We start from the raw sequence: 144,179 nt of genomic DNA, 5'->3' as shown, positions 1-144,179 counted from the left end.
AGGTGTCATACCTACAGACATGCTGGTGAGGGAGTTTTGGGCATATTTGGCCCAGGGTAGAAACCAGCTCTAGTCCCCATGCTGCATTATTAGTGCAGGATCCTCCTGATTTCCTGAATGAGCTGCTCTGCCTGCCCATTAGACTGTGGATGGTATCCAGAGTAGAGGCTAACTGACACCTGTAGTAGTTCAAAGAAAGCTGCCCAGACACAAGAGGTAAACTGTCTCCCCCTGTCAGACACAATGTCTTCTGGGAGACAAACACCTGAAACACTTCTATGAACAACACTTCATCCATTTCTAACACAGCGGGTAATTTGGGCCATAGTGACCAAATGATATGCAAACCTATCAATAATTACCAGTATAAAAATATGGCCTTAAAAGGGATCTAGATTGGTAACAAAGTCCATTTTCTTCACATCCCTGAACAGAGTTTCAAAAATAAGCAAACATTTGTTTTAGGACCCTTGACTTCCCAAATGGCTGTAACCCAATCCAGGGATTTCCCAATAAGAAGGGAAATGATAAAGGCTATTTTATAGGTTTCTGTGGGAAGGTTCCAGGAATATATAAGGATCATTGTAACAAAAATCCCTTATACAGACCAGGAGTGACATCAAACTTTTCACAGATGTCAAGACAAATGGGGGCTGCCTACATCTCCAATAATCCTACTGGATCCATGAGTGGCAAAGTATTCTATGACAACATGGACTCAGGCACAGGATCCATATTCAGGATTTTACTAAGCAAAAATTCAGTGGAATCCACAGGCAAAATCAAACTCGTAGACAGACAGAAAAAATTCCCATTTTACATGACCAGCTGGTATCAATAGTAATGCAACTGTTTATATATCAAAATTAGATCAGTAACTCTTTCCTCCCATCTGTGATGCAGCCTCTTCAATCCCATAATTAGTTCTCCCTTTGGCTGTTTCTCAACATTAAGTCATCCTGTTATCCTGTTTTAGTCATGCTCTCTTACCACAGATCTCATTTGGTTAATGAGTTTCCTTTGTTGGTCATTCTCACAGGTTATTTAAATTTTCTTTCCTTTCTATTCTTTTCATTTTCTTATTAGTTAGGTACTTTGGTCCAACACAAATCTTATTTGGGCTAATTTTTGTTTGGTTACATTTTTTGTTAGATTAATCATTTTTGTGAACTCATACCTCCGTTCAATATTCTTAATCAATGGTCTTCATATATGTTCTCCTATCTCTACTTATTTAATAAACATATTAGTTACAATGTTTGTGATCCAAGAGTGATATTCTAATTTTTGGCAGACGAGAAATAATCAAGTTATTGAACTGGCAACTTTTATGAGTTGAGACTGGGTCAAGACTTATGAGTTGAGACTGAATTAATAATCATTAATAAATTAATAAAGCTTTTCTGTGTTAGTCAGGTTGGTGCCCCAATTAATCTTATCAATTCTGGTTGACAATGTGTTAATGTGTAAAAATCAGTATAAGGATTTATGAATAGGAATGATGTGTTCCAATCTCTAGTAAGAACTCTGGCAGCTGCATTTTTAATCAGCTGAGTCTGATTGTCTAAGTAAACAGAGGACAAATGGAGACACGCTGGCAGGAGGAAAACAAACACAAAGCCACATGCTGAGTCTCACCACATGGACAAGGGTGTCGAGGAGGCTGTGACACCTATTGCAGATATAACTATCAATGTCAAGTTCTTATTTTGAGAGAGAAAATTCTCTAAACCTTGTTAATATTCTGAGTTAATAAAATGCTGCTTTGACATGACTACTAAAACTGAAATTAAAGTACATTAGAACACCAGGGTTCTAGTTCTTTTGAGGGCTCTAGAGTCAAGATAGGCAGCAAGTCTATGTACAAATCCCATCTTTATTTCCAAATAAACTGATATCAATTTTATCTTTATTCAGCTGCAGGAAGCTGTGCACATCCAGTTTATAAAACGTTTCAAACACTGACAGAGTGAGCTAACTATATTTGTTTGGTGAGAGAGCAAAATATGAAAAAACAAATTTAGACCACTTTCTCAATGATAACATAGATTAGAAATGGGCCTATAATTATAGTTGGATCTCCAAGTTTTTCTTTTCAGGAGGAACCTGACATGACCAAAAACATTGCTATAGAGTTAAAAATATTTTTAATTGGTTGGCAGTGTCAAGACTGCAGTTAAATGATTTGAGGTGCATCAATTTTTTCCATTAATGTTTCATAATTCCATATTGGCTCTGTGTAGTGATATTGAGGTAAATTCTGCTGTACATAGAATTAATAATGACCTGATATTACAGATTTTAGTGTTTAAAAATAATGCAAACTTGTTCTGATATTATTTCAGGAGCCATTTTTGTGGTGGGACAAGTTAGCCTGTCAGTAGTGGCTCTTGTTAATGTTACTGTTTTCTTTGTTAAATCGATATCTTATTTTACAACATATTCCGCTTTTCTATAGTCTTTCCATTGGAATCAAATATTATTTCTCCATAGCTCTTTTTTGCTTACATGAAATGGTTTTGCTTACATGAAACTTTAACTGCTACAATTATATCCATGACACTGATCATTTTTGAGTTTGTTATCCAGTAGAATATCAACTGACCCAGATTGGATCCAATGAAAAGGTTGAGCCTTGCAAGAACTTCTGAGAAATTGACCCAGCTCTTCTCTACCATTTGCCTGGGGGTGATATATCAAAATCAGGCTAACATCACTAACCCCCCAGTCTCTTCATAAATACCTTTCATATGCACAAGATGAACTGAGTCTCCTTATCAGAAGCAATATCCTTAGGGATTCTGTAGTTGTGAAATAGTTGATTAATAATGCTTCGGCAACTTGGAAAGCATTCACTTGCCATCAAAAGCGCCAAACCTTCAAAAAACAAACTTCAGCTACCAGTAATGCATCATAACTTTGTAAATTAGGGAGGTCCATAAGAAATTCTATGGACAAATGGGACCATGGTGAAGAAGGATAGGAAAAGTAGGAATTTGCTGCATGGACATTAAATAGTGGCACAAATAGAATATGATCACACATACCTTGTGACCTTCTCAGTGAAAGTGGGCTACCAGTACTTTTTCAAAAGAAGCTGAGCTGTTCTGTTGATGCCCATGTGTCCTGTGTCCACAGAAGTGTGTGCTCAAAAGAGGAGATAATGACTAAGAGCCTATGGAAGGTACAGGGGATGAGTGGGGTTGAGTGGTTGTTTTTTCTACTGTGTGTGGAGGATGGCCTCTTCAATATCCCACAGGACAGGGACTACAGACACCGACGGGGGAATAATGGATAAGCGAAGGTATAGCAGGTTTATTTATACAGCATTTTTCTTACAGTGGCAATTCAAAGTGCTTCACATAAAAGACAAATAAAACTACATAGACAAATAAAATTGAAAAGTTAATAAAACATTTGATTTAAACAGAACAAATTTCAAAAACAGATCTAAATAAATTACCTAAATTAAATGTTAAAGTTTTGAGATAAAATAAAATACAATATATATATATATATATATATATATATATATATATATATATATATATATATATATATATAATACAAAATAAAATATAGAATAAATAATAATAAAAATAATAATACATAGTGCAGTGCAACGGAAGTTAAGAGAACAGTGTTTAATCCGAGCTGAAAGCCTGGTAAAATAAGAACGTTTTTAGTTTAGATTTAAAAACATCTAATTTAGTGGACGCCATATAATCTATATATAATAAAAGTTCCTGAAGGCAGTTAAAATTAGAGCTCATTCATGGGACCCTTCTCACAAATAATAAGAGATTAGTGAGGGTAGTTGCATTCAGAAAAGAACATTAACTGGAAAAACAGTCAATATTCTGCATGTATTTATGATCAGTATGTATCCAAGAGTCTATGAGAGACTTTGATTATATTATATTGGAGGTTATAGGCATTAGGCATTGATAAAATAAGTTAATATATTTAGAGCAACATTATTTGATTGGTTTTGGCAACAGATCAAACATTATTATTAATACAGCATCTATATTAATTGAAGATTATATTTATTTCAATTTATTTGAAAATAGGGATTGTAGACCAACACCATGAGCTAGAGTCACATTCTTATGTCATAGCAACAAAAAACCCAACTCCAATGTGAAACTGTTGTCTACATGTGGCACTTCTATTACAGTCAGCGCTGTGCAAGTGCATTGCACAGATTTTGTAACAGTTTGAGTAGTTTAAGTACTCAATACTCTGATTACTTAGTAACCACAAAAAGTTCTGGTATAAGTTCTTGTTTTATTTTCTTGTTACAACCTGTTATTTTTGTATATGTGTGTTGGTGCTGTACTTTCCACCAGCTGATGGCGGGCGTTCAGTTTGGAAGCAAGTAATATAGGGGTGGCCTGCTCTTTTTATTAAATCTCATTTTTTAAATTGTTTTTATAGCCAATGCAATCTGGAACAACCAATCAGAGAAGGCAGAGCATCCGACACACAGTGCCAACCTGAAACACACACATTCTAGAAAAAAAACACAGGATGTAATTGTGATGAAGCTGTGAGTGGATAAAACCATCCGCAATGCTCTGAAATCTGTCAATGTGGGGCTCATAAGCAGGGACATAAACTAGTACAAGGCCGCACGGCATACAGAATGCGCAGGGCGCTGAGGTAGACGAAGCAATGCAATGAGGAAACTAGAGTCACAGTTACAGCATAGTGGCTCTAGAACCCTGTGGGCTATGGACGATGACAGATTGCTAAAGCCCACCCTCCAGATTGTTAAGTGAGCACAAGTCTCTGGCTAACGAGCTGAACACTTTCTCTGCTTGCATCGAAGCTGCAGTGCTAAGAACACTAGCTGTACTCACAGCGCTAACAGAGCGACCAGCAGTGCACGCAAAGAACCTGTCAGAAGACAGCACTCCTTTACCATCATGGAGAGAAACTTGAGAAAACCTTTTAAGGGAGTGAACACCAAGAAGGTGGTGTTACCAGATGGGATCTGTGGTTGAGTTCTCAAAGCCTGTGTGGCCAAGCTGGCTTCAGTATTTTAAGGCCTTTTCAAACTCTCCCTGACACAGGGCATTGTTCCAGCGTGCTTCAAACAGTCCATCATCATTCCTGTCCCAAAGGAACCCCAGCCAGCCTACATCAATGACTATTGCCCAGTATCCATCACATCAATCATGATGAAGTGCTTTGAAAAGCTGGTCAAAGACTTCATCACCTCTTCAGTGCCAGACTCCAAAGACCCTCTATAGTTTGCATACCGCCACAACTGCTCCACAGATGTCATCATGCATCTGTTCCACACAACACTAACTCACCCCAGGGTTGTGTCCTAAGGTCCTTTCTGTAATCATCGTACACTTATGACTGCGTGGTCTCTTCCAACTCTACCACCATTGTCAAGTTTGATGATGACACTGCTTTGGTACGTCTGATCTCCGACCATGATAAGAGGGCCTACCTCGAGGAGATTAAACACCTGGAAAACAGGTGCCAGGATAATAATCTCCTTAACATCAGCAAGACAAAAGAGCTGATAGTTGGCTGTGGCAAGAAGAGGAGCTAGCACCCTGTCTGGATCAACTGCACTGCTGTGGAAAGAGTAGCCAGTATCTTGGAGTCGCAGGACCTGTCATGGTCTTGCCATATCAACTCCTTGGGGAAGGCTTGTCAGCATCTCTACAGCCTCTAAGGGACTTCACACTGCCCTCCAAGGTGCTGTCGAACATCTACACCTGCACCACTGAACACATCCTAAAGGGAAACATCACAGCCTGATTTGGGAAAAGCACCAAGTAGGACAGATGGCTTTCCAGAGGGTGGAGCTTCCCGACCTGCAGACCATCTACTCTAAGCAGTGCTGAACCAACGCCAGGAAGATTTTGAAGGACCCCAGCCATCCCAACAATGGGCTAGTCTCTCTGTTGACGTCAGGGAAGCACTTCTGCTCCGTTTTAAACACCAATATTTTACGGTTTTAAAACTAGCCCACATAAACTTTAACAATTAGGCTACATGCTTGATGGACTATTTTCGACGGAAACGTGAACATGTGAGCATCATTGAACTCACATGGCAAGATGAGAAATTAGCTTATCTCAGACAGAAAGTTCAGGCAAAGTAAAATTCTCAACAAAACAGTTAACTAATCAATGAAGAAAGCTCACAATAATAGCCTTTAACTTGGCTAACCTGTCGTATTTTCAGATCTTTGTAGTGGCCAGAGTGCTTGTTGGCCAAACGCTTAGCCAAGTTGCAGGTGTTGTCTGTTTTTTAGTGAAGGGATTAATAACACCCTTTGCATAGTAGTTTTGTTGTATCTATTGACTGGCTGTCTTCCTCAGCGAAAATATGGCCACACTTCACTCCTTGAGCTCGTTTATTTCCACAAGTTGCGGACGTGAGCTACCTAGGCGCTCCAGCCAGCTTACTTGCGTGTGTCAGAGTCACAGTAACATGGGCAATTTGATTCGCTTATCCAGAATACTGATTCAGTTCCTCATGCTATATTTAGTATTGAAAGCATCGAATGTTCCAGAATTTAATCATTTGCCACTCTAGGCTGGAGTGTTTTTAGAACAAAAAGCCATAACCGTATATTGGGGCAAAATACCTGGTGTGACCCAGGCAGAAACGTCGACTGCACATGCGGTTGAGGGCATCTGCCAATAGTCTTAATGACATCTCACATATGGACCAGGAAAAAAAAAACCTGAGCTAGGACACTGCGTTATGCAGATAGAGTGAGCATACCGTCGCCACAAAAACTCAAACTCTTAAGTTCTGCTAAAGAAGAATTGTTTTATTTCCTTTTCATGCATGAAGTTCCTTTTTTTTCCTCAAAGTAAATTTTGCTTTAGTTCTTTAGTAATAGTTACTGAATTTACTGCATTTCACATTTTTCATTAGAATATTATTTTCATCATTATATAAATTACATTAAGAAATATACCCAGTTTATAACCGAGTGTTCTCCACCAGCACAACAAATATTTAAAAATCCAGAATAACTTTATTACAGAGAATACATTCTCTGTAACAAGAAGCATTTCAGTGTTGAGAAGAAAAACTAACCTTTTAATTGCTTGTGCTAATCTTAAATACTCAAAATGTTTTGCAGAGGGGGAACCTTCTCACTATAACTGGCTTGCTAGAATTCTCTCCCCCATTGGCTGACATGATGATGTAGCTACATCAGATAGGCCTCGCATATTGGATCTAACCTCAGTGATGTCTGCGCTTTTTCCCTAGTCAGTGTTGACGCATATTGCTCTTAGATATATACTATGAGTTGGGTATGAGCTGGATCCAATTTCACCGGCCCTTTCTTGTGTTTTGGAATGTGTATAGCTCATCTTTCCCTGATTGTGATGGGCACAGCTCAGCATGTTCCTGATGCCCATTGCTTTTTATTCACACACACAGTTCAGTACACTTCTGGTGCCATCAGCTGTTTGTACTCACTCACGCACACACAGACATACACACACACACACACACACACACACACACACACACACACACACACACACACACACCTAAGCACACTCCTGGTGCCCACAGCTGTTTGTACTCACAAATACGCAGCTCGGTTTGGTGTCAAGTCACATTATGAAACACAGAAATAGACTGTTATAAATATGTACTATAAAAGTAGAAAAATGTATATTCAAATTATTATTCCACATTCATGCATGATCTGGATAATGCAAATTTAGTTTGTCCATATTTTCTGCATGTACTGTGTAACACATCATATACTGTACATGCAGCAGTTCTAGTAAACATTCACTTGAAGATTAGTGTAACATTGTAATCAGGACTGAGGCATGAGTGGTAAAAGAGAACAACCAAAACCATCACCCTAACTAGTCAGAAGAAATTCATTTAGAGGACATTGGTAATTGTCCCAAAGCAAAGTGCTGGACTTCAGCACCTGTGGGGTTTAAACAGTAAGGACATAATGGTAAGAACAGGTATGTGCAATGATCACTAATCTGGGGACTGAGAGTGGGGAAGTGATTGAGGTTGTGATTGCTGAATGGTGTGGTGTTTTGATTGGTTGTTGTCTGGGATGTAAACATTAGTAAATTTGTGTAGATGTGGGTGATATCTCTCTCTTTATTTTTTTTTTACAAATGCTTTTAAAATGCCAGCTTTGCCCTTCATGGCATAAGGGAAATCAGAGGTAAGGTAAACAGTGTTTGTCAAAGAAATGGAAAGGTATCGAACCTTGGGGATGATGATGATTCACTCTCAGTAACAAGCAATAAAGACAAAACATATGCCCTTTTCCCCCAACCTTCTATCTCACTTTATGTTGGAACATAAGTAAGAGCATATGTAAGAGCATATGTTTCCTTGAAACAACTTGCCACTGTTTCTGAACACCTCTCTACTCTCTTCATTGTGGAGAGTAATAATTGTGCTTTTTACAACTAGAATAGTTAATTAGAATAGTTAATTGTCTGAGTAAAGTACATGTATGCTCATCCATAATGCATATCTATGCCTAAATTCGTGTTGTCATTGCCATTTAGAAAAATAATTACTTTATTTCATCTTGAAACTGGTAGGTCCTTTATTTATTTATTTGTTTGTTTGTTTGTTTGTTTATTAAATAGTAGTGTTACAGTAAGTAACAACACACAGGTGACACAGCAAATAAGAGTCAACACAGGCAAGCTGCGTGGGGCGGGACACACAATCAAAACATAACACGTGCAACAGAAAAGCATAACATAAACAGAAAATCAGTGATGCAAATTCAGTTGTTATTCAGTAATTGAATTACTAATGGAGAAATTATTTTGAAACAGACTAATTGACTCTAATTTATTGAAAGTGGCCACAATTAAAGTTTCAAAACGAAATGTTTGAAATGTTCTTGAGCAATCCAATTCAATGTGCATAACAATTGTTGATTAAAATTTGTTGCACAAGCCAGTCATTAAATACTTGCAAGAAATCTTGCTATCCTAAGCCCTTGCATGAGCACTGATTCAAGCACTTATGTAATCACTGATAATAATGTGACCTCCTTATGAAGGTATAAGTCAGTTACTCCTGCTTTATCACATCAGATAGCGTCCCATCACCTGAATGGTGATGAACTAATTTCAATACGCATCAGTTATCAAAAATCACAGTTAAAAATTTTAATTTCACTGAGGTATTCAGAGTAGAGCCTATGCAATGATACATTTTAGTGACTATGGAATTTAAAAAGGTTTCACAAGAGGGGGAAAAAACAGCACTAGAAATGTGATTTCTCTATTAGAAAACATTACTGAACAATTACAATTTCACATCAGTTTCCTTAAGTCTAATGTAAAATTGGAATGTTTTGATTACATATCCAGATCTTCTAGATCTTCTTTCCCCATTTGGTGACCACCCTAGTCTGATGATCTCTGACTGAACTGTCTTTTTAGCCTTCTCTGACTTCCCAAACATACAAAAGATTTGTAAAAATCAGAGGTTATTGTGATTATTATATGTGTTGGTTATTATAAAATGTTATTTCATTTTTTGTATGTCATTGGCCTATTTCAAATGCATTATTATATTTTTCATGTGCTGCTTTTCTACACTTATAGAAAACTGCTTTCTGCCTTGTACAGGAAGACATGTCTGTGACTAAGCATTTCATTGTTTCTGGGCACCTGTGTCTTTCATGACAATAAAAGTAACTAATTATTCCAAATGAAAGCTGAACGTTAGGAAAAGTTGCTTTTATAACTAAGATGGCTGGTGAGAAGTGAATGCATCTGTATAAATGGTACAGATTTTTTAACAGCACTTAGAATAAAAGTCTCAGCATTAAAAAAGCCTCTTATGGAGAGGAAGGAGAAGGGAGGTTTTTTGTGACTAAACTCTATCCACTGATGTGAATCTCTATCCACTGGTGTGAATCTCTATCCACTGGTGTGTATAATGGAGACAGAGCAAAAATATTGCTCTGTCATTCAGTTAGAATTTTTAAAACTTTCTCTTTCAGTAGTAGTATCATACATGCCACAGTTTTTATATTGTTCAAAATGATGTTATAGTTATGATAACCCAACATCAGCTTTAAAACTTTTGTATATATGATTTTACCTCTCAGTTGAGCATGGCTGAGGTCTGACATTTTACAACATTTCAGCACTTTCAACACTTTCTGACAAGTTTTTAAACTGTAAATGTCAATACACCAAGACACCTATCACATTTGAGCCAGTTTCCTTAGAATGATATTTACTTCAGCTGCAAATTGCCTAAAAAGCATTCACTCACAAATGCACATTTTCCCCATGCACTTGCTGTTCAGACCCCTGGGTGAAACTTCATCCTATCTTTGGTCAAAGTAGTGATGCTCAGGAGCACTAGTTTTCACCAACATGACTAGATTGTTCCACATGACTGGAAAAAAAGGCTTCTGTGTCATCATCCTTCCTGCTGGGTTAATCACTGAATGTGATCTTATGGATCTAGACATGTTTTGATGCCACTTTCATGCTCAATTTCATTTTCTTGAGACCAGACCAACTGTAAGTAAATGCATAGCATACAATAAGGTAGAAAAACTAGCTAATCATGTAGAAGCATAATTATGAAAATTATGATTTTGTCTTTATTCTATTGATGGGAAGTGTACCTGTGCACCAAATTTCATTTTCCTGAAAATGAAACGTATAGCTTAAGTGTCCTTCAACTTTTCCCATCATAATTCCATGCAGGACCTTCCTTTTGTATACACAAAAAGTTACTGCTTGCAAGATGAGTTACTGTCAAAGGCTTGGTAAGGAGTGCACACATACAAATACAAAAGTCCAATATAATTTAGCCCTGTTATTCGAAAAGTTTGATAACTTGTATGGACCATCACACCCAAACAAGGCTTTGCTATTTCCACTAAACCATTTTGGAAGTGGTAATACAAACAAGCCTGCTGAGTTTTCATAACATAATGACTTGCCAGCTGCTGCATCAACATTTGGAATAAACAGAATAAACTAAATAATTATGAAAAGTATATTCATTGCCAGTGTATGTCATCATAAAGATAAAGGACACTGTTCTGCTAGCTAACTGAGAAACAACAAGAGACATTAATGGCAAATTTTAGAATTTAACTCAGTTTTTAACATCTCAGGACTTGTGAAGACCTTAGCAAGATCGTCAGCATCAGGAGAAAACAGGGTTAGACCCAGACTCTGGATTGCAGAACCAAACTCTTCAGCAGCAGGAGCCCCTGCAATACAGCATGTGTAAATAACATAGCAGGGAGACTCTAAGTACCCTAACTGAGTTAAATTAAGTATTTGGTTTTGTTTTCTTTTAAGTATAACTACTACTGTAATACTAATTTTTCATTTTAACCGCAAGATATGCATATGTATTGTATATTACAGTGTAGTTACAGTGTTGTCATAACACATTCAAATTTGCATGGTTTAGAGATGGTTTGTGAACATCTAAGTTTAATGGCCTCTGAAGAGTGTATGCCAGCAACACTCAGATTTGATTACTATGTTGCGTAGTTCTTTATGAAGTTCATGTGGCCTCATATTGAGATATTCATTTGCAATGAAGCAGCACTCTTTATGATCTTACAAGAGGAAGTGGAGAACTGACAAGGCAAATGTGCCTTATTACACTTATTCTTGTTTTGATATGTTCCTTAACCTTTTAGGCAAGGAAGCATCTTTTAAGATGAATGAAATCTCTGTTTCTGTTGTTTTGCATACTATATATCTGCATAATGTAAAATAATTGGTTTCTCTTTTTACCTACAAAAGGACTTTTTTCACGCAGAATTGGCTCATATCTATGTGTGCCTTGGCTGTGTGCATCAGAAAACTCTAGGGGGTAAACATAATCTTGCACAATGGCAGACATCAATTCACTGACAGAACAGAATCATGCCACTAAAATGAAGGGGGTCATATCAAAGCCTACACACCATCCAAGCAGAGCAGGAAAGCTTACACAGTAAGAGAAGAAGCCCAATACAGTAGGTTACTTTACCTTACCTCTAGGTTTCATATACAAAAAGTAACATAAGTCCCACAAAAGCAAGTACAGGCTTGAAAAAGTTCTCAGTAATGATTTAACTGTGCTCAGTCATAAATATCATCTGAGTCATTGCTGTGATTGTGACCAGACTGCACTTACCTGTTATAACAGTGAGGTTTTATATGCTTCGAGCAGCAAACATGTTATTTATATTGCAGGCTTGAAGAAGAACGTGTATATATTAAAATAACGGCGCTTCAGTCATTTATACATACTGCCATATAATCTTATGAGATATATACCCATATATGCAGTGGTTGAACTGTAAAAAAAATTCAGAGCTCGGTTTCAGAGCACCTTAGGGGTGAGGTTGGGGGGATTCGAGGATGGGTCAAGGAGTGAGATTTTGGGCATTTAGGGACAGATGGAGGGGCATTTAAGGACATATGTCTGAATCTGACCAGTTGGCAGTTGCACACTCTGTATTGGAATTCACCCCTTACTTTTTGCATTCTAAATTAATGTTAACATTCTGCCCTGATCATGATTTGGTTTGAATAACTTGTGAATAGATAGAATAAAAATATTGATAATGGACATATATAATATGTGATATAACACAAGCTATAACAAAATGTATCAAAAGAGGATGCAAAGGTGGGGTGGCAGTTTTACAAGATGGATGTCCCTTTTTTATCAGGGGGATGACATCCTTCACAAGCCCCCTCAAATCAAGCCCTGTGTACATGCAATATGCAATAATCTTGTAAGCTGTCGTGTTGAAAAAATGGTAATTAGAGCACACTATCAATACTTAATGTTGGCTAACTGTAGCATTTTTCTCTGTCACACATGAGTCCCACACAGCTTTCTCTGTTGATAGATTACAACAGCATACAATGACATGAACACTTTCGCCATTATATAATAAAATATTTCAAAACAACATTTGTATTTATGCCAATTTATAATTCTCTGTAGTACCTATATTATCAATAATATCTCTTTTGCAACTTTGGCTGAGTTTATTTAAAGAAACACAAACAGAGTTATAGCAATAGAGCCATTGTTTTGTGATTATAAGATAATCACAAAACAAGGTCTACAAGCCTTGACCAACACTTCTCCAGCCAACTAAAGCACTAGCTATGGGACACAATCTCCATTGTTGCAAGTGCATCTTCCAATGTAAAATATATATATTCTGATTGGCTTGCTGGAGAGCATATTAGCAGAAAGTGTTTAGACCCCCAGCAGTCCTGAATTTAAAGTTACCGCTGTCAGAAGCTAAAGCAAGACCAGGGAGACAAACATTAGGAAGTGGTGAACTGGAGTCCATAAACTCTTAACACCTTCACTCAGACCAGTAACACTCGATCCAATCCACTTTCCCTACAAAATTCCAGTAGCAGGAGGTGCGACTGCTGATGTGGCTGTTGATCTGTTGTTCATATGCCGTACCACCAGTATTGGCTTGCGTTAACAGATTCAAGTATCACTGAATCTGCAGCAATACAAGAATTACATTTGCTGAGAGCATGTATGAAAAAAGTTGAATGAAAGAATGAAAGAAGTTGTTTCAGGAGGACATGAACATTATTCATGAACTTGATGGAAACTGCTAAAATCAGCTATTACCATGATTGACTGCTGCTGTGCCCCCAGTATGCTGTGTCAAATATGTTAACCACTGGCCTAGCTTCAATTAGAGAGGTTAGGGTTCTGGACTAACAGCTATTTAGCCTGGAAGTACAAAAAGTTTGGTTTTTGTTTGTTTGTTTGTTTTTTTGTTTGTTTGGTTTTTTACAGATGTGAAATATACATATTATTATAGGCCAAGTGTCAATATCATATGATCATCTTCCCATAATCGACTGAGTATTCATAATATAGTGGAACTGAACTGTTATGAATAAATATCTGGAATATTTTAAATTTTGGAAGTAATGGGGAGGGGAGGGATAACCTAGAGCAGTTTGGAAAAGACCATTTTTTCCCCTTTGCATTTCCATATGTCATTGCCTGTCTCTCTGTGAATTGTCCTCAGTAAGTCAGCATATGCCAGAGACTTGGGGATGGTTGTTCTCAGAAATCAATGCAGTGGAATTATGCTTCACTATTTAGTCGGAATAAAGGGGCAAGTAGCAGAGGGGGTCTGGTAAGCAATGGGGGGGGGGGTCCCCCAAATTTTGAAAAGAGCCTCCCCCATTTCTTGCAGAATTTTGCACTATGCAACTATGGGGGATGGGAGTGGGGGTTGGTGAGAGTAATAATTCCATTGCCCCTTGGTTGCCTAGCAATACTGGCATCCTAGACTGCATCCTCTTAGCTTTGCTTTGATATATTCCTTAACCGTCAGAATGGAACAGAACTATTCTAACATCTGGATGAGATTTTGTCTTTGTTGTTTTGCAAACTCTACAAACACTCACCCTTTAGAATGGCTGCACGTGCACTTTTCTTTTCTTTTTTCTTTTTTTTTGATAAGTTGTTCTATTCCGTGTCTTTTTTGTATCACTGTGCTTTTGTGCTTCATAAAGAAATAAGTAGAAAGATAAGAGTGATTTAATTGCTGTAGTGTGTTTTATGTAGGTGATGTGACTGGTGATGGGGCTATTAATCTGTTGTTCATATGCTGTACCACCTGTATTTAATTTCCTTCACGTATTACCTGCGAGCCTTTTATAGCTGTCTGACACTGACATCTAGTGATTATGTGGACGACAGCCCACTGCAAGACAGTGAAATAGGCTACATCAACAGAGTGAACAAAATGAGAATAGTATTTAAATATTACTTCTCCATCCTCTAATTAGCGTACATTTTAACATTATAGCCTACATATGATCACATAACTGCATAACAGCACCAAGCACAGACCTACAGGATGACACGATTGTGAAATATTCGGAAGCATAAAAACAAAGTTTATTTAGCCGGCATATGAATTCACTAGCATTACATCTTAATTGCTAAACCCTTATGCTTGTTTTAAACTGTTGATTAATTACCTTTCATAAATGATATGGGTTATGTGTTATGTGTTTTGTTTATGTGATTATACAATTTAGAGACTGGAGTGGCAGCGAAATAGAAGAGTCGTCTCAAGATGTCTCTGGGAGTCATCGTGGTGCATTGCATATTACTATTACTATAGATTTTTTTCCGTTTGGTAGAACCACACGAGGTAACTTTGGGATGCTATAAAAAAAAATGGTTTCCTAAGTGACCATTTACGCAATGTGGGAAAAATGTGGTGTTTTGAAATCATGTCTGTCCACTGAGACAGATTGAGATGATTTCAAAACTCCAATGGCAGAGGGAATACGAATGCCTTTGCTAGTGGACTAGACTTCACATTTCTATTGTACGCACTGGCTTTGAACTTTGAATACGAAAGTAGGCTACCTTTATGGTAATATGTAAACATTATTAAGACATTACCATTTAAGGCTGGAGACATTTTGACTGGCATTAAGGCATAAATGCATGTAGCTAACTCAGGTGTTGATTTTCCTTCAGGGGTTCTACAGAATGGCACTGGCAAAAGGAGACCCCAATCAGCTGGAACATAGCCAGGTAATACACGTTTTACTGTTTGCGTTGTGTTTTGAATATAATAAGAATGACTTCATTAACTAATTAATGGTCAACAAAAAATGAGGTGCATGCTGATGAATATAGCTTGCTTTCTCCAATGCGGGTAGTAACAGAAAAGATGTGTCAAAGCATTAGTGGGCTCAAACAAAAATGGCAACACTATATACTAAATTGTTTTATACAGAATATGAGACTGTGCACACAGGCTTTAATGATGGGTTTATTATTTGAACTGATAAAGTTATATTTGTATTTGTTATGTTTTAAAGTTTTAGTTTAAAATTTTATTTTGTTTAAAAATGTGTTGTCTACACCCCACCACCTCTTATCTCCACCCTCCCTCTACACAGAATGTGTTTGTAAGACTCTGGAATCTCCCACATGTCATCATCACAGTCAAAGTCATAGGGAGAACATACACCAGTGCAAAGGCAGCGAACATGCTCCTGTCTTCAGTTTGTGAAGCATGTGAACAAGGGGTGAGAAGTGCTGGCAGTCTGGCTGCCTGCACCATGCAGCCTGCCATCCTTATCCTGCAGCCTCAGTGTAAGTTCACTAACAATGACTATGTTTGAACTGCTAGAAGGCTGAAACTTTATCCGAATCATGTTAGTCCTCAGTAGACCGCTCTGCAGTAGTGTCTCCCAGCCTTTTTACCACACATGGAAAAATCGTATAGCCTACCCAGAGGAAACAACTATGCTACAGATTGCTATTGCAGTCCTATGTTTTCTTTAATATCTCATGCACAGACATTTAAATTTTGCTAAATTCTCATTCTCAAGGACAAAAGAAATGTGGAACTTTATATAATAACTAAATATATGTATTTAATATTGTATGACATTTATATAAATATATGGTCATGAATGCATTTGTAAATAATGTCAGGCTATAATTATATAACAAAACAAAAATTTGTTGAGATACACATTGGCACGGAAGGAGTGAGAGGCGAGTGAAGTTCTTAGAGTGTCTTTTATTCACCATTACAAGCTCAGACTCAAGCAAAAAAAAAGAAAAAAGAATGCACTAAATAGCAAGCAGTAAGACTCATGGGCTCGATCAGCTGCAGAGGCAGGCATGCTGCAGCAGTGCAGCTCCTACCTGTGGGCTTTAAATAGTGAGGAGAAAAAAGAGGGAGCAATAGGGAACAGGTGTGCGCATTTAACAATATGGAGGTGACTGGGACCATGGCAGGTGTGGTTTGTGTGTGTGTGTGTGTGTGTGTGTTTGTATGTATGTGTGTGAGTGTGAGTAAGTGGGCGTGTCCTTGCTGGGTGCTCGGTGCACTGTGATACACATATTAGCCAATGATATTTCATCTACAATTCTTTGAGTGTGTTTTTGTAAAGCAGGCTTTGTTAGGTATGTTGAAGTGCTTTGCCTTTTCAAGGAGTTTATGAAAGCATATGGTTTCATAGGCTCATACTCTTAAAATTTATAGACATGTGTCAGAGCTGAGAGAAGGAGCTGAGTAAAGCAGCCAAGGTCAATTTTTTTTAGAACCAAATGCTTAGCACTTCTTGAGCAGTCTGCTTGTGAAATTGTTCAGCCTATCTACTCATGGGTTCTTATTCTAAGTGATTTGTAAGGGATTATCTTTTTTTATTTTACATAAGGCTTCATTTTGCAGTGACAGAGCTGGTGCCTAGGATCAGGCGCAAAGCTGCTCTCAGGCAAACAGTAATAGCTGTGCCAACGGGACCAATCCAGAAGAGAGGTTTACTCTTTCACATTCTTCCACTGAGGAGGCAACACTGTCTAGACACAATGTGACTCATGACTTCCTCTTGACCTCTGTACCAGTGGAGAGTTGCAGTTTCAGGACATGGGCACCAATCATTCTAGTGCAAATACTAGGATTACTTATTTTCAAGTGTGAGCTGACCTTAATAATGGTTTGATTAAAAATGATATAGTTTAGAAATGATGCCAGGATTTACAACAAGAACAAACTGGCCTTTGAGGTTGGTGTCAAAGTCTGCAGTTCGCCCAGCTTTCTCTAAAACAAGAAGCATGAGACATAAACTGAAAATACGAAAAAGGTACAACAGCAGGGACTAAATGTAGAACATTAAAATCAAGACTACTAAGACTGAGCAATCACATGCACTACCAACTGATTTAAGATCAAAGAAATAAACAAATTCTAAAAATGAAAAATGTTCTTTTAGTTTGTCTCTGATGTGGGTCCTGTGTATGTTTGGGTTTGTTTGGGTCTAACTACTCTGGCTGTTTACATTCATTTATTTTTCTCCTATTCACCTTTTTTATTTAACATGTTTTTGATTTTTGTAGATTTTTGTCCGTGGATCTTAATTGGTTTCCTGTTGTTAAATTAGATACAGTTTTATTGTCTCCCAGACAATGTAACTCTGCCTTCCTGCAGACTTAACTGGTTAGATGATTGTTTGGGAAATTATATAATCATCAATAGAGAATAATTATTATTCACACACTACAAACAATGCCAAAAAATAAACAACCCACAAACTATTTCATTGTTTTACCCAACACAGAGATTGCCAGTTAATTAAAACATTTACTATTATGTTTCTCAGAGGGAATTCCAAGTTATAGTAGTCCAGAAACGGCTTCCTAACCTTATAAAATCTTTGTGTGGATTGCCTGGTTGAGTATTTTAGTTTCTCAAGTTTTAAATATGCCATCACATTCCTCACCTATTATCAGTGTATAGCAGGTGTAGTCGATTTCAATTAAATAAAATAAGGCATCGATCCAGTAGAGATAAAAGGGCTAGACGTCTGACAGTCAGTACCGCCACTTTGAGGGCCAGGTCTAATCTCCTTGAATATAGGAAAGTATTTCAAAATAGAGGACCAAAGCTGCACCAACAATTGCACCAGAACCTATGTTAAAGGGTGGCTGCAGTGTGATGCGTGGGAGCAGGTTGGATATCTATGTTCGAATATATTCTGGCATGTTTGCTCCTTGGAAGGTGGAATCTATGAAATAATTCAAATTGAAGCATTGAGGTTGAGTGTCTGCTGTTAACTGCCAGTTGCCAGGAATGATCTGAGATCTAGCCAAAGCTTTCCCTCCATTTCACCCTAATGTGGTTGATTGATGGGGAAGCAATTGCTTAAATTGCCTTTTAGGACCACCTTAGTGGTTTCAATGGCAAGGTTAAATAAGTGAGGACTGACCCGGCAGCCTTGTCTCGTCCCTCTATGCTGAGGAAATGATTAGGAATAATCTAATTGGTACAAATTGAGGGCCTGGGATATAGCATATAACATCCTTATCCAAAAAAGTGGATCCAAAACCAAACCTCTTGCAAATTACATAAAAATCTTCATACTTGATCCGATCAAATGCTTTGTGTGCATCTAAAGAGAGCAGAACCTCTGCTGTAGGTGAAGTTTCAGAAGAATAGAGGACATTGAACAGCCTGCATAAGTTAACAAAGAGCTGCTGGCCTAATAAAGCCAGTCTGGTCTGTATGCATTACTGTATGCCTCACCGGCTCCAGTCTCCTAACCCTAACCTTGCTTAAAATCTTATCGGCACAGAAGAGCAAACTCACAGGCTGATATGACTCACACCTCAGAGGATCTTTTCCTTTTTTAAAAAAGGAATGAAATTATTGCCTAAACTAAAATAAAACATTGCAGCTAAACTTAATTTCAATCGACCATATAGCATCCTCTTAAATTGCCAACTAGGGCCTGTGAACCACTTCATGCGGGTAGCATGTGCCTCCACTATCCATGGAAACCATCTCACCATTTGAGAATTATATATAGCAGTAATGTCTACTTTGTCACCAAATGGACATTTCCTATTCAGTGAATACATTTTTATGGTGCATATGGATAATGCATCCAGACATTAACTGGACTGACCCTACTGGTATGAGGACAGTGGGTTATGATTCCACTTGCCATGTGAATGCAATTATTCTTAAACTAAGCATGTAAAACAGAACATTTCCTTAAAACAGATAAGGCAGAAAATCTAAGTTATGAAAGGTATGTTTTGGCCAGTAATGATATAAAGGTAATGTTGTTCACAATGCTTATGTGGCTATGACAGATGGAAAAAAAAACCTAATGTTTTATTTGATTTGTACTTAGTCATAGCTGCTAACTTTCTGGCATGCCAAGTGCTGGACCACCTGGAAGAGAAAATGCTGGCCTTGCAGTACCCACCTGCAAAGGTAATGTGAGATTTGAGGTGAACCTGAACAACTCTCCATGTCCAACTCTCACTTATGATCCTTCAGTCTAAGATAATATTGCTAATGTTGCTAAAGCAGTTCCTTCCTCCAACCTCTCTCCCCTTCAGCTTGCGGCAGGGATGGCTGCACTGATGTCTTCTGTCATACAGAGCCCCGCTGTGCAGTACATCCTCTACAGCAAGCTTTCTCGCCTGGCAGAGGAAGGCACAGACAGTGCGTTGACTTTCAGTGAGCACTTGGTCAATTACATACTCCCTGCAACTTCTGAGGAGATAGGTAATAATCTAATTCTATTTGAGCTTTGGGGGCACTAAGAATCTATTAATTTACTAAGAGTTATTAAGTTTAAGATGAATATAATTGTGCTTTTTTAAAATTGGCCACTAGATGGAACTATTGTGTTCATCTGTTGAAGTGCATGTAATCACAGCACTTTATGAGATCTAGAGACTGCTCAATATTTGTTTTAAAAATTGGCAGTTTTTTATGGCTTTTGTTATTTTTGTCATAGAACTGTGTGTAATATATAGCATTATATTAAAAGAGATGCATATGAACATATGAACTTTGGACTGATTTCTAGTTTGTTTGAGGTGTCACCAGAAGGGGGAGCGCTAGAAAAAAAGGTTTCACCTCTAGCATTACTTTATTTGGAGCGTTTTAAAATACTGAATCATCTTCAGTTAATTTTTCTTTGAAAACAGACATTTTAGAAAAGATGATCATTGATACACCGTGTACTCATCCACAACAACATCGCATACTGAGTTGGCTGGCTTAACTGAACGCATTGTTCTGGAGCTGTTCATGAGCAGCAAGGAAATGATGCAGGCTATTAGGTTATTAGTACACCCACTGCCATGACAGTAGACATCACTGCCTCCGTCCAGGCTCGCTGTGTGTTAAAGCATTGTTGTCTCATGGACTGGAGTACAAAGGAATCCATGTGCAAAAGTCAGTTAAAAGCATGTAGAATCATAGGATTATATATGTGGATTGTTAGAAAATGTGTTTTTCATATTTGCCCTCTTTCTCACAAATACCCATATATCTTGTACTAAATAACTGTATATAATATAAACTAGTATTTATGTTAAGGAGCTATATTAATTTAAATATGAAATGCACAGATCCAGCACTACATATTTATTAAGTATGGTATATGGCATATATGATTTTTGGTTTTGTTTTTTTGTTTGTTTTTTGATGTTTTGCATATGGCCAGCTCAGGCTACATCCCCCTCAGAGGAGCCATTCCCCCAGAGCAGCAGCCTGCACTTGGGTGGTAGTTCAGATGAAGTTCCCTATTCATGGCTTTTTCCAGACACTCCTGTTTGCCTGCAGCCTTATATAATTCCCACCTCACGTGGCTCTTTGTCAGTGACACACCACCTTAGCCTGAGCTGTTATCCTATGCTCCCCTTTGGCATTTTTAACAGCACAACCAGCAAAGAGAATCTAGTTAACTTGTGTTTTTGTCTAGCCATCTAAATCTAATTGGAGTCCTGTAATGCTGCCTTGCGAGCACGAGGCTCTGAATGTAGTCTAGTTAGCTCTGGCTAATGTCCCCCTGGCAGTTTGCCCTTATGGTCCCATGGTCATTGTTATTGCATTGGGGCACATGGGCTTGCTGTTTACACACTGTTGTAGTGAGGAAGAGCTTATTATCTATCCAAGTTTCTGCTCATGTCCACCAGCACAATTGGATCAGCTACAGTGATGCAGTGATGACCTCACAAGCTGCTTCCAGCTTACTGTCCAACCTTACTATTGTCAAATCTTCAAATAAATCTTGGATGGCTTTGTTGAAGGGCCTGTGTTTTCCTCTATCATTTCTGCCAACTTATAGTGTGTGTGTGTGTGTGTGTGTGTGTGTGTGTGTGTGTGTGTGTGTGTGTGTGTGTGTGTGTGTGTGTGTGTGTGAATTATATATATATACATGGAAAAAAATGAGACCACTACAAAATGATCAGTTTCTCTAGTTTTAGAATTGGTGGGTATGTGTTTGACCAGGCTGTGCAGTTTTGTTTTATTTTATAAACTACTGGCAACATTTCTTCCAAATTCCTGATAAAAATATTGTATTTTAGAGCATGTTTTTTTTTAATGAAAATGACTAATTGTCAAAAACTGTTACAGAAATTTCAGACCACAAATAATGCAAAGAAAACAAGCTCATATTCATTTATAAACAACACAGTACTAATATTTCAACTTAGGATGAGACAAGAAATCAATATTTGGTGGAATAATCCTGATTTTTAATCACAGCTTTCATGCCTCTTGGCATGCTTTCCACCAGTCTTTCACATTGCTGTTGGGTAACTTTATGCCACTCCTGGCACAGAAATTCCAGGAGTTCAGCTTTGTTTGATGGCTTGTGACAACCCATATTCCTCTTGATCACATTCCAGAGGTTTTCAATGGTGCTCAGGTCTAGAGATTTGGCTGGCCATGATAGGGTCTTGATCTGGTGGTCCCTCATCCACACTTTGGTTGACCTGGCTGTGTGACATGGAGCATTGTCCTGTTGAAAAAAACATTGTCAGAGCAGAAGGAAGCAAGTTTTCTTCCAGCACAGTTTTGTAAGTGGCTTGATTCATGTGTCCTTCCCAAAGACTAATCAGCCCGATTCACACCTTGCTGAAACACCCCCATATCATCACTGATCTTGCACCAAATTTCACAGTGGGTGCAAGGGAGGTTTGTAGGCCTCTCCAGGTCCCCGTCTACCAATTACATGACTAGGTGTTCCACTCATGCTCTCATCAGAGAAGATGACCTTACTCCAGTCCTCTACAGTCCAATCCTTATGGTCTTTTGCAAACTTCAGTCTGGCTCTTCTTTACTTCTCATTGATGAAGAGATTTTTTCTAGCTTTGCACAACTTCAGCCCTGCCACCAGAAGCCTGTTTCGAACCATCCTTGCTGTGCAATTCATCCCAGCTGCTGCATGCCTTTCTTTTTGTAGGTCACTTGACATCATCTTATGGTTGTTAAGTGACATTCGAATGAGGTGGTGATCATCACGGTTGGTAGAGAGTCATTTTCGACCTCTGCCAGTCTGTAGCTGTTGTTGTCCCATGTGTTTGCTGCTTGACCTTGTTCTTATGAATCGTAGTTTTTGACATTTTCAAGATGGAAGCAACCTGATGCTCACTGTATCACTTTGCCAGTAAGGCTACAATTGAACCCTTCTTTTCCTCATTAAGAACCTTTCTTTTCAACTCTTTCGGCATGGTCTGTAGCTGTATTTTGACTACACTTACTTTTTAGGTGTTCCTAGCACTGCTTTTCCCATCCAGCTGATTCTATAACAAGAGAATAGTGATGAGAGCAGCAGTGGTTTTTATGCTGTTGCTCGTTAGAACAGGATTTTGTTAAGGTGATCACCTATTCAGCATCTCATTAAGTAGAATGAGGTGTGTCTGTGAAGGAATTCAACAAACACCGGAGCTATATATATATATATATATATATATATATATATATATATATATATATATATATATATATATATATATATATATTGTGTGTGTGTGTGTGTGTGTGTGTGATATGGCAGATGTGGCATCTTGCACATGACCCAAACCTGAACAGTTCAGACCAGTTTAATTGTAAGCATGCACAATGCTTAGAGCAATATTCTTTCAGCCAGACTGCTCTCATGCTTAGAACACTTAGAAAGCTCTGAAGTAAAACAAACGCTGGATGATTTTCCTACTACTTACTGGTTAGTCACATTTATCTGTCATCAGAGAGACGGGCTAATGAAGATGGCTGATGGGTGCTTGTGAAAGAACACGGATGCACAAGAGAAATGCTTCCCTTCCTCTCCTTCTTCCCAGGCTTTTGAAAAGCATTCCATTTAAAATAATTCATTTGATATGGGATTCCTAACCTTGAAGACAGTTTGGAATTGTGAGAATTCCATATCACTTAGATCTGGAGGAGTTGAATGATTCAGCTGGTGGCCCTTATTACCGCCCGCGGCACAGGAAAAAGACACAAACAGTGTCATATCCTCCTGGTTGTATTCTTGGTATAGCTTTTATGTACTTACCAAGGTAATGGGTGATTGGGTTATCCCGTTGGTGTGCTTGGGTTTCTGTTGTGGGTGTATATTTAAGGTCATACGGAAGAGCATTAAATCAAAGTTGGCTAATAAAAAAACCCTGCACATTTTTAATATTTATATTGTCACCAATTTTAAAATAACACTAGGTTTCCGTTTTGCTAAGAGTAGACTCTCCAAGTGGTCAGGTCTCAAGGTCACATGACCCCTAATTATTTTATCTAGGCAGACTGTGGAAGGAATGTTGGCTGAAAAATCGCATATTATTTTAGGGATCTTCAATGTCTTGTATGGAATGTCTCTTTAAAGAGCTGATTGGTCTTTCAGAGGAAGAGGAGGCATATCGGGAGCAGAAGGCTAATAGCGGCGCTGCTGGCCCTAAGCCTGGGATCGCCAGACTGGGAGTGCTGGTGGCCACAGTCTGCAGACGTGCTTATGGGCAAACAGCCGCCCAGCTCCAGCGAACCAGGAGTCAAGGACACCAGTTGGTCAAAAGCATCCCCAGTGTGACTCCTCTGGTAGGCTCCAGTTAGACATGTTAGGTCTTGTTTAGACGTGTAAAAAACGTTTGGGTTTAGCTTTAGAATATACTGACATATAGGAGCCCTGTGGACAAGAGAAAGTATTCAGACTCTCAAATAGATACTTATTTGACAAATTGACCCTCCAAGCAGTTAGTAGCATGTGTCAGTAATAGTTGAATAGGCAAGCGGTACAAATCATTTGAAAGTTACACAAAATCCTACAAGAATATTATTTTAAAATGATATCAGAAAAAAACATAATATGTTTTTACAAAGTTTTGTGGTATCAGTAATACAGACACTATGAAAGCCACTGACTTGTCCTTAAAAATAAGAGTATCTAAAACCAGAATTATGGTGGTACTTATTCATATTATTAAGTTAGTAACAATAAAAGTAATAACAAAATGGTGACCTCAGTGAAAGCCAGTCATTGATGGAATATGGTAATTTAACTGAGAAATAGGGTAATTTGTAATGAATACGATAATTTAACCCCAAATTCTGTGGCATAAACACAGAATCTGTCTAATGTAATGATGCATTTTGTGAGAAAATCCATGCATGAGGAAATTTGATGTCAACAGTCTGAACAGGAAAGATTAAAATCTAAATGCAGTTCTAATCAGTTGTCAACAAAACAACATGTTTTGGGGTTTATATAACCTGTTTTTAAATAGCATTAAAATTTGGAGCTGTCCTCTAAGAATTTGAGCATGTCTGCACGTTCTGTTTTCTAAGGTGGATCTTGCAAAGGACAGCACAGCAGTGCTTCTGGAGGCTGTGGCCACAGCTAGACAGAAAGTGCTGGACAGCATCTTTCCTGCACTGGTGAGGTGCTCATCATCAGCCCTGATTCACTTTGCATGTGCATTTGATGTGTCTGTATGTATGTTCATATTTATAAATGTTCTGGTATTCACATATAAACATATAGATGCTTGGAAACCATATTTAATGAGTGAACTGAATTAGCACAGCATACATATATTGTTGTTGTTGTTTTTTCTTTGTATACCCTCAGGGGAAATGTTTTCTCTAGTAAAATGGAGGAAGTGGACACAGAAAGTTTTATTACATGTTTGGTTTCTTTACCATTCCTGTGAACATCCGATATTGCTGAAAAAGTGGCAGGCCTTTGTCAGTAATTACTTGATTCAGTGGCTAAAGAACATTTATTTATTCAGGGAAGAGTCATTTGTACTTAGCTACTATACATTTAAACTAGTTTAAACTATTACTTGGACTTAAATTTTAATAAGAATAAGCACTTAACAGTAGTCTTAGTTTAATATCCAGATGAGAAAATTTTGTATTTTTATCATATACTTTTGTATTCATTCAGAGAAGATTTACTCCAGTAGCAAGCCATTGTATTTTCTATTGTATTGAAAATGCATATATTTTTTCATATACATATACTTATACATATATATATTTTCTATTGTATTGAATTTGAAATCAGTAATGATTCATTCATTTTGTCGTTATGCTTATGGGTCATATTTTCATATAGCTTTAGCCCAAAGACACCTCTATTTAATATGCAGTAGTACCGTAGTTATAGCCTGCTGTTCTTTTGCCTTTCAGCTCCATTTTAATCACAGCCCTATCCATCAGCACAGGGGAAACAGAACAAAATGTGCTGAGAGGCACTTTGCAGTCTTGGGATGGAGCCTCTAGTCCTACCACGGGTCTGGGGGCCCTGCGTGGGGACAGGGGTGCACATTAGCTGCTCCTCATGCTTTCCTTCAGACTGGTCCTGTAAGGCCTTAGCTGAGTACAGTCTTGAGACTGGGTCATGGCCTGAACCAAGGGCTCTGCAATAGAGCTCATCACCAGCACACACTTTATCTGTGCCACAGCACTGAGCCACACCAGTGATACTGCAAAGTTTCTTTGAGTGCCATCAAGTGGAATGTAGCTGCTGGCATGATTGAAGGGCATGAGATGGTTTTGTGTCCAAGTTGATTTTTCAAAACATGATGTAAATAAACCGGGTGTATCTCAGCTAGTGTGAAGCATTGCCTGTATTATTGGAGAGATAGATGGGGGCTGCTTATTGATGGTGGATTTGTTTTTAACTTCACAGGCACATGCACAGACAGATTTTGTGGGCACATGTAAGGGCTATGGTGCGTTAAGCCAGTCTATAGCTGGCATTACATTTGCCGTTTGTTTGAAGAAATGTCCTAGTGGACAAGGAGTCGAATAAAATGAGCATGTCGTCTTTTGTTTTGTTTATTTGTTAGCATATTGGTGAGGTTAACATTGTGATTGCTTACAGAAGTTTAGCGTCTTAACAAATGGACTTTACAGAGCAGTACAGTTAATTTTATCACCAGGTGTTCCCTTGAGGAGATGCACTCTGCTAGGGGTACGTCTGTGCTCTGTGGGGGAGTTCAAGACTACCATGGGTACACTACATGGGTGGAATGTTTGAACTGTTAATATCATTTTTTTTTTTCCATCATTTTTTATAAGACAAATGCTCCACTCAGGCCTGGGTGTTTTACAGGCTGCACATTCCAGACTTCCTGCAGTGTGTGACAGTACATGTATTACAGTGGCAAAAGCAGCTGTAAGACTCCCATGGTATGGACTAATGGCTGCTTTTGTGACTTTTTAGTTGTAAGTTTTCTTTGAAATCTTTGGCGTAAGTTTAAGAGGTCAAAAACAGGACAATCAATCATGTTCAATCTTATTGTATGCCTTGGTTTTTGCATTCAAAAGTTTTACCAAAGCATCACTTATATTTGCTTTTATGTGTAAACTGAATTTTAAAAGGTTTTCTTCCTGTAGACACCCTATGAATGTTGGGTCCATGCAGTGACTGTATTTAACATCTTTATCAAGTATACCGAACTGGAAAATAGCGATTGTAAAAGAACGTTTAGTTTGTGTGGCAATGACAGGGAAGGAGTGACACGAGTGCAGTTGAGGAGAATCTTTATTCTCCACAGCAATAAAGACTAATGTTTAATGGTGAAACAAAACTAAGAGAAGCAAATACACTAGCAGTGAGGCTTGTACCACGGTGACAGGAGAGCGCAGGCTACTCTGGATGACGTTGTCTTAGGCACTGTCACAGAGCAAAGTGCAGTACTGGAGGAGAGCACCTGTGGGCTTCAAAAAGAGAGAGGACAAATAAGGCACAGGTGCTCGTGATTAGTAATCAGGTGATTGGCACCGTGTGTATATGCACACACGTGTGTGTGTGTGTGTGTCTGAGTCACTGGGTGTGCCTTGATTGCTGGGTGCCCTGTATACCATAACAGTTTGAAGTTGTCTTTGTTATGCAGGGCAACATCTGGTTCTTCATGGCCTGTAAGTGATACATGTGCCTATTGTCTATAACACTTTTTCCTGTTTGTTTATCATGCCAAGAGATAATAGTTCATCATCATATAATAAGTTAATAGCATAATAGTTTAGATAATTTGATTCGAAGTCAAAGTCTGTCTCTGTTCAGAAGGCTAACTTATTTAGGATCAAATGGTAATCTGGTCCTACTACTGTTCTAAATAATGCGTTAACCTCTCTACAGGAACAAAAACTTTTCATTTCTCCTGGAAGTTTCTCACAGATCTTTATGATTCTTTTAAAACAGTTTACCAATTTGATTAAAAAGAATGTGCTATGGCATTTCACATCTGAAATGTGACAGAAATCACAGATGGATCTAAGGCGCAGATTGTGAAGCTGTTTACAGGTCCAAAAGACACAGATCCAAAGGCCCAAGGCAGCAATACGCTACATAATAGGAACTCATTAATCTTGGTTATGAGAAACATGATCCTTTAAACATTCTGCTTTTCTGGAACTATTGTCTGTGATATAACTGAAGAGCACAGATTCTACAAATCCACTTGATTGCCAACATCCCCAAACTGCTATGAGAAAATATAAAACAGAATTTAATTCATGTGCTGGACTTTTGACATTTCCCTAACTTAAGGGGATTAGCCATTTTAGCAGAGTGAGGGGATTACATACTTGGCATTTCTCTCTGTGCTGAAGCCAAAATGTATTTTATAACCTTAAACCTGCTCTAGGAAAGTAGGAATCTGCTGATGGCTTTGACCACATCATCCTTGGGATACAAATGTGTCTTGCTAATATATATATATATATATATATATATATATATATATATATATATATATATTTATTTATTTATTTATTTATTTATTTATTTGCTTTTATATGCAGTACACAAACTCACTCGTAGAAATAGCAGAGAAATATCGATCGTTCAATCCTGTCACAATTAGAAACATCTACCCTCTAAAATGATAAGCATGAATATGTGACAGAAGGCTGATTAGCAACAAGGCTGATAACAGCTGAAGAAGAGGCATAGAATCCTATGGGGTACATCATTACAGTGTTTTCTCAAAGAGGCCAGGAAGTGTTTTCATATCTATAAGTGAAAAGACTTGTTAAAAATATAATGCAGCATCCTGAAAGTCCATTATTTTGATGCCTTAAACATTGAAATTGTAATATTTCACTAAACCTCAGAGACTACTGAAACAATAGACTAAAGGCTTCAGGATTGTTCTTGGGGTCTTTTGTGAGTAAAGCTAAGCTTTTCCCATAACATGTTGAATTCATTCTCCTAGGTATGGTGGATCGAGTAGTTTTAAAATAAAAATATATTGATACAAGATGTTTTTGATCCTCCTTTAACATATGAAATATGTTAAAAATGTGTATAACATATAGTAAATCAGTGAATGGCCTTTACTTCTTGCCATATTTATCTCAGATTTTTCGAGCATTCATAATCGCTCTGGAAGAGATCCATCCTCACTACAAGCTCTGCTGCCTTCTTCTTAGAAACACTGGCAGATATGTGGATTCATTTTAGGTTTAGCATCCATGTACACCATATATGCAGCAGCACGTCTCATTGGACCCAGAAAAGAATAGCCGTTATATCAGAATACCAAAGAAACTAGTTAAATCTAAATTAAAATCTCAAATTGAGTCAGTAACAAAATGCCATCAAGAAGCAAAAATAAGACTGAATGTCTATGAATAGTATGCAGTCATTCTGATATATTGGTGTACATTCTGAAAATTACAGACTTCAGCAGCTTCAGTGCTACAGTCTTTGTTCTCTGTTGCATGTGTCGGGTGATCAGTGTGGGCATGTATTGCACAATAGTGTGTCTACTTTGTCTGGTTGAAAGTCACGTTCTGGGAATGATCTCAGCAGCAAGGTAAAGATCTGATCTGTTTTGTCTGGGAATGTGTTTTTTTAAATGAGTTTATCAGTACAAGCGAAGGGAAAAAAAGATGGTTGGTTGAGACTTGTAAAAGTTTGAAATGGCTGTGAGGGGGTTTTCATGAACAGATGATCTGTGATAGCCAAATAGTGTTGTATAAAAAAATCCTGTATGGTTCTTTACACACACAAGAGATAAAGTAGCTTTAATTCGATCAAGATCAAATGCAAACCTTCTGTTGCTGCTCTTGAGGAGGGCCTGCTTCCTTTCACGAACACTGGAGGGCAAGTATATTTGCTGAATGCAGACTTCTTTACTTTTATCATAACTTTTAGCAGTATTATGAAATGCCTTTACAGTGTACTTCTTCAGATCAGTGAGGCACTTTCGGTCCCATCAGACAGGTTTGTCAACCAGACCCTGAGTGCCCCAGAGCTGTGCAGTGATCTTGAACAGGTCAGGGAATGTGAGTTGTCCCAAGCTGTAGACACGCTTATTCCTCCCTCATTAACTCATGGACCTGTTTGAGATCTCTTAGAGCACTAGATAAAGCAGGTGACTCCAATACATCTGGCACCAATATTACCCCCACTGGCTATGTGCCACGTTAAGGGCACTTAGGGTGAGGTGTGAAGAAAGAGGTCATCTAAAATCTGTTAGGGAGACAGATCTCATACAAACAACCTCCCACCTCCACCATGTCCACCCATCCACCTTAACTGGGAACCTGAAAGTCACCATTCCAGAAATAAATATGTTTATAGCGTTCAACTTAGAAAATAAGTATTGGAATAGACGTGATGGAAAAAGGGCAAGAAGATCTTTTGTGCATTCCTAAGGTACCCAGCCTTACATCTTATAAAAGATGTATGACCATTTCTTTGTATTCCATACCATTCCATACTAATAGTTATCATAAAATGTGTTTTGATCTTTTGTAATTTTGTGGGTTTTCTGTTATCCATGAAAAGATTATGATCCAGTAATAGTTCCAGTAACCCTGTGATGATTATTTAAACATAAATGTGTAGAACTTTATGCTTACATAATCCTATAGGTTCTGGTTTCTAAGAAAGCAGTTTTGAAATGGATTTATTTTTCTTTGAACACAGATTTCTGGACGATCTCCCAAGCCAACAGAAGAGATACTTTACTCTGAGGGTGAAGGACCAAAAGCAGAAGACACAAAGAACCCCTCTGATTGCTCTCCACCACTGATGTCTAATGGCACAGATGAGAGGGCCAGCCACTCCCACGCCCCTGCTGGAGGGTCACTGAAAGATCCCACAGAGCTCCAACCATCTGAGGAGGTTCGCTTGCACCATACAGAACAGATCCTAGAGGAAAATCACCCAGTACGTCCATTGGAAAGTTGATTTATAATCGTTAGAGAGCCGCTTCTTTGCTGAAAATATTGGATAAAATCAGCAGATTGATTGTTGATGTGTGGTTTACCACATCAGGTGATCTGTGATACCACAGGTGAGAAGCTAGAGATCTTTGCTACATACAGTAGCTCTTAAATCTAGTGCAAATGCCTTTGCTCAACTTAAATTTCATTGTACACATTTGAATAATTTAGATAACAAAGTATCAGACCCAATATTAAATAGTTAAAATGATAAAGTTACAGAAACTATAGAAATAGTTAAAAGATTTCACAGCTCATAGATGCTTGTGACCCTATTTTAAATCACTAATGATTTTTAATTGTATTACATTTTACATTTTCATCATTTAGACTCTTATCCAGGGTGATTTAAGTATATTTATATTTTATTTACTGTGTTTATTGTCATTTGTTTTTGTATAAAAACAACAAATGAATAACAGATTCTCAAGTACACATCTGAGTACATCTGCAACTGGTACAAGTGTGCTTCACTAAAGTGGTCCATTATAAACTTATAGTGCTAATTGCTTTTTAGTCACTACTTTTGAAGGAATGTTCCACCTTACAGAGTTTTAACATAAAGTAACACGTTCACTTACTTCTTTATTAACCAGCTGCAATTGAACAGATTTTTTTGTAGGCTCTGAATGTGTTCACCGTGCCTATCAATTACGCTCAGATCTCATATGTAGTAAAATCACATTACTGCTTTGCTTTTGTAATGTTATTGTATGTTTAAATTCAGAGTATAAAAATAGTTTGCATGTCATAAAGAGTATTTTTTGCTGTCAAATTCCATTTAGGATGGTGTGAACAAAGAATTTTCTCAATAAAATCCTTGCGTGTTTATGCACCTCAGTATGTGGTCTGTATATATAGGCATATTAAGAACAATTACAATTGTGTAAAACTGCACATTCATTGATTCCATCATTACCAAATTAATGTGACTCCCCTGCTTCGCCAATGTCAGCAGGGAATTATTAAATGAAGAAGCTACTGCCATCTGTTGCAGACAGAAAACATAATCAATATGTATTTCAACACCAGTCATACATTATGAAATGCTCAGCCAAAGCAATGAAACTGCCAATGAAAATGCAGAACTGCATGTTCTGTTCTTCAGATCAATAAATATTCAGTGGCGCTTTAAATTGTAGTTGGATCTTAAGATGGTATCTTGATGATTCTAGTATGATAGTCTTGTAGAATTTAATTCTATACATCAGATGGACGAACCATGGCACTTTGGTGGTTATCTTCACCACAATAACATATATTAAAACAGCTCTCATTTATTGGTTTAGCTACAAATCTAAACCAATATCCATTTTTTGACCAAAATAGTATGACGCTTCGTATGTTGCAGTCAGGTTTGACTGGCTTTCTACAGCATCTAGCACCACCATGGTACACATACTGGATCATACATCTCTGCCCTTCCTCAAACAGCTGTTCTGTAGTGCTGAGCTAACAGCACCAGCCACAGGGCTTCTTCCAGATCCTCAGTCCTGACCCTGGGGCCAAAAAGGAATCAACCTTCCCTTTCCCAGGCCATCTAGTAGACCACATCATGCCAGAGTCATGCACAACTCTGTAACCCCATCTGACTCACAGAGAGTCGGTCTGCCTCCGAGCAAACACTGCAGACACGCTTTTGACGATGCTCTTGATGCCTGCTGGCTTTTTGATGGCCAATCTCGACTCCCTGATGCTTTTGACCAGGCCATGGAACACCATGAGGATGCTGTGGTAGTTCTCTGCGGCTGAGACCTCGTAGAACTGGCAGTCAGCTGAGAGCGCGAGCAACCAGCCCTCCTCACTGAGCACCATCCGCCGGTGCTGCAAGTCCTGCTTGTTGCCCACAATAACCACAGGCACCTTTTCTAAGCCTACGTAGTCCTTAGTGGCCTTTATGCTCAGAAGGAGTTTGCTTATGTTGTTGAAACTTGCTCGGTCACAGATGCTGTAGACCAGGATGAAGCCATCAGCCCATTGCAGCCTCTTCTCCAATGTGGTGGAGTCAGGGGACATGCCCTCCTGAGAGATTCATGAGATGCCGTCAGTTCCATTAAGCACTGTACACTTTCAGAGCATTCAAAAAGCTGAATTTAACAACCATCAGTATTACTGACTTACTTCTTAACATCAGTGATTATAACTAAGGTGTATAACCATGTCAAATATAGATAATTACCTGTGAATATGGTGAGTCCCATATATTGACAGTTTGCTGTCTTCCATCCACAATAACACTGTTACTATAAATTGACTCTGTAGAGAAAGAGAAAGTTTATCTAAAAGGATCAGCCTGCACTGAGCACAAAATAATGAAATTAAAGAATAAGTGTAATTTACCAATTTCTCCATATTCTCCGATAAATCTCCGGGTCAGGAAACGAACAGTAAGTGCTAGAACAACAATAATTAGAATCAGACAAGTATTCATCTTCACCTTCATTAATGCGCAAAGGGTTCATAATTTTAAAAGCACGATTTAAAATACAGCGTTTAAAATAAGTCGTTAAAATAGTTAAAATGTTCATATCTAACAATGGCAGGTTTTCTTTTTATAAACTGCGTAATAAACACACCTGATTTGCCAACATTATCTGTTCCTAGTACGACAATATTTGCATCCATTCTCAGCGCGGTCAGTCCAGTCATATCCTAACTGTAGGTAGGGCAACGCGAACCACAAAATGGAACAGGACGATCTTTCATCGGTTCCAAGACAATATGGTCTTGCGAGGTCTTGAGTTCAAGTACAAGCTCCCTGGACTATTCCATTTGTGTTCGTCCGGGGTTTCTGGCAAACCATTCACTAAAAGCGTCTAACTGTAGTAAAGTAAAAACTGTAGTTTATGACATCTTCGTCCTGTTTAGCTAAGGCACCAATAACTCTTAAAAGAAAGCCATAATTTCTCAGTTTTACACAAAGTAATTAGCTGGAAATGGAACATTCCAAAAGTCTAAAATGAGTCCCAAAACTTTATGCAGCTAACAAGTTGGGTAGTAAAGTCCAATATAAAATAGGTTATTCGTTTATTTTGAAAATATATAAGCTTCTCTGAAATAGTCATAAAACTATGTTTAATGTTTTATTAATTTATTTATTCATTCAAGAATAATAAATATAACAAAAGCAATATGCCGGATTTAAACAAAACAGAGCCAAGAACCACTACAGAGGTTTCTTCTGGGTATTCAGTATTCCCAGCACTAAAGCTAAATTCCTCGGAAAATATATAGAATCTAGGATTTAGGAATCTGAGAACTATAGCCCAACTTTATTCATTTCAACCTAAAAACTGACCGTTTAACTGCAATTATATGAATTGTATAGAGTCACAAGGTGTCGCTAGTTGCTCAGGATTGATTCTACTAAGTGTTAGTTGTGAGCTCGTCAAACCAATCTGTTTTCATGACACCCACACAATATGTGGATGAAAGAGGCATACAGACTCACAAGACACAGATTACTGTGACCAAAAGGCAAGAGATGTGTTCCTCCAACCTGGAGACATGGTGGTCAGAAATCTTGGTGAACATGTGGTCAAATCTATATAATATTTTTAGAAATCTCCTGAAAATTGGAAGCTCTCTAAATTATGGAACTGACTCATATGATTTCATTTATTATTAGTAGTAGTAATGGTGGTGGTGGTATTTTTATTAGTATTATTAGTAGTACTAGTAGTAAAAGTAGTAGTAGTTTGCCTAAGCAGATATTTGCAAGCAAAAAGATTTATCAAGCTGTAATTTGAAATTGCAGATGTTATGAAATTCTTCAGCAACTATCCATCGAGCATCTTGTAAAATACTTTTCTGCCATAAGAGGTCAGTGTTGTTTAATGTACATCTAGACATTAAATCCACTATTCAGTCCAAATGTCAATACATCTGTATGATCTTGATTTCAGTCGATTCAGTATATGCAGAGGCACAATTAAATTCAGGTTAATGCACTATTTTACACATTTGATTTTATAAGTAAAGTAATTTTCTTATTATAGTACATGCAGTGTTTGGATTCTCTTAGCCTATTTTTTGCATTGTAGATTTTAAAGGCTTTTTGAGTGAGATAAAATCACTAGCCAGTGTTATCTAGAGACTTGAAACATATTATCTAGGCTAGTAGGTATTATATACAGATGTGGTCTATACACTGTGATGTGTCTGATTTTAGCAGTCTAAAAAGTCTACATGACCTAGATGTCAAAGTCAAAGTAATGACAAGAAATGGGTCATATGGATAAACTGCAGAGTGAGATATATTACATTCTTGATGAATGCTAAAATGTAGGACCCTGCTGCTTTGCCTCAGGTTGGACAATGCATAGAATGTGAGGTTTTTACGGCTCCCTTGGGAGGACATTTAAAAGCCTTGTGAAATGATTTATAAATCTTATATATGTTGGCACTCACTAAAGGGAATTTAGATATGAGCCTTCTGTCTGTACCTTGGGGCCAGTTCCTCCATTTTCAGGCTGATGGGTTGCTTAGTCCTTTTTACTGCTGCAAACCTTGTATAAGCAGCGCTGGCTAAGCTACACTTTATTTATATATGACATTGAGTTTGAACGTGAGGTCAGTGTATGCCTTATCATCAGCTAATGCTGATGAAACAGGAGTCAACTCTGTGACACTTTGCTGTGAAAGGTGAAAGGTGCAAAGAAAAATAATTACAACTTATTTGAACAAACCAATGATCATCTTGTGTGAACAATGCACAAATTTTATGTTCCATTCTTAAGAGAGCTATTTAGGGATTGCTTATAGGACAAAGATGAGCACTGTCTTCGTCAATGGCAGATAAGGTAACCAAGCAGGTTCTTCTTGATCATCATCTGTATCGGCTTGCGCTGCACAGCATAGTACTCTCACTGTTTTTTAGAGCACCTGCCTCAAATCATTCATTAATTAGCAAGCTTGTCATGAGCTTGAAATGTATCTGTTGAAGCTAGAAAACCATGCAGCTGTCACAAGCGTGGGGGCTTTAAGGACTAGAGTTGGTATACACTGTTGTATGTAACTGAACTGAAACTTTTTATGTCAAATGCTGTATGCTTAATATGAACAACCACAAATCTTGCATCTGTGAACTTTGGCCAAGGCACACAGAAGCACACTTTATTCAATGCTCATAAAATGTATGTTTGAAGTCACCATGTCTGTTCAGCAGTACCCCAGCAAGTCCTTGCTAGTAGAAAGATGAAAGCGTGGTCAGTGGGTGAGGGCTATAAAACCCAAAGCATGTGTTGAGCTGGAAGGCTTTCAGTCCCAGTGTGGATGCTAAGGCTGTTCATTTTGTTTTGGGCCAAAAGTTCTAATTCTCATCCAGTGATCACAGTCATTGGGCCTGTGAGTACAGTGCTTAACTCAATAATTTAAGGACATGGCATTTTATCTCACCACTGGAAAACTCAGGAGCCAGAATGGTAGGTTATAAAAATACAACTTGCAAGTATTTAAATGACAAATGTTCTAAAGATGAAAGGGAATGAGTGTGTTGCATGACACAAAACAAACAATTAATGCAAGATTCCTATTAATGCAGAGCAAGTGAATTATGTAATACATTCCTTACTACAACTTTAAATTAATGCCAGTATTCCAAACATGCTTGTTTAATGTAATGAAGAAAAAGACTGTACATGGATTGCCCCATTATAAAGAAATTTGGGAAAGCTGTGTTTTATCATGCTGTCTAGTATTGTCTCAACTAAGCTAACTAAACTTGCTTTATGTTTTGTTTATATCCAGAAAGCGTTAAATAAACTTTGCTCTGAAAGGAAAATGTAAGACTTTTATACTATATGCAACAATTGTTGAGCATTTTAACATTCTTTAGTATTCTTTTTCATTTTCATGATTAAACAACATTCATTATGGAACCAACAGTAGGTGAGACTATTCTGTTTTTAGGGCTTTATAAACATTTCAGGAAGTAACTAAATGTTAAACTTCTATCTCACCACCACCTTTGTGGTGGTGTATTTTGTTGAAGCTACTACAGAGCCATCCAAGTGTCTTCTTACATATAACTCATACTGGCTTTGGCTTAGTTGGCAGGGGTTTTAATTTGAGATTACTCAGATACAGTACAGCCTTATTTATATCCAGTATGCAAGACATAAAATAATTATGTATGTTCTTCAGCATGTCCAAGGAGTAGTACCCTACATCAAAGGCAAATAACTTCATAACATTTAATCATTAAATAGGATAAAATATTTACCACAACCATGTGTATTTAAGGAAAAGGGCTAAAAGAGCAATAAATTATGAAATAATGGATATTTTGGTGGCAAGGATTTTTCAGAAATCCCTGTTATTGTGTTGTTGGGAGTTTCTCCCACAGCTCCAGTTTCCCATTTCATCTTATTCATGCCAAACCAAACCCCCTATATGAGCATTTCCCCATATTCCCCATAAGGAAATTAATCTTCTTATAAAATAAGATCAGCCTTCCTACACATACTTGTTAATCTTTTAACTCAAGCATACAGGAGAGTTTTGGGATTAGATGGCTCTAGCAGCAAGCTTCCCATAAATGTGTATTAGGTTTGTAACCCCTGTTTGGCCTAGCCCTTTTTAAAGTGTGCTGCTTAAACTCTAAGTCATATGAATTTAACTCCATGAACTTAACTCCATTATGCGACTCTCGTAGTTATGGTGATTTATTATTAATACATTCTCCTTGTGTGAACATATTTGAAATGAAATGTAGTTCCAACAAACTGTGCACTGTCAAAGGAATAAATATCAATCAGGATCAACCTTTTTGAACCACAGGATAGGAGCTGTTTTGCATGGATTAACATTTTGGGGATCATACATGTAGAATTTTCATAACACGTACAGACAGATGTGCCATTTTTTGCTGTCATAACATATGCTTATGCTTATATGCAAATGGCTCATGCAGATATCCCAGCAAATGGCTTGTGCAGACATCCCAGCAAAAATGGTTTGTTCAAACACCACAGCAAATGGCTAATACAGACTTCCCAGGAAATGGCTTATGCAGACATCCCAGCAAATCGCTTATGCAGACATCCCAGCAAATAGCTTATGCAGACATTCCAGTGTTATGTCTGCCTGTATGTATGTATTCTGTGTTCCAGGTTTTGCCTCTGCCTCTCCGGTATCCCCCATCTCGATCCACACCAGGTTTTCCAGTGAGCAGAGGACAATATAAAAGGAAGAGGATGTGGCTGAGGGCTCATTGGAGAAGAGTTGGTGGTGCTTCTTTTGACTTGTTGCTGCATTTTGAGCTTGTGTTTGCTAAATTTTGTGTGTATGACTTTGGATTTGCCCCTTGATTGATTACTGAATAATATGTGTATGTGTATCTTGTATATATATATATATATATATATATATATATATATATATATATATATATATATATATATATATATATATATATATATATAGTGTGGTTTTTGTTGTGTTGGCCTTGGTCACTCCTGATGCGATTGCACCAAAAACGTTTAAATACACTGGATCTTTGCTGTCAACTTTGTCTGGTTAGTCATTCCATCACTCATTTCTACTGCTGTAACACTCAAAACCTATGTTACGGCCTCCCAGCCTAGACAGGGTCGTAACACCAGCAAATGGTATAAGCCAACATTTTAGTGACTCTATGGAGTCAGCCTCATAAAGGGCCAGTCAGATCTTTGACCTCATTTCTGCACTGTGCAAGCAGAACATCATATATGATGGACCATAAGCTTTACTAGTTCTGTATTAAGGTGGCCGTGAAGACCCATCATGCTGCAAATGAAAAAAGCGCTGTAGTTACACAAAGCAAATTCATCAACATGTAAAGGCATGTGCTACCTTTCTGAATGAGGTACACATTAAAAAAACGCAGGCAACTTCAGAAATCCTGCAAATCCAGCCACAACACAATGGAAATGCTTCTGGAGGACACAAAGAGGAGATGCACTCCTGTGAGACTACCTGTAACAGAGTAGCTGATGGAACCTAATTATATTTGAAATTATGGCTGGTATATTGTCATATAGGTTAGCCTGATACAGAACGAAACAACTAACCTATTCATGGTCTATATTCTTGTATATTTAATGTTACCGTTTCTAGGTTGTACAGAACACAGCCTTAAAGAACACTGATCAATTTAATATGACTAAGTTCCATTTAACATGACTAAGTTTCTGACTTAATACAGACTGTGTACATTCAGTGTTACTAATTTACAGCATAGGCTATGTTTTCGTTCAAGTTTGTTAGTTTAGCTGGACTGTTACAATGAACAGTTTGGTTATCTGCTACAATGACCAGCTGTTCAATGTTTATATCTGTATCTATAGCTATATCTATCTATCTATCTATCTATCTATCTATCTATCTATCTATCTATCTATCTATCTATATATATATATATATATATATATAAGAGCTCTGAAAATTATTATTTAAATATATGCATTGTGATAGAGACAATTAAGTCAATTATATGCCAGGGCAACAACTCTTTGGTCTGGTGCTGAGAGTTCATGTTTAACTCCTGTTAGTCTTTGGTTCGAGCCCTGCGTAGGGTGGCTGCCTTTGGCTCTTATTACACGTGGTGTCAGGCATGGGATGTGAGCAAAGCCATCAAGAGTGTGCCCCAGATTGATGAACCCACCCATGCCCACCCTGATGGAAAAGACAGTTTTGTGTGGAGGGACATGTGGAAAGTGTCGTGTGCAAGAGCACTCTCCAGAGGTAAAGAGGAGGAGGGTGTGATGGTCAGAGCTCATGTTTACCTCCTGTCAGTCCTGCCTTTGAGTCCCAGGTGTGGTGGCCACCTGCGTTACATGCATACTTACATATATATATATAGAGAGAGAGAGAGAGACAGAGAGAGAATTTAATATGTAGTTTCAGAATTTAATATGTAGTTTCGGACAAAGGCAAGCTTGCAGAACTGATGAAGGACCTTTGTCCAAAACGTTCTGTTTCTCTGGAAACTATGTGTACTTTACTATAATTCTGAAAATCCCTTACTACAGCACACTGCATTTACTTACTTACAATCTTCTTCGGATATATATATATATATATATATATATATATATATATATATATATATATATATATATATATATATAAATATATATAAAATTGTACTGAAGTACAGAAAGTTTCCAGAGACAGTAAGCTTCAGACAGAACTCCTTCATCAGCTGTTCAAGCAAGGTATATATATATATATATATATATATATATATATATATATATATATATATATATATATATATATATATGTACACACACACACAAACACAGACAGAGAGCGAGAGAGAGAGAGAGATTCCAACATGGCAATAACAATATGGCAATAACTTTTTGTTAGTTTCATTATTATATATATATAATATCAATCTGTCCTGGCATAAACAGATGTGAGACTCACTAGGGCCTGGTGAGGTGCGCTTGTGCTGTCCTTCATCTTGCGCCGCTGGTGTATTCATTTGCCCATTAAGCAGCTGTGGAGGTGTTATAAAGGAGGGTTGAGGAGGCCATTTCTGTGTCCTAGTCCTCTCAGGAAGGAAGTGCTTGAGCTCGCTGGCTTCAGGATTACAGGCTGTGAAGTGACACGCAAGGCTTTGCCAGCCCAGCTTTTCACATGCAGCTGCTCGTGGTGCTTATGTGTGTGTGATACATTTGGAGGAGCTGGAGGCTCTTGAATGTGGCATTTTCAATATTTTTTTCCCTCCCAAAATTCTTTCTGCCAAAGCAGCTCTCAGCAAAGAGCTGCAAGCTCGTGTGGCAAACGTCTCATTTTCTACCGCCCGCATTCTAATGATTATCTCTGCAAAAAGAAGTAGCTCTCGCCACCGCCAGACAACAATTGTTGTGATGGCTGAAATGGTGTCTGGCTTCCTCACTGTGTTCTTGTGTGAATGACTGAAGCTCTCATAGAAACAGTCATTTGTACATGTCATCCATCTAACGAAGGACAAAAACCTCCACTGGGACGTCCATGTGTCCTCTCTGAGGGATGCATCGCCAGCTGTGGCTTTGGATTGGGATCCAGGGCTGAGCAGCTGTTCCAACTGAATCAGGGAGGTTCTGCCTGGCTGTGTGTGAGGATGGTTTTTACAATGAGGCAGGAAGTGATCATCTCAAGGGCAGTTCAGGCGCCAGGCCCTGATTGGCTTTTCCAGAACATGGCAGGAAAAATAAATCTGCTATGTTTTTCTACTGACTTTGACAGGAAGAAATATATCTTCTGTCTCTCAGCTATTTATTTGTGTTTGGAAGTGTCCTGACACCTAAGTGATGTTGTTGGTGAGAACTCACCTCAAACCAGATATGAAAGAATCTTTCCTATAATTAGTGAAGTATATAAAGAGAAGAATTTCATTATTATCAGTATCATATAATCTTTGCAGTTCTACAGTGACGACTGGACTCATCCATTGTGTTTACACTAGAATGGGTAAATGGTGAGCAAAAAAAAAGGTAAATAAATAAATAACAACTGAAAATTTAATAAAATAAAGATATAATAAATGTATTATTGGAAGGTTAATATTTTGATTAAGTTGATGGTGTGTCTGTATAACAACACTGGCCTTTAAACATGCTGACTGCTCCAAAACTTGTATTGTCTTGTGAAAAATTCCCCATATTGGAAATCCCCTTGACATTTCAGGTAGTGATGCTAGCAAATCATTTGGCTGGGGATTTAGCTTTAGTGTTATGCTTATGCTCTGAGGCTAAACTATAAATGAATACTTAATGTCAAAAATACAGTGTATTGTGATAGTCCTTAATCATCCAGCCACTGAAAATGGTATAATGGTCCATTCTCCTCAGCGACTCAGTGGGTGATTGATCTACTTTAGTAGAGGTAGTTCTTTCATTATTAAACACTGTGAAGAGGATTACTGCAAAACTTGAATCAAAGCTAGCAGCTTAGGCCAGATTCTGCTATGTCAATGAAGAGAGTGACAGTTGCAGGACCTCTGGAGTTCTGAAGCTTGTGTGCAAGATAATTCACTGAATAATTGATGGGAAATGCTACAAAGTACAGGTGCTGCAGAATTTACTTACAGGCTAATGGAACACATCTGACTGCAGATGCAACCGTAACCAATCCCACCTGAATGAAGTTACACATGAGGACACTGATCAGCTGGGCCAAGTGTGTGAGAGAGCTGATATCTAGGGGCCAAGAGCTCTTCAGAAGGAGGCCTGGACCATTCATTTATGAGGCAAAACTTGACAGTGATGAAATGGCGTGTTCTTTTAAGAACAGAATGTGAGAAAGTATCAGATTCACCCAACTCAATTCACTGTTGCTTCTTTTGATGATGTCAGTCTTGCTCCAGGAATTAGATGCTATATGAGTCAGACAGATCGTTCCATAGCTGGTCATTTGGCTTTGCCTGTGCTAAACATTACTCATCTGCACTCAGATTACTTCATTCATTCATCAGTATGCTATGGTGCAGAATACAATCTAAATGAATTGAATTGTATTTAATATAGATTAAGGAACAAACCTGTGTTTGTTCAGGAGAATTAACTTCATAATGGACATTCAACTGGGCATCATTTATTTGAATTTATTTACTTATTTTATTGTATTAACGGTCCTTTAGTCTACACAAAGAATAGACAAGTATAAAAACCTACTGTCTTATCTCAGTTTAATGGATCCAAGAGTGTGGTTCTTCAGCTGCTACAAACCACACTGAAATGCACGTTTACGTTTCTGAAAATGGTCTACTTACCATTTGCAAATATCTTTGAAATATCTCCTAAAAAAATTAGGTCTAGACTGTATACCACAGAAGAAAGGGTGAGTCCTTGTCAAGCTCCCATTGTTTCAAGAAAGGAGTGAAATCAATGAGTTCTTTCCTTCTTTAGAAATTAGCAGGATGTAAGCACTTTGGTTATAGGGTGTGTGCTGCACAGGACAGAGATGAAAATAATAACAGTGAAATGTTATTAAAAGCTTTGTTTTGTCAAGTGTTTCCCCCACCCAAATTGCACACAGTGTATATTGTAGAGTAAGAGGAATATCTGCAAAATAGCCAAAAGAAAATAAGGGGGAAAAAATAACGATAGCTTGTGGTCATGTGCCAATACTGTGACTTAATGACAGGTAAGGGGGAAGGATATCTGTGAGTTTACTGCCTGTGGGCCACTGTGTCTACAGAATGAGTATTAAGAACAAGAGAACTATTTTCTTTTCTCTGCTATAAAATACCTAAATCAGTACTTGAAGGGCTTAATAATTATCTGATGAGTTGAAGAAGGTATTTGAAAAAGGGAAAAAATACAAACCTGCACAGTACAGTGACTGTCCACAGGGCTCTGAACCACTCCCAAGCCAACCCTTCAAGGCTGAAGAAAACTCAAGCAAAGCCTTTCCTGAAGTGGGTTCAGTTTCCCATGACTTATCGTATAGTCCTCCATTAGCAGAGAAAAGTAGCCATCTTTCTGTCAGAGACCCAGCAAGCAAAGGCAAAACAAATAATGTGATTGTGGAGGCTTAAGCCATGCTCAGTGGCTTTCAGATTTGTGGTGAAGGTGTGAAAATTTGACTTTGTTTGATAAAATAATATAAAAACACTGACCACTTTCTAAAAGCCCTGCCAAATTAATTTAATCATTAGCATAATACTAATTGCTATAGCTTCTGGAGTAAACTTGCTTTCAGCAGTGCTGACCTTTTCAGTTGAGAGATTCCTGATTTTATTTTTTCCATCATTTTCTTTTGGATGTATTGAACTGGATATAACTCAATACAGGTACATATCAGAGTCTGGAAGCTTTACAAACTAAAACATTTAACTATAATTAACTATAACTATAATGAATTAAAAAATAACTAATTAAATTATAGTTAAGGGTATATTTCTAAAATATATTTTCTTGATCTTTTCTATCACAGATATTTATTTTTTTCATTTAATGTTGTCTGCTTATGGCGAGTTTCAGTCTGAAAGACTAAATAGACTGCCCTTGTCGGTCATAACATCGAAGTCCTCTAAAGCAATCCTAATGTGCCATGATATTCTTTGTCTCATTCATGACAAGAAGGTTTCTGTATAGTGGAATAGGAAAACTTTTGCCAAAAATGGAAAGCACCACTCATTCATTGGTATGCATAGTCAGAGTGTGATCTTGTGGTGTCACATTACTGATAAGCAATCATACCTTTTGCACAAGTCTATTTACCCTGTTCTATTTGTAGTTTCAAAATGACCTAATAATTTGGCAGTGCAGGTATTCAGCCTCCTGTAACTTGGATTAATAACTATGTTAGGCAAGAGGGCTTGCCTATGCAGGCTTTATATTTCTGTGAAGTGGATAAATTATTACATAACATGTTTGCAAGAGCAGTATAGTTCTGCTTTGAATATTGCTAAATGCAGTCATGATATCATGGCAACAGATTTGTTGTACAGTTTGTAAGCCAGTAAATTAATTTAGCCTTCTCTGGTGGCCTGTAATACATTAAGTTACAATATATAGTAGCAGTGCAGTGTAATATTTATAGTTACCTCTGTTTAATGTCTTTAGAGGTTTCTAAACTGATGTACCTAGAAGGCACATTTTAGCATGTATTTTACTCCCACAAGTCAAATGTTGAATGCAATGTCACATATATATAATTCAGCAGCTACTCAGTCACAGTCATAGACTATGGTCTATGGTCACAGTCCCATTCCAACCTGTTTTGTTTGAAAACTTATCCTGTTTTTTGCGTCAGTGTAATGAACTTGTGTTTGTCATGAAGCCTTGTAAGGTATCTGCATACTTCATTAGCTTTAAAAATAGCTGTGAGGGAGTTCTGTTAACCCTCCCCCTGTAGCTAGACTTTCTGTAGTACAAGAATTTTAAAATGTCTTCAGTCTGCAGATTTAGTGTTTTATTCAGCAGCTGTTAGCACTAACTTATGTCTGAGATTGTATAAGTTTCTAAATTCCTGTTCCTGGAGGATTTTGACACTTTCAGAACTTAGGTGTTTGTTGCATAGCAAAGTCACTTTTAATCAGCAAGTACAAGAAATACAAGAGACAGTGGTTACTCTGCTCATAAGCAGAATATCGCACTGTTTGTTTTTGGCCTTGTGTTACCATAGAGTTCTGTTAAACACAACACCTAAAGAAAGGACAGTCCTGCAGACACACAGTCCCACAGAACCACAGTCCTGCAAAGCCACAGTACTGCCAAGTGTAAGGTTTTCCCTGTGCTAACTTTCTAACACAATGTGGTTTATTCAGCAGCAAATATAATTTGACTTATGGAAGAGAAAACCACAACTAAATTTAGCAGTTCTGTGCGTCCTTAAAGGATCTGTTTTTTTTTTTTCCTGCTTTCTCACTGATTATTCATTTTCACCAAAAACTGAAAATTACTGAGGATGTTATCCTGCAATCACGAGTCTCCAGTAATAGTATATGGAGAAATGAAGAATATCAGACATACTGCAGAAGCAGCTGTTTTGTCATGAACCAGTCTGACCTTACAGATCTTGGCAGGTTTTCAAGTGTGAGTCACAGTGGGTTGCCCTGTTTTCTATCTCTGTTAACACATAGGCTGCAGTGCTATAGCCAGAGTTATCTATATGTGGCCATTGCTTTTGCATTGACCCATTTTGTTGAGTCCTGTCTGAGGTGAAGGTGTGATCATATTTGGCCTCTGGTTGGCAGCAGCATGAGAAAATATTTGAGTTCTCTCTGTTTTTATCTTACTGCTCTTGCATAAAGTACAGTTACATTTGGCTCTTCCCTGGAAAATGCATGATTTGCACAATAATTTTGTGTGGGGGGTTTGTAGGACAACAACAGCACTCTGGAGTATGAGCCAGAAAAGTCAGCATTTCTCATTAACAATTTAATAGTAAATAAAAAACAAAAGTGATAACAGTATCATGGTTCCTCTTTAAAAACTCTCCCAGGTATGTAAATAGAAAGTATATATAGTGTGATTCTGGTTGATGGTCCGTTTGTTCTTTACAATAGAATAAAACATTCTCTTCCATCATGTATGCTTCACCCATGCAAGGGTTTAACTATGTTGCCATGCATTATGTACCAAATTTATTTTTGAATATTAATATATTAATAACAAGTGAAACCTGTTTATCTACAAATGCTACTTGGTCCATGAAAAAACCGACTATACATTCTGCATTAAATAATTTTGTTTCAGTCTTGGAAATATATACATTTATGAAGCCATGCTAGCAAGTACAGCCAATTGTGTATGGAGTGTATTCTTTAAGTTATTTGGTTTGTTTTCCTCAGCAGCTCTTATTGTCCATAGTGGTTGGGTGCAGCATTTGAATGTGTAAATAACCTCCAGAGCCAGGAAGAATGAGGCATCTGGAATCATAACCAGTGTTTATCCCAGGGAGGGTGTCTGACCTCATCTGGCTGTCTGCACAACTATATTGGACCTCTTCCTGCAGTGCCACTGTTAGAAGTTTAAAAACACATGCCTGGTCTCTCCATTGATATCAAGGGTGTCAGAAATAGACAGGGTCTTGGCGAACACCAGTCTGAACTCTGGATGGATACTGAGACACTATTTATAGCCATGGCCTCCCAGTCTGAAAATGAAGAGTTCTGGCATTTTTATTTTCAGTTGACCCCTGACAATCAGTGACCAAACACAGTACCCGCCGACATTGTCCCTTTAGAACTATCAGCATGTTTGAATCATACTCTTCTCTTTCTAGACCTGTGTGTGCACTACCAGTTTCGGTTATAGTGTCAGGTAATCCAAAGATTTTGAATATGTTTTTCTTTCTGGAATCTTGATTCATTTTTAAACAATTCAGAGGACCAAATGAGGTGTTACCGAACATTTTAGGCTGATCAAAATGATGGACTGCCAGAGGCAGGATAATTAGAGGAGCTGAACATGTTGTGTCTGTGTCGTGAGCTTTAGGGGAGGGTGATGTTCAATGTGCTGAGACCCTTACTGAATGCAGCACACTTAATATCCATGAAAGAACTGCTTCCTTTGTGATAGCCCATGTACTGAGAGATCCCACCTGCATCCTGCCAACGCACAGAAGTGCGCGCACACACACACACACACACACACACACACACACGCATGCACTAGGTGAAAAGAATTTAGGTTAGTGTGTAGTAGCAGATGATTATGTAGTGCCTAGGGCCACATTCACCCAGCACCTGCTTGATGGAGACAGCTATGCCAGGCTTCTAGTGGAGAGAAAGAGAGAGAGAGAGAGAGAGAGAGAGAGAGAGAGAGAGAGAGAGAGAGAATGAGAAAGAATGAAGAAAGAAAGGATAAGGAGACAGAGAAAACAAATGAAAGAAAGAGAAAAAGAAAGAATGAAAGATATATAGAGAGAAGGAAAGAAAGAGAGGAGAGATTAAGAGACAAAATAAGGCAAACTTAAATGCTGCAATTGTTCATTCTACACCTAGTAACCCAAGAATTTAAGAATTTGTATACATAAAGATTTGCCTCATTAATGTTCTTTTCTTGTCATCTGCTATTAAGACCATGCATCATTAAGCTGTCATGGTCTACAAGTTTGTTTGTTTGTTTTTTTCATTTTGTTCTATATGTTTTAGTTGTTTGTTTTGTTTTATACCCAGAGAAGGATTTCTTCACCTTTTCATGCAAAATGCAGAGTTGCAGTGCTCTGACTCATTTCCTGGGAACATACCCCTTCACTGTATAGTCTTGCATTCAACAAGCTCTAAAACTCATGCTTACAATCAATGAAAAATGGCCAGCTGGGTTGAGGGCTCATACTGAGTTTAAAACAGGGAAAACAGAAAATTTTAGTGCACTAGGACCCCCCCCCCCCCATCCACCCAGCCCCAAGGACTGCAGAGAGAAATGTTAAATCACATAGCAAAGCCACATTCTGCTGTGACAGGCCATCTTTTTCAAGTCATCATGTAGTGTTTATTGTTCTATCCAAAGAATGACCATTTAATTAAATGTGTATTGATTTTGGCCATGGTATCCTCATATTGATCTACTATATTCCCAGTGTTGTATATATGGTCTACATAAGGTTGTCATAATGCCATGTTGGGAATGCACCATGAAGTGCATTAGTGTAATGTGAAAGCCGGCATTGTGTTTCTTGTCATTAGAGGGCACCGCTCCTGGTGGATGCTTATGTTCCCACTAATGCCCACTGCTGGCTGTCAGTCCAGCTGATTTACACTAATGCATCTTGGAATGCTGATATTTGTGCCTGCATTTTTAGAAAGAGTTGGCCATTTCCATCCCTATTCAATTCTTATACTTTCCTCACTATTAAAATGCAAGGTTTAAATAACCAAATGACACAAACACTGAACTATAACCATAAATAAAAGAGAACTGGATTGTAATATGTGGTAAAATTGGTTACATGTATAAAATGACATGAGGCTTCAAAAAGACTTACATTCTTTTGTTGATGCTTTACCACTAGTTATGGAGTGAATCTGGCATTGATTTGGGAAATGTCAACTGTAAAACAGTGCCTTGAATTGCCATGTGTGTTCATTTTTAATTTATTCCATTCAGATATATTCCACTAGCACATTTAACATTCATAGGGCAAAGTCCACGAGAGTAAAACTTTATGGATCATTTGAGGTTTACAGTAATTCTGGTTATGCTTGTCTCCAAGTGCTTGAAGAGCAGAACAGCAAAGTGTCTGAGAGGGAGTTAAAATTTCTTTGTGATAAGGCTTAACAAGCAGGTGTGTGGACTATGCTGTTGGGCCTGTCTTACTAGATTTGGCTCTGTATGATGTGGAAATTCAGATCAGTACTATTTTCCAATAAAAAAGTTAAGAATATCTTACCGCTAAAGGTTTACTAGCAAAGTATCAGGACAACTACAATCTAGAACTATCATTTATTTTCTGTAACCTGAACATGTAGAGGTTCTTGGGCAAGTAACTTAAAGCAGTGGTTCTTGGTGCCAGTCCTTGGCAAACCCATGTACAGTGACTTCTGTGTTTTCCTTGTTATCACCCAGCTTATTCATCTTACGAAGGCCTTGCTAATTGGCTGCTGAGATGAATCACATGTATCAGAATTGGCAAAATGAACAGCAGGTTCTTTCAGAACTAGAAAAGGAAACACCATGCCCTCCTGTGAGGGATGTTTGCCCAGACGACTGCAAGTACATTCCCTCTGTTCAAAGTATCCTTGGGGAGCAGCAAATCTCTTAGAACACCACATCTTGTCCACACTGCTGAGTTTAAGTCTCCCTCTGCCCCATCATGGAAGTGTAAAACCATGTACAGGACTAGAGACCACTTTTTCTGAAGTTATGCAGTTAGATATGGGCTTTTGGGCTAGATTGGACCCTGAAAGAGACCCTGAAATTTGTCAAACCAACAGGAAGATATGTTTCCAATCCAAATATCTTTTGAAATTAACCCCAGGTTTTGCAATATATCCACTTAATCGGATAGTTTCTTATGTCTCTCACAGATCAAAGCTTGCTTGTTTGATGTGCACTCACACTCAACCACATTCGACACAAATATTTTCTAGAAACACTTTGTAGGACACAATTATAGTGACTATCCACTTTGTAGTCATGTGCAATTTGTTTAACTCTTTTTTTAGTGGTCAGTTTCTGACATTGAATATTAGGTATTAGACACCTCTTAACCCAGCTGTGACATTAACACATTATAAAACCTTAACAGAACCACTGGGCCTGATACACTCATTACATTGCAAAACTTGGTACCATGGTAGTGTTACTGCTGACAAATTGTGTCTAGTAACATATGGGCTACACTATGTAACTGCACACCTGTAAAATGCACCTATAGGCTTCTGTAAGTGGAATTTGACATTAATTTCTGCTCCAAATAATGATGACCCAATCAAAGTTAGGAATGGTATTCTACAGAGTACACAGCAGTAACTGTGTAACACATAAGCAGTAACAACAAGATTAGGTTAGGTTCCGTCTGTGTGTACAGAGGGTGTGGAGTGAAATTAACAGAGGAGGAGTTGTAACAAAGAAAGAGAACTTGTTCCTCAGTTGTTTTGATGGCCAGTCCTTTCAAACACATGCAATACAACAATACGATGTCAAACAAGTCACTATGGTGCTCTTGTTTCGATGCCTTTTCTTGCAGTCTGTCTGTCACAGTAATAGCTGACTGTAATGTACAACATCATGTTGTTTGAGAATCAAAATGTGTTTGGGAATAGTGTACAGAAACATTAGTCCATGCACTTCCAAAAGTATCATTGTTTTTATCAAAGAGCCGCCACACTATTGTCATTTATTGCAATAATTTACTGATATAAACTCTATAAACAGGATTTTGCACAGCTAAAGTGTGACACGATGCATCTCAAAAGGCCAGATGAAATACTTCATACTTTCACTGTCAGTGTCAAGTATTCTGTTAGTGTATCAGTCAGGCATTATGTGTATGTAGTTAATGAGTTACAGTGTAACTGAACTGAGCACATCTCATCTGTCCTAAGATTCCACAGTTCTGCCAAAAAAATCTTACAATGGCAGTTGCTATGGAAACTAAGACCAAACGGGAGAAGAGCAGAGTCCCAGTATGGAAAGACTTTCCTGTTTTTCTGATGGACTTACAGAGGATATCCTTTTTACATATAATCCCTATATACTGAGTCCTGTTTTCTAACAGTACATCCTGAAGATAATCCATCCAGTTTATGTCTCTGTTCATGTTTATTATTTTCTGGTTGATATGTCAGTGGATAATCCAGCAAGAGAGAGGAAACGAGGTAGGGTCAGGGGTGAAGGTGTTATGAGTGGATTATTGAAGCCCTGAAACATTAAAGCAATTTAGTATCCCCTTGACAATTGTTTGTTACATCCTCTCTCAACCCACATGAAAAATGTATGGGCCATATGGACGAATATCAAAACACTTGCTGTCCGTTATTGTGAAAATGTCTTCTCATGGCTGCACTGACACTTGTTTTTCTTCACACTGCATTGCTCATGTTTCTGTTCGCGATCATGAGTGAGTGAAGATGCCAGTTTATTTTTCTCTCAAATTGGTTCGCTGTACTAGATCTTAACTACTTAATGGATTAAATCATTCTTTCAACCCTTTTGTGCAGTTTTATCAAAGTATACTTAGGCCGGAATTGGATGATAGATGTTTATATTCTGTATTGTCAGGGCGGACACCATGATGCAGGTGTTTTTTGCTTGTTTTTTGTTTGTTTGTCTGTTTGTTTTGTTGTTGTTGTTGTTTGCTTCCTTTCTATGTAGAATTAGTGTTGAGGCTGCAGGCATTATTGCACTGCATCTAAAGAGATTCAGAGTCATTCTGATCTCGGTTTGGTGAATGATAGAGAGAGAAAATAATTTGAGTCTGAGAGGTAACAGTTAGCTCAGGCTTGGGCACAAAGAGAAGATCTTTCCCAAACCAGTCAGTACAAAACCCGCCAACAGGACGAAATGTGCTACCTTCACATTCCCCCACGTTTTCTTTGATAAAACCTCAAAATCTGATTTTAGTGACATTTGTTTTAACATAATGGGTTGAGATACCATTACTTTTTTTACAGGGCATACAATGGAGCCTATTTTGGCTAGTACTGTACAGGCACAGATTGTTAAAGTACAATTCAATTTCACAGCTCTCCCCCTGTTCCGTCTAGTGCTGAAATATAGTCCCCAGGAGAGATATACTCCAAAGCACATAGCACATAAGAGCAGTCAGCTGCAGTCCCCTTCACTGCTTCTGTCTTAATGGAGTTTGCAACAGGTAGCTGGTATCCCTCAGTTCAAGCCTTGAACAATATACTTTTAATTTATTACAATATTTTCATGTATACAACAATCACTTCTCACTGTTCCTCTAAGCCCCATTTTAGCCATCACTAATGACTAGTTCCCTATTGTCAATCCTATCAATAAATGCTCATTCAAGGCAGCTACACCCATTCTGGCATGCATTTGCCATTCATACGGCTTTGGCACTGGGTGGCTCTGGGTCATCCACACAATCCTGAAGCTCTACTACTGACTCATGCAAACTAAGGAAGCAAATGCTATAGAATGTATTATCACAAATTCACACACACACACACACACACACACACACACACACACACACACACACACACACACACACACACACGTGCACCAGCACACAGACAAGGATGCAGGCACATATACGCACATGCACGTGTTCATATACACACTGACATTCTTATACTAATATACTAATATCAGTTTGTGACTCACCTCTTCATAATTCAAAATGATAAATAATAAATCTTTCAATATTTAATTGTCAAAGAAAATTTTAGAAAATTTTGCACAAAACAGTATGGTTCCCCATTTGCAGTGGTTTGCAGTTACACCACATTGCTTGTAGTACTAGTGCTTTAGGGGAAAATGCGGAAAGAGAAGACTTTTTTTCATGACTTAATAGCTTTGTTGCTTCATTATTCGCCATGGTAACAGAATGCTGAAATGTGTCATCAGCTTTGTGCACGGCTGTTCGCAGTAGGAGTGAGGCTACATCAGCATCAATCCCTGCAAGATGAAGACCTATTACTTCACGCAGCATGTGACGGCCCAGTATTTCACATTTTCCCATTTCCTCCAAAACTCTGGGCACACTGGTGTATCTTAAAGGAGTGTGCCATCTTTCTGCTTCAAAAAAGCATATACATGTGGAGCACCATATGAGCATTTTCATGATCTCTGTAAGGAAGTATGTAGTGAATGGAGAGCAGTGTCAGATTCAGCCGTGATTATCTCTAGACTGAGTATAATAAGTACAGGAGGCTTATTAGAGTTCTCTGTAATAACTGCTTTTTAAAAATACCTTGTTTAAATCTGTCTGATGTGACTATATAAAATTCATATATGAAAGTAGTTCTAAAATAGCAAGCATTTAAGTGTTCAGATGAGCTTTTTGGTTTCATCCTGGCACAGGAACTAATGACAAAGGAACGACTGTCATTTTTGATACTGTGCAGCTCTGACTGCTGCCCTGATCCACTGCCACCAGCTGCAGCCATAATCTGCACTGTTAATGCTCTCTTTAAATGCCATTGTTGGTGTTCTAAAGCTGAAGTAGGTACATCTATCTATCTATCTATCTATCTATCTATCTATCTATCTATCTATCTATCTATCTATCTATCTATCTATCTATCTATCTATCTATCTATCTATCTATCTATCTATCTCTCTCTCTCTCTCTCTCTCTCTCTCTCTCTCTCTCTCTCTCTCATATGATGCAAACTCCTGGCTGTTCTGATCATATTTGGACTTTCAGTCTGGATGTTAGTGTGTAGCCTTCATGAAAATATGCAGAATGCCGCTTCTCTGTGGGTGTCAGATTTAAAACACGTACACACAACTGGGAGGTTTCACCTGAATGACTCGCCAAATTGGAATTTAAAATCAGAATAAGTCAGATGACAGAAATAAATATCACTACTCTCACATGCTATCAGAAATAGGCACATTGTCATGTATCTTCTCTTATTTACCTTTGGGAATTTTTAAAATAATTTTGGCATGAGATATTTTTTCCATATTTTTCCCAACACCTATAATGATAGAAAACAAAGATGCTGCGTCAGCAGTTGAAAGCAACTATACAGTTTTGTGTCTGGATACTGAATCAGCAGTTCAGTCTGTTTTGTTTGTGTTATTTAATGTTGGTTGTGTCATATGTACTAAACACAGAATGTATAAACTGTATATCATACAGTCTATGGGAAAGTTTTTACTCTGAATTTCAGCAGGAGCTTCTGAAGAGCTCTTGAAGCCCACCTGCACTACCCAGGTTTTTGAGTTTTAATATGTTACCACTGCCAGCTTTCTCCCTGTGTTATGCACAGTCTGATTACTAAATAATGTTAGTGTCGATTAACATGTCAGTTTGTTCTGTTAGAGCTATGTAGTTCTGAAACAATATGCCTCCATTGAAAAGGGGACACCATTCCTCAAATAATATTTCCAGTTTTAAAAACAACTGAACAGTGTGAACTGGTAAACTGTTAAGATGTAGCCAGTATATATTGGCCTATTGGTTTGCTTTGGGTCATTCACCAGTTTGACAGTTGAGGGTTTCAAAAATAATTGTGTGGATAACAAACTAAAATATAGAGTAATATTTATTAATACGTAGCATTTGGAGTGGATCAGATAATTGACCATGGGAATATCTCACTGCGATTGGCTGTTTAGCTATCAGTATTGATGAAAGAAAGATAACTAAGACAACTGAACAATTCCTGTTGCAAGTATAGCATGCAGTTTTGTGCTGTTGTTAGACTAGGAAATGTAGTCCAGGAAAGTGGCACAGCAGTTCTGGAGGAGCCACAACACAGCAGAGTGCCTTCTGTGATTTAAAGTGCCCGATTCATCAGCTAATTACTAACCCTTCATGACTGAAATTAGGTGTGTTGAAGCAAGGAAATACTCTAGCCCAGCAGGTTCTGAGGTTTTGGCCTGTTGCAGCTTTCTGCCTGCACATTATTAGCTACTGTATTTTAATGTAAAATAATCTTGTATGTATCTAGATAGATTCTATGTGAGTAACTGCAGTGTAAGAGATGTAGAGATGTTCAAAATTCTTGTAAAGTACACAGCTTCCAGAGAAACAGAACGTTATATTATATATATATATATATAATGTGTGTGTGTGTGTGTGTGTGTGCATGTAAAATAATGTAGACTTATGTAAAATAATATAGAATATATTTGTGTATGTGTGAGAGAGAGAGAGAGAGAGAGAGACAGAGAGAGAGAGAGAGAGAGAGAGAGAGAGAGAGAGAGAGAGAGTGTGTGTGTGTGTGTGTGTGTGTGTGTAAGCTGGAGTGACTGAATTGAATATATATTCAGTTTCGTTTGCTGCGTAACATAACAATATTAATTCCAAGTCGCATTGCGCACTCTAAAGTTGAATCAGCGTGTGTGTAAGAGAGAGAGAGAGAGAGAGAGAGAGAGAGAGAGAGAGAGAGAGAGAGAGAGAGAGAGAGAGAGAGAGAGAGAGAGAGAGAGAGAGAGAGAGACAGCGCCACAACAGAAGGCTGTGTGGAAGGAAGCGAGCACAGCGCACTGAAGCGAAGTGCATGTTCGCATAGGCGACATAACCTAGGGGAGTATGGCATGTGGGCCAGACGTAGTGACGCTGCAGTCGGAAAGCCTGAGAATTACAACAAGCGTCGAGACAGCTTTGATACGTTGAGCCTTCAGTGAATCGCCACAAAGGGAAGAAAATGGTGTATCAAAATAATACCGGCATCAGTTCATCTTCAGTTTCCGCAAGCACAGCGTCCGGGACTTCTATGTTTTTGTGCGTCTCCATTCATCGTTGGAGTTGCAATGAATACGACCTGTCACAGGGCTGAACTCCAGAATCTGGCTGTAAATAATACAGTCACGCTTGAGACTTACATTTAGATAGAGAGGAACAGGACATAGAGCTTGGAGTAGCAGTTCTCCGTTTGGGAACACGGCCGCGGTGTATCTTATGTTTATGCCCGGCTAGACCGTCTCCCGCCCGTTCTTTTCTCCTTGCGTTTGTAAGCTGCCGGCGGCTCACTGACTCGTCTAGGATGCAGGTGAAAAAGCAGAGGTGTTCAGAAAGGAGCTCGGTAGATACGCAACGAGATGACATCAAGAAAAAGACCTCATGCTTCTCTAATATTAAAATATTCCTGGTGTCGGAATGTGCCCTTATGTTGGCACAAGGTACAGTTGGAGCATACTTGGTGAGTGATACGTGGCTTTTCGCTTTTACTTTTGAATTCTGCTACGGACAGCCAAATTGAAGGCCCAAATCTTATAAATAGCGTTCTTCACGCATATGTGTTTCTGAATAAATATAATTGGGATTACGAAGGCTTTTTGCTGAAGACTGCGTGCATACTGTTGAATAGCATATATACAGTAGTTTTACAGTAATCCTGCTTGCCGTAAACATGCGCAGACTGTGACATCAGAAGAATGCTCGTTGGCTGGCATTGAAAAGTTACTAGATGAGACTACAAAAAAAAAAGAAGCTATATTTGTATATTAAAAAGAGGGAAACAAAAGGCTAATCACCAGGGAAGATTACTGTTCAAACAACTTTGTAATCAGCCAATTGATTTGCGATCAACCTAAACTGTTAAATTATTTCGTACAGAATAATATACGTTTGAGAGCACAGGCAGATGTTAGACTCACTAAAATGACCATAGTCAAACGTTTTGTCAAAAATATCAAACTAGTTGTTTAGTAACTAACTGTATTGTAAAGAGATCTTGAATGTGAGATATATACTAAAACTTGTATTTTTATTATTATTACATTTATAAAAATAATAATAATAATAATAATAATAATAATAATAATAATAATAATAATAATATTACAACTACTAGTAGTAGTAGTACATTCGTATCTGGCCAGAAATACACAGAATATTCAGTTGAATTCATCGGTGTTTTCACTATTTCCTAATGCTACCCCATCTAATGCTACCCCATCTGATCAGACTAAGATAAACTCTTCAGCTACCTAGTGACAAGCTTAGTGGCTTTTAGTGGCATAGATGCAATTCCACTGAAAGCATTTGTCTGTCTCAGAACATAGAAATGTATATAAAGTACTTCTTTATACAGTGTGTATCAGTACAAACTTAACTGCAGTGCTCAGACCTTATATGGAGAAGATATTCCAATCCATTCTGTGCCACTTAACCACAAAATATCACAAGAAATGTCTCAAATGGGGCAGATTTGGTCCTGACTGGACTTGTTCCCAGTGGATGGAAAGTCTGAGTTATGAGAAGCATAGCAACACAGCCTGGTTTGAGCCCTTTTCTACAGCTCTGTGACTTAAGGTTATGGATTTTTTCCAATAATGTTTTCACAGATGGTTTTAGCTAGAGTTTTTCTTCTCAAGAACTCTATAATATGTTTGGGTAATACAGATGGGGTGAGGGATGGCATGTCTCTAGCGTCACAAACATCTCAGTAGAGTTGTAAAAAAGAAATATATCTGAAGAATTTTCCAGATGAGTAACTGCAGAGTGCTATAGTAATATATAGTAATATAGAGATATTCAAAACTGTGGTGACGTGTACAAAGTACACAAAGTGCTTCTGAATTAGTAGGAGGAGGGATGGCACACCCCCCCCCTTATATATATATATATGTGTATGTATATATATATATATATATATATATATATATATATATATATACATATATATATATATATATATATATACATATATATATATATATATATATATATGTATATATGTATATATATATATATATATGTATATATGTATATATATATATATATATATATATATATATATATATATATACATATATATATGAGAGAGAGAGGGAGAGAGAGAGAGAGAGAGAGAGAGAGAGAGAGAGAGAAAGATTGATATCTTAAAGCGATGGACATGGTCATCAAGAATTCTCAGGTAGGCTGTGGTGTTTAAATGATGCTAAATTGGTATTAAAGAAAATATCACCCATACCACCACCAGCCTGAACCTTTGATACAAGGCAGCATTGATCCAAGCTTTCATGTTGTTTATGCCAAATTCTGACCCTACCATCCAAATGTCACAGCAGAAATTCAATAGGCTCATCAGACCAGGCAACATTTTCCCAGTCCTTTGTTGTCCAATTTTGGTGAATTCGTGTGAATTGTAGCCTGAGATGCCTGCTCTTAGATGACATGAGTGGCACCCGGTGTGGTCTTCTGCTGCTATAGACCATCTGCTTCATGGTTCGACATGTGCATTCAGAGATCCTCCTCTGCATACCTCAGTTGTAAAGAGTGGTTATTTGAATTACTGTTGCCTTTCTGTCTGCTTGAACCAGTCTGGCCATTCTCCACTGACCTCTGGCATCAACAAGGCATTTTTCTGACTATTCTCTGTAAACCCTAGATGTGGTTGTGCAGGAAAATCCCAGTAGATCAGCAGTTTCTGAAATATGTTTTGTCTGATACATAATATTCAAGTAGGCTATAATATAATATAATATAATATAATATTTAACTTTGCTGTAATATGTCTGGTTATAGCCCTTATAGCTAGTCTTATTTACTGTTGCACTAGAATGACAAATACGATTTCAATTATTAATTGTGATTCATGGATATTATATTTGATATGCATAGTTATTACCCTTGAACACATATGTAAGCTAATGTGAATAGAGAATTGAGAAAAAAAGTTCACAGACTGGCTGCTTACATCAAGCATACATCTGAACTTGTAGATGCTTGCTGACATTTGTTTGGTCAGTGTGGAAGGTGCTCTCTAGTATGCTTTGTGGGAATGACAGGTGATTCCTCAGACTGCTTGAATGAGTACTATCAGATCAGACTGTTCACAGAACACTCAATTAGTATGACTCATTAATGCTCTAATACCTAATATAATTAATAATGCTAATAAGCTATAACTACCATTACTGAATTTTGATAGAGGTCATAATATTAAATGCTTTAATTGCACCCTTTTGTGCTTACATAAAATCTATAAAATCTGGTTTCATTTATAATCAGAGCTTCTGTACCTGCCGGCATTCATTTTATAACCGTTGCTCCAAAGACCAGCCAGTGAAGATAAAACTAAAGCATGAGGTGTCGTCTATGCTACTTGCCCCTCCCTCTTCATGTTAGCTTTGCCCAACAGATGTAGAGGTGCAGCCAAAGTCTACAAACGTGCCCTTGCACAGGCAGAGTATGACATACAAACAAATGCAATCCACACAACACACCATTAGGTTTTATGGGTCTGTGTCACTTCCCATTCACTATGCACCTGCTTAATTTGCATGTGCCTGAAACCAAGCTTGGACAGCTGGAGTGGCTGTCTGACACAACCGTGACACTTAGCCATGTGCAAACTGGCACTCTCCGCCATCAGTAGGATTAAAATAATAAACGGCATTAGAGTTTGAAATGCAAGAGTAATTTAGGGTCAAGAGTAATCTAGGCTCTGGGTCTTAACTCATCTCTTAAGGGTAAGATACAGGCTATGTGCATGATTACTGACACTTTCTGCATAGACCTTGTTCTGTTTATACGTAATTGGCCCTACAACAACATGAACAGTTTTTTAAAGGGACACATCACCCAAAAATGGTAAAAGGTTAATTGTGTATGAGGTGAGACTAAGCATTTGGCTGGATACACTTGCACAATGGTAACCCATTTCATTGCTTTCCTTTCTTAACAATAACATTATTGCTTGGGGATACAGTGCTTCTTTTAAAGTGTGAATTCAGTATAACATTCATGACCTTAATCTGGAACTGTTTTTCAAGCACTGCTACGGTAATAGGAAAGAGTGTAAAAGAAGTTACCCACTACTGAGTAATACTTGAGCCTTAGTTTCTAAGAGCTTTTAGCTTAAAGGCCCAGAGACATGCTGTGTTTGGCAGCTCATTTGTGTCCCTTTTATTCTTAAAACTTCGTTTTTCCATTTCTATAGTAGTGCTGTATTTGTCAGTCTCTCAGATTCACTGTTGAAGCAACCCAACTGCATCATTTAAGGTCAGCCGTTAGGTAAAGTCCCAGATAAACACAAAAGGGGAACACCAAACCAGCATTATCCCCCAATAAGACCTTATGTGTTGGTGTTTCTTTGACCATGTGGCAAAATCCATCACAGATGTTAAGTTTTTGAATGCACTAGTAAGACATCAGTTGTGTTGATAAACTGATCCAATTGCCATTAAAGTGGCATGTAAATGGAGGTCTACATAGCAGAGTAACATGCAATGTGCATGGTCACTCACAGCTTGCAAAATGATATTGATCTCTCAGGTCACCTTATTGTTTACAGGAACCCCAAGCCAGTGTGAAACAATGTTAAAACAGACATGTGCTTTGGTTCCTTTCATTTTAAATATGTGAGGTATATATGTGATGCTAAATTTTGCCTTGTGGAATGCTAACTTTCTACTCTGTTGTCTAGCAAACGCCTGTTAGCAAAGCTGCAGTACAGTGCAGTGCAGTCTTTTTTTGAAGTGATCGAACTGGCTTGTTTTTTTTGTGGTGGCGAACTGTTTAGAAAGGGGGGTTAATGAATGATGGCTATGGGTGGATATGCTCGCTCAGTGGGGATGGGTGCTTCAGCTGGTACGCAGCTAAACATAGCTTGGCAATGCAGATGGCAGACGTCCAGTCTTGTTATGGTGAAGCGGCAGGCCTTGAGTCTGCATTGATCTATGTGGAGAAGCCTAGCTATTCCATCAACAGGTTATGACTTGGCATAGAGTGAGAGAGAGAAAGAGAGAGCGATAGATAGATAGATAGATAGATAGATAGATAGATAGATAGATAGATAGATAGATAGATAGATAGATAGATAGATAGATAGATAGATAGATAGATAGAGAGAGAGAGAGAGAGAGAGAGAGAGAGAGGAGCAGATGGGGATGTGGACAGCTCTGTGATGCCCTCACCTCTTGTCCTCTCGTCACGCTTCCAGAACTGGTGGGCTGCCATGTCTCTGGCCCTGGCAACTGTGATAAGATGCATGCATGCACGCACACACACACACACACACACACACACACACACACACACACACACACACACACACACACACACACACATACACTCTCTCTCTCTCTCTCTCTCTCTCTCTCTCTCTCTCTCTCTCTCTCTCTCTCTCTCTCTCTCTCAGTCATAAGAAAAAGCTCACCCTGCTAAAATTCTGTCCACCAAGCTCATCCAGATAGGAGTTTGCTAGAGTTCTTTTTTCACACATTTAAAATCTTCCTATATGGGATGCATTGTATCTTTTATGTAAGCTATACTGTGACATTGCCTTTTATTGCACTCTGTGCTCATTTTCTGGTTTAAGGCTGCATTTGATAATACTTTCAAACCTCAGCACTAATGTTTATGTCAGTTTCATATGGGTTTCTACCCAATCAGCTCACTCTGTTTGTAGCCCTTTGCACAAAGGATGGAAGAGTTAAGCTACTGTTCGAGCTTAGGGATTTGAATGCCCTTTCTAGGACACTTTCCTGAATATCTTTAAATAGTCTGCTAACAGCTTGCAGTGAAAATGGTGGCCTATGGTTTCCACACATCATTACTCTTCACATGTAACTAAAAGCTGACCAGTTTGATCTACAAATCTGTAACAAACTTAATATTTTACTCAACTAACCTGCCACCTATTTTCCATATGTAAGCATGGAATGGTGTACATGAATTGATCAATGGGAAGCAGTCATCAGTTCACTCCACAAGGGTAGGTGTCTGTCCAGGCATTCTGCTGGACAGTGGACAGGGAGATGAGGAGCAGGACTATCTGGCCTAAGACCGGACATCTGGCCCCCTTATGCAGGGCAAATACAGTGCACATATCTGAAAAGCAAGATGACAGCCTCTTCAGATGCCTCTTCAGTTATTGTCAGTTACCAGAAAGAGCACAGGAAATTGTGCCAGAGTGCAATTATGAGAGGTAGTGCAATTATGAGTTTGTCCTTATTCTCCATGCAAGGAAAAGCTTCAGTATTAGGTGGCAGGTGCCCAAACTCAAAATAGATTATGCTTTCAGTGTTACATGGTATTTGAAAAAAATCTTGATTACTGGCATGGCCAGTAAGTGACGAGCTATGCTCACGTGCTAATTTATTGTTTTGATTCATTTAGTGTGAATGCTTAGATGCAAGAGTGTTAATGATAAATTAATTGTTAAATTGTTACATTTACATGTTTTACATTTACATGAGACAATATAAAACAGAGAGTTTAATCGAGACAGAGAGAGTGCAATTTTCACAGACCACAATGACAAGCAAACTGAATGAATTCTAAGAGCCTGCCTTCTCCAGTAGGATTAGAATAAAGGTCTTGGCCTCAGTATGTGCTCTTTTCATAGACATGTCAAATTTTTAACAGTTCAAAATTAAATTAAATATGAAATTGCCATATGAAATTACTTTATTTACAATGTTAATTACTCTGTAATTACTCTACAAAATATTGATTACCCCATGACCTGAATAGAAAAGCCAAGCTTGTCTATTGAGTTTAAGCTGTGCATATTTAATATTTATGGATTCTGACCGGGAATCTAATTCTGGTTTTGCTAAATTAACCAATTGCCGTTTTTGGGTCATTCTTGGAATAGTGATGCCCTTTTATTTTATTCTCCTTATTTTGAACCAACTTAACCAGATTGCACTTCTTTTAATGTGTCTGTATCCAGCATCCAGTGTTGGCCTCTACTGTTTCTTTTTTTTCACATCCACATGTGTATATATTTTGTGAAACGTTCAATCTGTTTTTGTTACAATATAACCTATTGGATGATTAAGGGTGGGGATTACTTAATTTTGTTCAGTTCAGTTGAAGTGAATTATCTTCAGTTCACTTTAATGTGCCTAGCTCATTATATAGAAGAAATTGTTAGGATATTGTTAGAAATTGTTAGGTCTTACAGAGACCTGAGTCTAAACCCCACAATGAGGGTAACATGTCAAAAATAACCTTGACCTGATGCTGTAATGCATTTGTATTTTGTTATTTGCATCTTAGCCAAATTTAAAATTTAAACAAAAAAAAATTGTGAATTTTGCAGGTGAGTGTCCTGACCACACTGGAGCGCCGCTTCAACCTCCAGAGTGCTGATGTGGGCGTGATCGCCAGTAGCTTTGAGATCGGCAACCTGGCCCTCATCCTATTTGTCAGCTACTTTGGAGCCAGAGCCCACAGACCACGCCTGATTGGCTGTGGGGGTATCGTCATGGCCTTGGGGGCTCTGCTTTCAGCGCTGCCTGAGTTCCTCACCAATCAGTATGAGTACACAAGCACAGGCATATGGAGGAAGGACCCAGGGCGGGATGTGTGCTCTAATGCCTCAACGAGGGATCTGGATGATGAGTTGTGTGGGAATAGGGCTAACACCAACATGATGTACCTGCTACTGATTGGTGCTCAGGTTCTGCTGGGGATTGGAGCCACACCCGTGCAGCCTCTGGGCGTGTCTTACATAGATGACCATGTGAGAAGGAAAGACTCCTCACTCTATATTGGTGAGTGAATTTCATTTGTTCAGATATGGGCACATCGTTGGCTTTGTATTCATACACTAATCAGGGGCCAGATTTTGATCATGAGTTTATAGTTTGTAATTGTAAATAAAGCAAAAGGTGCACAGTGGAAAAATGTCCTTATTGACATAAATATATATTACCACATCGACATACTTAGCAAACGTGTCCAAAAGAAACATCCCAGAAATAAATATCTTGTAGACATAAAAGGTCATGGATATTTATTCTGCTTTCAAGTATGTCACTAGAAAGCCCAAAAATTATTGTACAAGCAACGTGGAACAGCAAACATTGGAATCACTGGTATATTGCACAGTAATTGTCTTTGAATCCCACCTACTGATAGGACAACACTAGATATGTTTTTAACATAATCACTTTTTTTTGCATGTATAGTACAGTAAATAAATCTCAAATTAAAAATAAATGAGTTAGTATATAATGGGGGTTTGCATAAAATGGATCCCATCATTGTTTTCCTGTTGGTTGGTTTGTTAGTTGCTTCCATTAGGCTGTTTGACCACCATCATCTGATGTCATTGCAGTTGTTGGTGTGCATTGAAAGTGTTTCTCTGCAAGACTCACATGACTGTTTTTGAATGCAAATGGAAGTGCAGCTTTTAATACCCTGCCTGTGCAAGTCTCTGTTGTTACTAGGGGCTGGTTCTGAACACATGGAATGGATGCCTTGGTCCTTTACGATATCAATGATTTGATATGTTACACTGGATTACACACACATACACCCACCCACCCACCAAAAGAGATTGAAATACCTCCCAAGTAACAGCCCCTTAACAGCATGTCAGTAATGATTATGATATTTTGTCTGTTAACGTGTCACTATCAGACTGTAACGAATAGGCAAAGCCTATGTCTCTCTCATCTTACTTCATCTCCTCTTGTCACATTCTTTTCTAATGCCACAAGGGGCATGCTATTTTGGTGAAGGAAATTATATAACCACTAATGCAGTGAATGGTATACAGTCCATTTTCATGTTCCCCATGTACAAAGACATTAATGCTGGCAGTGTCAGAGTAAAGAGTAAAGACATCATTTTTAATGTCAAATGCATCCCATGTGTTTTCCCCCAAAGATGTTTCGCGGTTATTTAGTTAACCATGAGTCCTGTGCGGGGGTCAGGATAACTACAGTCCACTACCTTCTGCTTGCTTACGATTGCTGCCCATTTCATAGATTTTAACAGTCGTCAAGGTGACAAGTGCAAGACTTTGAGGGGTAATTGGATAGTTCTGCCTGATACACTGGCTTCTATTCCCTGATAATGAGACCCCCTCTTATCTCCACTGATACAGGCATCAGGCCATATCAAAGCTCACAGGATTTCCAGCTTCATAGAAGCCATTGGGCTATGTTCAATTTCCCTTTTTTTAATTATGCATATCTGACCTTTGATGAGAAAGATGACAATGTGCTTTTAAAGTGATAAAACCTTCAGTGCTTGAGTCTTGTTTGATGTCCAGCGGTATTCAGAATGAAGGTCTGGGCTTTGATATGAGGTTTAAATAATTCCTAGAAGGAATAAAGACCTCTGTTTTGACTTCAGGATCTCTCACTGTGTACGTAGAGCAAATATGGAATATAGCATTTGCATTTGTAAAAGCAACTCCTGTGATTGTACATTAATTTGAAGTTAATTAACTCAACTGTAGGCAGAATGTTAGTGGAAGTTGAAAAGGATCATTTCACTGCATATTTTTGAAGGTTTTCTTTTGTTCTTTCTGACATTTGTTATTGAGAGGAAACTTCCGATACCATTTCCCTTCGAATGTCTCTTCTCCCTGCTCTCCTTTGTCCTGTTCGTGAGGCTGTTCGGGTGACTGCAGTGCCATTGATTGTTTAGTAGCTTACCACTGGAAGCGGGACACTCGTCTGTCAGGGACTTGCACGTCCTGACAGAGAAGTGGAGCTGCAGCCGTATGATAAGCGGAAGCCGGGTAGGGGTGACGGGCCGCATTGCGCTGGAGAACAATGTCAGCCTGAACACCAGCGCACAACCAGCTGATCACCCTAATAACCGTGCTGCAGACGAGTCATATGCTCATGGCTGCGTGAATGGGCCAGATTGTTCCAACATCACTGACGTTTTTTCTCTCATACGGATAAAGCAAGCTCAGTGTGCATAGTTGGGGGCATGTGCAGTTGTTACTTCCCTACAGTAGTAAATAGCTGTAATCATTTTAATATAAGCCATAGCAAACCTAAGGATTACTTTAAAGGGAAACAGTTTGCTTTTAGCTATGGCATATCTGCACCTTTGGGACAATGTGAAAAGGTAGAGAAAATAATACTATGTTCAAAATGCTATAGATTCTGCAGTAGTATACATTATACCATCTAATAAAATAACCTATATTCCTAAATTCACTTAATAACAATGCTCATTGTTTCTGATTAAAGAACATGCTGGTATGATACCATATGAGCATGTGACCACAAACAGCTAAGTTTTTGTTCTGAGCTGCAACTGCTTTGGAAATATCCATGGGTATAAAAATGCAGTTTTAAAAAGTTGGAAGTCAACAAAATGAAAATCTAAATTAGCAGTTTACAGATACTGAATCTCAATGTTTTTATGCCTCATGTGTTTCAGAATATTTTTCAGGAGGTGGAAGTTTCTGATTTCATTTCAATGTTTGACTGCTGCTTCATCCGCCTGAGTGGTAGTGAACTCAGCCTCTGTAATTGGCTTTAATGTCCCAAGGCCTGGAGTCATGAGCCATAATGGATGGGCTCCTGCTTATGGCACTTCCTGTTTAATGACTGTAATAGGCCTCGCCTCTGTGTCCGGGGCTGCAGCTCAGCGTCATCAAGCATGGCCTTGATGTCATGCTGTGCTTGCTGCACACTACACCCTCATCTACAGCCTCTGCTCTGTCCATCAGATCCCACTCATGGTTATCTGAGCACTCAGGCCATCTCTGAAGAGAATCCATTAACCTAGCAAGCTGTATCTTCGTTGCTCTCATTTTCCTTTGATGCATTGTTTACTAGTGGAACATTCAGTGTTGCTCTTAAATTCACCCTGCATTGCATAAAATGTCTTTTTAATTATTTTTTAAGTCTTTCAGCAAGTGCTTACTGTTTTCCATTATGCAAATGCAGGCCACTCCCGAATCATACATGGAAATGTTGATAAAACAGATTATAGTTAAACTGGACAATATATCAGTAGCTACAAATTAAGCTGATTTTGGCTAGGTAGCCTCTCACTGTTGCAAAATATTGCTTGTCCTATTTTATTTCACTGGTTTTCTTGGGGTCCTGTGCTGCCTTCTGTTGTCTAATTTCCTTTTTTGTAGAACTGCCAAATGAAGCAATTTATTGCTGAATATAGAAAATGTTACTGTCTAAAAGAAAAAAGAAAGAAACACAAACAAGTTTTGTATGACTTTAAAGGATAATGCAGTGCTGTAATTCCTACCCATTCAAATTATGTGTTCTAAAGTATATATTGTAAATTATAGCCCCTTAAAGTGGTGTTTTTATCCAGTGTTGAGCTTTTAGGGACATAAGTTAATGCCGGCTAAAATAATAAAAATAATGATTCAAACTTCATGATAGTGGATGAGAATCCACAATAAGATGTTTATTGCTTCTTAATCAGTTCACAACCGGCGTCTTATTCCTGAGATGTAACATTTTTTTGTCTGTTCTTGAGTGATATCAGTGTAAAAATACTCCTTTTACTCACTGTGTTTGTGAATCTACATAATTTCTTTTTACTCCCTGTGTTTCTAAACCAGTGCAGGACACTGTCTTGCAGCACGTAAATATTGTATGCTGAACAACTGAAGGGTGAGGCCTTTGGGTGCGGGAATCTGGAAGCTCCCCAGAGGTATGAGGCCACAATTACACGGAGGGCTTGGAATGCAGACCATCTAGCTGTGAGGTGGGTCTGAGTTGGCTGGCAGCCTGTGCATACCACACTGCCTTGTGAGAAACAAACTCCCTCAGGGACAGGCTGGCCTTTTCTGGCCCCCACCTTTACTGCACACCTCCCAGGAGCTACTGGATTCTAACCAAGGGCCTTTCAGAAGCCAGAATGAATGTCTCAGCTATAGTCTGCTGTTAGGCAGCGTCGCCTCATTTTTGGCTTTTGAACGCATCGAGCAGTGGTGCGCATGGAACAGAGGGTTACACGCTGTCCCCAGTGGACCCCTTCTCATGTAGTAGCTGTGAATTCTAGGCAGTTCAGTACATTCATGCAAGCTGACTGAAAATGCATGTTAAGAGGGTAGGGTGATTGCTTGTTTTTTTTTTAGTCTGGGGCTGTAGTTACACTGCTCTAAGCACCGATAAACAAAGCCTGAAGGAAATTATTTGTTTTTCGATGTCTAAAAGCTCAGGCATGCTTTAAGGGCCAAAGTAAATAAACAGGGTCATAGAGTAAAAAACTCTTTGTTCCCAGCCTTTTGGTTTCAGGGATTCTGGAAGCCATTTCTAATTATGGCATTTCCCATTATATTTAGTGTGGCAACAATATGCAGTAAAGATGTAAGGGGAATCGAGGTTGGCTATGATATTTCGCACAGATGGTTAGTAGTACACAATAAACTTTTTAGAGTATCCTATAACATGATGTCCAGGTCCTGTTTTGGAATATTAGATTAATTTAGCCTGGTACCAGCAGCTGCCTGGAGTTGTTATTCAAATGTTATTTTCCTGTAGTGCCTTGAGTATTTGAGTACAAATAGGGGACAGATGATTTTCACATGATCCACTTTTTATAGATCACAATCAATGTCACAATCAAAAAACAGAAAAATCAAAAACAAGCAACAGTGACAACAAACAAAAAAACTCTCTCTGATGATCTCCACCTGACAAAGCAGAAGCCTCTCCCTGAAGTCTGTGTACAGGCCGGCGCCGTAGCCCCCGCAGCAGGGGCAGGCCAGGGGAAGAATGCCCTGTCTGTTCTGATCTCCCTCTGGGCAGGCTGGGGCCAGGCCGTACACAGCCCACTCTGGGCCCCGTCACTCGGCCAAGCCAAAGCAAAAGCGACAGATCTGCAGCTGGTGGAGGCAGGACACACAGAGGTGCCTCTCACTTCTGCCACAGTGCCTGAGGCCAGATAAGCGCCTGCTCTTGGCAAACATGAGCCATGGCATGTTGTTTTGTTCCTGAGCTGAATTTAAAAGAATACATTACTGCTTAGAATTTAAAACTACTGTAAAGGTGTCTGCTTGTTGCAGGCTCTTGTTGACCATCTATAATGGGGCTTTTTGTTTAAAAAAAATAAATAAATAAATAAATAAATAAATAAATAAAACCAAAAAATTAAAGTATGCTAGGGAACAGAAAGTATTATGTAATGGATAATACAGAATTCTGGTTTATAATCCCTTGATCCCTTGTTATAGCAACACAAAGAAATAAGTTGTTAACTTAACCACACCATTGATCTATTTACTACATTTGAGGGCTGCCAGAACACTGTAGTTTACTGCAGCCTTAAAAACAGATTCTCTTGTGTTTTGTATTTTATTTGTTATGTTTTAAGTGATTGTTGACACATTTGGATAGCTTGATATTTTATTTACATCTTAACCTTTACTTATTTTATGTTTTTAAAACTGTCTCTGTCTCTAATTCTGTCTGTCTAAAACAAAATACTGTCACACATTTCAGGGGTAATTATTCATGGATGTGTTGATATTGTTTTAAGCATTAGCTTTGTGACACTTTAAGATCCACAGTGTTGGTATTCTTTTAAACATTAGCTTTGTTACTCTTTAAGTTCCATTGTGTTGATATTCTTTTAAACATTAGCTTTGTGACACTTTAAGCTGCATTGCAGGTACCAGTTGGGGTTTCACCACGATTGATGAGGCTTCACCACAGTAGCTCAGTCAGCACAGCCTTGCTATTAAAGCCTTCTGACTCTCCACTCTGTCCTCAACCCAGCCTGCTCATATAATCTACTTAAACTCTGTGGATGCAGTGTTGTCTTGAGAGATTAGACTCCAAATTGGTTCCTCCATTGCTCAGATAAGCTCCTGGGCCTGTTTGTTTCCTTCGGGGAAGGCGTGAGCTCCTAGTGCAGGCACGGAATACTGGTGCTGCAGTCTTGTCTCATGCAAATGTGTTCTCCAGCATCACTCTGACAGCCTGCTGTCAACACCTGAATCGTTGCTCCAGATAGATGCAGCACCTTTCACGCAAATCTCAAGTCTCAAGTACTCTGACATAGCCTATTTTTACAGTGAGCAGGAAGTCACATACAGAGAGAAACTGAGTGGCAGATCCAATGAAGGAAACTGAGTGTTAAGATGTTTAGTAAGGCCCACAGGCCTCAGACTGAAATGTTGACTAAAGAAATGACAGAAATATGATGGACATTATTTAACAGTATTAATAGGATTTGTCAAGTCTCTGTTAAATTAGGGTTAGGTCATGTGATTTGATTCATATCAGATGGCACCACTTTTCTGAATCCCATCACTAGCCAGTTAAACAAAGCAAATCCCTTGTGATTCCGAAAGATGGTTAACTTACACAGATATCTTGTAGAGACAAATGGACCTTGGAGTCCCCTAGAAATACAACCTTGATTTGGTTTATAAGTAACTGCTTTCAGGTGCAGCTCATCTCTGCTGCTATATCTCACCTGATGTGTCAGTATTCTGTTTTGTTCTCCATAGCAGCAAACAGGTACCTTTTAAATTCACTCACTGTGAAAAGAAAAAGAAAATCATGTTTCTTCACATTATTCCTCTCCTTATAGTAGTTACCATCTGAGGAACTATTAAATATGATTGCCATTCAAGTATATGGCATGATCATATTGTATACGATCACTTTTATATGTCATATTCCTTCAGATCAAGAGTATGTCCACTTGAGCAAGCCCACAATAGTGTGTAATGTTGACTTTCAACCATATAGTTCCTAGCTAAGCATTTCTCAAGAACCAATCACATTCCATTTCTTTCTCATTTCCTTTGTAGCTGTTTTGTTTCCAGCCTTCACTGCAAAACTAATGGCTGCTGGATATGAGCCATGACCAAAGGCCTGATGATTCGAGCTCATGCCAGGAGTATGATGATAGCGCTGCACTACACTGGCTATACAACAGACCATTCAACATCAGACTCATAGAATTTAAAGCTACTCAACTGGTTTTGTGAATTGATCAGTTTAATTTCTTATCCAGATAACATATACTTTATTAACTGTTTATAAATTGAACAGGATAACAATGGTTCATTTAGATGTGATTGAGTGCTGTTCTTATTGCTACTACTGATGTGTTAAATCTTGTTTGCTTGTAGAGCCTGCTGTTTCAGGCTTTTACTGTTTAGTGGTAGTGCAGTAAGTCATTTTAGTTCAATAGTTACTATGCGTTGCTGTGTACCTGCTGTATGAATGGGAGGCACTATATAAATGAAGTTATTATATGTTGTGTGATAAAGCACCATACTACTGCCTGCTTGCTTGGAGCATTGTTGTCTGAGGGCCATGTCTGACCGACCGTGAATAAGTGACAAATGGAGCAATGAATCTGCTGCCCTGGCAGAGACCATTGTATGCTCTGTGAAGACTGGCCTTAGACAAAAGAGTCAGCTGTGGGCAGACCATTCTTCTCTGTCTACACTACCAGTGTAGAAATTGTGATTTGGTACCTCTCCAGTCATATGTCTGCTACATCCTGTCAAAGAAAACACAGTAAAAGTGTGTGTGGCAGAGCACAGGGAGCTGAGCAGTTATCTTGTTTTAACAGCTGGAGTTTTTTACTTATCAAGGCTGTGCCCATATGCTAGCATTGCCACCCTGTACGGGGTGTTGCCTATTACAGTGCAACCAGTGACCTGGAGCTCTTGCTCTGAATGCATCCATGCACCTCTGCTAGCTACTCTCCTTTCATCCAGATGGCTTTGTCATAGAAGGCGTGAGAAGTTGGCATTTTTAGGAGTCCCTGAAATGGGTCACACCTCCTGAAGAAATGGGTCAGCACAGGATAACAGACAGCCCCCTGAGCTTCCAGAAAACACAGCTATGGTACAACCACATAATCCAGCTGGGATTTTTATCCATCAGAACATCAGAGGGAGTCCATAAACTGCAGTTTGACCAGGGAAAGTTGTACAAGATTGGTTGATAGTGGTTGTCTCAACCTCATCATGTCCTCCAGAGCGTTCAATCCCTGTGGTCTTGGTAACCTGCCACAGCATGGCCTTTCTGCAGGAATCTGGGTCACAAGTCCTGCCACTGCTGATTAAAAAGCGCATTTTCCTTTTTTATTATTTGCTGGTGACAAGTGCTGGGGGGATGGGTGGTGTTGTAGAAACACAAGACTACACGGCTGGGTGACTCTCTGCCTGTACACGTCTGTTTTTTATGCGATTGGACTCAAATATTCAGATCCATGTCCCAAATTCTGTGAACGCTTCCCTCTGGGGGGATGCATCTGTCCCAAAGCTCCTCACAATCTGAGATCCAGCACATGGCCTCAGGCTCCTGACATAGACCTCTCTATGCTGGACCTCACGCTGGTGAGAGCTTGGATGCGTTCGCGCATTTTGTCAGGTCAGTCTGAGCGTGCTGCTGCTGCTTAAGGCCTCCTGGCATTAGTGTAAATCCCTGCCCTCATTGATTGAGTGGTCTGTAAGCAGTTGCTCTGTGGGCTCCCAGGATTACCCACTCGCATGTTCAGCACTTTATCCCCGCCTCGATGCTGACGCTGGGCCTTGGGGAAACTTGCTTAATTAAATGGCAGAGGATCGATAGGGCTAGGCTGTAATTATTACAAACAGCCCAGCACATGGCCGCATCGGGTTGGCTTTGGCAGCCAGGTGTTTGTTGTTGGAACTGCCCCTTTGCAAGCACGAGTGAAACACGGAAGCCCTATAATTGTAACCCACCACAGCAATGAACACAAGACATTTAACAAAGTGTAAGTGGTATCACGTATCAATATGCTTTGTAGATAATAGAGTGCTTAGGTTTCAAGCCACAATCCACTGTTGATCCACAACATGAATGAAAGTCAATAGGTCTCAACTACAGTCTGTGCATAAAATCAATGCTGCGCTGAGATCAATTACTCTCCATGTCAAAACATGACACACAATGCACGCCTATCTGATATATAGGATCTGCATTACTGCATTTAGATCTACTGCTAGTTTCTGTACATTTGGGTTAAAATAGTCTAAAGACTGAAGACCACAGCACCAGTAAAGTGTAAGTGGGATACATACCAGACATGTGTTCACTCAATCCAGCTATATTGGTCCAGTTTCCCTAAATGTGTATGCAGGAACAGTCTGAACATCATCCTCAGCTACTGTGCTCTGAGCCATGTGTGGAAGGAGGATTCAACATGTATCTGCTACAGCCAGGGGTTCTCTGCTTCACACTGGAGGCTCTTTTTTGTTGGAGCTGTTAGCAAGTATCAAACATCTGGCTGAAGAGCACATGGACTATATACCTAAAGGCTGTATAGGTTTTACCATATATAGCTGGTGCTTCTTTCTCCCTCGCCTCTCTCTCTCTCTCTCTCTCTCTCTCTTTCCCTCCCACTAGCTCATAGAAACAACTGAATATGTGAATGGTCGAATAAGCTTTCTTTATTTGGCTTTGTCGCTTGTTGTTGTAATGCTGTAAACACCTGGGCTAAATGTCGACTACTTTAAAGAACATATATAAATAAAATGTATTTACTTATAATCTCTCTTTCTCTTTCCCTCTCTCTCTTTCTGTCTCGTTCCTCTGTGTGGTGCGGCTGAAACAGGCCGGCAACCTGTTGGTAGGCCTGCTTCTCGTTCACTGGCTGATCTGTTTGCAAACATGCGCACTCTGCTTTTGCAATTTCCTTATATCAAAAGACTATCATTAGCATCTGAGACTGCTCCAGGCTAGCATTATTGAAATAATAGCATATACACACAGAGGCAAATAGCCTAGGTCTTTATTTCTGAGCAGAGTCTTTCTGTCTATGTGATAAATCTCCAGAACAGTGTGAGGGAATAAAGGCAGAAACCAATTTTGTTAGGCCTAATATGGGTTTCTGCAGTTTCCTCTAGTTGATTTGGCTGGATTTTGTAACAAATATTTAAGTTTAAGCTTTGGAACATTTTGTTATGGTCCTAAATATGTCAGTGGGTAATTATATACTATTATATACTGCTATTATATATTAAATTGTATGATATTATATTATTAACCTTCAGGTGCATGAACAGATTTCTGTGTTCATAAGATATATATAAAAGATAATAAAATACAGTAGACTACTGCATAATTCACTGTGTACTGTATGTACTGGGTAACAAAATGAATACTTACATAGTTTGTCTTCTTTAGGTGCTACTGTGTGTGTGTGTGTGAGAGAGAGAGAGAGAGAGAGAGAGAGAGAGAGAGAGAGAGAGAGAGAAAACATACAAATCTTCCAGAAAGAGAGAGAGGAGAAGTGGACACAAACACAGATCTCTATCTGGCCTCTAATGAGGGGTGGGGAGATTTGGCCCTGCAAACCATTTTCCTTAAAGGGCTTAAATGATCCCAGTGTAAAGGTCACTTTAGGTCATGCTGTTATTGTAAAGCTCCTACAGATGCTATAAGAGGAAATGCTGGAAAAACTAAGACCTATATTTTTCAGGCCTGTCTTATGCTGCTTAGTGGTAGCTTTAATAGAGCTCACATTAGTACTTTTATTATTCCTGTCTCATGCTGATTTGGGTCATCCATCTTCAGGCCTTATATTGGCCTACATACAAGCTCATGTATCCTACTTATCTCTGTATGGCATAATGATTTGGTACAGAAATTCAGTGTGTTAGCTCTGTAAGCTTGTTCTACTTTACACAGTGTGTGTGTCTTACTGAGAATTTAGAAGACTGCCATTCATAGACAAGTAGTATCTATATGCGATGCCTTTACTTATGCTTTAACACACACCCTTTGCATTACTCCATATGTGTCAACAGATGACACAGACATTGTATGGGTAAAGCTGATGTTTGCCCCAGCCTAATGGGTGTGATAATGACTGCAGTGCTTTGCCCTGGGCCATGACCTCACAGGAGCTCAGATTCATCACAAGCATCACTCAGCAAAAACGTTGGGTCTGATGCCACTGTTGACAAATGACCTTGTATTTACCAGAGCTTTACTTTTACTGCTGGTTAGTGTTTCCTGGAATAATATACCTCCATGTCCTGCTAAAGTTTGGCTCATGCTAAATTTTGGATAGCCATTTTCAGCACATCATTTGGTAGCACAAATATATACATTGCACTGGTTGACAAAGTAAGCTCAGGTTACTCCCAGTGTTTGCTTTGATAGGTGCGAGCTGAAGTAGATGCTTAGTGGCATTGCTGACGTACTAGCAGTTGGTGGTAAATAATCAAGAACATCGGCGTAGGCTCTCTGAGAGCTGCAGGTAGGTCAGTGGCAGTGAAAGTGACAGTTTCAGTGACAGTGACGGTGACAGTGACAGTGGCAGTGACAGCATCAGTGATGGTGACAGTGACAGTGGCAGTGACAGCATCAGTGAATGTGGTGTGGCAGTGACAGCATCAATGATGGTGACAGTGACAGTGGCAGTGACAGCAGCAGTGATGGTGACAGTGGCAGTGGCAGTGACAGCATCAGTGATGGTGACAGTGGCAGTGACAGCATCAGTGATGGTGACAGTGACAGTGGCAGTGACAGCAACAGTGATGGTGACAGTGGCAGTGGCAGTGACAGCAGCAGTGATGGTGACAGTGGCAGTGATTGCAGCAGTGATGGTGACAGTGACAGTGGCAGTGATTGCAGCAGTGATGGTGACAGTGGCAGTGACAGCATCAGTGATGGTGACAGTGACAGTGGCAGTGACAGCATCAGTGATGGTGACAGTGGCAGTGGCAGTGACAGCAGCAGTGATGGTGACAGTGGCAGTGGCAGTGACAGCATCAGTGATGGTGACAATGACAGTGGCAGTGACAGCATCAGTGATGGTGACAGTGACAGTGGCAGTGACAGCAGCAATGATGGTGACAGTGACAGTGGCAGTGACAGCATCAATGATGGTGACAGTGACAGTGGCAGTGACAGCAGCAGTGATGGTGACAGTGGCAGTGGCGGGTGACAGCAGCAGTGATGGTGACAGTGGCAGTGACAGCAGCAGTGATGGTGACAGTGACAGTGGCAGTGACAGCAGCAGGGATGGTGACAGTGACAGCAGCAGTGACAGCAGCAGTAACAGCAATAGTGACAACAGTGACAACAGTGACAGCAGCAGTGATGGCGACATCGGCAGTGACGGCAATAGTGATAGTGATAGTGATAGTTACAGCCCTTTGAAAGGCAGTTAATTAAGCAGACATTATCTGTTATAACCTAAGCAAGTGTTGTAGGAAGATGCTGATGCTATATGTCTTATGCGTTATGTCTTATATCTAATTTATAGGCTTGTTATGGCTAATACTTAAGGATTATAGCTATATTATTTTGATTGAGATACAATCAAGTAATTACTCTGTTGTTTTGTTTTGGATTGCAAAGGATAGTTTGAGCTTTCTGTCATGTCCTTGACTGCACCTCAATAATACAGTTTGTGTGTGTGTGTGTGTGTGTGTGTGTGTGTGTGTGTGTGTGTGTGTGTGTGTGTGTGTGTGTTGGGGTAGGTTCCCATTTTGTGGTTTAGAACTCACAGATTCTTGTGCAGGGAGGTGTGTCATCTTTCATAATGTTTCATAAGTTCATAATAATCTTTTTTTCTCTTTGCTTGAGAATAACCTGGCTTGCTTCTTCTTTCCAAAATGATTGTAGTTGATATGACTGATGTGACTAACTCACCCCCTTTCTCTCTCAGGGTTGTATGCAGAGTCTTGGCACACTGTTATGTGAACGGAGCATGTTTGCTTGACCCCAACCTCTCTTTTCCCTGTGAAACCATTTCATGACTGTCTTGACACATTTACCTCCAGGGTATCCTCCTCGAAGACTCGCCTTTAGCTGATGTTTCAGTGTTCGAAATGTCATTCACATTCGAAATGTCACTCACGTTATCAGTGGAATCTCCTCTGGTTTGACTCCTAGCTTTATCTGCAGCATTTAGTTTCAGGGCTGATTCTATGTGATAGAGTTGTGGTTTCTGGGCAGGCATTGTAAGTCAAACCGTTTAACCTTTTTATATTAATACATGACTAGCTTACAAATGATGGTGCAAAAAAACTGTTTTTGGTAAAACTAGAATGTATTGTCAGAATGTATTTTCAATTCTATAACAAAGGTTAAGCAACAGAGGCTTGTATGCCTTTTTTTGCCATATATTCCAGATGTTAGACTGGGAGACGCTCACTGAAGGAAATTCTGAGGAAACCCAAATCATTCCCACACCAAAAAGAAAGATCGGCCGGGGGGGGCTTACGGGGTGTGTGCTTTTCTGCTTTGAAATTAGTTGTGTGGCGTGTAAAGCTTCTTTACCAAAGGCAGTAGTCTTCACATTCACCTTTTTGTTCTGTTATTGTTTTATGCGAAACAGTTTTCAGATTGTACACTTGAGAACAATATTGTGAGACAACGCTCACAATGAGCAGTAACCTGCTGGAACACATCCTGTGATCTAAGCATGGATCCTGAAAAGCAGTGTTTCATTTGACCCTGAAGAAACTCAGAACACAGCACAACTCTGGGGTTTTCTGCATAGGTGTGGTCAGAAACATCAGAGGCTTGAAAAACACTGAACTCAGTAGCAGAAACCCCCCCGACACACACACACACACACACACACACACACACACACTCATACTTTTACTAAAACAGAAACAAAAAACAAAAACCGTGAGAAATCTGTGTGGGTTTAAAGAAGATACTTGAGTTATTTAAACTGATACACAGGTCCAAATATAGGCTGCTGGTTTTCCATAAATAATCAAATACCAGGTTCAGGCACAGGTTCTCTGGTTATACTGTTCATCTGCCTGCATATGGATGCCTTTGAAATTGCTGTCTGTACTGGCATTCATTCCATATATATAGTTCTATAGTATATGAACTGTTTTGTAGCAGACTATGAGGAAATGTTACAGAACATTATATAATGCTCATGAAAGTGTCATAATAATACAAGAGGGAAAAATAGCTGTAGCACTGCAGGAGAAAACAGTGGATCTATGCTGCATTCAAAATCTCTTGGATCTAAAAACGTAGAGCAGATATTCCACTAGGGTTGCCACCTCAACAAGCCAAAATGGGCCATTCCTATTCAGTTAGACTCACAGACTCACCACTAGTGTGTCTTCCACCTGTGCTTTCTATTTGACGTTGCCTGCCAAGTTTTGCCGGTGGTTGGGGGAAGTGAGGATTGGTAAACAAATTAACCATCATGACCCATATGACCAATGTTTCTTGTTCAACCTCCCACAATTCAGGAGAATACAGACAAATGGAAATCAAAACCAGACACCTGGAATGTCTGGGTGAAGAGTAGACAGGTGGCAGCCCTGTGTTGCTTTAGAACATTAATGATCCTTCCCTCCGTATCATTTCAGTTTTCGTCTGTCACCAAGATGTCTCATCTTGTTGCCTTAGGGCCACTTTGAATGTAATTCTCTACTGGATAAGTACGCTCTCTCTCTCTGTGTTTGTCTTTCTCTCTCACACAATCTCTCTCTCACTCTTTCGCTTGCTTTCTCTTTGTGTTTTAGGGTATTGCAGTTTGCTCTTGGACATTATCGAGACAGATTGTCATCTAGATTCTTATCACCAGCTCATGTTTTGACTTCCTTTAAAATATCACCTGAAAACATCAGTGGAATGTTAAATTATTTCTTTTGGGTGACTGAAAGCTAATTGACATGACATGCACAGTGTGGTCTAATAAATCGATAGGTTCAGGAAGCCTGCCAAACAGATTGAGTGGGCACTGATTAGAACACTTTCAATCCAGTATTTACTGCTTGACTTCAGACGTCCTTCACCCTTTGATAACTATATCAGAGCTCATAATTCTCCTCTTCACAGATTGACCTGTTCAGGGCTACTTTCACAAGTGTGTGTGTGTGTGTGTGTGTGTGTGTAAGATCAGGTGGGATTAGTCACAGTGAAGTGCTTAGTAAGCTTGTTTGAAATTACCTGAGACAGGGAACTAGAGCTATGGCAGGTGCTGCTAAACGGGCCAGATAACACTGCTGCACATAGAACCAAAACAACACGGATACACAAGGGAAACATCATATCTCTTCAAGATTAGTTTCAGAGTTAACCTATCCTTTGTCAAATACAAAATGCCCATAGTAAAATCCAAACTTTATTGTAAAAATATAGAAATATGTCACCAAAATCACTCTATAAAATACTGTGGCAAAATGCAAATTATTTTCTTGTCTTCTAATGACTTATCCTTATTCATTCATTTATTTATCACCCTTTTTATTTATCATGTTTTTATAACATATCATAACAAAAACAATACATATAATACTTAGAGTAATAAAATTGTTCATTATATGAAATATATAATTAAATATTTAAAAGCTAGATAACCCAATTTCCATCCATGTTATCTATCTGGCAAGATATCTTACGTGTTCTGTCCTGTAAACTGGTGACACAGGAAGTGTTAAGTGTCAGTTCTCTGCTGGTTTCAGAGAAAATCCTTAACTTGTTACATTGTAGTGCAGTCTAACAAGCTTTAGGTTTATTATTCAGCAAGCTCAGAAGAAAGGCCTTTTCTTTGTTTTCAGGAATGCCACAGTCTAGACTGTATTTATGTTTTCCTAATATCATTAATGTATTTTTTTAAATCACAACATGAATTTAAATAAAGAGTGTTAAAAAACATAAGCTGCCTATTCAAGATTTCTCTGATAGGCATTATTTTTGTTTAATGCTCCCTGTAAACAGATGATCCCTTAGACTACCAGATGGATTATTTGTGTGCTATAAAATGTATTATGTTTAAATTGATCATTTTCTCCTATTGTATATGGGAATGTCACAGACAGAGCTAGTGGCAGTATGTTACCTAGTGAGTAGCTGCCCTTATAAATGGGCAGCACTGGAGATTCATCACATACAACAGTGATCTAATAATGAGGAAGGGAAAAGCACAAGGTCCTCCGCTGTCTGCACTGGGAATGCTGAGGGAATCTGTAATCGGTAATGTCTTATATCCATACTTGCCTAGTGTGTCATGGAAAGATGAGTGGCATTCTTCTTGCTTCAGTACAAACAGGCTTGTAGGCTCATACGGAGTTTGGCTTAATACTGCGAAGGATATTTCTCACAATAGTGAAGTCTGTCGTACCCCAAGTTTCCTTTATCTTGCTGGTGGTTACTGGTATTTTGAGTTGGCATTTTAGAGTATTTACACTTTCTCATTTACTTCAGGGGTTAATAGATTCCTCGTAAGCAAGTTATTTGGGTACAGTATTGAATGTAAACATGTAACACAAAAATATGTGTCACAGGGAAGAACATGCAAAAAAATGCAAACAAACAAAAAGTTTCAAACTAAAGATTTTAATGGAACAAAGGAAAACTCAAGCTAGTGCTCAAATGGAATCACAACAAAGCCAAAGCCAGATCAATAACTGACAAATAGGGTAAAACAAAAAAGGGGTTTTAGGGACAGATTATAATAACATAATAACACACAGGTGGCACAGCAAATGGAAACAAAACATAAAGATGTGGGACCCAAAGAAGCAACATAAACAAAGCCATGCAGTGGCCACGGCTGCCAAGCGCAAGCCGCCGGTGGGAGAAACCATCACAATATGTCTTCATTTGAACGTTTCATTTGGACTTTATGTCTATATATTTATTTGTTAAAATGTTTTTCTGGAATAGGCCAGATGCTAGTTTGTTATATTTAAACTGGGCTAAAAAAGAGCAGTTTTATGGTAGTTAAATGAAACATCATGGATTTTAGCTTGCACTTTAGTTTTAATGCATGTTCTTTGTTTTAGTGGAAAGCTTATAGTCATAAAGTGTAAAATGCAAACTGTAGCATTTGCCCAGTGTAGTAAATATCCATTTATATGCTTACATTACGAAAGGTTTAAGGCATCAAGATCCTGAATGCAATGTGTTAAGACCTCTTCTGCTAAGGTAGACCCGCTTTTGTGTTAGAAACAGTTCAAGGATTTCTTAGACAGAGAGGCTCTGGACTAGGATGCTATTGTGTTTTTCCCATGTGATATGTAGCAGTGCAGTATTTGTTTAGATTCCACAAATAACTTAATCACTTCACTGACCTCAAGCTTGCATGTCACAGACTTTGACAATGTGCTGAATTTTCCAGAAATTTTCCAGAATTTTTTCCATTTTGTTTTTCAGAAGGCCACTTTAGATTTCAATGTGCTGTGGTGCTTAGTAGTAACCACAAATCTTACATGATAAATTAAAGACAGATTAAGTGCTCAAGTTGTACTCATAATTGTAAGTCGCTATGGATAAAAGCATCAGCTAAATGCCGTAAACGTAAATGTAAACTTAGGTACCAGATAGTACTATGTCTTAAAGACCCATATTAACCCCTTTCGGAAAAGGCTTTGCCTAACTGCAAGAAGCTCAAAAACATGTGTTATCTAAAATGTCTTTTCTCAGAAACTGTGAAAACATAGGCTTGAAGACTGTGATGTGTGCTGTGCATCTACAGTTGTAGATGTGAAAGTGTCATAATGAGTGTAAACAGCCTTTGAAATGCAGGAGTCTGAGTAGACCCTCAGAAACCAGGAAGGGCATAATCAGTTTCCTCCTCTGCAAGACTCCGTCTGTTGCCCTGCAGGGTGTAACAGGAAAGAGTGAAACGTACTTGCCACTATGCTGAGGGGAAAGACATTGAGAAGATGATGGGATGCCTTCCAGTGGAACAGTAATTCCCCTTGTTCACCACTCTTGGTCACTGTGCACTTCCTTTGAAATGTCCTTTTATTTTTGTTTTGTCTTGCAGCTCACCTGAATCTTAGCTTTATCCCCTCCTTGTAATTGTGTCCAGGTGTTCCATGTTAATCTCCTCCTGTATATATTCCCCTGGTCTTTGCTGTGTTCTTTGGTTAGCATGGTATGTATGTCTCTGATGTGCCTGCCCCATGTTGTGTGGTTTACCCTGCCCTTTGGTCCTCATGTGTTGTAGTCTTGTCAGCTTCTTTATTTGGTAGTGTCTGTATGTCCTTAGTTTCTTATGTTTGTTCTTCAGTCATTTTGTTTTTCAGTGTATTCACCATAGGTTAGCATAAAAGCCACTCATACTTACATCCTGCTTCCGTGCCTCCTTCTAATGTTGGGTCACTGAGGATATAAAAATTAGTATGGTGTTCAAACTTCTATGTATATTTTGGGATTTTATGTGTTTTTATGTGCATCATTTGGCAGACAACCTTGTTGAGAGATTTACAAAAATCTAGCAAAAAACATCCTCATGCTAGCATAAATGGGTTAGTGTCAAGAAATCTATCAGACTAAAGTCCGAAATAACGCAAAAAAGAAGATAGAAAAGGGTTTTTTGATGAGTTTTTTTGTGCATAGTTAAGTGCTTGGTGACTCAGTGAAGAGGAAAGTCTTCAGTCTTTGTTGGAAGACAGCCAGTGTCTTAGCTATACAGACAGCCAGGGGAAGTTCATTTCACCACCTGGGTGCCAGGCCAGAGAATTGTCTTGGTCTTCTTTGTGTCTTGAGGGATGATGGTTCAACTAGAGACATACTAGATGCTCAAAGGGAGCGTGGTACAAAACAGGGTTTGATAAGTGCATCTAAGTATGTGGGATTTGGTCCGGTTGTGGCTTTGTAGACCAGCATCAGGGTTTTAAATCTTATGAGAGTTGCTGCAGGGAGCCAAGATTACCATGACTACAGCCACTGAAAAGTTGTTAAAAATTAAGTAGTGCATCATGTACTGACAGCTGAGGGAGCTGGGGTTCTTCATACTGTTCCTACCCATGTTGAGGAGACATAAAGAGAGAGAAACAGGAGGAAGCACCCATGTCCTCTTCCTTTAACAATCTCTTTTCAACAGGGTGTTTAAACGAACCCACCTATTACGTCAGTCACAGAGTGTTACTTGTGCAGAACAATGATACGAACCATGTGAATGTTTCCCCACAGTGGGTCATATTTAACATTAGTGACCTCAGAAGGAAACCTCAACACACATCCGCATCTGTAATTAAATGTGAGAAATGCAGCAAAACGCTCTGCCAGTTTAGAGGAACGTGTGATGCAACAAACTGTGCAGGCAGCTCTCCAAATCCACGTTTATGTGCAAATGACCAGAAGTCAGGCCTGCTATGACTGCACCTGTTGGTGCCAGGCCTGCATCTGTTAAGCACAATCTTCATTTTAACCCCCAAAAGGTTCTTCATGCCTCAGCTCACAGATAAGCTGAAGCAAGCATGTTCCATGTTAACAGCCTGGTAAATGGGACAGATTCATCATATGCAAGTACTATGGACACATAGTGGTTTTTGACAAAGATCCTTTTTATATAAGTTTTCCCCTGAATGTGAACAGGTACTCTTTTTTGGTTTTATATTAAAAACTATTTGCTTTGGCATCTAAGTGCACTTGCATGCTAACACTGATACGGTTTGTAAGATGGCTCAGACAGATTTATGTAAGGTTCTCAGAGCGCAAGTCATGTAAAACTACCCTATGTCACATAAACTATTTTAATCACTTAACTTTTATAGTAACATTCATGTTAGTCTAATTCTGTAATGTTGGACATACTGTGAGAAATGAAATGTGCGGACAGTGGAAACAGTGGTTTATGTGGAAACAACGTACTGGGCTGCCAGCCTAACTGTCACAATTCTTTGCAAGGTAACTGAGAACACTTGTGTTTCCTTTTTGAGGTTTCCTGTGAGGACAGCAGTAGTGACCGCGTTGCTATGAGCAGTCAACACACATATATACACACAACCCACATTCTCCAAGGAAACACTTTAAAACAAACCTATTGCCTGTACTGCAGTGCATAACACGACTATGGGTGTGTATCTACAGGATGGAAATTCTGCAGCTGTTTGTCCTGAAATCTCAGTTTATCATTAGCCATCTGTATATGTTTTAACACAACTTCATCTCTATGTTTTAAAACAACTCCTTACTTATTTTTTTCCCACAAACTATTTAATTCTTATAAAATTCACAAGGCAGAGAGCAATAGAGAGCAAGAGCAAACAAACATTTAAAAAGAGGATATTTATTAAGCATTCAGTTTAGGGTTCAAGAAAAATAATGAAGCATCACCGCTGGGTACAACTGATTAAGTTGCATGAAATTAGATTTTCTGATAATTTAAAGGGCATTTGTGGAAAAATCCACAAAGTTCGCAAAGTTTTTCGCAACTGCAGTTGCTGAAACCAAATCTGCAGAAAGTTTGTTTGATCTCCACCTAACACAAACTTTGGTTCCAAACTAAACATACAGTTACACTCCCCATTCAATCAGGAAAACTCATTTCGCTGGGTTAGATGTGTTTTCTTTGAATTAGTATTGCTCTTTACAGGATGGCAGAGTTACTGGAGGGTTGCTAGTAACCATTTTCTAAACTTATCTTGATACAGTTAATATACCACAAACATGTTTTTTCTTTAAAAAAAGAAGGGATTTTTTAAGCAAACTCTAGCAGTTGGTTAACGTGCCTATACTCTTGCTACATGTAATGTTCTTACACTCTTATTGCATGTTTATAATGTTTAATAACCCATCTGTACAGTTCTGTAATCATTTCGAAATGTGTGTATATACTGTTCTCAGATACCCCCTGTTAACATAGATTCCTAAAAGAAAAAAAATATAGTCAACTTTTATTCACATCTACTGTACTGCAGTAACACCATCAAGTACTCCCAGGGGATCTCTCTGGACTCCAACCAGATCACTCTCTCTCCTTCTCCTTCCCTCTCTCCATCTCTATCTCTCGCTCTCTTTCTGTTTCTCATACTCTATACAGTAGCAGTGCACTCAATCTGATCTGCTTGAGAATTTGTGTGCTTTTCTTCCCATATAAAAAGAACCATGCTGCTGTTTGCTTCAGAGGAAAGTCTAGCCAATGAGAACAGATACACAGTTGCAGCTTGGGGTGTGTGTGTGTGTGTGTGTGTGTGTGTATGTGTGTGTGTGTGTGTGTGTGTGTGTGTGTGTGTGTGTGTGTGTGTGTGTGTGTGTGTGTGTGTGTGTGTGTGTGTGTGAGTGAATGTGTGCTTTTTGTCATACCGCCACTTTAGTGGGCGGTAAGGTCAGGAAGTAGACCTCAGTTGTCAACACAAGCACTCTCTTTCACTTACACACACACACACACACACACACACACACAAGTACATTTTTTGTCCTCTTTGATCTCAGGCATGGTAATTTAGCGAATGGTAAAACTGACTCACTTTTTCCAGGCGTGCTCATTAATTGGATGCTGGGGGCTGCTGAGCCACTAGGGCTGACTGTGCTATGCAGTGCTGTGTTGTGCTAACAGGGCGAGAGCTGCTCACTGTGGTGGGCTAGTTGAGAGCCACACCCAGCCTGAGCAGGTTTAATGTGAAATGCCAGCTTTGGCTCATGCCAGATTTTCCTCTCGGTCCTCCCTGCTGCAGTTAATGTAGAACTTAGATCCACAGTGCAGTGTGTGAGTGTGTGTGTGTGTGTGTGTGTGTGTGTGTTTGTTTGCAACCTAGTTAAGTGGTCTCTAATGTCATCACCAATATGCATTCTTGGGATGTCAGCTGAGGTCCTGTTATTGAAAAGCTTCATGAGTCATTGCATTAGCCTAATAACCTCACTCTCTAAGTCAAACCCTCTTAGAAACATTCATTCATTCATTCATTCATTTGTGGTAGAATATTTAATGAGTATTGAAATATATTAATGAATTCTGAGACAGCAAATATGTGGCATTAATTACACAGCCTGTGTAATTACAGTTTTGTGTATGTCAGTAGCATGCATGCTCACATGCACGTGCCATTGACTGTGTTCTATTCAAAGGCCTCACTACAATTACAGAATGGTCTCAGTGTGATTAGCTAGCTCATGTCATTAATACCAACAAACTGGTGGATGTACTTTTCATCACAGCAAGACAGAAGGCCCAGATATCCGGACTCTACAGGGCTGGTTCAGTGATCTCCCATGTTCAGTGACCTCCCAGGTCATGTCCAGTGATGATCCACTGTCACCATTTTTTGATAGTGCATTAACAGTGATTTGTGCCACACTTGCCTGATGCTTCTCATGTAATGGCTGGCAGTGTAGACAGCTGCTTTTGGCTGCTACTGAGCTCTTTTGAAAGTAAATTCGCTGCTTAAATTGTAAATTATACTCTCTTCAATATAGCCTTGGAAATATACACACATCTGTCCACTTTACATTCATTTTGGTTTGTGTGATTTTTTTCCTGCTTTTAAAGTAACCTAAACTGCAGTTGGATATACAGTATGAAAACCCAAGGGATGTGTGCGTTTAAAATTGATATATAGAAGCAGAATTGTTTTTAAGTACATGTCTGATTCCACTGTTTTGTTCTAGACAAGAAAGGAAGAAAGACAAAGAGAAAAACAGAAGAAAAAGAGTAACTGCAGCTACACTGTATTTGTTAAAACTTGTAGCATATTTCTTCACTGGATTTTCTTAGATTGCGCATTGCTTTCTCTGCAAATAATTTTGTAAGCAAAGAAGAAAATACTTAAAATCAATTTTTTTTCTTTTCTATAATTAACTGTCCCTTCTGCATTTTTTATGAACAATATGTGTCCAAAGTGTCTGCATCTGTGGAAACAGTTCATTGGCAAGAATGCGCCATCTTACGGTTGTAGTAGGAATCACTGCACCACTTCAGAAAAGAGTTTCAAAAAAGGGATACTCTAATTCAAGTTTAGAGAACAGGAGATGGCAGCAGAGGCTCATCTGTCTTTGTTTTCTTGAGATCAGCATGAAGTAAATGGTGCTAAAAAGAGCTAAACAAACAGATGGTCATATTACTTTAGGTCTGTGAAAAACTTGTACACATATTTGCTCATTCTTGACACGTGGCCTCAGGTCAGATGACACTACCACAAAGTATGTCATTGAGCTTTGGCCTTTAACCTTTGATTGTTGACCCTCAGTTTCAAAAGGAACAATTCGGATTTCTTCCTAGCCATGAAAGGGTGGACAAGGTTTTTCACTCTCCCAGACCTTTTAGGGGATCTGGGAGTTTGCCAGTCCAGTATACATGTGATTTGTAGCTCTAGAGAAGGCTTCAGAGATGTTCTGTGGGAGGTGCTCCAGGTGTATGGAGTGTCAGAGCAGTTAATGTGGGCCATTCGATCTTTGTTTTCTTGGGGTGAGAGCTGTGTCCACATTCTCAGCATTAAGGCAAGCTCGTTCAGTGTGAGCGGTGGACTCCACCGAGGGTGTGAATTTCTCCACACCTGTTTGTGATATTCATGGACAGGAGAGCAAAACATGGCCAAGGACAGGAGAGCTTCTGTCAGGGGCACTGTTAAGTTGCTTCACTGCTATTTGTGAGTGGTTTACAGCTGAAGAGAAGTTCAAGTGTCTCAGGATCTTGTTCATGAGTAATGGGAAGAGGGATTCCGAGCTTGACCATAGGTTAGGTGCTCTAGCTGCAGTAAGGCGGTCACTGTTCTGGACTGTCATGGTGAATTTATCAGTCGATCTGCATCCCCACCCTCACCATTCATTATGAACTATGACTAACGGCCAAACAAACCAGGTCATGAACACAAGTGGGTAACAGGGCTCACTCCATGATGATGAGGCACTCAGCTATGTGGTGCAAGCTCAGAGCACTTCTGCTTCTACTTCACATTGAGAGATGCTAGTGGATGCTGGTGGACAGACCACCATTTCACTGTGAGTTATACTGTGTATGACTATGTATGTGACGAATAAACCAAACTTGAACTTGAACTAGTGGTGATGGTGTGGGGACCTACTAGAGAGACTGCATCTCCAGGCTGGCCGGGGAACGCTGTTGGATTTCTTAGGAGGAGCTGAGGACAGACTGCTCGCCCTACTGATGCTGAAATGGACAAAGCAGAGAAGACAAAGAGAAGATGAGATGGTTATAGAAATAGTTTTATTTTACTCACCAGGTCCCAAAAAATAAACACAGCAAGCAGATGGTGGTGACTGAGGTGGTCACATTTTATCTACCTAAGGATTTTCCATTCAACGCTGTGAACAATAAAAAAATTAAGAAGTTTGTGCTGTTTACATTTTACTATACCTTTTTAGTTTATATTTTTACTACGCTTTTTCAGTTCACATTTTACTACTACATTTTTTTTTTACTTGAGTTCAGAGTACTTGAAAAATTGGTCATTTAATGGGTTATTTATTGACTGCTGATTACAACTTTAATATTTAAAATAATTTTTGACCTCAGGTTTTAATAAACATTTTGAAAATAGTGTCTTTAATGCAATATTATGTTTTAAGTGTTGCAAACTGACAAATCCATAGGCTGGATCAAATCTGTATATTCTCGACAGTATATTTCTAAATTGGGAAGAAAGATTCAGATCATGGATCGTGATTATGTGCTAAAAAGATGCTATGATTTTGGGGAACATTGTCCATCCCTAATCCCATGTGTAACTCAAACAAAAGAATTCAATGAATACATTATGAATATGATTCAAATGGAGGTCTCAGACACAATCCAGTACTAAGAAACAGTTGTTCTGTTAACATTTTGTGTTTTACAGTTTGGAATCTTTTCGATGCTATTCTTGATGCTTCAGTGTGATAATAGTGTAATGAATAGTGTGACTTACATGATATAATAATAGTGTGATTTACATGACTCATAAATATCCATTTCAAACCAGATCCACTTTTGTCTGTTCTGTGACTTATGGCAGGTATCCTATTCTCCACCCTGGTGTTTGGACCAGCTTGTGGCTTTATCCTTGGTTCTGTCTGCACTAAATTCTATGTGGATGCTGTCTTCATTGATACGAGTAAGTTTCAAATCAGTCTTCTTTTGTGTTTGTTGCCTACAAATGTAAGGCATCACAGTGAGGCCAGTTATATTATATCATAGATGAGCTTGGTTCTCCAAGACTTTGTCTGCTAGTTTCACCCTGACTGGAATATTAAAATACAGTACTTTGATGAAATTATGAATATTTGACAACCAAAAAATGATTAAATAATGAGAATGAGTTAAAAATTTTAACTTTACAAGTGATTTGTCATAGATTGTCATTAACTATACCTAATAAAGCTAGTAATGAGTGTATGATAGTGCTAGAGCTAGTGAATACTAAGAATGTGAAGAATGTCAAGTAGACCAGCTATTATGCGGATAAGACTAACTGCTTTTATTTCTTGTAATTCAAATTTTCTTATAAAGTATTCTAATTAATCCATTTAAATTTAATTAATTAATCAGAATATAAGCACCAATACGCCCCAAGCCTTTCATCTTCTTTTTCTCCTATTTAAAAATGTACGTGCGTGATATTAATTCATTTGTCAACATCCTGCCCACCCCCAGCCAAACTGGAAATCACCCCAGACGACCCCCGCTGGATCGGTGCTTGGTGGGGCGGCTTTCTCCTTTGCGGTGCCTTGCTCTTCTTCTCTGCCCTCTTCATGTTTGGCTTCCCCTCCTCACTGGCAGAGGGGCAGAGAGAGGGAGGAACCGAGAGTGAGCAGGCTATGCTGCCCCCGGGCATGGACCTGACCAAGCCCAGCAACGGCGTCCCACCCAGCCATCAGCCAAGCAACAGTAGTCCATCATGCTGTGAGCAGCTCCGAGGTAGCGCAGTGTACACAGTAACACCACATCAATGTAATACGCCAACAGAACCTGCAACAAAGGTTGTAACCCTAGCTTTAATTCTAGGAAGGCATCTAATTTAGTTTCAAAATGTAGCAGACAAGATACACGGTTGAATAAGGCACAGTTGCTCTTCCAGCAATGGAGGGGGAATTTAAGCCCACACATGTGAGTGGAGATGGCGGGCTGATGTGTACACTCTCGGTGTTTATCTAACAGTTGCAAACAAAGGAAGAATATTCATGAGTGCGAATCTTGCAGTCTTTGTTTACCATATGACAGAAACTACACAGCTTAAGGAATACTTATAATATCTTTTGTGTAATGATTGGAACTTGCTCTAGTTGTTTAGTGGTGTGCTTTTTCAGATTGACTTAGCTCTCTGGTTCTTGTTCCATACGATTAGTTCTCTTCTTTTTTTTTTTTTTTTTGAAAGAACACTATTGGACCCTGATTCAGATAATTGGATAATAGGTTGTAATAGCAGAGCTCTCCCAAAATAGGATGAGCACAGCTGTTTCTTCCATTAGCAGTGGGAGCAATAAAACCCCTTCTCTTCTTAAAGCTTTTATGTAATAGGCCCAAAGAGTACACAAGAGTGGCCCATTTGGGAAATTATATGAAAGCATATTATATGCTCAAAATCTATCTGGAACCTTCATAATAGTCGGTAAAAATAAGACCATAATTAGCCAAATCCACTTTCATTAAATCCTTAAGTGACAGGCAGAAAATATATATAAAAAAGGACCAAACATACTTTTTAAATCATTTATACCGATGACAAGTAGGCCTTTACAGATCTCCCTGGCCTGAAGGGAGAAAGAGCATGAGAGAGAAGATGCATATGTTATTTAGACTTTCTGGTACACTCCCTGGTAACGCCTGTCAGGTCACTCAAAAGTTGTAACCATGCACGTACATTCACTATATAGTTCACCCTTATGGAAAAATAAAGCCTTGAGTACATGGTAATCCAGAAGAAAGGAAAAAAAAATATATATATATATATATATTTATATATATATATATATATATATATATATAACTATATGCATAGCTGTGCAAATATTTGCAAAGCTGTGAAACAGTTGGTGTTAAATTAAAAGTAATTAAGTCACTGAGATGAGAAGAATAGCATATACTTTTATTAAAGTCAATAAACATTGGTCCTTCCTTTCTGAAGCAAGATATTTTTGAAAGTATGTGTTGAAAGTAATATAGAACCTAAAGAGTAAAAACACAGAGTGCATCTGGATACCATCACATGCCTGGAATTATTCAGTGTTTACCTATAAAGGCTTCTGAGGTTGCCTCATTAAATGGTAAAGACTGTATATGTTGGTATGACCTGTATATTCAGTTGCTGCAGTGGTGGGTCAGGAAAAGATACTTATCCTTCAATGTTGACACAAAAAACAGCTTTTAAGAGCTTTTAAGGTTCTATTACTACAATTTAAAATAATCTTGCTTTGTTTTTGTCTTTGGAATCCCATTTTTTGTTTGTCTGTTTGTTCGTTGGTAAAAGGAGCAAAGCGTCATATCTTTGTAAGGATATGACACTCTTTGTGTAAAAGGATGAAATATTAACATCTCTCTTACACTCTATCTCTCTTTCTATCTCTCTCTCCCTCTCTCTCTCTCTCTCCCTCTTTTCTTCCACTCCTTCCTCACCCCAGTAATTCCCAAGGTGACCAAACACCTGCTGTCCAACCCTGTGTTTACCTGTATCATCCTGGCAGCTTGTATGGAGATTGCAGTGGTGGCTGGATTTGCCGCTTTCCTGGGCAAATACTTGGAACAGCAGTTTAACCTCACCACAACCTCTGCTAATCAGCTTTTGGGTATGCCTGACTCATTACTCCACATGCAGTATATGTGCACAAACCCACACATAGAGGATTTTCTTCACATTCAAATTCAATCTAACTCTATTAAGGCAATTGAATGAATATGTGACCTGTGTACCCTTACTGAGCAGGTATGACGGCCATCCCGTGTGCATGCTTGGGTATATTCATGGGAGGTTTGCTGGTGAAAAAGCTGAACCTCACTGCTCTGGGGGCCATACGGATGGCCATGCTGGTCAACCTAATCTCCACTGCCTGCTACATATCCTTCCTATTCCTGGGCTGTGACACAGGGCCTGTCGCCGGGGTGACTGTCGCCTATGGCAACGAGTAAGGAGGGCTAGAGCTTTGCTTTTTTTCTCCGTAAAGAGCTTGTATTTGTTTGCTTTGTTGAAATTTTACAAGTGTTTTCTTATAATAAAGGAACATAGTGAAGAGCAGGTACATTCTAGAGAGTACTCATCATAATTGCATCCCTATATGTGTTCAATAAGTACTGAAAAACATCTTCGAAAGCCTGAAAATTAACAACTAGATTGCTCAATTTATAAGATGTGAACATAAGGGATAAAGTGTGTGTGTGTGTGTGTGTGTGTGTGTGTGTGTGTGTGTGTGTGTGTGAACGCAGGACCCTGCAACCAGGCCAAAAACCAGAAGCCTCATGCATGAGTAACTGTAATTGCTACACATCCTCCGTTAGCCCTGTGTGTGGCTCCAATGGGGTCACATATCTGTCCTCGTGTTTCGCTGGCTGCACCAGTTCCATCAGCACCGAAGAGCCTCCTCCTCTTGCTCAGGTTGTCACCCTTCATGTTTCTCTGTCTGCACCACTCTTTATCTCTTGCTGGTTTGTCTTCTGTAGTCTGCCTGTCTTTCCATGTGTTTTTGTGAAGGTTTCTCCACCTATATCTGTTTTTCTCTCTGTATGTCTTTCTGTCCCACTGTCTCTCAGTATTTAACTGTATATTTCTCTTATTCTTCTCTGTGCCACATGTTTTCAACTCAAAGTGTATCTGGCTGTCTGGAAAGGGCACTCTGTCCTGCAGTGAGACTTTGAATAGGCCCCTGCAATATGGCATTCTGCATGCATGAACATACAATGTACATGAACAAGGACTCCTAGTAATGTGTAATCCACAGTGGCCTGGCCCTAGTGTTTGGTCTACCCACAATATTGTACAAGTCAAGAGAGAATTTTGTAGTGATAAATATTTATGATATGGTTTTAGTTGTGTTTAGCCTTGTACAATTAAATCTCTAGGTGCTTGTGGACACCCCAGTCACCTGTATGTCTCAGTGTCTTACCACCATTATATGTTGCATATGTTTAAACAGGTTTATATTTCTCTTTTAACCCATTCAGAACCTGACAAAGTGTATGTGCGTCTCTGGTGACGGGGACTTCGGCACAGCCGTGCCAGGTAAATGCCCTAGTCCCGGCTGCCAGGAGGCCTTCCTCACCTTCCTGTGTGTGATCTGTGCCTGCAGCATGATAGGAGCCATGGCTCAGACGCCGTCCGTCATCATCCTCATCAGGTAACTCGGCTCCTGATTCCCTCTCCCAGACAGCCTATGGAGAAATGTTTGTGATGTTGTCACGTGAAGTATGTCTGTTTTTGTGTGTCTACAAGATGAAAGAGGACCTAGTCAAGAGCTGAACAGGTTCATTAGTTACACTAAAGTTTCCTACAGATGCTATGATCCTTTTTCCTTAGCTAGTTGGAATAAAACAATAACAAATTTTATTTGTTTTATTTATTTATATAATGTTTAGCAATCAACAAAGTGGCTTTTCAGAAATCTGAATCTAGAGGCACATTATACATTAAACTTTTACACTTTAAACACTGCACAATTGTTAGGCAAGTTGTATTTTTGAGGATTCATTTTATTTTTGAACAACTAGAGTGCTCTCGATCAATCCAAAATGTTAATAAACCTCAAACCTGAATATTTAAGAGAGTTAAAGTGAGATTTTGGCTTTCTTAGGAGAATATCCATGTGTGCGTAATTATTGGGAAATTATTAGTGTGCAGAATTATTATGCATCTAAAGGAAAAATGGACATTTTCCCATCTCACTTGTTTATTTTCATCTGTTAACGTGAGAATAATAAACAACTCAAAATTTACAAATAAACATTTCTGACAAAATAAAATAAAAAATCAGTGACCAATATAGACATCTTTCTTTTTAATAACAGTCATAAGCCTTCCATTCATGGAATCTGTCAGTTTCTTAATCTGTTGACGATCAACTTTTTGTGTAGCAGCAACCATAGCCTCCCAGACACTGTTCAGAGAGCTGTACTGTTGTCCCTCACCATAAATCTCCCATTTAAGAAGGGCCCACAAGTTCTCAATAGGGTTTAGGTCATGTGTAGGGGGCCATGTCATTACTCTTTCATCTTTAAGGTCTTTACTGGCTAGCTACACAGTGGAGGAGTACTTCAGTGTATGCAATGGAGTATTGTACAGCATAAAAATCATGGTCTTCTTGAAAGATGCACACGACTGCTTGAAGAAAGTGTCTTCTAAAGCTGGAAAGAAGGTCTGGGAGTTGATTTTGAGTCCATCTTCAACCAGAAAAGGTCCAACTAGCTCATCTTTAATAATACCAGCCCATAGCAGTACCCTACCTCCACCTTGCTGGCAGCTGAGTCGAAGTAGAACTCTGTGTCCCATTACTGATCCAGTCACAGGTCCATCCATCTGGTCCGTCAAGAGTCACTCTCGTCTCATCAGTCCATAAAACCTTTGAAAAATCTGTCTTCGGATATTTCTTGGCCCAGTCTTGAGGTTTCACCTTATTGGTCTTGTTCAGTGGCGGTTGAGTTTCAGCCTCCCTTACTTTGGCCATGTACTGTACACCTTGTACTTCTGGGCACTCCAGGTAGGTTGCAGTTCTCGAATATGACAGCACTGGAGGATAATGGGTTCCTGGTCGCTTCCTGTTTGATTCTTCCCAAATCTTTGGCAGTTAATTTGTATTTTTTTTTCTCAACACGTTTCTTGTGACCCTGTTAACTATGTGCACAAAATATTTGATGGTACTGTGATCATGCCCCAATATCTTAGCATTTTTAAGAGTGCTGCATCCCTCTGAAAGCCTTTTTACAAATTTTGACTTTTCAGAGTCAATTAAATCTCTCTTCTTTTTTTTTTGGCCCATTTTGCCTGAGGAAAAGAATCTGGCTTATAATTATGCACATCTTGATATAGGGTTTTGATCCCCTTAGGCCACACCGTCCCTCATTACCCAAATACACCACCTGATATGCTTAAATCCAATAAGCCAATAAGTTTATACAGCTTGGAGTTGGAAAATATGCATAAAAATGATGATATGGTCAAAATATTCTCTTTCCTAATAATTGTGCACACAGTGTATATACTCATGTATTTTTCTGTCTCTGATTATTCCTCTCTCTCTTTCCATCTCTTTAGAACTGTCAGCTCAGAGCTGAAATCATACGCTCTTGGTGTTCTATTTCTTTCACTGCGGCTGCTAGGTAAGATCAATGAAAACAGCCAATATGCATCACAACTCCTGATATCTAAAGAGCAACTTATGTCTAAAATTGGTTGCATTAAGGCCCCAAAGGCATCACTACAACAGATTTATGTAATGGTCTATTATGTTAAATGTTCTCTCCCTCCTGTGGCTGTGCTCGTGGTAATCATTTTGTTAGACATCATTAAATTATCTGTGATTTCCAAATAATTTAAACTGTTTTGCAGGATTCATCCCCCCACCTTTGATCTTTGGTGCGGGAATTGACTCCACATGCCTGTTCTGGAGCACTGAGTGCGGGGCCCGGGGTGCTTGTGTGCTGTATGACAATGTGGCCTACCGCCACCTGTATGTGAGCCTGGCCATTGTGCTGAAGGTCATTGCTTTCCTCCTCTACACCACCACATGGCAGTGCCTACGCAGGAACTACAAGAAGTACATTAAAAACAACGAGACCTATGTGACATCCACCGAAATCTTCTCCTCTGACGTAAACCTTGATAGTCTGGGCAAGGGAGCTGGCCAGAACCCAGTGAACAGGACAAAGTTTATATACAGCTTGGAGGACCATGAGTGGTGTGAAAATATGGAATCTGTCTTATAGAATATGCCAAGATGAAGGACCTGCTCCATGCTTACAAATATGTCTTTTGTTGTTATTGTGTTTGGAAGGATGGGAGATATAGACATTTTTGGGTTTTTCTTTAAGGGTGACCTTTCTAACTGTCCCGTGGCCTGACTGCTGCACTGAATCTATGCTGATTGCTATCAGGTCCATGTTATTCATGTAGGTCATTTCATCATATCAGAGAAGATATTCATCTAGTGCCAGTGAACTCAGTCATTGTTGTTAAGTGGAGACATATACTGTATTCTCCCGCTAGGGCTCACCTGATAATGAGCTGGAATTAGGCCAATTATCCAGTAGGGGATGTCTTACATGTATGTTATCACAAAATGACCGTTTCTCTCGAAATTCATTGAAGCAAAACTTTGCTAAAGTTAATTTCAGTTATTTACATTATAAATGTTAGTTATCCATCTGCTTTTTAACATAAATAGGACAAAGGACAAAGCAACAAATCAGTTGCATTAGATGCATTTCCTGTGTTTAATGCACAGATAAAAAAAATTGTCAATCATGCTTGCTATGCTTCAACATCTGTTTCCTGCAAATAGCAGAAACAATATCAGCACATATTGTGTTAACATTATGGCCAAAATACACAGAATTCTTTTGCAAAAGAATTTTTTTCTACTGTTTTATCACAAAATTCGTATATTTAAATAGCTGCATTGTATTAAATTAATCTCAGTTTTCATCCAAACATTTGTAATCCTAAAAATGTCTTACATGTATGCTCATTGAGACATATGTATCTATTGATGCAATAGTTGGAAAGTATTTGAAAGAGCCAGAGAATTTGTATCTAAATAGCATTTGTTCGCTAACTCATGTACATTTCTTTGTTTGGTTGTTCGTTTTTTTCCCGTTTTGTTTAGTTTTTAGTTTTATTTGGGTTTTTTTAGAGTACAGAGTAGAGTATTTTTTTAAGGAAAAGAAATGAATTTTACTTTTACTTATCAACATGATAGTGTCATATTGCCCAGAGGAATATGATGATGTGATTTACAAATATGGAATTACTGTACATTATATAGATATACAGAATGTGACTGTAAGCAGGAGAGAAGAATAGGTAACAAAAGATGCAACAAAGAGAAGCAGAAGCAGGCCTTTCACTTAAAGTGACAGTGACTCTGTTGTACACCTCTGCCCCTAGCTGAGATGTCTCACTGTTGCAGACCAAACAGAAGCAGTTGCACAGAGCATCACATTGGCACTGACGTCAGGTAGGGTAGTCTGGGCATGATCCCTTGAGCCAGCAACTTTATTTCACAGATATCCATATTGGGCGAAGACCTTATACATGAGGAGAAGGCACAGCTACATGAACTAACATTTAGCCGACTGAGTGTTTCTAGCTTAGTAAATGCCATCTTGGATCTTGCAAGCTATCACTTTGAGTCTGGCAATGTTCCATATGGGAGCCATTTATTTGGTCAGTCAGCATGTTCTAATCGCTTACAGGATGGTTCAGCTGATGGCATCCACTAAATAAACAAACACCCATAGGACAAATTGTTGGGGTAATGCCAAACTACAAATGCAGAGCAGATCAACATAAACACTAATGAAATGAAAAATGGTTACTACCAGGACACTTAAAATCTAGATGAACATAAAAAAGTAACATGTCATATGAGTACATGCAAAGCCATACTACCTGGCTGAGGCAAAGTAACAGTAAAGGGTGGCCCTAAGGCTCCCTGCAGTGCCCCAGCTTTAATACATTTTATAGACAAGCAAACAGAATGGAAACTTATTTTATGTGATATAAAAAATTTAATCTGACTCACTGCAGCTTTTAAGGTCAACTGCGTCTGCATGCAAAATAAAAGCCATGGAACATGGGATGCTTTGCTTGTTCCGTTTTGATGCCAGATACCAATGCATAGTTTCCCCCTTTTTGCTGAAAATAATCATATAACTGATAGTGTACATAATTTGAAAACCTATTTAAGGCTTAATAGCACACTTGTGTTGTTTTACCAATAAAAGTATCTCTGAAGTACAAGGACAGGTAGTATCCATATACTTTTTGTATGGCAGATCATTTTATTTTATTCTGCAAATAAATTATTTTTAAGAAAATACTCAGGTTTTGGCACTATGGTTGTTAAGCTTTTTGAGTGGATGAAAAGGACTGTTTTGCAATAGTATTGTTCAGCAATTAAAATCAAATTTACTCATTTAATCATCAAAATAATTGCATATTAAATTTTTTGGAAAACACATTCAGTGTTTTTGAGCATGTCACTTCTATCTGCATCATGATGTCAGTCATACTAAAGACTCATGATTAATGAGTCTATTGAGCAATTAACAAGTTTTGTTCATGTCAATGGAAACAAATCGATCAATTGATCAATAGATAGATAGATAGATAGATAGATAGATAGATAGATAGATAGATAGATAGATAGATAGATAGATAGATAGATAGATAGATAGTCAAAATTGCAGTGAAGTACATAAGAGTTCTAGAGAAAAGGGATATTTTGGACAGAGGCCCTGTTTCTCTGGAAACCTATGTACATTTCTGCACTTTTGACTATCTGTACATCTTTTACTACAGTGCACTGCAGTTACTTACTTGGAATCTTTGAATTATATATGTAGATTGAGCTAAAATATTAAGACTACTGACAGGTGATGTGAATGATGGCACTTGTCAAGAAGGGGAATATATTAGGCAGAAAGAGGACAATCGGTTCTTGAAGTTACTGTGTTGGCATCAGAAAAAAAGTGTAAATCTTTGAGTGACTGACAAGGGCCAGATTGTAATGGCTAGACCATTGGATTAGACCATCTTCAAAACAACAGGTCTCTTTCCTGTATTTAGTTTTAGTACCTACCAAAAAGCAGTCCAAGGAAGGACAATTAGTAGAAAGGTGTCAAACACGATACATTGCAGCTTGGTGGTGTATAGGGTAGTATAGCCACAGATTGGCCAGAGTGCTGATGCTGACCCCTGTACACCACTAGAAGCACCTACAATGGGCATGTTGTTTTACATCATGTGATGTGGACAGTTGAGTGCATGTGTGTTGCTTACCTGGGGAAGAGATAGCAACAGGGCACATTATGGGAAAAAGGCAAACCCGGCGGAGGCATTGTAATGCTCTTGGCAATGTTCTACTTGGATCAATTTTTATGGATGTTACTTTGACCCATACTGCCTACATAAACATTGCTTCATACTAGGTAAACTCCTTCATGGGTATATTCCCTAATCGCAATGGCCTCTTTCAGCAGGATAATGCCACAGTGCAAAATTTGTTCAGGAATACAAAAAACATGAAGGTGTTGATGTGGCCTCTAGATTCCCCAGATCTCAATCCAATTGAGCAAATGTGAGATGTGCTGAAAAAACACCCGAATCCAACAAGGACTAAACATCATCCAACTACAGACCAATAACCTGTCATGGAACATGGAACAAGTTCATGCCAAGAATACTAGCAAACAAGCTGAATGTGCATGCATGCGAGTAAAAGTACAGAACATTAGAGGCTCAAAGTATCACCTATTGAGAGATATAGTTGTCCACCAGAATTCCAACACCAGCTAGTCAAACCTGAGCATTGCTTTAAATGGCTTTTAAAAAGCATAGAACTCAATGTCACACACTTAAAATCTTGAATGCCTAGCCCTGTATAAATAAGACCATAACAGCCTTCAGTGAGAACTCTGTGGAAAACTGAAAGAGAACAGTACAACCCAACTCATAGACAATAGCCCAGCTAACAAAAATGTTTGCTATATACCAAGGAAATGCACTGTCCCCAATGCTGTTCTACATATGTCTGAATCCTCTTAGCCAAATGATTAGTTGGCTTTGGTACAGATTCAGTAGTGGAACTACTACCAGCCACCTCTTGTACATGAATCACATCAAACTATATGCCAAAAAGGCATGGGACATTAACCCACTGACCTACCCAGCCAATAATAATAATAATAATAATAATAATAATAATAATAATAATAATAATAATAATAATAATAATTGTAGTGAAGATAGCCTGGTTCATTATATAGTACTTTGGACTAATTTTCTAAAGCCTTCTAGAACTGTCAAAAGAGGAATAGGACATACCTGATGTCAAGAAAAATCTCCACATAATGAACAAGTTTTAAACCCTAAAATAAGAAAGGTCTAATCTGTTATGTCTAAGGCATGTTCTGATTTTTTGTTTCTTTTACACTCATGGACGTATCTTGTCCTACTTGAAATATGGTGCTTGTGCTGCCCCCTGTGGTTCATTTTGTTCTATTTTTCTCTTGTGCCTTTTAAGGAAGCTAACGATGTGAGGGTCAGTTGTTTTATTGAATTAGCATTAGCTCACTGTGAAGCCTAGTTGTTGTGGCTTGTTCTGTGGACTATGAAACCTGCCATAACTTTACATTCTTCTCAATAACAAAATGTCCAATCTATCCATATACATCTCAAATCATCGTGCCATGTGTTTCTTTTCATCATTATTATTATTTTTATTTTTTAAGCACCTAGACTAATGATCCAGGGCTGGAGCCTGTGAGAATGAGGTCGTAACCCTGCCATGAACATCTGCCTTTTACTTCTCTAAATTCCGCCAGGACATCCAAGTATTGTAATCCATAGAATGGAATGTGAGATTCTGTTTTCAATCCCCATGCATGTTATTAACTTTAAAACTCTGCTGCTGGATTTTAACTTAATGAAAGATCTGTCTACATGCATCTCAAGGACACCAAGTCTATTTCCATGTGATTTTTATATGTAAAGATATTAATCTGTGGGAATTGTCTATTTTTCAGTCATAAATCTACAGTGCCATCCAAAGACTGACATGAGAAGTCGTCTACTTTCATGTTTCTCTTTTGCAGGTATAACCATCTATAAAGTAATCACTAGAGGGAAGTCTAGTTATTTTAATGTAACACTTCTATTCTATTTCTATTCTGTTCTTCTATTATGCTTGAAAATGTATTTTAAATTTTTTTATCCATTTCCTTCCTTTCTATCGTATTGACTGATGACAAGATATGTGGCTGTGTCTTGGTTTCTATAGTATTACTATATAAACCAGGTAGGTGGAATCATGTTTTTAAATTAATTAGTCTGTATCTTTTAAGCTGAGGTAGCTCACACAACATGGTTTAGGTAATGAGGTGCTCATGTTAATCTGCATGTTATAATGCTGTCATTTATGTTATGAGAACAAGTGTCGAAGACCATAAGTGAAACTGTTAAAAAAATGCTTATTTTTCTTTTATTCCTCCCATCTTCTTCATGGTGATTTTCCCAGAAATGCTTCAATATTATACTCAACCCCGTCTAGTTTGAAGGTTTAGAGTTGAGACTGAATTGAAATCTCATTAAAATTTCCCTTTGTAGGGTGGTTCTCCATAGTTTAATAAGTCTGAACTTATAGTAAAGCCTTCGTACCACTACATAATCATTATTCTTGTTGTTGTTGTTGTTGTTTTTGTAAGTTAGCAACTTTCACAATTTCAAAGAAACACAAAACAAAAAGCCTAATCAGAAGTTGTAGTTAAACGGTAGTGAGTATTCTGAGAAACATTTGTAGCTTTGTAAGTAAAAAGAGAGATGCAAGTATAAATAAATGTAGATTCCAGAGGGTAGAGGCAGCAACACTAAGAGACTATGGACAGCCTGAACCTCATGACAGCTAGCAGGCCAGAATAAGAGGATCTTCGTTTGTGGGACAGGACATACGGAAGTAGTAGTTAAAAAAATAGGTGGGTGCCAGGCCATGCAGGGCTTTGAAGGCAAACAGCAGGATTTTATAGCACACATGCTCTGTAACTGGTAACCAGTATAACTGGTAAAGAATGGAAGAATGTGAGTAATGTTGGCCAATATCAGTAGGTATTTGGATTCTGGCTATGTAATTATGAATATACTAGAAAATGTTTTTGAGGGTCAACCATAGAATAGAGTTGCAGTAGTCTAATCTAGATATAATGAAGACATGCACCAGGATCTCAACATCTTTAAAGAAAATTACAGGGCAGAGTTGAGCAATATTACAAAAATTGAAAAATGCAAAATTATGAAGCTGTACAAGGTCTTATCTGGGAATTTAATATGTGGCTCAAAGGTGAGATATGCTCAAACAGGACACCCAGGGTTCGAACTGTGACGATGGGAGGCAAGGCAGAATGCAAAAGCGAGCTGTCATTTAAACAGACACATGTTTATTTTTACTTGTAACAGAACCAAACCAAAATATGAACAACACTAAATGAAAATAAGACAAAGTGTGACAAGCAACAAAATGGACTGAGAACACAATAGGGCAGCTGACAAAGCAGCACACACTGGGTCAACCACCAACAAGGAATGACTAACACACAATGACTTAAATATACATGTTAACAATGACTCTAACGAGGGACAGGGGTAACACATAATGAACTAACAATGGAGGGGAATAGCAATGTAGACACACACACACACACACACACACAATGACAAACACCAACAAGACATCACAAGGACATGGTGGGATTCAAGGAGGAGGGGCCAGTGCTGTGACATGAACAAAAGCAGATGGACTTACTGGAGTATCATCAACAGCAAGTGGTCAGTGTACGCTGAAATGACAGACTGGATAATAATAATCATAAATTCAGTTTTCTTGGCATTTATTTTTAGAACGTTAATGTGCATCCAGTACTTTAACTCCCAAATACAGGAAACCAGTGTGAAAGATGTAAATGACTCTCTAGTATTTATGTGCTCTGAGATTGATGAATATCATCAGCATAGCAATGAAATTTGAGGCCATGATGATGGATAATGTTTCCAATGGGCAAGTTGTTAATGATAAACCAACTAAGGGCCAAGAACAGGCCCTTGGGGAACACCCTGAGTAACAGGAGCAGTATTATAGTGGTACCTCTCTTTGTGGATACAAACTGACACATATATTTTAAATAGGACATAAAGCAGGTTGCATAGTTCGCGTATAAGGCCAATAGTGGAAATTTAATAAATGTGAAGTGAAAACCTGATTAAAAGGTTTCTAAAGGGTTATTGGAATTCAGAAAATCTTACAGCTGGGAGGCAACAACCATCTTAAGAACTTCAGGGAAAAAAAAGATAACTGAACTGAACTGGCCCGGTTTCTTTACAATGGGGGTAACAGCTGCCATTTTCAGAGGACAAGGAACATGATGAGTGAACATGACGACAAAAAAAAAATAGGACAAATGTGAGCAATGCTTAACCACAAGATTTATGATTAGCATAGTAATTAAACCAAGTCTGTACAGAACATCACAACAAAAATATCAATAACCAAGTGGGAGTGCCTCATTTATATTTATAAACTTTCCAGGTTTCAGTTAAAAAGAGCATATCCAGATGATTTTGTCCTATGAGGTAACTGGGCAATGTGCCTTTATTCGTAAGTGAACAACATTTAAGCAGCATTAAATTAAGTGAACAGGGTACACCTGAAGGAGGTGATTCAGAAGAGGTGATGGACTATGGAACTGCAGCCCCAGCAACTCTTTGATCGGATTTGATTTGCGGTTCATGTACCCACAACCATTAGTGCATATGTTGGGGATGCAGGAAACTGACAAGTAATGCAACAATAAATCTAGGTTTTAATAAATGGTGGATGCATCAGAAAACCGAACAAGACCAAGGGTGCAGCAGTAGTTTCAATTTCAGCAGGAGTATAAGTATTCTGACGTCCTGAGCAGTGAATGATTATACCACTGGCACCAGAGCTGAGGCCAAAAAAGCCAAGCATGCAGGCAACAAGGAGTAGGCATTCAGTAGGACATATAGTTTACCACCGGTCATGCTAGGTATCTGATTGGTGTTGGACCATGATGTTAGTTGATGTGGATGCCATAGTCCAAAACCAATCAGAGACCTAAGCAAATGCAGTAGCTCAAAAGACTTATAGCAAGCAACTTTTTTTTTTTGGCTTTGTAAAGCAACATTAAGTATGAGAAAAGCTTTATATGAATTAAACATATCATTATTATAATTAACTGAATGTATAAGAAAGCTCACTCACAATTGCAGCCAAATGTGCAAGAATTAGAGAAAGGGCTCGTAGCAGCAGGAAAATGGCAGTAAGAACACATCCAGAAAACAGGAAGTAAATAGGCCTCTGGTAAACAGCCGGTAATAGTCACTCAGGTGGCGATGGTAAAAACTAAGAGTTCCACCATTTAAAATTAATGAAAAATAAATAGGTCCAGTGAGAAACAACAGCTAAGGTGCACACAGCATTCTCTCACCAGAAGAGGAAGCCCTAAGCACTAGGTTAATTGAGGCTGGCATGTATCACACCAGACAAGACCCAAGATGCAGACTGTGCCTCTGAGCAGCAGCAGGAGCCTCTGAGACAATCCAGCACCTAGTAGCAGAATGCTGGCAGGGAAAGCGAACAATGAGAGACACAACCAAGTGGCAGGGAGCAAATACAAGAACATGTACATAGCATATGAGCTGAACAGCACCAAGACCAAATGGGAGGAACCACTGAGTGTGGTGGAAAACAACAAGGTAAAGATCCAGTGGGACCTCCAGAACCAGACAGATAAACAAGTAGTAGTAAAAAAGTAGCAGAAAAGTTGGAAAAACATGATGGACTGAAAGAAGAAGTACAGAGAATGTGGAAGGTTGTCCTAGTGGTGATGTGGGCACTTTGGGCAGTGATCCCTGAGTCAGTTTGAGTGGCTACAGTAGGATCCCAAGAATGACATCAGTTTCAGTCCAGAAGAGTGCAATTCCAGAACCAGAGAAAATATGAAATATGACCATCCACTAGGAATTATGTACATGTATGATTGTTGGCATTATCTGCCTGTAGACCTTTCCTACTGACTTATTCTGTTGGCATAGATGATTTGCACTGACCTGTAGTCCATAATATCAGCTGATCTATTTTGAGTTTTAAAGTAAGAACAATATCTTGTTTTTTGGTTACTTCTAGCACTCCCTATGCCAGCTCTTACATTGCAGACTTCTTTAATGAATGCTTTTTTTAACAGTATTTTTATGTAGCCTTTAACAATGGAGCAAATGGAACTTTTCTCCTTACATTTTCCACAGCCAAGGTAATTCTGGAATTTTTCAAGTCCTGGGGATAGTGTAAAATAAACATTGGTTAGGAACACACCTACATGCTGCTTTTCAAATAAATGTACTCAACAAATGAAAAACTCTCAATCACACAGCCTTAAACGTTCACTTCTATATCTCAGAGAAGAACATGCCTATTTGTTGTGACCTAGGGCAGACAGGCTGCACATTCAGTTTTCTCACTGATATTTTTTAACAATTAAAGATCACTCTTGAAGAAATCCTGTCCAGTAAATTTATTTTGCCAGGTGTTTTTGATCTGTGGGTACTTCCTATAGAGTGCTGGAAGAGTATCTCTTTAACTGGACAGACAAGCAAACTCTATGCTGAAAACTCTTCTTCCATACTGTGTTGACAGAAGTCCTGAGAGGAAGATAAGCAAGACTTAAGGGGCCGAATATTCTGAATCTCTAAAAGTTTTTTTACTCTTCTGGGTTCATCTGCACAGCACTGTACACAAATGGGGTGGGGTTAACTTAGCCCTGCATTTCTAAGAAACATGACTCAACTACAGAAAGCATTCAAATCTCCTGTTGCTGGCTCTAGAATGAAGGAAGGCAAGGTGTACATTGCATATTTTCTCATCCAAGTCACAGATGCATTCAAGTTGCTAAAAGTGACAAATAGTAGGTGATTTACATAATGATTAATAAGCCCTTGAAGAGCTGAATCGGGTGTGCTAGGGAATGGAGAATACACTAAGCAGTGCTATGGCCCTCCACCACGGCAATTAAGGAAATCTGCTTTAATTTGTTAAATTAGATTTCACTACATCATATGGCATATGAATTGATTCTTTTAGATGCTATGAAAAACTTCAACAAACAGAAGATATCTTTAGGGATGAGCGTGATGAGCGTGTCCAGTACTACTGAGAAATGGCTGTATAACCTGGTGTATATATGCTAATTAGAGCGATTCAGATGTCTTATTAATAAACCACAACAACCTTTTAAAATAATCCACTACAACTCACATCTATACTATAACTACAGCAATATACCCATAATTTAATGCATCTACATAAGATGTTTAATAGTAACAGATATTATTAGGACAGGGATTTGTATTAGGATTAGGATTACAGTTTAAGTGTAATACTGATTCCTGGCTGGTCCTGTATCCAATCCCTATAAAACTAAGTTATACATGGAAAATGATTAAAAGTAAGGTACAAGGAATGAATCTTTCTTCAGTTTGTCAAAAAATTCAGAGCATGTAAATTTAATTGTCATGTAAACCTCTACTACAAGATGTCTGCTTAAATGCTTTAAAAAATGTCTGCTTAAAAAATCTGTCAGATACAGTTTATTCTGGCCCTGTGTTTCAGGATCCCATTCATTGCACAGATGTTGTGTCATTTAATTTGACACCCATGATTCAGATCATGGTGTTTCTTAGCAGTTAGGGACTGGGAAACTCTCCCTAGGTTAGAGGGAAAGGCTAACATGAAAACTGTCATATTATAGCTGCTCATTGAACATCAGCCTGTCAGTATAAACACAAACACACAGGCTGTAGTTTCTATATCATCAGACAAAATTCTTTAAATTCTGAATCCGCTTGATCCCATTCCTTCCAGTCTGTTCCATACAATCTCGAAAAATCTGCTTCCTTTCATCTCTGTCATCATCAATGACTCCTTATCATCCTCCAAATGCTGTAAATGTAAATGTAAATATTTTCCCTTGGTTAATTAAAATGGCTCAGCAGATCATGGACAGGTGTCATGGTGAGGACACTAAGGTCCAAATCCTGGGCCTCACACTCCCATAGTTTAGTCAAAAGAGTTCCATTCAGTATGCATTTGAAGTACATGCTGCCTTTTGGAATTGGTACTTTAACATTCTATTTGCAGATAAATGCAGTATATTGGAAGAAAATGCATGAATTCCAGGCAAAACGTCTGAAGCCGTCTTGCTACATTAAAGGTCTAGTTACCTTTTTGGAAATGTTTTATGCAAAAGAGAGAGTGCAAACGTCAAGAAAACCTTTGCTGATGTCAGGGTTTGCCCTAAGCATGTATCTAAATTCTGTCTTGGATACATTATCCCAGTTACTTGTGGGGAATGTTAAAATGGGACACTGATGCACACTTTCCATTTACGCTACAGAACAGCCACTGTGGAACATTCAAATTTTTGTGACATCTCTTCAGTTATTTCAGTTACATGTGAAGTAAATTGATGTTGCAAGAACTGTCTAGAACTAAGACTTTTGACAAAGTAATATAATTTAATTATTTTTAGATTAACACTTTTGTGACACTTTTCCTGTTCCATATCCATTTTATATTTTAGGTCAATTAAAAGCGGACTTTCTTTACATCTCAGTGTGTTTCTTTTTTCAGTGTGTTGACTAGAGTATATTGCTTCTGGAATTTGATTCTGGATTCACTATTACATAGAAAATTATTGAAATGGACTAAGGAACTGCTCTGAAGAATGCAATTCCTCGGTCAGGGAATTTCTGGTGGCTTTTAGAGTTTTTTCAAAGAGCTAAACTTGTGCACAACAAATGTAATTTTACCACAGGATGTTTTACAGCTGGTAGTTCTAATTTGAGGAAAATTGAGAAGGTAGCCCTCTCCAGCCAGTTGCATCATCAGGCAGCCAAAGTTTTCGTGAATCACCATTTATACTATCTACAGGTTTTAACTTCATTCTCCCAGGTTTGCCTTTGAAGAGATTGCTGCAGGATTTCTCATACTAACATATGGGCTTGCATATAATATTTTCTCTCCCTGAGGAGGGCCAGCCTAAGAATAGACAAGTATACATCTAAGGATATCACCATTGGCAAGAACCACTGATCCAAACCAAAAATATAAGCAGCCCATGTCTTAATTAATTAATTTTGATGTTTTGAGACACTTCACTCTTCTTAGTGCTTAGAGAAAACAGCACTGACTGGCTGTATAGCACTCATATCTACACCTAGCAGTTACAAAACTGAACTACTGAAATGTCACAGCTACTGCTGAAATGTTCTACAAAGAAAATTATTAAATAAGTTTAAAAATGACAAGGAAATGCATGCATGCACACATTCCTTCTCTGCTGTGCAGTCAGCCTGGGTTACTGCCTTGTGCTGCAAACATTTGCTTGAGCCTCACTTCTCCAAAAAACATCCACTCCATCATCAGCCCCTGCTGGCCAATCTAGGTGGCATCCAGATCACATTGCATCACTTAATTATATTAAGTTGACAAGGTATCTTGGAATTGCAGCTGCTTGTCTCACACATTTTGCATATAAAACTGCTAACATGAAACATAAATTTAGTTGGTGTTAACATCTCCCTATTGCTAACATTCTCTACTGGATAGCTTGAAAAAAATAGAGAAATAAGGCCCCACTAAAATGAATGAATGAATGACGAGAAGTCGGGTCAGCAGTCGGGTTGTAGCAGTTGGTATGTATGTTTCCAGTGCACCCTCGCACGTTCTTCGCAGCATGGAGTACTGCAGAAGATTGAATACGCCGTGTACTGCGGTTCGCCTGCCTTTCTTTAAAGTTTTCACAGAAAGTGTTCTGTGAGCCACCGTCAAAAAAAAAAAAAAAAAAAGATCAAACAGAGGGAAGGCGCGACGAGACGGTTTCATCATTTTTCTGATGCGTTCATTAGTGTAAAGCGTACCTAATGTGACAATGAAACAAATCATCGTCTGCTTGCTATCTTGTGTGAATAGATATTCACCAGAACAGCCAGTAGAAACATTGTTGAAAGGAGCCTAGGCGAAAAAACACTGTTCAGTAGCTTAGATATACGTCTGGTAACCGACCTGGAAATCAAGGTCTGTCATGCCTTTTCAATTCAGAACGCTGGTGTTTGGAATTCTAACTGTTCTTGTGGTATTCTTCGTTGTGGCCGATATATCTGAAGTCGAGGAGAAAATTGCGTAAGTATAGTTAAGAATAATTAGGACATGATTGATTTACATACACGTGTATTGTTCAGAGCTCGTAATAATATATGATCTGAAAACCATTAATACGTTCGATTTTTCGCTGTTCGAGACATTATGTATAATGTTTGTGTACTGCCTTTCTCTGCTCTTGTTTTTGGACTTTATATCGATTTTACCGTTACACTTGTAATAATCTATGTGCTGTAATTGGATTCTTTATGCAGCACATTGGTTGTTTCATTGTTAGTGAGAGAGCAGCGCGGAGAAACAATCATTGCCATGTGTGAATTGACAAGTCTCAGAAATCACAGGTTTCGGGTTTGCAATCCGCACTGAAAACTTGGTGTCTTGGGTACGCATTCAGTAACTGGCTGTCTCTTCAAGCTCTCCACATCAGCCCTTTGAATTTTGCAGTTGGATGCCTCAAGATACCTCATGATGCCCTACGATCACTGTAATTGCTAAGATATTAATCTAGACCTGTGTTATCCCAGTTAGGGTTTTGTATGATGTGAACTGACCCCACTCCTAGTAATGAACAATATATTGAAGTAACATGTTTGTGTGGACCAAACAGGGTTTCTGACTTTACCCAGGAAGTCTTTAAGAGGTTCTAGGGTCTTATCTTTGACTACTGCTGTTGTGAGGAAGCCATTTAACTAGAAGATGGCTGATAGATATAAGATTGTCAGTTCTGGAGGGAGACAGTTTTTCACAGTTGTTCCTTGTTATACGGTACATGACTTTAAGTTAAGTGTTAAGCCCTTTCTGATGTGGTTCAGGGATTTTACTAAACTTCGCATGGTGTCTCCATGATTAGAGATATCCCAGATCCCATATCCTAGAGGCACAACATGGCATCTCAAGTTATACATTCGCTACTCCATCATGCACCCTACTACAGCATGCACCCTACTCCTAGAAGTACATTACTCCTGCAAGTGCACTACTCCAGCATGTACCCTAATATGGGATGCACCATACTTCACTATTCTAGCATTAAAACAGCCTTGAAGTCCAGGGACTAAAGAACATGTAGACTTCAGTAGATTTTGTTCATTACTTAACTAGTGTGTATATCCCTCACTGACCAAAACCTTCTTCATACGTGAAAAGTCAACACATTTAAAAACAGATATGGTTGTTTTTTTTCTACCCTAAGAAATAATCCTAGAATCAATAGCATTACCCAGTGTACACAGTCAGTCCTGGGGCACCTCTGTTTGTTCACCACTGACCATGCATGTCAACCCAGCAACCTGTGTAGTGGGTGGGGGGTGTTAGAAGCTAGAGGGTTGCTGAGAGCAACAGCACATGGACAACAAAAGAAAATAAGAAACAGAGCAGTTTGTCTTTCCCCATCTGAAATCTGCTGGTTTAGGCAAATGCAATCTTCGCAACCTTGAATCATTCATTGTAAGCACTCGAGAGTGTTTTGAGAAGGACTTTGGATGTCGTGAGGTTTACTGGTTTAAAAAAAATTGTTATATGCTATTTAGATATACATATTGACAAAGCATTATTATTACTAAATGGGCAGCGCTTATGCAATATTGTTATATTGAGTTCATTGGTTTCTGAGGGATTACTTGACATGCTTCTTTTTCCATAATGTGTCTCAGTTACATTAAAAAAATTATCCTTGGCCTTTGTTTGTTAGTGTACTGTAAACAATTCTAGGTGCTGTAAGATGGAATGTAAAACCCACCCTTCCTAACTAGATTCTTCATGTTTCTTGCACTAGATGTCAAACAAATTAGAAAACACATTTGATCTCCTATGCAGACTTATTTATTGGTTTTCACATTTATTATTCAGTCTTCAGAGACTCATTATATTTTGTAGTAAATAAAAATCTAGAAGTCACAGTAGAAGATTAGGACATTCATGTAATTGAATGGTGGAATAATACGTGTACTGCAAAAATTAGATTAAAGCCTAATACCAGTGAAATGTTAATGTATATGATCTTCTGTCCTTAAAGTCTATCTTCACTGCTGTTAGTAAAGAAAAAGATACTGAAGTGCATGTGTTTCTTATCTAGAGGAACAATGATTTGTAAATAATTAGTTACTTATCTGTAATATCAGTAGAGTGGCCCAACCCTGCTTGTGCAAATCAATTCCATGTTTCATGTTATGAAAGTAGTAGTTTTCACGTTAGAAAATAGTTTCATGTTATGAAAATATTACAAAATAGTAACACAGGGCAACAAATGTTTTTAACAAACTAAAACAGGTGGACTTTATAACACATTTTATGCTGAATTCAAATGAATTTTTAGAAATGTTCTATCAGGCATGTTTTTTTGAGTGACAGAACAATGACATTTTAAAGTATATATTACTTCATAATTATGGCTGTCATTACACTTAAAATATGTACAAATGTACTTCTAAAATGTACAATGCATGATTTTCACCTATATTTGGACTCAGGAACATCCCTCTTCACTGTCCAGTCTGCATTTTCCTTAGTACCACTTTTCCATACAGTACATAATGACATATGAGTATACTAGAACAACAACGATAAAAACAAACTATGGGTGCTAAATAAATTCTGACAACATATTTACATTCAGCATGCAAAAATACATAAGTAACAGGTAGTTTTTGTAAAATCTTTGTTAACCAGTGTAATTTTCTTTGTTCTCAGCAGTACTGGGCACTCTCAGGAGTTTCACCTGTATATCTTGATAACTAATCCCAACAGGTTTGAGATTTAATTGGACAGACGTTAGATGACCCTATTCATTACTGGTCGACCAATATGGATTCTTCAAGGGCTGATTGCAGTATTAATATAATGTTGATATAAGATTGTGCTGCAACATAGGTTATTTTGAGAAATAACAGTAGCCTAACACTAAAATTATAAAATGTTACAGATTAATTATGCAAAATTTTTAAATAAAGAAAAAATAAGGAATAAGATATAAAATATTACCACGAAAATTACTTGTTTTTTCCATCTGAAATAGTAAAACAGAACAAAAAATATTTTGGATGAAAGTCTTTTAAATGAAATTATTTCTATTATTTATATTGATTATTAATAATAATAATAATAATAATAATAATAATAGGCTAGTAGCCTGAACAGACTGATATACTCTGTACAGTTGCTACAGTTGGATTTGGTGTGGGACTTATGGAACTACTTTACAAGTTCAGTTTTCTTTATGTTTACCCTCACAAATACTAGGAATATGAATTTGTGTGAAATCAAATGAAATCAGACAAATCAAATGAAATCAGTTATTCTCAGCAGTTGCTCTTTTTGGCAGATCTTTTTGATAGTAGTCGGAAAAAACATTTTCAGATTTTCAGTAATGTCATTTTGGTGTTTCTGTATGAGTTCATTTTTTCAGTATTTTTCTATTCTTTTCAATATTTAGGAACAAAATGCTGAAGATTCACCCCATTCCGGTGGCAGGCACCAAAGAAGCCTCTCTTTCCCCTTCTCTATCTCCTTCATTATCAAAGAACAACAGTAGCAGTTCCTCAACTTCAGACTGGATGTTCAACCGCACTCTGGCCAGTCTCATCAGGTAGTCAGCGTCTTTCAGTTTAGGCTGTCTGACTCTACAGAAATGCACATGTCAAAAAGTGAAGGATCTAAGTATTTTTATCCTTGCCAACATGTTTTTTAGCATTGCTTATTCAGTTATATATGTTTTATGTATTTACCATATTTATTGTATTCTGCCAAATGTTTTTTTGTCAACTTTTTTTCATTCTTTATGACTCCTCCAGAAAGAATATTTTAAGGTTCCTAGATGCTGAGAGGGACATCTCCATCCTAAAAAGCACCTACAAGCCCGGAGATGTCATCCATTATATTTTCGACCGTCGGAGCACCACTAACATCTCAGAGAACTTGTACCGCCTTCTTCCCACTGTGTCTCCCATGAAGAACCAGCACTACAAACGGTGTGCAATTGTTGGCAATTCTGGCATACTGCTAAACAGCAGCTGTGGTCCAGAGATTGATTCTCATGACTTTATCATCAGGTAAGACTATTTTATAAAGATGTGAGAATGTGATTGCATACTTCCTTTGCCCACAAGTTTTCATTTAATAGTAAGGTGTTTGGTATGACTGTAACAAGTAATTAATGACATAAATAAATATATTGAAGAACTGTTAGAAATACATTTTTTATCAGTTAATTAGGTTGCTGTATAACTAGCAGAGTCACTTCCTTGAGGGAGGGCAAACATTTGAAAGATGGTTGCACCATTGAAAATAGTGCATGAAGACATTGTTGCACTGTACAAGAAAGCTTTTTGGGAAGACTTGCAAAAAAATGTAATTGCTCAGCACACAATTGTGACAGTGTATGATTACCTGAGGAAGAATGTTGCTTTCAGAATGATTGGCAGTTTTTTGTTCATTCATTTCCTAAGTTGCTGACAGCCATTAGGAAGAGCAACCAAGGGAAAACTTTGAAACACTTTGAAAACTACTTGATATAGAAGGCCCTGATAAGAAGCATGTGTTTTACCTTTGAATTAAATTATAATGACATTCAGAAAATCTCATTTTAAGATCAATTAGAATGCATGCACATACATGCATATGATTCCATCTTGTCTGAAGCTGAATTTCTCCCCATGCTCGTTCATGTGTAGCACATAGAAAATACTGAGGTCTTGCAATGACAAAGCAGGAAGTCCAGCTTTTGGGTGCTCATACAGATAAGACTTTGTCAAGTATCAAAATCACTTACATAGTCAGAACCCTTCTATTCCTTTATTGTGGTTTACTGCAAAAAATTGCAAGATGGTAATTAACTCAGTTATTAAACAAGTGCCATTCAAAAGGATTGAAGTCATTAAAGGTTTCTGGATTACACATGACACTTATACAGATTGTTTCAGCCAGTATTTTTCAGCCAAAGTAAATTTTGGGGGGGAAATCATTTTAAGATCAGCAGATCTTTAAAAAATTAAAAACTGAAACAGACTAGCACTTGGTAAAACCACTTTTTGATGTAGTACCACCTTTACACACACTGTTTTGAAGTGAATTTCAGCCATCCTTCATGGCAGATTGTTCTGGGTTTTCAGGTTGTTTGGATGATGCTCATGGACTGAAACTTTAGTGCCACAGACTCTCAATGGGATTGAGATCTGGACTTTGACTTGGCCATCCATTGTTCAACATTCACCTTTTTTCACGATTCACTTGCTGATGTGTTGCGTTGGCCTTGTGCCTGGTATCATTCTGGTGAATAATCATGTTTTTGTGTTTTTTGAGCAGACTGAAACAGGTTGTCTTGAGGAATTGTGCTGTATTTTGTACCACATATCTATCCAGTTTTAACACAATACCTAGTCCTACTGGGGAAAATTATTCACATAAAGTGATGCTGCCACTTGTAGGTGTCATGTTGTAAGGAGGCAGAGGCAGGGTGCCGAGGCGAGCATCATCACTCAAACACTGAGTTTATGGGACAAGCAACAAAAATTGAACAAAACACAAAGAATGCTACTGAACGTTAGCAAAACAAAATGCAACAAGTGATAACAGGATGGAAAACACAACAAAGGACCACAGGCAGAATACAGCAAGGCAGCCGAAGATCAGCATATGTAAGGTCAAACACCGACAAACACAAGAACAAACAGAAGGCTTTTAATACATAAGATAACAGGGAGTGAAACTAGTGACAGGTCCAACAAATGATGGACTAATAAGGGGGAAAGACACACACACACATACACACACACACACACACACACACACACAACCATGATGACAAACACCAATGAGACCCTACGTAGACCTTGGGGGAGGAGTCAGGGAGGAGAGGGCCGTTACAGTAGTTCTTTTTTAATTATTACTCTAAATTAATTAATAGTAATAATGCAATAGTAATGGTAATTAATTACTAGTAATCATAATTAATTAACTAATATATAATAATAATTCTAATAAACAGGACTCCAGTCCAACAGGACAAATAGCTCCAGAATGTGACACACTTGATGGTTAACTTAAATTAATCATAAAACTAGTAACAACTTTCTCAATGTCTGCAGGAAATTTGCTCACTCAGATTTAATGGAGTGCTTTCCTAGCTGTTATAAGAGACACACATAAGGGTAAAACACAACGTTTACTAATAAAGCATTTAGAACAAAAGTCAAGAATAATGTAAGTGTGTTGGTGGCGGCACATAAGGAGCAAGAGGTGAGACTGAAATAAAGTCTTCTTTATTTTCCATCAAAAAACAGGTAGCTGCAATGCAGTGGCAAAGGTAAACTAAATAGGCATATGGCTTTGATCAGCATAGTGGAGCTCAGGCAAAGCATGTGGCTCTTTGGTCCGCTAATAGGTACTTTGGGTGAATGGTATTTATGAGACATGTATTTATGAGGAATGGTATTTGTGAGGAATGGTTACTTAAAAAAAAGGTATTTATGAAGAATGATTACTATTTAAAAAAAATCAATTCAAAGAGTAGGACTAGTTCAACTGACAATGGCAGAATTTCCCCTTGTTCTGTAAAGTCACAGTATCAAGACTAATCACCTTGAAAACCTTGGAGAGGAAAAGTGGGGAATGAAACATATTTACATTCAGTATGTTCTTGAGTTGACTGAGAGGCCTAGCTTGAATCTTCAGTCTCCTTGTTGATGTTCTGGGAATTACAGAAACATCCCTCATGCACTTGTTCCACATTATTTCATACTGTCTTTGATGAGCATTCATTATGCTGAAGTCGAAGTGAGAAGTTGAAACCGAAGGTTCAACTCTGAAATTGTTCATAAGAAACCAACTGGCCATCTTGAAATATGAGATGTTGTAATATACAGGGTGTAGAGCTGGGCAGTGTGCATATTTCTGTCACATCTGGTCCATGTTGATTGCTTCAGCAGCAGTGGTTTGTGGGCTACCTCCCATTTCACCCCCTTCACAGGCCTGTTTTTTTATAACTGGAAATAAAGTTACAGTTTATGTACTTACCATGTAACAGGTGTATCACACAATGTTGAAAGTCATCTCATTGTTTCAGGCAGGATTTCTCATTTAACTCAAGATCAAACATAGTATATCTTGTATTTTTTTTACATACAATTCAGGAAAATAATGGCTTACACATTCATGCAACACAGTATCATTACACAAATGACACAGGTCTCAAGATGTTATGAATTTCTTGTGAAATTTCCATTTCGGTGTTGTTAAAGAACTGTGTTTTTTATGAAAGTGTTTTTCTCCACTTAATATTCTGAGGCTAGAGAGTGCACATACTAGTCTGTACCTGTCTGCCAGTCAAGCAAGGTCATACACACTCTGGTAGAAAAGTTTCTTAAGTTGAGTCTTGGCCAGCACAATTTTTTTGTTATCACTATTTTATTGTCTTGGGTTCTCTGTGGAAACAAAGCAGAAGCTTTTCATAGCTATTCTTTAATCTGCCAGGCATAGGAACCCCTTGACCTCCAGGGATATCGAACTGTTGCTCCTACACACTTTTATACTTCACTGTTAGGATAGTGTTTGCAAAGGAATGGGCAGGGTTAGGTTTGTGCCCCACATAGCATTATGAAATGTGGCAAAAATTCTAATTGTTGTCCCAACTGACCACACAACATCATTCCACATTACAACTGGGTCACTCTGGTGCTTTCTGGCAAACACCAGCCATGCTTTGAAGTGTTTTTCCTTCAGTAGTGGCTTCTTGAGAGCCACCCTCCTACAGGCCCTCTGTATGCAGAGCTCTTGATTGGTGTATCTTTACTACACTCTCATCCACTGCGCTGTGTCGCTACTTCAGAGTGATTGATGGTTTCAGTGAGGCTTCCCTCACAAGCCCCTGTCTTGCTCTGATGCTCTGTTTTGAAGAACGACCTTGTCTAGGCAGTTCCTGGATGGTATAGTGCAGCTTCCTCACAGTTGTTCCAACAGTTCTCACAGGGATATACACAAATGTGGATATTATTTTGGAGTCTTTCCCTGTCTACTTCATGACTGGAACTTTATTGCTAGGTTATATTCTTAATTTTCATAGATTTCCTTCAGATTCCCAGCCATACCAATGATACAAGAATTACATTTACTTCTAGGACATTTAGCAGACCTTCTTATCCAGAGTGATTTACAAAAGTATAATTTACTCATAGAATGTATCCTAGCCAGTACAGTAGGCTAGAGTTAAGAGGGATTTTTATCCAGAAAACATTGTCATGTCTGCCACAAGAGCACAGTCTTCCAAGGAAAATGTTACCTACAAACCCCGTTCATTTCCAGTCGCCGGATTATTAGTCTCACCCTAATCTCGTTACCCTTATGTGTCTCTGTATAGTCTCTGTGTTCTTTCAGACTTTGCAAAGACTAATTTGCCTGCCTAACGTTTTTGAGTCTTTGGATAACTGTTATATGTTTTTCTCCGGTTTCTCTCATCTCTTTCCGTCTGTTTGGAGTTGTTTACCTGGTTGGATTGTCTTTGGTTATTGACTTCTGCTTGTGTTTGACTATGACTTTAATTGCCCTTGTCGGATTAAACTACTTCGTATTACTGCATTTGACTCTGTTCACCAAATGTTACAAGCTATTTGAATGTATCAGAAGTAGGGGCAAGTTTGAAGTTAACTTGGAGATTTCAAAGCACAGGGCTTGAATACACAGTGCAAATAGCTTTTTTCCGTTACTAATTTGGTTACAGAATATTTTCATACCTAAAACAAATATCAATAAATATCACAAAATTAATAAATTCTGATGGCCAGTCTTGTAAAACTGTCACGATTAGTCCTTCCCATCTTCCGTGTTCCGTGTTTCCCCTGTCTTGTGTATTTTAATTCCATGCCATAGTTTCGTTTTCTCCGCCCCTCGATTGATTTTCCACACCTGTCCCTCGTTTAGTACACGTATTTAAACCGTATCGTGTTCCCTGTTTTGGCTGTTCGTTGAGTGTTTCTTTGATTGTTTTGATTTGTGCCGTTTGTGTTAGGGTCATTGTGTTTGGTTTGCTGTCGGGATGTTTCAAAGCCTTAGTTTGTTAGCCTGTTTTGTTATCCTACCCGTCGTGTTCCCTAGTCTTTTGTTATATTCTGATTCCCCTGTTCCCCTGTTTACTTTCGTGTACTCGTGTTTGTTGAATCTTGTATCCCCGTGCTATCCGTGTTGGCTCTATGACCCTGGACTACTACAACGACTCTGATTTTGGATTTGCCCATAATAAATCTCGCTCTTCTCCGCACATGCGCCCGCCTCCTTAAATAAAGTGTTGCAAAGAGCAAAATAATAAAATGAAATTTGTAATTAAGACAAATCTGATGACCATTAAGGAGCCTGACTACTTTTGAAAGGTACTGTATATGCGCATTCCAGTTTTTGTCACAGCTCTTTCAAATCATTTGTTTAAAGATTCTACGATATTCTGATTCACACTGGCTTTATAGGGAACCAGTTGGTGCAGGATATTAGAATCCACACCACGCACATTCTGTTCGTTATCAGCGCTGGTTTATTCCCATCGCTGCAGCATCGGGAGCTGAAACATGATGATTAGGTGAGTCAGAATGCACAATCAAATACGATGCTATTATGGATTGCACTCGCCATCTCTGGAATCTTCTATAGATTCAAATAATTACTTTGCACCATCTCGACTTGAACTTAAAAAAAAAAAAAAAAAAAAAAAAAAAAAATTAGTTCAAGTAGAGATATATATATATATATATATATATATATATATATTACACACACAGATGGACTATTCTTTCTAGTAACGCTCTAAAAGGTTTAGTGTACCCTCAAAATATATTTTCCATTATCTACAAGTCTTACTTTGTCAGTATTCTCAATTTTTCATCAAGTAACCTTTTAGATTCAATTTTAGCCAGCTGCAGCATTCACATATAGATAACTGAAATTATATAGCAATCTTCCTCTCTCAAGCATTAGAGCACAAATTGAACTGGGAGTTAGAGTGATAGTTTTGAATGTCTGTCCTACGTAATGTTCGTACATCCTATGTGTGAGACACAATGTTATGGAGTTTAAAGTCTTGAATTGGGTAAAGTATTCCAACAGAAGTTGTCAAACTTCTCTGAAATTCTTTCTCTTTTTGTGATCATATCCCCAGCAACCAATACACACATATTCTGGTACTGTCTGAAATGTAGAGGGTACAGGTATTCAACATTCAGGATAAAGTCTTAAGTCCAAAATACCTCATTGAGTTTTTGGTGTAAGTCCTTAGTCCCAGTGTGTTGGATTTTCATAATCTGTTTGGCAAGGCATTTAGTTTTAACTGCAATAGAATGACCAACCACCATTAGCAAACATTCAAAATGTTTTCATTTATTATTAGACATGTTCCTTCATAAAGACTTGTACTCAGATACTTTTAAAAAGTGTAGCAATTGTTTTTACAGTAAGTTAAGAATATATCAAATGACATTTAGCACCTTGAGACATATAGAAATGTACCTTATAAATAGTAGCCCATATTTTGCTACAACTCAGGGATTTTATTTCTGTTTGTTAGTTTTTCAAAGCCTTATCTGCTTTGTATTATTTAGTGTTAAGCTTCCATCCTTTTTTCACATATACAGTGAAAGTGAATTGTGTACATGGATGTACTGTAGTTTCAAAAATTCTTTATTGAAATTTATTTAAATATTGATAAATTGATTCGTTGAACTTGATACTTGAACTTTTCCACATTTTTTCATGTTAAACCTACAAACGTAAATGTATTTTATTGGGATTTTATGTGATAAACAAACACAAAGTAGCAAGTAATTGAAGTGAAAAGAAAATGATGCATGGTTTTCAAATATTTTAATAAATAAAAATCTGGAAAGTGTCATGCATTTTTATTCCCCCTGTACTCTGATACCCCTAAATAACATCCAGTGTGACCAATTTCCTTCAAAAGTCACCAAATTAGCAAATAGAGTCCTCCTGTGTGTAATTTATTCTCAGTGTAACTACAGCTGTTTTGTGAAGACCTCAGAGGTTTGTTAGAGAATATTAGTGGTCAAACAGCATCATGAAAACCAAGGAACACACCTGACAGGTTAGGGATAAAGTTGTGGAGAAATGTAAAGTAGGTTTAGGCTATAAAAATATCCCAAGATATGAACATCTCACAGAGCACTGTTAAATCAATCATCCAGAAATGGAAGGAGTATGGCACAACTGCAAGAGTTGCATAGATCCACAGCTCAGGTAGAACAATCTGTCCACAGGACAACTATTAGCTGTGTACTCCACAGATCTGGCCTTTATGGAAGAGTGGCAAGAAGTGGCACTTTTAAAAGCAAGCCATAAGAAGTCTCGTTTGCAGTTTGTCACAAGCCATGTAAGGGACACAGCAAACAGGTGGAAGGAGGTGCTCTGGTCAGATGAGACCAAAGTTGAACTTTTTGGCCTAAATGCAAAACACTATGGTGGAAAACTAACACTGAACATCACCCTGAACACACCATCCCCACCTTTAAACATGGCGGTGGCAGCATCATGCTGTGGGGATGCTTTTCTTCAGCAGGAACCGGGAAGCTGGTCAGAGTTGATATGAAGATGGATGGAGATAAATAAAGGGCAATCCTGGAGGAAAACCTGTTAGAGGCTGCAAAAGACTTGAGACTGGGGCAGAGGTTCACCGTCCAGCAGGACAACGACCCTAAACATACAGCCAGAGCTACGATGGAATGGTTTAGACCAAAGCACTTTCATGTGTTAGAATGGCCCAGTAAAAGTCCAGACCTAAATCCCATTGAGAATCTGTGGCAAGACTTGAAAATTACTGTTCACAGATGCTCTCCATCCAATCTGACTGAGCTTGAGCCATTTTGCAAAGAAGAATGGGCAAAAATTTAAGATGTAGATGTGCAAAGCTGGTAGAGACATACCCCAAAAGACTTGCAGCTGTAATGGCAGAAAACGGTGGTCCCACAAAGGATTGAGTCAGGTGGGCTGAATACAAATGCACGCTACACTTTCCAGATTTGTATTTATTAAAAATTTTAAAACCATGTATCATTTTCTTTTCACTTCACAATTACTTGCTACTTTGTGTTCATTTATCACATACATTCCCAGTAAAATACATTTAAGTTTGTAGGTAACGAAAAAATGTGGAAAAGTTCAAGGGGTATTGATACTTTTTCAAGGCCCTGTATACCTGTCCCATATTCTCCCTCATCAGCTTCCTTACAAAACTCTCCCACTCACACCACTCTTTGTGAAGCTGTGTTAATGTCTCACTGCATTCCTAAGCATGGTGTCAAGAGTTTGTGTTTGTGTTTTGATCTCAGCTGCCCACTGTTTTTGGCCTCTGACTCTTTTTTCTATCTGTGATTCTGCCTTTAACTTTAAATTCCTGCTCTCTACTAGAGTGTGCTCATGGATCCTTCAAACATTCCTGGCTCTGCACTGTTCCAATTATTGATGATAATATATGAGCCTGGGTGCTTTTGTGCTTTGCTTTTATAAAGCTGTTTTTCAAATGTAAATAAAAATAAAGCAAAGAGGTTTCCTTATTTACAACGTCTGCTAAAATAGGAGCAGCTCATCTCTTTAACCTGAGTAGTGTCCGTTGTTGTTACTTAGCAACCGATGGTCAACAGACTAATACAGGTATGATTAAATAACTATACTGGTGAAATATGTTTCTACAAAATACTTATACTTTTGTATTAAGGCCTGTGTGAGCATGTTTTTTTGTTTTTTTTTTATAGTTGATTAGGTTTTCAGAACCTTTGATGGAATGCCCAGGCAGAGTTCCTAACCTCTCTGCAGTACTTGCAGGTTTTGGAATGCTCTTGTTACAGTTCCTCTTGTTGACCTGTTGCTATATCTGATGAACTGCTAGGTTTCTCAGCTGTACAGCATAGCAATTAGGTACTTTCTGAGCAAATGTGACATTTGGAAAAGTCTCAGATATTCATTTGAAATTTTAATGAGGAGTTTCTTGCTCTGCTGCATGCTTCTGACTTGACGTTTGTCTGCCTTTGCACAGAATCTTTGCTTCCAAAATGTTCAGTGTCATTCTTTTACTGCAAGTCTTGGTTTCTTCAGTGTGAAATAGATACTAGATTTGTTTCCTAGACCCACATCAGCCTCAAGCTAGGCAGGTTTACCATGGAGTCTCTGTTTGAACTGCTCATTCTCTGACTCAGTCAATGCATCTATAGTCTCCAACCTAGAACAGACTGTACCCTAGTCTACCTTGCAGGCTGTTCTGATCACAAGGCTTAGTAAGACTCATTAAAACCTTCTCTTTTACTGCAAGTCTTGGTTTCTTCAGTGTGAAATAGATACTAGAGCGAGGCTCTGAACTCTCGCACTGCTGCCTACAATGCGGGGATCATCAGCGGGAACATGGACGAGTACAAGTCTGCAGCATACGGAGTGCGCAGGGCGGTGAGGGAGGCGAAGCGGCGCTACGGGAAGAAACTAGAGACACAGTTCCAGCAGAGTGGCTCTAGATCCCTGTGGCAGGGACTACGGATGATCACGGACTACAGGAGCCCACCCTCTGGGCTGATGAGTGCGGATGAGTCTCTGGCGAACGAGCTGAATACATTCTTTGCTCGCTTCGAGGCTACATCTAGCAGCGCTAGTGCTAACAGCGCCAATGCTAACGGCGCTAGTGCTAACAGCGCCAATGCTAACGGCGCTAGTGCAAATGGCACTATCGGCGCAGCCAATGGCACATGCGCGGGGCCCACCATAGAACAGCGCCCTCTCATCATCACGGAGAGTGTTTAAAAGGGTGAATACCAGGAAGGCGAGGGGACCAGACGGTATCTGCGGGAGGGTCCTCAAAGCCTGCGCAGATCAGCTAGCCCCGGTATTCACCGACATCTTCAATCTCTCCCTGACGCTCGGTATTGTCCCCTCCAGCTTCAAGCGGTCCACCATCGTCCCCGTCCCGAAGAAACCTCGACCCTCCGACCTCAATGACTACCGCCCTGTCGCCCTCACATCAGTCGTGATGAAGTGCTTTGAAAAGCTAGTTAGAGACTTCATCACATCTTCACTGCCAGCCTCCACGGACCCACTGCAGTTTGCATACCGCCACAACCGCTCCACTGACGATGCGATTGCACATCTGCTCCACACTACACTGACTCACCTGGACGAAGGGAGGGGAAATTATGTTAAAATGCTATTTGTCGACTACAGTTCAGCATTTAACACTATCATTCCCTCCCTACTCACTACTAAGTTGGGAGATCTAGGACTGCATACATCCCTGTGCGACTGGATCTCCAACTTCCTAACAGACAGACCACAATCAGTACGGGTGGGCAACTGCGCCTCATCCACCCTCACCCTCAGCACTGGAGCTCCTCAGGGTTGTGTCCTAAGCCCCCTGCTCTACTCACTGTACACCTACGACTGCACAGCCACTTCCAGCTCTAACACCATTGTCAAGTTTGCTGATGACACCATTGTCGTGGGTCTGATCTCGGACAACGACGAGAGGGCCTACCTGGAGGAGATTAAACACCTGGAAAACTGGTGCCAGGAAAATAATCTCCTCCTAAACGTCAGTAAGACAAAGGAGCTGATCGTGGATTGCAGCAAGAAGCAGGAGCGGCACTACCAACCTGTGACGATCAGTGGAACCACGGTGGAGAGAGTAGATAGTTTCAGGTACCTTGGTGTTCACATCTCGCAGGACCTGTCCTGGTCCCGCCATACCATCTCCCTGGCAAAGAAGGCTCGTCAGCGTCTTTACCACCTCAGACGCCTAAGGGACTTCAGACTGCCCTCCAAGGTACTGCGGAACTTCTACACCTGCACTATCGAGAGCATCCTCACGGGGAACATCACAGTCTGGTTTGGAAATAGCACCAAGCAGGACAGACAAGCACTCCAAAGGGTAGTGCGTTCAGCAGAGCGCATCACTCACTCGGAACTTCCTGACCTGCAGACCACCTACTACAAGCGGTGCCAAACCAAGGCCAGGAAAATTGTGAAGGACCCCACCCATCCCAACAATAGACTCTTCTCTCTGTTGAGGTCAGGGAGGCGCTTCCGCTCCCTGAAGGCCAAGACAGAGAGGCTGAAGAGGAGCTTCTTCCCACAGGCCATTCGGGCCCTGAATCAGGGAAACTGATAAACTGTGGGGACCACCACCACATAACATGACTGTATATCTGTACATCTGTATATATAGATTTAGATTTATACTCAATTAACCTGTTACAACAACTGTAGATATGGTACTATACAATGGATCTGTACATTCTGTAGATTGTGTACATATATACTCAACCATATACATTGTACATTGTGTATATAATCATAATATACATATATTGTACATACATTGTTAATATATTTTTGTACATACATAGAATATATGTTTATCTGTATATATATTTTTTTCTCTATGCACCCCTGGTTCTCTTCCTCAGTTTGGACAGAGCACTCTCCACCATTTCACTGCGTGTTGTACTGTGTATGACTATGTATGTGACAAATAAACCGAACTTGAACTTGAACTTGAACTCTTGTATATAAGCATGTAGACATGTATCATACAAGCATGCTATTTTAACTGGGCCTTTGGTATAAGTGAGCCTTCCTCTAGGATATGCATAACTACGGTCCAATATTTGTTTGTGGATGCAATACCATCGTTGTGTGCTTTGATGACTTCTGAGCTTTCATGCTGAGATGAGTTTGATGAGAGGGGATTTATTCATTACTGTATAGTGAGAGCGACACAGAGCAAATAGTCTGTCTTCTTGGACACTAAAGTTTAAGGAATACCTCACACAAGCACGCTAACATGCATTATAGTGAGTGAAGGCTGATGGGGCCAATTTGCATGAATGTATTAAATAGTACCTCATCAGTATTATGTATTATTAGCAAGGTAAGCACCTTAATATTATCACTGTAAAGTACCCTGTTCCTATATTAAACTTTTTTAAAGATAACTTTTCATGTATATGTTAATAATTTTGTATAGCCTGAATACATTCATATGGAAATACTGCACGTTAATAATAACCAATTCAGTTTTATATTCCAAGACCATAACTAGAAGCTGGAAAGAGTGCATGTATCGTAAGGTGTGGCATCTGTGCTCATGGTGGTCTGTGTGTGTTTGTGTGTGTACGTGTGTGGGGTGTAGGTGTAACCTCGCTCCAATTGAGCACTATGTAAAAGACGTGGGCGTTCGCACGGGCCTTGTGACCATGAACCCGTCGGTAGTGGAGCGTGTCTTTCAGGACCTGAGCAGCGAGGAATGGAGGCAGCAGTTCGTGCAGCGGCTGCGGGAGCTGGGCAGCAGCGTGCTCTGGATCCCTGCCTTCATGGCCAAGGGCGGAGAGGAGCGGGTGGAGCGAGCCATCCGTCTGATCCTTTCCCACACGGGCAATGTGCATGCTGCCTTCCCCTCCCTGCGCCTGCTCCATGCTGTCAGAGGGTATGTGTATGTGTGTTTGTGTGTGTGTGTGTGTGTGTGTACATATGCATGTGTTTGTGAGCGAGAGCTTTCATGCTCATCTTGCTATTTTTATCTCAGGCTTTAACACTGCTAACAGCTTTAACACTACTAACAAGGTACAGGTGCTTAGTGCGGAACAGAAAACAACTGTGCATGCAAAACAGGCAAAATCCAAGGTACATTTTAATACATATTTTTACATTTTATTTAAATAAACAAGCTATTGTTTGATGTGGCATGTGTTTTCAGTTTGCTTACACTACTTTAGTTAATAGCAGACTGGGTTTGAATTGGAGATGAACAGTGGCTTCTGTTTATCAGACTCTCTTTAAAAGGACATGATGATCATAGTCAGCCCCACTCCCCTCCCACTAGGGTTGTGTATCTGCCCCAGTACTCTATAAATATCTTGACCTTTGCATCCTTTGCTGACCTCTCCCCAGATGATGTTTTTTACAAATCTCATTCCAAGCCATAGGTACTAGCCAGCATTTATCGTCCTCACATACGAAACAGCATGCACATGTTTTCCTAAGTTCCATTCTGAATACATATTTAAAGCTACAGATTTCAATAAAGATAACTACTGCTTCAGTAGGTCATATCATTTCCAATCATAAGATTGTTGCTCATTTCTTTGGCTAATTTTAAAAAATGGACTCAATACAATATAATTTCTATCAAAGATGTTGGTGTTAGTCTGTGGAGCGGTCATTGTGAGAAGCATACATATTTTGTCCTAATGACAGCCCAAATTGCCTAGACCATAGTATCCAGATCCAGTGAAAACACTAGGAGTTATAACTGAGGGAAAATAGAAAATATTTCTTGATTGCATGGTTTGTGTTAACACAGGCATTGTGTGAGGCAGTTTTACGAGCCACGAGTGAATGAAGGACCCAGACAGAGGGTCATAATGTAGGACTGCACACCCTTTGACATCACACTCACACATACAAACACATAAATCCTGAATGAACAGTACCACATGTAGACAGAGTGAGGGTGCTGACCGAGTGTGCAGATGATTCAGGGCGGAATGGATAGCTACGGCTAGAAGCGGGGTCAGTGTCTCTTAAGTCCACCCCAATTATTTTGAGACTATCGAGACTACTGAGACCAGCCTAGAGAAGGATTTTGCATACCTCTGCGATTCTTTAAGTTTCCAAGGCTCCTTTACAGTAGGTGAAATGAAGTTGTCCAGATTCACCCTAACATACAATGCTCCTTCAGATCTGCTAATTCTAAGTTTAATCTCTCATTCCTGGCTCTCATATTTACATACTCTTGAAGACCCTTAACTTGATCAAGAGTGTGAGATTAGGAATGAAAGTAAGCCACAGATGTATGTGCAGGTTGCCATATTACAATAAGCATTATTCTTTACTGTGCAGGATATTCAGGAGATGTTAGTGCTTGATGCCCAGAAGCTATTTAAATGGTCATTTAGCTTAATTTTACAAATAATGTCCTCTGCTGTAAATAAATAAATAATTTAAAACCAGAAACAACCATTTTGTGCATCAGATCACCAATGTTGCGCTAAAACTGTATTTCTGAGAGTGTTCTGCTCAGCACCATGAGGAAATAAAATCTTATTGTGATACAAACTGCTCACACAGTAAATAAATAAAATGTTTGGCACCTCCACAATTAGTTCTTTTTTGTATACATTTACTTTGCCATATTAACATCACTGAGCCTTCTCCTTTCTTGGTCTGATTAATCAATGTTTGAACACCTCAAGTCAGTGGACATTGTCAGGGTGCTGGGATAGTTGTCTAAGTAACTTGTATCTGTGGTCATTGTGAAACCTTTCAAAAGTTTTGGATTTCTGACATATTAAAAGGTCCAGGACAAGCCCAGTTCTAGCTAGTTGACTTGGATGGCCAGAGGTAGTCTAAATGGAACTGGATTGCATGATATACATTATTAATATATATTTGCAGAAGATAAATCATATTATATAAGAAGAGGAGTAATCTGAGAGAGCAGGTGACTCAAACCCTGCACTTATTGAATAATAATAATGTAGTCCTCTGAATTGCCATTAGGCCCAAACCAACTTGCTATGACAGCTCACTGTATGTTTTCTAAATAACCTGACTATAACTTGCATCAAATTTGCATCAAATGCATGCAATAATAAATCTACACAAAAGACATAAGTCCAACACATACCATAAGGTCATAGTCAGGTTAGGCATGAGAAATGACAGTAGAGGTTGCTGTGACTCATGTGAAATATAATACTTTAGTGCTTCTCCTACAGCAAGCTGACAGGGTAGATGGATCTATAAGGACTGTAGATAATAATGTGGTGGTGTAATGCAGTCTGCAGTTTGCAATCTATAACCAATGCTGTCTTGCAAAAGGTACTGGCTGACCAACAACATCCAGATCAAACGACCTACCACCGGGCTTCTTATGTACACGATGGCCACACGCTTCTGTGATGAGATCCACCTCTACGGCTTCTGGCCTTTCTCGCATGGGCCCGAAGGCAAGCCAGTTAAATACCACTACTACGACGCGCTAACATACCAGTACACATCAAGTAGCAGCCCCCATACCATGCCACTGGAGTTTAGGACACTGAGCACTCTCCACAGCCAGGGGGCGCTGCAGCTGCACACAGGGACCTGCGAGCCCCCAACCTGATCATTACAAGTTGGCCATACATATCTGCTGTTATAGTGGAAGACGGAGGTTAACAAATACCGAAAGTGGTCTTTGGAAGAAAGACTTAGCAGTCTCGCAGTCTCTGCTGTCAGATAGAGAGCCTGTTGATCACATCTTATGAAGCAAATTTTATTTATATATTAAGGCTAAGTTCAAAAAAATGGATTTTATTGAATGTCCCCAGCAATGCAGTATGCATCCCCAGTAATACAGCTGGGATTTTTCTTAGTGTTGCAGTACATTAGTTTAGCCACAAGATGGAAACACTTAAGTGTCATGCATTCCCTTTATTGTCTTTTTTGCTGTTAAAATGTTTGCAATGTTTTGTGATTATTCATACAGCCTCTAAATTATTTAAGTATCAACATCTCAAATAATTTAATATCAGTTAAATATTTTCTGGTTAATTAGTTTAATTCTACTCATTGAAATTATTCATATTTCAAATGAGGTGTCAGTGGAGAGACATACAGGGTAAGAAACTGTAAGCATGAGCATTTGTACTTTATAGAACCTGGTACAATGACACTCACAGACTCAAGCTTTCAAATGTGACACGTTGTTTGAGTTACCTTTGGAATGTTTGCTTAACGAACAGAATTGTAACTCCCAGACAGATCTTTTTTTTTTAAGTGTAAGACATCAAATACTGCAGCACTAGTATGCAAACTTGGCGAGATTGCAGTCGAGTCCAGAACCCAGCCAGCTGTTCACACAGACCCCTGCTTACACAAGGATGGCTGACAGCAGAGGACCTTTGGGGACTGTGACTATTTAGTTTTGTTTTTTAATCTCCATACTTGGGTGCTCTAAGTGTATTCAGCCAACTCTGAGACATTGTGTGACGTGAATTCACAGGGTGTTGGCATGCAGGTTGGAAAATGGCTTACATCCACTGAGAATTTGCTGTTTTATGTGCGATCTTTAAATTAGGTCTAGAGTGCTTTAAAAACTGTTTATCTGTTTTATTATGTAGCACTAGCTATTGTGCTAGTGGTGTTTTTACATTGTATTTTTGATTTAAACAAATATGTAAACCAAATTGTTGTGGTCCTACTCATCGATCCAGTCTGATAAAGAACCTTCATACTTCAACTTGTTTATTAGTAACTATTTCCCACAACTCCATGCGCTGGTCTATATTTTAGTCAATGACATTTCTGTGAAGGTCCATTACAGATGAGAGTGTTGCTCAAGAAAGGAAAGTGTGTGACAGTGAAGCATCTAGGCAGAAAAAAAAGCATTAACTGGTAGAAATTAGTCAAAATACTTCAAACATTCAGGGTGTGAAGCAATCCTTAGTCATGTGCTTTGAGCCATGTGAAAACCAGTCGATTTGGCAGGATACCGCTAAAGGTCTACAAGTTGCTCTTATTGCCTCTAGTTCAGTTAAAAATAGAATATGGTTTTATGACAGACGTCAGCAAGCTATCTAGTATAATGAATGCATTCATCCGTAAAAGCATGCCTGTGTTTTTTCAAAAATATACAGTCTAAAACCAGTCCTGCTAAACTTAATTACAGCCCCTGCTGGATGGTGGCTCCCGGCGTGGATGATATTTTGGAGAGACATGATAATGATTATTGGAAAAATCTGGTGGTAGGGTTTTGTTGTTGTTGTTGTAAGCATGTTACATTTTTCTTTGTGGGGCTGAAAGTGGGATGTGCATCTGGTCACAGGTCAGGTTTACACCCAAACCTACTTTCATGATGTCCTCTTGAATGCTTTGGTTCCAGTAAATGCTATTAAACTAAAAGCTTGAAAATCTTTAAAGCAAACCATTGTACCAGAATATTTGTTTGGTGATGCTTTTTTTCTGGAGTCAGGGTAATTTAAAGAATACATAAAATTCAAACTTTGATAAAAATGAATGGTCCCTACTGGAGGGAAGTTTGAATTGTGAAAAAGACAATTTACTCATTGTTAGTCTAATTAGTTAAAGTAGACCTTTAAGCAAATAATAAAGGGTATGTGGTACAAAGGGCAACAATTTAGGAGAAGGCTTTCACAAGGCATATTCATACAATCAATAGAGTAATTCAAATAGAGAATTTGTTTACTGTGTGATCTATGAGGATTATTGAAGCTTTCCAGAGGTTGTCTAGTAAACACAAAACTAGACAACATTGTTCTAGAATGTTACTGTAGCTATTTAGGTGTATCATCAGGTTCATACCTCTTACCATGGTAAAGTTCAGGTGCTTGTGAAAGGTTCACACAAGTTTGAGTAGCTAGGGCATGATTCTATTTGATGATCTCAATTTAAATTAAAATGTATTAAATGTATTTACTTTCACAGAGCTTTCGTCACAAGGGTAAAAAAAATCCAAGTTTAAGTAGGTTGAAAGGACCTTGTAATGTTTTGTGGAGTCTCACAAGTTGGTTTTCATTTACAGAAGGGAAGAGCTACAGACCTGAGGGGCTTCATTTGGCAGTAAAATTCCAAATAAAATGCCAGATGAATTTTAATCCAAGCACTATGTTGTGTGGAACAAAATAAGTCAGCATTCCAACCCTTGTAACGAACACAGATGGGGTTGTTACTTTCGTGGTCTTAGGAAAAAGGATGTGGTCCAATACGGAAAAATGGGAGCGCGGTTCAAACAAAGGAGGGTCAACTAAATGAGTGACCGGCACAGACAGAGTGTTTAAAGAGCTTTAGTGGTTTTAAAGTCCAATATAAACAGTTACAGCACTGATATCATGAAAACAATGCACAAAAGGGAAAAACCGTTTCTAAAAATACTATGAAAAAAATACTTAAATAAAACATAAAAGAATTCCAGTTAGACATTAGTAATAATTCAGCACATCTGATAATGTGGACTTCCAGAACACATGGTAGTATGGGACATCATGCAGGCTTACTTATATGCAATTGCATTAGTCAAATTGTCTTGAGTCATCGTGCAGGTGCATATTTTACATTATGACCAAACAATGACAAAATGTTTTTATGGAGTACATAATTTCCACATGTACTTATGATAAAACAGAAACATGCACAAAAAATAGCAAGTAATGAAAATATAATTTGTTTTTATATTCATATTTATGGTTCCTTTCCTGGGGAAATTTTTTTCCCCCCAATGTCTTAACAAGTTTAACAAATTCATCAAAGAATTAAAGAAATCAATAGAAAATCAACCAAAAAACCTTAAAACAAATATCATAAAACATAACTAACATAAAGTACTATGCAATGCCTTGGGCACCCAAGCCATTCTAAGATATTTTTCTGGGCAGTGTTTTGTACATGTGAAACACTATAACACAGACAGTACTACAATAGAACATTAATGCACAGTAATATTAATACAATAATGATATTGTACATCATTGTGTGTTTTTAATGGAAAATAAAGGTAGATTGTCCATCCTGCTCCACATTTCTACCTGCCAAACCTACAGCCAGGTATTTGGAAAAATATATTTCAGTATGATAATGACTTCACGGAAAGACACAATTAAGACATATGTATGTGTACATACAGAATGGACAAACAGGGGCCCATCCTCAACATGAGGGAGGCTGTTTGAGATCACTTGGACAGAGAAAAGAACCAGAAACCAAAGTCAAACGAAGCAGTTCAATAATTTTTTCATGGTTTTTGTTTAAGCAAATACTCACTGACATGATAAATAGCTTAAAACACTATTTTCTATAGTGGCCAAAACCTTCATACAGTGCTGTATATGTTTTGTTAAACCATATAAACAAGTCCAATGCAAATAACCGCCTGCTGATTTATTTGCTAACACCACCTGTTTTGGCTTAGGAATCTGCAGGTTGCTAAGTAACAGTTATATCTCTGATCTTCATGTTCTTTGTTTTTGGCAGGCCTTAAAGGTCACCAAAGCTCCCTAATGCTCCCAAATGGCACTCTTTCCAGTATTTTTTCAGTTTGTAATACTGTTACAATGAAGCATTCCTGTCATTTTATCAGCTAATATATTGTTTTGATACTTAAAGATAAGGGGAAAATAACATTTAAATAAATGCTCAAGCTTTCAGATATTGTATGTGTGGTTTACTGCAGCGATCTAAGCAGTCACAATAGATCAGAAGATAGGGCTTGTTTTGGAGCATGCATTAGGCCTAGTTGTGAATTAAATGGCACAATGGAAGAGGATTCTGCTGTTCACTCCAGTACCAGACTTCATTCATCCCTGGACCTTGAGTCCATCATGTATGCAGGTACAACCTCTTGCTAACAGTGTGTAAAGATTGCGCCGCCTTATGGGGACATTTTCATGGGCCTGCCTCATTTACACAGGAGTTGTGCAGAATTGCACAACACTATTGCTGATAGGCACACATAACAGTGCAAACATTTGGGCAGGAAAAAAGGGAAGTAAAAAAATTAATAAAAAAGCCTTTCTTGTAACTCGCAGCCAACAATCTGCTAGTCTGCCTAAAGCTCCAAGCACCAAATACCTACAAAAAACAATGTAACATCTGATAACTATTTCTGCAATCCCATAAGTGTTGTAATAAAGCAGAATGATGACTCACTTCGATGTTATTCTCTAGCACACAAAAGAAATATTTGTGTTTATCAGATAAACCATTAACAAAGTGGTGACAGCTTCATGCAAGCCCTCTTTTTCTTGCGTTGAGTTTGGAAGTTGAATGCCATGATCATGCAGTTGGAGCAAATATAGTAGAATGTGATAAATATGCTAGATTTCAAAACAGCATTTAGCTAATTGAATCAGCAACAAAAGGTCTGAGTCTGAGATACCTGCATATAAATTAATTTCTGACATGCAATCTGAAAATCCCTCAAGACCCTTTTGACTATGGTTATAGCATTACGTAAAGCCTATTAATATTTTTTAGCTTACAAAGATCTCTCTCCAGTCTCATATAGCAGCAACATAAAGGGAACCCCCATCTAAATTATATGCTTGCACACTAAACCCAAGGTTTTTAAGAGATCAGCAGTCAGGCTAAGAACCTGACAATCTCATACAGTAAAAATGCACAGTCAACGATTAGTAGATACATCGTCAGTGATGTGATTTTATAATTAGTATACATTATCAACCATGTTTGTTATTGAGTGTTACTAAAAATAAACTATATCTGAGGAATGGATATTATACAGTATATACAGATAATGGATTATATACTCAAAAAGGTTTATTATAAAATAAACATATCCATTTATCAAACTAGAACCAATCATATATCTTGTCAGTAAATGGCCCATATGTGACCAATTCTATTCCTGTAATCTGTTCTTATATAGGAAATATACTGATATCTTCTTGTCATTCAAATTATGTCCACAAAAATAAAGAATGCAGCTCGCACACTACCAAAAAGATCAGGAAAATCCAACAGAAATATTGATGAAAACAGATTCATTTATTTCATTAGTATGATCTGAATCTAACCATTGAAGCAAGACAAACGTTTCATCTTACATGCCATCACCAATGCTCATGGGAAGCCATCTTGCACCCTACTCACCTTTTATAGGCTGAAACAGATTAGGCTACACCTGTACAGGTTGTGTAATGAATGTCTTAAAGAGACAGCAGCAGCAAAAGAAAAATAGAATGGAGGAGAAAAGGAAAATGTGTACAACAATAACGAAGTATTAAAAAGTTGTATTAAGAAATGGCACTGTACACTCTTACAGTTAAAAAAAAAAAAAAATTTAGATTGAGGGCTTCAATCATCTCCATGGGAAATATGGAAGCCAACTCAAACACCTCCCTCCATAATAATCTTTTGTCTGTCTCCCCCTCTGATTCAGATCACACTAATGAAATAAAATGGACAATACTTCTGTTGGATTTTTTTTAGTGTGCAGGCTATATTCTTTATTTTTGTGGACATTCTACTATTTGCTTCATGTACCTACAGGAAATGTCTTTCTGTGTGGTTTCTTGGACTGAGCTACACAACTTTTGTTGTTTTTCACTGCTCATTCAAGTTCTCATTACATACAAGACACATCTGTCATTTGTGTTTTTAAGATTTAGGTAATAACGAAAAATGCATTAACGATTTTAACTTTTTTGTGATCAAGTTATAAGGAACTTTACACAAATCAGAGTATTAATTAAAGCAATGTCTTTCAGAAATATTGGACCACGGTCAAATAACAAGGAACATTCCAGATAAATTAATGGTATAACCTTTCACAAAAGTGCACTGCAAGGCTTCTGGGTGATAACACATTGAAGGGGAGGATAATCAGACTTTAGCTTGAATGCACACATACAAAACAAACACACACACACACACACACACACACACACACACACACACACAATGAATCCTGAAATTTGAATAGATTCCTTTGATGACTGAAGGCCAAGAATCAAACTGCCTTTAACGAGAATCTTAGACCAGTGACGGACAAGTCTTAGATTCAGTCAAACTAAAACAATTCAAATCACCATAACAGAAAATTAAGTATGGCTCACTCATGCCAGTTAGACAAAGGTTCCACAACATAAATGATTAACTAAAGAATGCATGGGAATGATTTCCTGATGATATGTCTTCTTTATTGAGTAGGTGTAACAGGGAACTATACCACCATTGCAAGTGTTCATTGATGTGCATTCACCTGTGGACAAAAGAAACAAAATGGAGTCTCTTGTTAAGAATATTCAAGTACAACCATACAGTGTCTAACTGTTATTTCAAGTCTATCTGATGGCTTCACCAAATCACTCATTTGCTTCTCAGAGAGATTGTATTCAAAATAAAATGTTTTGAATGTAGTTCTAGGGAGCCGGCACACACTTTTGTCACTCCTGCTCTTAAAATGAGTCCGTTGTGCTGGAGCAAGAAAAACAAAGTATGGTGAGAGATCTCAAAGCCCTTTTTTTAGGCTAAAGGCCAAACTGTACACTCTGAAAAGTACAAACCATGAGGAAAACAGGACACCAGGTCTCGGTCAGAGGAAGCAGTCTCTACGTCAAGGAACAATTGAGAAGGCGGAAGGCAGAAGTAAAAGGGTGGTTCAAGCCAAGCTTGTATTTTCAATGTACAATTTGGGAGTTTTGCACGCCCATTATATTAATACGTCATTTTGTGCATTAAAATATGTCAGGTGTTACAGCATAAAGTTAAAACGTGGATGTTACTTTAGTCAACCTGCAAACGCAATCATTATAGCCACTGGGGAAAAAAATTCCATTGAATAAATGTCTGCGCATCTTTCCAGAGACAAATGTTTTGTTAACCTACACTCCAATAAAATTGTCGGCTTTGTTGCTTTGAGTTTTTAACAGTTACCAATGCGTAATCGGTTGCATTGGGTGAGCTCCAAACGATTCTCCCAGTTCTCACCTGTACTTGACATCAAATAGAGTCGAGTCTTCGTCGTCATCATTCTCTTCATTTAATGGTGCCATTTCCACGCGCTCGGCGGGAGTTGTAATTATGTCATACTTTCGCGTTTTTCTGATTTTCTTTCCGGATCTAGTACAAGTATAGAGAATTGGCTTAATTGTTACAATGTGTGGGTAATATGCGATCAAAACTCAATTCGTACTTCAGCACAACCGATAAACATGTTGGCTCCTTCGAGCTACATGGACAGGTAAACAGACGCTCACCAAGCAGCGGACAGTCTTCTTGTGCAAAGACTTCAAATAATCACCCATAATTAATAACGTTATGTAATTTTGTCAATACGTGTTTAAAATTGTGCCCATTACATGACCAAGAATTAAGCAAATTTCGATAACCATCTTCGGTAACATCAACTTCAATTACAACACCAACATTCAGGATGCAGTATGGTTTAAAATGTACACATAGATTAGGCCTTTAGCCTACCTGTACACTTTAATGACGAGGCAGGTGATAAGTAATGTAGTCAAAACGCAGAGGAAAATGACGAGATTCTTGATGGTGGGGAGATCCCTTAATATCACAGAAATGCGTGACCCAACCATAGAATTTGTGGCGTTATACGTATATTCATCACGAAGAGATGCGGTAGAATTTAGCTGCGCTGGTGTGGATGCATGAGACGGTGGTACTCCGCTCCCTTGCCGTGCAAACATAACAAGCACAGTTATTATAAGAGAATATGGGGACATGCTCGTTTTAGATTTATTTCTTAAATAAAGTATAATTTCAACCAGTTCAAAATGAAAACGTTCTAGGCTTTCTCGTGCGAAATTCCCAGCAAGAGCCGCCGGACGAATACCATATGGAAAGCGTATTTCATATTCCCTGGCCAGTGATCCTAACAATTTTGGGCAGTTCCACTGCCGCCCATCAAAAAATTTCTCCGCGTCCTTTTTAGTGCCAGACTTTATTCCATCTAGAGTAAATCCAAGGTGGCTGCGGAATAGTAATTGGTTTTCTCTCACGCTCCAGGATGTTTTGGGAACGCGTGTCGTCAGAAGGAAGGCAGATAGATTGCCCACAACCGGAAGAGCTCCGGGAGGGATGGCAAAACACAGACCACTGACGCGCTATGAAAGGCTGGACTTCTTTTTAAGTAACATTGACAAGAGCAACATTGTACATATTGTCCGCACCAGTTTTAATACGTTTAGTTTTGGGATAAGATTTAGACGAAAAAAAAAATCTGAATCAGTGCCTGTTTTTGTTTACTGTTCTGCAAAAGAAGGATGTGAAATAACTAGCGAATTTGTAAAGCAGTTCAGTAGATGTTCATAGTAACTATATTGTGAGCGTGCATCCGTGGGTGTGTCACATTAAATTAACAGGTTCCTCTTCAATTCATTGGATAATATCCCTGTGGCGTACTGTTGCTTAATTTAATGAAGAATATAGTCGATTTAGCCTTTACGAGCCTCAAAGAAACTCTACAAGTGTACCTTTATCACCGTATCCACACTGAACAACGTGAACATAAATGCTTTCAGATTTGAAACATACGCACTGTTATTTCGCAGATTGGCCAAGGGGAATAAATGAAAACATTGTTACTTATGGTCAGTTATGTGGCACGTAACACCCTCTGTCTGAGACCACTAATCTGGAAGGCGGTTCAGTAAACTAAAGCTACAGTGCTTATTTTTTATGATATTGGGTTTTTATAAAGCAAACGTGAAGCATAGAAGAGTTAAAGAGCAGATTAAATGTTATTGACAGCAAATATAATGCGGACATGGTAATTGTGCTGGGGAGAACAACAGCAATAGTTACACTGATACATTTTTAATAAGTATATAGTGGGGAATGTCACAGATTCTCTGCTCCTGGGTCATATTTTCTAGCTTTCACCCTCGCATCCCTTTGATCACCTATTGCACTTGTCTCCTCTTACATTATTACTGTCCATGTTTAGTCTATATGTCTATGTACTCTCTTATATCCAATTGGTCTTTGAAACGTTTTGTATGTGTTGACTACATCACATGTCCTTGTCCCTGTTAAGTGTATTTCAGGGGTTTAGTGGAAGATAGGGACAAGCTAGCACAAGGATAACCTACACTATGCCAATGCCTCTCCCACACCCATCTAGCCGGTCAGCCTCCCTGTCCACCAGCTCTGGTCACTGCTTTTCATAAACCTGCTTCTCATACCACTATCCTAGGTGATTCAGCAGCTGACGGATGTAAACACTACATCCCATACTACTCATTTACCTCACTCATACACCTCCTTTACATTACATCCTGCTCTAGCTCAAAATGGAAACACAAAGGCCAAGACACAGTAGGAGTTTACAACACTTCTGCATACAGAATGTGGCTACAGAGCTAGAGTGAGTGTCACCAAACCCCTTTCCCCAGAGACAGTGTTTCAGTCCAGTCCTAGCTCCTATGTTAAAGTCAATTTAAGGTTCAGTGACCCCAGCTAGCTGCTGCCTCTTCAGATGCCTCTTTCGATGCAAAGTCCCTTCTGATGCTCTGTTCACAGAGTTACACAGACTGGCTGATTTTTAATGTAAATGGGCAGTGGTAGCTCAGTGGTTAAGATATTCAATTTGTAATTGGAAGGTTGCCAATTCGAGCCTCACCACTGCTAAAGTTGCCACTGTTGGGACCCTCGATTGCTCAAGTTGTACTCAGTAATGATTGTAAGTTGCTTTGGATAAAAATGGTCAGCTAATTGTTGTAAATGTAAACATTTACACTGTAAACATTGGTCCCTGCTATCAGAAAAATGCTACTTACACACTTATTGGTTATTTGCACTTTGGTGTGTTTGCATTTTCATGCACCAGTCTATCAGTTTGATGGGAAAGCTGGAATACAAAGTGCACAAATATTTTACAATATTTTATTTTATATTACTGACAAAGCTTTGTGGTGATTATAGAAGCACTGTAAACCATTGTTTTATGCAGGTTGTTTTTGCTGTAGCAATGTTTTGACATTGCTGGCCTTTTTATGGCAAATAAAAGAACAGGTCATTTTAAAGTAATGCCTCTTCAGGTCAAAGTAGGAAATTCTTGGAATGGGTAATGAAACTTACCAAACTCAAAGGCTTTAGCTTTGCCTCATTAGCTTCTGCATCTCCAGCCTCACAATTATAAGACTCTTCTGTATTCCTGGATCCATCACTGATGGGACTTGTACTGCCTCCACTGGCTGTGTGCAACTAACCCTGATACAATAGTGCCACCTGGTGTCCTGAACATTTACTACTATCCCAAAGAGTGCCACAGCACTGTCTGGGGTTCTGGAGGAGAAAAACTCTGTTACAGCCTAAATATACAAAATTATGGATGATATTAATAGACCACAGCCAATATGGGAAGTGATGGACCTATAGACAGCTCTCTTATAACTGCTCATGCCAGGTCAACCCACTGGCCATTTCCTCTGTTCTTCTCTTACCTTATACACAGGATCTTTGGGAGGGCCACCTTATTCGGTGCCACCTATTGGCACACCAGACATCTGTTGCCTGGGGTTTGTCCCATGTTGTTGCTGACATCACAGATCTTCTGCTGCTGTCCAGTCCTTTCTGCCTTGGCTCCTCCCCCTTATTACTGATTACTTCTGTTTTATAATGTCACTGTGCATATGTCTATCTGTATATACAGTCTGTCCCAGTAGAAAGTCTTGCATGTGATTATGACAGTTCTTATCTTTGCTTTCCTTTTTGCTTGGCTCTTGTGTTGTCACTGTGTTTCCAGTATATATCTTGCCTTCCTGTTGCATGATACCTTTCTCAACCTTTGTGCTTGACAAACCTGCCTATTCAGACCATTCTTGTGGACAAAAGCTATGTTATTCTAAGGCAGATGTCAATACAAAAACTAACCTGGAGAAAATATATTTCCATTAAAAAATGCACCAACTTTGTACCAATACACAATATAGGCCCACTGCATGATGTACCAGTACATCCAACAATGTTAGAATTTTAATAGCCTGATATCACCATCTTTGACAAAATAACAAAAGCACTATGAAAAAAATATATTATTTGCAGATTTTAAAAGATATTGTGTCACAAAGTTGTACAAACCATTACATTTTTATTTTTATTTTTTAATATTACAACCCTCAAATCAGAATGAGCGCACCTATTGATGCTGAATGATCATATTACCAAGCATTACTAAATCTTAGTGAGGCATAGGGTATTTTGTTAACAAGCTACATCACTAGAGGTTCTCAATATTAATCAGTATCCGAATTAGCCTAATTTTGAAATAAAGGTTTAGCTAAATATCATTAACATTAGGTCAGGGGGATACAGTTTTTAATTTTTAAGGTTTTCTTTTTATTAAGCCTTAAAGAAGCAAGGCATGTCACCAGCAGAAGGCTCAAAAACAACTTGTAAAAATATAAAATTATGCAATCAGCAATAGAAAATGTAATAATAATAATTACGGTACACTAGCAAAGGCAAAACAAAGGCTTGACTAGCCACATTAACAAACAACTCTCAAATTGGCCAGTTGTCAAGAAAAGCGAAAAACGCAAGACGACCGATGTCTCCTGTGTGATGAAACTGGAGGGCATTCCAGATGAAGGGATTAAATCAACTGCAGTTGCCTTGGCCCACATCACATGATTGGTGTGTAGGGAATTCAAGAGCACTGCTATGCAATGAAATGCAAGACTAACAGAGCTGCTTGGTATTACTTTAATGATAAAGTAAAGTAAACGAAAACGCCTGAAAACTATTATTGTCGTCAATGGCCCAATTCGGATTAAATTAAATTTACATAGGGTCCTTGTGTAATTTCTTTCATGCTCCAGTGTGATTTTATCGGCCATGTCGGTGTTTCCTTTACCCTTGAGAAATTACAGGCGTAATAACTGTTGTTCACCTGAATCAGCCCTCATGATAATTTTAGTCCCGTCCGGATACAAATCTCCGTGGTTTCTAAGCAGACATGGACTCGCGTTAGAAAAAAATAACACGGCTTCTAGACCATCCAATACCGTCTGTTTGACGAAAATGACACTCACCACATGGTGTCGCAGTCTCTATTTAACCGAAATGCAAATTACATACGAGCCGAATAAAGTAGAAAACCGATTTAACACTGTGAGTCTATGAAGTAAAAAGGGGTCTATAATACGGTCGAGGGAAAAAAAAAGGACATCGCAAAAATGAAGCCATAGTCAATTGCAAAATAGAAAATTAAACTGCAAATCAAACTGCGTCATTTTGATCGCTTCTTAGCCTGAACCAATTATTTTGTGATGCAGCTTTTTCTCTGCGTTTCACAATTTTTTTTTTCCTTTTGCGCTATATTTTTTTCCTTTTGCGTTCCTCTTTTTTATTTGCGCTACTGTTTTGACCCTTTTTGAAACGGGGGACGGGGAGAGAGAGGGTGAGGTGTATCCTTAGAGGAAAGCGTTCGCCTCATGCTATTCTATGCATGGAGAACCCGGTAGACTTCCAATAACTTAAGATCATTTTAGACTACGTTCACATTTGCAACATTAAGTTACTAAAATCCGTTTTTTCTAGGGTGTGGACACACAAATCCGATCTCCTCAAGTGAGATTTGTGTCACTTTGGCTACGTTCACATTACAAACCATAATTCTAGTTTTTGATCTGATTTGCTTATCTACATATTAATAATTGCAAGTGACCTATAGTCATAACGTGAAAGCATTTCTTTCCAAAACGTCATGAATGTGCATGTTCTTTTACCCCACACGTCACTTGGGACACCACCAACAAAAGCGCCATATTTGTTAAGAGGAAGCTTGTATTGAGAAGGGTATTATGTATTGCATCGCGTTTGCTCTGGATTGACGGAGTTAACAAACTCAGTCAGCTGTGTACTTGGTGAATTCAAGAAGGCGAAAAAAACAAGCAGCTAGCTTTGTTTGTGAAGCCACTGTTACCATTGCTGTTTTGACGACGGCAGCACTAAGCGCGAACGTATAGACAAAAATTAACATGAAATCCAATCGGTCCCTTTTCATTCAAGTAACATGGCCACAAATCGGATACAAACCTAGGAGCACACAATAAAGTGACTCAAATCTGGACAACGTCGGATTTGTGTCCACGCTGTCCTGAGGAACAACAAAACCCGATTTGAGTCACTTTAGGCTGACTCATGGTATTAAAACAAAACAGGTTCTCCTGACATGGTGTTAACTGGACATATGTAGACTGTGGACTGAGAAAACTGCAGGCTCATTTACTGTCTGTTTTAAATAAGGCTGCTGGCAAAGCTTTAATAGCATTTTTATAGCAACTTTATTAGCATTCTCTGGAAGAAACCAGAAACAGTTTCTGATGGGACAATATGGCTAAGGCAATAGGGTGAAAAATGAAAAGTGAAACAGTGAAAGGTGTTAAATTGAGGGGCAGTTCTATCAGGTAACATGGAGAGGATCTACATCCACTCCACGCAGACTCTCCACTGGTGTGCTAGGTTATCCTCCATTCTTCGTGATGTAATATTGTCTCATGGATTCTCCAATCACTATACTGATGACACTCGACTAATCCTTTCCTTTTCACCTTCCGACACAGGTTTCCAGTTGTATCTCAACATTGCTGACTGATATTGATTAATGGATGACGGCTCACCACTTGAGGCTTAACCCCAGCAACAACTAGCATTTGTACACCTAATTTTTTCCTTCGCGAACTCTCTGGTAACCCCATCTGTAGCTGCACACATACTTGGTATAACTTTGGATAATCAAAGTAATGTTTCAAACCTGATCTGGTCATGCAGGTTTCTCCTTTGAAACTTATAAAGGATTTGACCCTTTCTCCCAGGTGCTTGTTCAGTTTCTTGTCATCTCAAGACTTGACTACTGCAGCTCACTACTTGCTGGTATTCCTCTATGGGCCATCAGACCCCTACAATTGTTCCAGAATGCAGCAGCTTGGTTAGTCTTCAATTATCTGAAGCTCACGTGTTACTCCATTGATGTTTCTGATGTCACTCATGTTACTCAGTAACATGCTTCCAGTAGCTGCTTGCATCAGATTTAAAACTGATGCTTGCCTACAAAGCTAAGAACAGACCAGACCTTCTCTATATAATGGTAATAGTTAAAGCCCAATCCATGTCTTGAGTTTTAAATTTCAAGTACTCAAAACACCATCTTTCAAGTCCCAGGGAAGACAATCATCAATGTTCTTCTCTGTTCTTCACACTGCATCCACTAAATGCCCTAAATGTAAATGGTCTGGACCCCATTTCCCCAATGTATCCGTTTTAATTAATACACAATTATACATGAAATACAGTGGGAACTCTGAGGATGGTGGGTTTTGAAAGCAGGAGGCTTCGGCAAGAGAGTCTACATGTACTTGATATTAGCATTTAGATTAAGGCAAACAGATGAATTAACTAACCCAACATTGCCATCTCTAACATATCAACAACAACAACAACAACAACAATGCTCATGGGAGTACTACAATTAATAACAAACTTACTTTTAATCATACTGATGCACACAAACTAAAATTGGATCATGAGAGAACGCAGGGCCTGTGCCGAGCGTGCACATTTTATTGTACAATTAACTATGGCGCTACGATAGGACCAAATCTTGAATCTGTGAGACAACTAAGAAATCAAACTTTAGCACACTGAGTTAAAAGCCAAATAATAAAAACGTGTTTTAAGACGAGATTTAAAAACAAGAAGGTGGAGGAAGTAAATTCCAGTTTAAGACCCATTACTGCAAACGCTCGGTCACCTCTATGCTTCAGCCTCGACTTGGGTACAACCAATAAGAGATGGTCAGAAGATTTGACTGATCTTGCTGGGATGTAAGGGAGTTAAGAAATCTGAGAGATAGGCTGGAGCTAGACCATTTATATACAAATAATACATCTTAAATGTAATCCTAAAATGTACAGGAAGCCAGTGATGGGCATCCAATAAAGGAGACATGTTCACGCTTACTATTTCCTGTCAAAAGACAGACAGCAGGATTCTATACCAACTGGAAACGTGTTTTCATACCCGATTCTGAGCACAGATTAGGATACTCATGCTAATCCCGACATACACAGCATTGCAATTAAATTGGAATGAAATAAAAGCAAGTAAGACCATCTCAAAATTGTTAAAATATAAAAAGGACAACCTTAAATAAAAGCACCAGCCAAAAAAGATAGATTGGACAACTGAGCTTATGTTTGTCCAACTATTCTAGATAGACTGTAAATCTAGGATAGTGACAAACTTTCTTACGAAAGCTTCCACTGAAAATAGACTTGATGGGCATAATAGGCACTCCTGGGGCCAAAAATTAAAAGTTTAGTTTTTTAAATTTCATTTAGCAAATGAATGGTCAAAAATACACTGCTGACTAAGGTAACTTAACTAGTAGACAAGGGAGCTATCTAACGCTAGCTAACTATAGCTCTGTCTTCAAAAAAGGAGAGTAGTATAACAGCCTATGCAAACATCTCTGTCCTTGTGAAATGCAGATGCAATTTGAAACAATCACACAAAACACAGACATACTTCTACAATGCCTACAAGATAAGCTAAATTGCAGGTCTAACAGGCGAATGCTTGCTTAATCTGCTCCTGGTTAAACGAGATACGCTGCTTTTAAAATAGACATAGTAGTGTCCCTTAGCTATAGAGAAATACTATAGAGAAAGAATGCATTACACCACACCCACAAATATGCCACAAACTGTAGTGTGGTAGGTTTCAGGACAAATAAGATAAAAAAAAAAAACCTGATTTAAAAATGTTACATTCAAAAACACAAATTGGAGCCAAAAAGACCCAGTTGTCTTAAAGCTATCAACAGACAGGACTCTCTCGCCACATCGATGTCTGTGAGTACCGCAGACATACGTGTGTCAGGCAATACGGATGTCTAAACCTTGGGTACAAATTTTCCTATTCTCCAAATATTTCTCCTTAGTGACCCCTGGCAGGCTCCGTTTATAAATGCATTCAAGATACAAATGTGAATAATAGGTAACGTGGTACAAAATCAAGTAAGAGATGTCAAAGCATGCTAAGTTACTTTACGCACCTAGGCCTAAGTATAAATTACAACCCACAGCCAAATAGGCTAGGCTACTTCATGTAGAATTAATTTGGATTTTTAAGATCCCCCTCACCTGTGCAACATTTAATTGGTCAATTGGTCAAATGGATTCCAAAAATCTAATTAAATCCAATATCACTACTGCGTATATAACATGGTTTTTGTGGGGGATGGAATAGATTCAACCTGGTACTGTTGCTAAGATACCAGCTGTGGCATGCACTCTAGCAGTAAAGAAAAAAAAAAGTTTCCTTGTTCTCATACCTGAATCTGAGCACAGATTATTCATGCTACAATGTTCCTCCAATACCAGTAAATCCAGATGAAGGAGTGGTGAGAGCTGTTTATAATTACTTATTACTAATAATATAGAATATATATATATATATATATATATATATATATATATAACTAATAATATGATATATAATTACTAATTTTATTCAACTTAAATCTTTTTTTCATGCATTTATTTTTTTAATAAGATGACAACCCCAATGATACCTCAACAGCATTTTTAATTTACAAGGAGCTGAGAAAAATAGATTAAAAACAATTGTAAGTTTTGTGTAAACATGTCATTTTCTTTTCTAAAATGTAGTATATCATAAACATAAAATATAGGCCTACCTTAAATAAGATTTATAAGATGAGATCCTATATCTTACATATATGTAGCAAAACACTTAAAATGGCAGTCTTGTTAGGTGGTATTGCAAACAGCCACAAGTAATGAAAAAATGTGTATACAGTTAAAATTACTGGAAGA

At 38.6% G+C, this 144,179-nt stretch overlaps 4 protein-coding genes across 8 annotated transcripts; 3 read left to right on the top strand and 1 right to left on the bottom strand.

Moving 5' to 3' along the window:
• Positions 1 to 15,322: 15,322 nt before the first annotated feature.
• plin1 (perilipin 1) lies at positions 15,323 to 31,889 on the top strand. 4 transcript variants are annotated; one of them, XM_027004553.2, is made up of 8 exons: positions 15,323 to 15,405; positions 15,529 to 15,585; positions 15,957 to 16,152; positions 19,707 to 19,789; positions 19,918 to 20,086; positions 24,213 to 24,403; positions 25,151 to 25,240; positions 30,756 to 31,889. In XM_027004553.2, exons 2-8 carry the CDS (start codon positions 15,541 to 15,543, stop codon positions 31,017 to 31,019), a joined length of 1,038 nt encoding a protein of 345 aa, XP_026860354.2. In that variant the 5' UTR covers positions 15,323 to 15,405; positions 15,529 to 15,540; the 3' UTR covers positions 31,020 to 31,889. The 4 variants fall into 4 exon arrangements, with proteins under 4 accessions (XP_026860354.2, XP_026860355.2, XP_026860353.2 ...); XM_027004554.2 differs by having other exon boundaries at positions 15,328 to 15,421; positions 19,918 to 20,038; XM_027004552.2 differs by having other exon boundaries at positions 15,328 to 15,421.
• Positions 27,367 to 33,752, bottom strand: si:dkeyp-59c12.1 (uncharacterized protein LOC555379 homolog). Of its 2 annotated transcripts, none has more exons than XM_027004556.1 (5): positions 33,631 to 33,752; positions 33,395 to 33,448; positions 33,234 to 33,310; positions 32,652 to 33,076; positions 27,367 to 27,535 (listed from the first exon to the last, which is right to left on the bottom strand). In XM_027004556.1, the coding sequence occupies exons 1-5, from the start codon at positions 33,701 to 33,703 to the stop codon at positions 27,424 to 27,426; spliced, it is 741 nt and encodes a 246-aa protein (XP_026860357.1). In that variant the 5' UTR covers positions 33,704 to 33,752; the 3' UTR covers positions 27,367 to 27,423. The 2 variants fall into 2 exon arrangements, with proteins under 2 accessions (XP_026860357.1, XP_026860359.1); XM_027004558.1 differs by lacking the exon at positions 27,367 to 27,535 and adding an exon at positions 31,981 to 32,042.
• Positions 33,753 to 55,098: 21,346 nt separating this feature from the next.
• Positions 55,099 to 97,084, top strand: slco3a1 (solute carrier organic anion transporter family, member 3A1). The gene is made up of 10 exons (XM_027004601.2): positions 55,099 to 55,769; positions 62,628 to 63,081; positions 87,927 to 88,025; positions 88,565 to 88,828; positions 90,529 to 90,693; positions 90,831 to 91,029; positions 91,328 to 91,496; positions 92,063 to 92,235; positions 94,146 to 94,210; positions 94,440 to 97,084. The coding sequence occupies exons 1-10, from the start codon at positions 55,614 to 55,616 to the stop codon at positions 94,814 to 94,816; spliced, it is 2,121 nt and encodes a 706-aa protein (XP_026860402.1). The 5' UTR covers positions 55,099 to 55,613; the 3' UTR covers positions 94,817 to 97,084.
• A 10,608-nt stretch (positions 97,085 to 107,692) lies between these two features.
• On the top strand, positions 107,693 to 127,053 carry st8sia2 (ST8 alpha-N-acetyl-neuraminide alpha-2,8-sialyltransferase 2). Its single transcript, XM_027004604.2, has 6 exons — positions 107,693 to 107,856; positions 110,524 to 110,580; positions 111,266 to 111,418; positions 111,624 to 111,881; positions 123,986 to 124,279; positions 126,676 to 127,053. Exons 1-6 carry the CDS (start codon positions 107,759 to 107,761, stop codon positions 126,959 to 126,961), a joined length of 1,146 nt encoding a protein of 381 aa, XP_026860405.2. The 5' UTR covers positions 107,693 to 107,758; the 3' UTR covers positions 126,962 to 127,053.
• The last annotated feature ends 17,126 nt before the right edge of the window (positions 127,054 to 144,179 follow it).

Source organism: Electrophorus electricus, chromosome 4, assembly GCF_013358815.1.
Source record: "Electrophorus electricus isolate fEleEle1 chromosome 4, fEleEle1.pri, whole genome shotgun sequence".
NCBI classification, from domain to species: domain Eukaryota; kingdom Metazoa; phylum Chordata; class Actinopteri; order Gymnotiformes; family Gymnotidae; genus Electrophorus; species Electrophorus electricus.
The sequence above is the reverse complement of the archived record's forward strand: the minus strand, read 5'-3'. Positions and strand labels throughout refer to the sequence as shown.

Coding starts and splice junctions, on each gene's coding strand:
- slco3a1 (XM_027004601.2), top strand. CDS start 55,614: ATGCAGGTGAAAAAGCAGAGGTGTTCAGAAAGGAGCTCGGTAGATACG. Junction 90,694..90,830: donor CTCTGCTAATCAGCTTTTGG/GTATGCCTGACT, acceptor CTTACTGAGCAG/GTATGACGGCCATCCCGTGT. Junction 92,236..94,145: donor TCCGTCATCATCCTCATCAG/GTAACTCGGCTC, acceptor CCATCTCTTTAG/AACTGTCAGCTCAGAGCTGA.
- si:dkeyp-59c12.1 (XM_027004556.1), bottom strand. CDS start 33,703: ATGACTGGACTGACCGCGCTGAGAATGGATGCAAATATTGTCGTACTA. Junction 33,077..33,233: donor GGGACTCACCATATTCACAG/GTAATTATCTAT, acceptor TGAATCTCTCAG/GAGGGCATGTCCCCTGACTC. Junction 27,536..32,651: donor CGGAGGCAGACCGACTCTCT/GTGAGTCAGATG, acceptor CTCTTTTTGAAG/CCCACAGGTGCTCTCCTCCA.
- st8sia2 (XM_027004604.2), top strand. CDS start 107,759: ATGCCTTTTCAATTCAGAACGCTGGTGTTTGGAATTCTAACTGTTCTT. Junction 107,857..110,523: donor GAAGTCGAGGAGAAAATTGC/GTAAGTATAGTT, acceptor CTTTGTTCTCAG/CAGTACTGGGCACTCTCAGG. Junction 124,280..126,675: donor CTGCTCCATGCTGTCAGAGG/GTATGTGTATGT, acceptor GTCTTGCAAAAG/GTACTGGCTGACCAACAACA.
- plin1 (XM_027004552.2), top strand. Junction 16,153..19,706: donor CCTTATCCTGCAGCCTCAGT/GTAAGTTCACTA, acceptor ATTTGTACTTAG/TCATAGCTGCTAACTTTCTG. Junction 24,404..25,150: donor TCCCCAGTGTGACTCCTCTG/GTAGGCTCCAGT, acceptor CTGTTTTCTAAG/GTGGATCTTGCAAAGGACAG.